At 33.8% G+C, this 144,179-nt stretch overlaps 1 protein-coding gene and 1 pseudogene across 2 annotated transcripts; one reads left to right on the top strand and one right to left on the bottom strand.

The window, feature by feature from the left end:
• Positions 1-7,625: 7,625 nt before the first annotated feature.
• LOC308639051 (translationally-controlled tumor protein-like) lies at positions 7,626-8,127 on the top strand (annotated as a pseudogene). Its single transcript has one exon. The product of its transcript is annotated as a translationally-controlled tumor protein-like (transcript).
• Positions 8,128-57,927: 49,800 nt separating this feature from the next.
• Positions 57,928-114,216, bottom strand: LOC308639467 (sodium/hydrogen exchanger 2-like; the record flags this gene model as incomplete). The annotated part of the gene is made up of 7 exons (XM_081277707.1): positions 57,928-58,096; positions 62,470-62,540; positions 65,898-65,987; positions 93,746-93,968; positions 109,690-109,940; positions 110,464-110,927; positions 113,964-114,216. The coding sequence occupies 7 exons, from the start codon at positions 114,214-114,216 to the stop codon at positions 57,928-57,930; spliced, it is 1,521 nt and encodes a 506-aa protein (XP_081133833.1).
• Positions 114,217-144,179: the final 29,963 nt, after the last annotated feature.

Here is a 144,179-nt window from a genome sequence, read left to right as displayed (position 1 = left end):
ACCATGAACTAACCACTTTGCTAACCCTGGACCTTTTCCCCATAACAGTCTGCCTCATCTTGGGCCCAGAGCTATGGAATCAGCTGACCATAGACTGAACCTATGAAACCATAAGCCAAAAAAAAAAAAAAAAACCATTTTCTCTACATTGTTTTTGTCAGGACTCATGATCACAGGTATGAAAAATCTGACTCAAACAATGGCCTTCAGTGGATAAATGACCAAAGAAAATGTGGTATACAAACACAATGGCAGAGAATTTATCATCCAGAAAAAGAACAAAATCATGTTATTTTCAGAAAACTTGATAGAACTGGAGACCTTACTAATAAGTGAAATCAATCACATTCAGAAAGACAAGTGTCACATGTTTTCTATAATATGTGGCATCTAGGAAGAAAAAAACACAATGGATGACAGGAAAGTAGAAAGAGAAGTATTAGGAAAAAGATAGGGGACTGAGGGAAGGGGAGAAGGGAATAAAGAGGAAAATAGGAAGAGTACATACAACCAAAGTACATTATATGCATGTATAAAATTGTTACCATGGAAGTCATTGTTTTGTACAATTAATATGTACTAATAATCATAAAAATGGATTCAAAAATTAATGTATGATCTAAAAATATGAAAGTGATAGAAGACCGTAAAGGAACTGCTTCAGGACCTGGTATGGGTACATATTTTTTTGGAAAAGACTTCAAAAGCACAGGAAACCAAAGCAGAAATTGACAAATGGGATTACATTAAACTAAAAAGTATCTTCACAGCAAATGAAACAGTCAATGGAGTGAAAAATGCAATGAATAAAATGAGGGAAAATAATTGCAATATATGCATTGGGAAGGGTTTGACATCCAGCATATATAAGAACTCCAAAAATTCAATAGCAAAAAGAAAAAAAAACCTAAATCAAAATGGGCAATAAAATATTTCTCAAAAGAATTTCTACAAATAATTATTACATGCAAGAAAAAATGTTCAATATCACCATCAATAAATAAAAATCAAATTCACAATAAGATGTCATCTTACCCTTGTAAGAATGACTAATATCAAAAAGGCTAGAGGTAACAGGTGCTTGTGAAGATGTAGAGAAAAGGGAACCATGGAACATAGTTATGGAATGTAAATTAATATACACATTATGGAAAAGAGCATGGAATCTCCTCAAAAAAAATAAAAATAGAATCACCTTAAGATCTAGCAATCTCATTACTGGATATATATTAAAATTAAATTAAATTAATTCAGTATGTTCAGTATGTCAAAGATATATATATACACGCATACTTCTATGTTCATTGTATTAATATTCACAATAGCAAAAAATATAAAAACAACTTAAGTGTCCACTAGTAGATAAATAAAGACCTGTAGTACATACATACAATGAAATACTATTCAACCATAAAAAACTAGATTCATTTATTTGCAACCACAAAGATGGAACTGAAGATCATTATGCTAAACGAAATAAGTCAAGCAAAGAAATATAAGAACAACATGATTAATTTTTTTAAAAACTTTAAAATTTTTAAGTATATAGCAGAAAGATCAGTAAAGCAGAGGGAAGGGAAAAGGGATAAAGGAATTTCTGGGTACTAAATAGAACAACTTATATTCCATGCTTTCATAATTATGTCAAAATGAATCTTAAGGGTATGTATAACTAAAAAGAACCAACTAAAATCATTAAATTATATTAAAGCATTTAATGGTATCTTCAGTAATGTGATTAAATAATTTTCACTTCAAATTCATTTAAAAGAGATAGCTTTTTAGCTTTCCTGGATTTTCCTATGATAAAATTTGTCATAATAAATAAGGTCCCATTTTTCAAGAAGATTTAAGATTTTTCTCATTAGGATGTCATGGTAATAAACAAAATGAAGCATAAAGTACCAACTCCAAAGACCCCTATTGTAAGATTAGCAATAAATGTGTTCAATTTTTTTAAAGTAGTAAATATTTATTTCATATGGAGTAATATCAAGCTTTCCTAAAAATTTCCTGAAAAGCATTTATGCTCTCATTTTAGGATAGGAAGCATATGCATAGATTATGTAAAGTCTAAATATTTTCTTTTAAAATAAATACATGGTAAATTTAATAAAATTGAAAATTGTATAAATTCTCACAGCCTTGACTTCAAATTATTATTATTTTTTGTCCTTCTGTTCAATCTGAATTCTAGTGGCTCCATCTTGTGGTGATAATAAGAATAGGTTATCTGTATTGTGTGCTTTATTTTTTTTGTTTTGTTTATAAAAATATCTAAAATAAAACAACTGTAAAAAAAGTGAAGAAACTTAGTTATTACAGATATGTTTAAATATCTTTTCCTTGCCTTAAAACTCCATAGGTAGTAAGAAAAAAAGGCAACACAGGCAGACATTCCAATATGCTATGATTGGTATGAAAAGATAGATTTGCACAAGGGGCAGTTGCTGCAGAAAAGATCTTTATCAACTCTTGGGAAGGTCAGGTAGAAAATGATAATATGTGATTTAACTTTGAGGATTTGGGTTAGATGCTGAACTATTGTTACATGTCAGGAGCCAGGTATATCTTTTGGAGGCAGAATGATAAATTTTAATTCCTGAAATCAGGGACAACAGAATGATGCAAATATCATGAGTCAAATTTGAGAGGTAGACATCCATCAGATATCTCGAGATGATCTCAGAGAAGAGAAATAGGTAGAGATACCCAAAAGGGAGTAGTGCAGTAAAATAGTAATTGGAAAGAAAACAGAGGGTATACACTTCTAATCCAGATGCTATTATAAGCTCATCCTTTGAGGCACTATTTTGAACCACATATACAGGAATGTTAGGTAAAATGGTAAAAACAAAAATATATTCAGGTAACAAAGGGAAATATTTTATGTGAATCATAAATAAAAGAGAAATGCATACTAATCAGTAAAACTAAACAATGACCTGCTGCTCTCTGAGCTCAAAACTGGGTAGTACATGTAGGAATTAATCTCCAACATGATCCTAGGAGTTGAAAGTGCTCAATATATGTAAACTGGAACTAGGAACCCCTATATGTTACATTGTCACTAATAGGAATAATGAATGGTTCTGGAAAACAAGGAATAGCAGCAGGAGTAGCCCCACTTATCGTTATGCCAAATGACCCAGCACAGTACTTTGTGTCACTATTCCTACAAATTTAGGCTCATTGGATTAGGAGTTCTGGATCCTACTTTATGTACTTTTGCCTGGGATTGCAGAAATCATCCCAATGAACTATAACCCACAGCTGTGACATGGCTCTTTGAGCTACTTGTGTCCAGAGAACCCCAAAATTAACCCAAGTGTGTATGATCAACTAATCTTTGAAAGGGTTCCAAGAATACACAATGGGGGAAATATAATTTCTTTAACAAATAGTATTAAGCAAAGATATATACAGAGGTTGGGGATTTAACTAAGTGGCAGAATGCTTGCCTAGCACATTCAAGGCTCTGAGTTCAGTCCTCCACCCTAGAAAGTGAAAGAAAGAAATAGGATGCACACACACACACACACACACACACACACACACAGACACACACAAAATGAAACTGACTCTTATCTTACACTAAACACAAAAATCAACACAAAATGAACCACATATCTAAACGTAAGAGCTAAAACTATAAATCTTCAAAACAGAATCATAAAAGGAAAACTTTCTAGTATTAATCTTGGCAATCATTTCTTTTATATAACACCAAAAGCACAAGAAATAAAAACAAAAATTGAAAAATAAGACCACATAAAACTCAAAAATTTCTGTACATGAAAGGAAATAATGAACAGAGTGAAAATTCAACTTATGTATAATGGAATAAAATTTATACAAACTGAATATATGATAAAGTGTTGGTATCCAGAAGATATAAAAATTCAAAAAACTCAATAGCAAAAACAACCTGATTTTATAATGACAGAGGACATACATTATCAAATCTCCAAAAGAGATATGAGGTATATAAAAAGTCACAATATCACTAGTCATCAGGGGAATGAAAATCAAAACTGAAATAAGGTATCACTTCTAACCTGTTAGAGTGAATGTTATAAAAATGAAAGATAACATGTACTTGTAAGTATGTAGAAAAATTGGAACATTTGTATACTGCTTTTGGGAACACAAAATGGTGGAGCTTCTATGGAAACAGTATGGAGATGTTCAAAAAAGTTACAAAATAAGACTACCATATAATATAATAATCCAAATCCCAAGTATATGTCCAAAATACTAGATATCAGGACACTGGGTTGGTAAATTATAATTATATATAGAAGCGAGATTCATTAGGCAATATTTGTACATGCACATAATGTTATTTCATCTAATTTTCAAGTACATTTCCTTTCCCTCCCGTTCTCCCTTACCTCAATCCACTTTCTCTACTCTACTGACAGAAAGCAGGATCTTTAAAAATATCTGCAATTCTCTGCTTATTGCAGCAGTTTTACAGTAGCCATGAAATGGCCATATGTCCATCAATGGATAAAGTAAACATGATATACAAACACATACTGGAATATTATGATAGCAAATTTTAGATGTCAACTGTATTATAGAATACACAGAAAACTGGTGAAGTATTATTTCTGGGTTGTATTGTGAAACTGTTTCTGGAGGAAATTGAAGTGTGATTTGTTGATCTGAGTGGGGAAGATGTTTCTTCAGTGTAGTTTGTCATCTAGAGACCCAGAAAGAACAACAAAAAAAAGGAAAGGTGATTTTCTGTCTCTACTACAGCAAGAACACTCTTCTCTTGCCTTTGGACATCAGAACTACAGACTTTCTAGTCTTTGGGCTGAGGAATGATACCAGGATTTCCATGGGTTCCTAATACTTTTTTCTTGGATTATTATACCATCAGATTTCCTGTTTCTGAGACCTTCAAATTTGGACTGATCCAAACTAACAAAATCCCAGGGTTTGAAGCTTACAAAAATCCTGTCATGGATATATCAGTGCCCATCACCATATGAACCTTATTCCCTAATAAATCCTCATTTTATCTATACATCAAAGTAGATATATTTCATTGACTCAGTCTATCTGAAGAACCCTGACTAAATAAAATATTATGAAACTTTTTTAAAAGAGAGAGAGAATTTATATATATATATATATATATATATATATATATATATATATATATATATGGTTTTCAGTGGACACAACATCTTTATTTTATTTTTTTATGTGGTGCTGAGTATTATAACCCAGCACCCTCGCATGCCAGGCGAACGCATTACCACTTTGAGCCACATCCCCAGCCCTTACGAAACTTTTTTAAAGGAAAAATTCTGACACATGTTACAGTATATATGAACCTGGAAGACATTATACTAATTGAAATAGACCAATCACACTTGAACAAATTCTACATGATTCTATATGAGATATCTAAAACAGTCAAATTCAGAGAAATAGTGAGTACAATGGTGTTTGACAGGGGATGGGGAGGAAAAAACAAGACACAACTGTATGTTTGTGTGAGAGATTCATCTTAAAGGCAAATATTCACATGCTTGATGTGAAAGAACTTAAAAGGATATTCACCAAAATATACACTGAAAGCAAGCAGTTGTTCCTACTCTCATATCCAACAAACCAAAATTCAAACCAAAATCAGTCAGAAGAGACAAAGAGTATCGTGTCATACTGGTAAAGGGAACAATCCAACAAGGCAATAAAGTGATATTAAATACTTATGCTCCAAATGCCGGTCATCTATTTATGTACAATAAATACTACCCAACATTACAAGTGAGACAAAACCCATTACAATAATACTGGAAGATTTCAACACCTCTATCACCAGCAGATGTTATCAAGACAAAAATCAGTTAAGACTCTTTACACATTAAAAAATGCTATAAAAGAAAAGGGCCAACAGATATCTATAAAATATTTCATCCAACTACAGCCAACTTCACTTTCTTCTCAGCTGCTAACAGAACCATCTAGAAATCTGATCACATTTTGGAATATAAGTCAAGTGTCAGCTATAAAAAAATGGATATAAATTTTTGAACTTATCAGATCACAATGAATTGAAATTACAAGTTACCTGCAAGAAAATCATAATGATTACCTAAAACCATGGACACTAAACAATCTGATTTTGAATAACCATTCAAACATATCATAGAGGAAATTCAGAGAGAAATTAAGCTAATATAAAATGGTGATAGGTTGAAAATATATCTGAATATCTGGGACAGCATGAAGGCAGTTATAAGAGGAAAGTTTGCAGTTATGAGTGTGAAAATTAAAATAATAAGATCCCAAATAAACAATCTGGTGCTTCATCTCGAGGTTCTAATAAAGAAGAACAAACCATTTCCAAAAGAAGTAAAAGGCAGGAAATAATTAAGAACTGAAATTAATGAAATAAAAAATTAAAAATAATAAGAAGAATCAATTAAAGAGAGAATTGGCTCTTCAAATACATAAACTTGATTGATAATGCCTTAGTCAATCTAAACAAAAGTGAAAATACTCAATAAAAAATTATATACTTAGTGAACAATGTAATGCTTTGACATATGAATGTATAGTGAAATGAAATGATTACCACAAGAAAGCTAATCTATGCATCATTTCAGTTACATTTTCAGAGAGAGAGAGAGAGAGAGAGAGAGAGAGAGAGAGAGAGAGAGAGAGAGCATGAGCACATATGGTGAGAATACTTAAGATGTTCTTAGCAAAATTCAGATATACAATACAATATTATTAACTAAAATAACCATGCTGTGACTTTTGGCAAATGATACAATCCTATACTTAGAAGTCCCAAAGAACTCCACCAAAGGACTTCTGGAATTGATGGATTCAGCAAAGTAGGAGAATTCAAAACCAACCCAATAAAACATTATTATGTAAACTATAATGAATCCACTGCAAAAGAAATCAGGAAAGCAACTCCATTTACAGTAACCCCCCAAAACATAAGTTCCTAGGAATAAATCCAACCAAAGAAGAGTAAGATCTATACAATTAAAATTACAGAACAATGTATTAAAAAATTAAGGAAAACCTTAGAAGATGGAAGGACCTTCAATGTTCCTAGATAGGCAGAATTTATATAATCATTATGGCCATAGTAACAACAGCAATCAAATGGTTCAATGCAATCCCCATCAAAATCCAGTGACATTCTACATTAAACTAAAAAAAATAAAAATAAAAAAACAGTCCTACAATTCATATGGAGGACCCAAAATAACCAAAGAAATTCTAAGCAGATAAAAAGCAATGCTAGAGGCATCAAAATACCTGATCTCAAATTATACCACAGTTACAGAAAAAAATAAAATAAAAACATGTCATTGGCATAAAACAGAAATAAAGAACAATGTAACAGAATAGAAGTCACAAATACAAACCCACATAGATACATTCATATGTTCTTACAAAAGGATGCCAAAAATGCAAGATGGAGAAAAGATAACTCTATTCAAAAATGGTGCCAGAGCTCTTTTTACTGTCTGCTCCCCCCTCACCCTGACTGCTTGCTCGGGCTGCACCATGCTTGCTCTGAGCTCCAGGTTCCTAATAAGCTAGACCACCACCATTTCACTCCAGTCACCATCATTATTATCTACCTGGACCTCATTAGCCATGATGAAATGTTCTCCCACATTTACAAGATCCAGGAGATCATGGATGGGCTGTGCCTGGAGGTGAAGGGCAAGATGTTCATAGGACAGAGGGTAACATTGATGACTCGTTCATTGTTGGAAATGATGCACTGAAGGACTCGAGAGAGAAGGTACCAAAAGCACAGTAATCACTGGTGTTGGTATTGTCATAACCATCACTTGCCAGAAACTAGCTTCACAAATAATCATACAAGAAGTACATCAAAAATTACATGAAATCAATCAAAGGCAAATTTGAAGAACACAGACCAGAGTAAAACCTTTTATGACAGGGCCTGCAGAACAAATCAATCCCATCCTTGCTAATTTCAAAAACTATCAGTTCTTTGTTGGTGAAAACATGAATCCAGATGGTCTGGTCACTTTTCTGAACTACCTTGAGGATGATGTGACCCCACATGTGATTTTCTTTAAAGATGGTTTAGAAGTTGGAAAATGCTAACAAATTACGCAGTTACTTTGGATCTATCATCTGTCATCATAACTAGCTGTTGCTTGTCATTCACATAACACCAGGACTTAAGACAAATGGAACTGATGTCATCTTCAGCACATTTATTTTTAATTGTGCTTTATTTGGAGTGGAGGCATTGGTTGTTGTTGTTGTTGTTGTTGTTTGAGAATACATGTCATGTAGGTGGTCTAAAAATAAAGTACATTTAAACTAATAAAAAAAAAAGGATGTTAGGAAAACTGGATGCTCATATGTAGAAGAATACAACTACATCCTTTTCTCTCACCCTGCACAAAACTCAACTCAAATTGCATCAACACATAGGAATTAAACCAGAAACTTTTTGCAACTGTTACAATAAAGCATAGGGTCAACACTCTTACATTTGTTGCAGGCACTGACTTCTTTAATAAGACTTAAGAAATAAAATAATAAGAATAAGAAATAAGCATAATAAAGCTCAAGAAATAAAATTAAGAATCAATGAATGGGATAACATCAAATTTAAAAAGTTGTATAGAGCAAAGTAAAGAAGAGCATGATGAGAGTACTTACAGAATGGAAGAAAACCTTTGCCAGCTAGTCCTCAAAAAAAAGGATTCATATGCAGAATACATAAAGAGAAAAAATCTTAATTTTTGATAATAATCATAAAAATAATAAATGGGAAAAGATCTAAGTAGATATTTCTAAAAGGAAGAAATAGCAATGGCCAACAAATACATAAAATAAAATGTTCCACATCTTTAGTAACCATGGAAATGCAAGAATAACTACACTGAGATTTCCTCTCACTCTAGGTAAAATAGCAATTATTAAGAATACAATTTATAATAGTTGTTGGTGAGTATGTGGGGAAAACATATAGTTACATAATATTAGTAAAACTGCAAATTAGTAAAACCACTGTGGAAAGCATTATGGTGCTTCCTCAAAAAACTAGGAATGGAGCTGGGTGTACTCAGGTACACCTGTAATCCCATTACCTCGGGAAGCTGAACCAGGTGGATCAAGATTTCATATCCATCCTCAGCAAAAGTGAGGCACTAAGCAACTCAGTGAGACCTTGTCTCTAAATAAAATACAAAGTAAGGTTGGGGATGTGGCTCTGTAGTTGAGTGTCCTTGAGTTCAAACCCTGGTACCCACCCTCAAAAAAAAAAAAAAAAAAAACTAGGAATGGAAACACAATCGGGCCCAGGTATCTTCCTCTTTGGTATTAATCTAAAAGAATTAAAAACAGCAAACTATAGTGATACATGCATACCAATATTTATAGCAACACAAATCACACAAGCCAAGATATAGGTACAGCATATAGGTACCCAACAACAAACAAATGGATACTGTAAACATGGTACATATAAACAATGGAGTTTTAATAAACCACAAAGAGTAAAATTCTGACATTTGCTAGTAAATGGGTGGAACTGTATAACATCAAGCTAAATGAAATAAGCCAGACTCAGAAAGTCAAAGATCAAATGTTTTCTCTTGCATCTGGAAACTAAAGAGAGGAAATAGGGGAGAATTAAAATTAAAGAATGTCTCACAAGAATAAAAAGAAGACCAATAGAGTAGAGGATGGGGATTGAAGGAGAAGGAGGTGGAGAGAGCATGAGAAAGTACTGGAGGAAAAAATCTACCAAATTTTGCTATGTGAATGTATGACTACAACACAATGAATCATATGTATATTTAATTATATATAATGCACACATATGTGTATATGTGTGTGTAAATAAACAACTTTTATTTACATGTACAAATATGGCATAATGAATTCCACAATTATGAGTAATTTATTGCTTCAAATGAAAATGAAAAAAAACTTAGTATCAGAAAAATAGATAACTGATTAAGTAAATGGGAATTTGAACTATATAGATATTTCTCAAAAGAATAAATACAAATGTTCAATATATTAAAACATGTTGAATATCTCTAGCAACTAGAAAGATGCAAGTCGAAACTACATTAAGATTTCATCTCACTCCAGTCAGAAGAGTAATTATCAAGAATAAAATAATAGGGCTGGGGTTGTCGCTCAGTGGTGCAGCACTCCCCTAGCATGTGTGAGGTCCTGGGTTCGAACCTCAGCACCACATAAAGATAAATAAATGAAGGTATTTTAAAAAAGAATACAAACAATAATATTTGTGTGGATGTGAGAAAAATGTACACATATAGAGTAGTGGGATTTCAAATTTGAAAAACCACATTTGAAATGAGTATGGAGATTCCTCAAAAGACTAGGAATGGAAACAGCACATGACCCAGCTATTCCATTCCTTATTATTTATTCAAAGAATGGAAATCAGCATACTATAGTGATACATGCATAACAATGTATATAGCACTGAAATTCACACTAACCACCTTATGGAAAGCCTAGATGCCTGTCAAAGATGACTGTATAAAGAAAATGTGGTATATATACACAATAAAATTTTACTCAGCCATAAAGAAAACAACTATGTCACTTGCTGGTAAATTGATAGAACTGGATACTAAGTGAAATAAACCAGACACAGAAAGTCAATGGTCAAGTGTTTTCTCTCAAATGTGGAAGCTAAAGAGAAAAATAATGAATAATAAAGTATCTTATAAAATTAGAAGAACAACAGAGAAAGTTAAGGGATTGTGATGGAGGGAGAAGGGTTTGGCATCGAGAAGTAACGGAGAATAAAATCCACCAAAATATGCTATGTACATGTACAAACATACCACAATGAAACCACTTTTATACATATTTATTATGCATTAATTAAAATAACAATAGAAAGTAGGACAGTAGAATAGAGCAATGTGTTCAGGGGGCAGGAGGAGGAGAGGTTAAGTGGAGGTGCTGGGGAATGAGACTGATCTAATTAACGTTATGTGCCAGTATAAATATATCATAATGAATTCCATTTTCATGTATCATTCTAATGCATCAATGAAAAAAACGCACACTGGCAAGCTACCTTTGTCTAGTGAATCTAATGGGTCTGAGGAAAAAAAGACTATGAAGAGGTACAAATTAAGTCAAGTGCAAAGGTATTGTAACTACGTCTATGTTAACACTTCTCTTAGCCTAGCCTATTCTACAAACAGTAAATTTGGGCACAGAAGAAAAATGATGTGAATGTGGGTGGCAAGGATGGAAGTATAGAAAATTATATAGCAAAACATTATTCTTTCTTTTCAAAAGTTAAAGATCCAATAATAATATGGACAAACAATAGAGAGACAAACATTCTTGCTCTTCAACTTCATACCACAAGATTCACATGATAATCATAATTCTTTCACTTTTTTGCAGGATTGAGGATTGATTCCTGGGCTTCACACATACTAGGCAAGTGCTCATCCACTGACCTATACCTCAGCCTACCATCATATAATTTTTATATTGTAAATTAAGAAACAATGCTTCTGACATTTCTAGGTCTGTCATTTAACAACATATTTCTTTTAGGGATTTGGATTTAAGACTCATAACTACCAACCCAACTCATAGAAAATTGATAAATAAAACTATCTAATATCTCACAGAAGTGTGTAAAGTATGGCTAAAAGATTCCATAAGGTGAATGAACTTTCAGAAATAGATTCCTAAAAATTAATAAAAGTTTAATTTTCAGAGCAATGCTATATGTACAGTAATAATAATAGCAAAAATGCATTGAGTGCTAATTATGTATCAGAAATTAATTGTGTTACATATATTATCATATATAATCATAGAACAATTATTGCAAGAAAATTATTATTCCTATTTTTCAGATAAATAAACTAGATTAAAATTAAGAAAGACGTTATTCAAAATCACAAATATAAAACCTGAGAGAACTTGGACTTAAACTCAGTCTAAACCTAGATTATATATGCTAAACTACAATGCTATACTGGCACTTATTTAAATCTTCATTAACAATTTAATGATGCAACAAGTGCACAAGGAGAGCACTGATTTATTTCTTGCTTATATATGTCATATGTTGACTGGTTTGTTTTTATCTCCTTAAAATAATCAATATGAATATTTTAGTCTATAATAGAATATTGTTCCATAAACACAAAAACTATCTATCAAACCTGTCCTGAACCTTTAATCTCACTTCTATGCTCTGTTATCTTGTTCTGATTTGGACTTCAGGCTGCAGTTTACCCTTAACTTTATGTTCAAACTCAACTGAGCTAGCATCTGAGCACCATCTTTATTAATAGTTTTACAAGAGTAGTTTCCTTGGGATATTGAGTACTCCAGAATTAGATACATATTTAATATTTCCAAATATGTAAGCTTGACTTTGGCTCAAGACAGCTGCCTAATTTGCTGATTTATAAGTTGGTTCAAAATATTCATAATTCTTCATAACTTCCATGCCCAGACCCATCATCTAACAATTGTTTTATACAGTTACATAATGCATTCAGTACTGTTTACAGCCCAACTTGAAACTATATTCTATTGAAGTTTGGTGTTCAACATTTACACTGGCTAATGAATGTCTGAGGTTATCCATATGAGCAAGTCACCAACTGTGGTAGTCGTATCTATAATACAGGCTATGTTATTAGATATGCTAATTTAGCAACACCATTATTACTGCTCTAAAATGGCTTGATCCAAATAAAATGGTAATGATGTAAGTATATCCCCCTGGACCATAACATTCAGATTTATAGCTAAAAGGAAGTTTGTCTTTGTCCTCAGAGTGGCAGTTACTCTACACAAATCTGTATCATGATATATTCTAATATATCAGGTAATGTAAAAAACCAAGCCCTGTTTGTTCAACATGGCTGAGAACCAATGATTCAATGCCATGATGGTATAGAGTATGACCTGCTAAATCACTTCATTCACTCAAATAAATGTTTTTCATCATAGATTTATTGAGCATCTATATTGAATATTATTTGAATCCTGAGTCTTTGGATAATGACCTCACTTCTTTAGCCCCAGTTTTTTCATCTGTGAAATGGGCATAATAATAGTTATGTCAAACTGAATTGTAAGGGTTACATAATATTAAATGCTCAGAATAGTGACTGAAAAATAAATGTCAATTATCACAATATCATCATCATTACTATGCGTTAGGCAGTATTGCCAGGTGCTGGAGATAGAGTAGTAAAAAAAGACAATCATAATAACCTATCTTATGGAATTTAATATGTAGCCCACATGGACTGTACATTAAGGCCAGTGAAATGCTGCCTGACATTTCTCCTGGTTTCCATCCTCTACTGGGTTGAGACTAATATCTTGACTTTTACTTAAGAAACCTAAATCTTGAACTTCACCTCCAGGTTTTGCCACTGACATTTCTTGAGAACCTTTCAGGCTCCTGCTCAACCTATCTTCCTCTCTTATGTCCATCCAAAATCAATATGGTAGCTGAGCATGGTGGTACACACCTTTAATCCCAGCATATCCGGAGGTTGAGGCAGGAGGATCGCAGGTTGAAACTAAATCTCAACAATTTATCAAGGCAATAAGCAGCTCAGCAAGACCTTTCCTCTAAATAAAATATTAGGGCCCTGCAGAAGATGTCAGCACAAAGAGATCACTTCGCTGGATGCTCCATGGTGTGTAACCAAGAAAAGCAGACAAGCAGCTTCTCAGCAAGGTGGGTAAATGGAACAAAATTCAAAGGGACTTTGCTGGAATTTAGCATGGACACTCAAAACAGATCAGGAACTCAGGAGATCACACATAATAGGGAAGGAATTCCCTGTGGCAACAGCCAGAGGCACAAGCCAGAACAATCCCTCTGCAAAAGCAATAGAGTGATAAGGGGATCAAAGGAACCCATGTTTGGGGGAGTACTGAGGCATGTCTGGGTATGGAGAGTTTTTAAAGACACTGCCTGGACCACTGCACAATATCCTTGTACAGGATAGAAACTACATCTCTCCCACTGGCATTCAGAGGACAAAGGAAGGAACCATTTTGCAGCCTCAGCACAGCCCCCAAGCCAACTCAGGGAGCCAATTTCTGGCAGATCTAAGTGTGCCCTGGAAAACAAGCCTTGCAAATCAATTCTGTATGACAAAGAGCAGGCCAAAGTGTCAAGGAGTAAAGCAAGAATGGAGAGAGGTTTACACAGAGGACATCTGGTCTTGGAAACCCATCAGACTTCCCCCTTCCCCCTCCAAACCAGCTGCTTGCAGGACCAGCTGAGAGAAAGCACCTGACTTGAAATTCAAAAGGGCAGGGACAGGAGAAATTGCGTTTGGAGACTAAACCTGTGACCCAGGATCATGGGTTCTGCTGGCAACTTAGAGAAATAAGAATTGGCTATTGTACCACAGGAGTGGAATCCAAAGGAGATTCCTGGGGTACTGCCTTCTAGCATGGATGTGCAATTGGTCAGCCCTAAAGGTTTGCTGATTTAAGATCTCCAGACCAACTGGCATTCAATGAAGAGTGTGAAGAATAACTAAGCCTAAACTTCTCCTCCAAGAGTTCCACCTCCAGGATTAACCCTCTCACCCTAGCAACCCCACCCAGAGGGTGGAGCAAACATCATACTCCATGTTGCAGAGGAAAAGGGAAGCTAAAATCTTTAATCTCCAACAAAAGCAATTTCCCTAACTTTTCATTGAGTTTTTTGTTTTTATTTTTATTCCCCCTCACATTTCTACCATTATTGAAAGCAATTATTTTTTTCATGAATCAGCTTATTGAGGACAAAGATGTCTGATTAGTATATTTCAGTTTTGTTTGTGCTCTTTTATTTTTATTTTTTTTTCCTTTTCTTTTTTTCTATTTTTAATTTTTTAAAATTTTTACTTTATATATAATTTTGTCTCACATGGTTACCTTGATTCTCTCTCTTTTCTCCTGCTAAGAACCAACCTCTATTGCTCCCTTTTCCACTCTTTCTTTATTTTTTTTACTTCTATCTTCTCTTTTCTTTATTTATAATCATCACATCCTTCACAACTTCTGTTCTCTCCTTTTCCTACATTCTAAATTGTAAACCCACTAGCAAATTTACTCTGTTTATGATAGGCAATAACTGTACATACCATTTTTGTTTATTGTGACAAAAATAGCAGGAGCTACTTGATTTAAGGCTGTATATTATTTGAATTGACTGCTGTTATTATTTGACTCCCCCTTTACAGAGAGGTAATAGAAACCATCAGGGACATAATACGTCCACACGATAGAAACTGTTTTTGCCTCAGGTACATATTGCTAGATGGGCAGACGCAAAAACAGCATGAAAAAAAAAAAACAAGGGAAAAACAGTGCCCAAACAAATCAAGATGCTCCAAAAAATAGAATCCACTGGCACCACAATGGAAAAATATCAGAGAAAGAGTTTAGAATGTACACAGGCAACTTGATTTGTGACATAAAGAATGGCTTATGTAGTGAAATCAGAGAGAAAATACAGAAGGTGAAAGATCACTTCAATAAAGAGTTAGAGATTCTGAAAATAAATCAAGCAGAAATCTTGAAATGAAGGAATCAATAAATTAAATTAAAAATTCCAGAGAAAGCTTGACCAACAGATTGAGGTTCAGGCAATGAATACAAAATATATAATCTTGAAAATAAGGTTGACCATGGAGAAAAGATGTTAAGAGACCACAAACAGAACATCCCAGAAATATGGGATAAAATGAAAATACCAAATTTAAGACATATCAGGGTATATGAAGGCACGGAGATACAAACCAAAGGAATGCATAAACTTTTCAATAAAATAATACCAGAAAATTTCCCAAACCTAAAAATTGAGATAGAAAATCAAATATAGAATGGTTAGAGAACCCCAAATATAAACAAAAAATAACAACAGACCCACACAGACACATTATTATAAAATGCTTTACAGAATAAGGATAGAATTTTAAAGGCTGCCAGAAAAAAGAATGGTCAGATTACTTTTAGAGGGAAACAGATACAAATCTCAGCTGAATTTCTCAACCCAGATACCCACAGCTAGGAGGTCCTAGAAAAACACATAAAAATCTCTGAAAGAAAATGGATACCAAGAAAAAATACTATACCCAGAAAAATTAAGCTTTTAAAATTGATGATGAAATAAAAATCTTCCATGATAAACAAAAGTTGAAAGAATTTACAACTAGAAAACCTGCACTACAGAATATTTTCAGCAAAATATTTCATGAAGAGGAAATAAAAAATAAAAATGAAAACCAACAAAGAGAAAAACTACACTAAAGAAATAGTCAATCAAAGGAGAAACTAATTAATGAAAAAACATAAGAAACCAAAAGTTGGGGGAATACAAATCCTACTTCAATAATAATTTGAATGTAAATGGCTTAAACTCATGAATCAAAAAACATACACTGGCATATTTGATTAAAAAATAAGACTTCAAGGCTGGGATATAGCTCAGTTGGTAGAATGTTTGCCTTGCATACACAAAGCCCTGGGTTCAAACCTCAGCACCACAAAAAAAAATAAGACCCCCAAATATGCTTTCTCCAAGAGACTCCCTTCATAGGCAAATAAATCAACAGACTGAAGGTAAAAGGATAGGAAAAATTATGTCACTTACATGGCTCTCAGAAACAAGCAGGGGTTTCTATCCTCATATCAGATAAAGTGGACTTCAAGCCAAAGTTAATCAGAGGGACAAGGAAGGATATTTCATACTGCTTAAGGGAATTATATATCAACAAGATGTAGCAATCATAAATATTCATTCCCCAAACAACAGAGCATCTACATACACTAAAAAAATCTTCTCAATCCAAGAATCAAATAGATTACAACACAATAGCACACCTCTCTCATCACTGAATAGACTCACCAAACAAAAACTAAACAAAGAATGTATAGAATTAAATGATACAATCAAAAATTTAGACTTAAAAGACATATAGAGAGTACTTTATCCATCAATGAGAAAATATACTTTCTTCTCAGCAGCACATGGATCCTTCTCTAAAACAGATTATATTTTAGGCAAAAAACAAGTCTTAGTAAATAGAAAAATATAGAGATAATACCTTGCATTCTATCAGATCATCATGGAATAAAATAAGAAATCAAGGGATAAAACAAAAAATACAAGCAACTCTAACACATGGAGACTAAATAATCCATTATTGAATGACAAATGGATAGCAGAATAAATCAGGAATGAATTTTTTTGAAAAATACTTATAAATAAAGGAGAATACTGGACACTATGAAGGCAATTTTAAGAAGAAAGTTCATTGCATTGATCTCATTCATTAAATGAATAGAAAACCACCAAATAAATAATGTAACGTTATATCTCAAATCCCTAGGAAAAGAACAAATCAACACGAAACTCAAGTTAAAGAGACAAAATAATTAAAATCAGAGCTGATATCAATTAAATTGATAAAAAAGAAGCAATTTAAAAATTGACAAAACAAAAAGTTGGTTCTTTGCAAAGCTAAATAAAATTGATAAATCCTTAGCTATGCTAACCAAGAAGAAAAAATTTAAATTATTAAATTTCATTATGAAAAAGGAAATATCACAACAGACACTACTGAAATACAGATGATATTCAGCAACTATTTTGAAAATTTATGGTCTAATAAAATAGAAAATATTGAAGACATTGATATATTTCTAGAGACATATGACCTACCCAAACTGAAAAAGGAGGACATAGAAAATTTTAACAGTTCAATTTCAAGCAGTTAAATAGAAGTCACCATCAAAAGTTTGCAAACTAAAAAAAACAAAAAAAAACAAAAAAAAAAAAAAAAAACAAGACCAGATAAATTCATAGTAAAGTTCTGCAGTACCTTCAAAGAAGGAATAACACCCATCCTCCTCAGATTATTTCATGAAATAGAAAGGCAGGGAACTCTTCCAAACTCATTCTATGAAGATAGTATTATCCTTATACCAAAACCAGACAAAGACACATGAAGGTAAGAAAACTTCAGACCAATATCCCTGATGAATATAGATGTAAAAATTCCTCATACACTGACGAGCAGAGTACCATGGGAGCTCAAGCCTGGCCCAGATTTTCCTACACTGACCTGCATGGGACCCAGGCCCACAGTAGGCTAGGTTCCATCTGGCCACTCGCAAACGCCCACTGGAGCTCAGGTTCCAAGACAGGACCACCTCTTCCCACCAGCAGACCACTGCAGGAGCTCAGGCCCGGCCCATATCCACCCACACTGACATACATGGGACCCAGGCCCAGAGTAGGTCTGAGTTCACCACCACTCCCCACCTGGGAGCCCAAGCCTAACCCATTTCCATCTTGGGACACTGCAGACATCACCATAGCCTTCCCCACGCAGTAGCCCCTACCTTTTTGACAAGAGGCATGGCCTAGAAGCAGCTGCATCTCAGAGAAGGCATCCCAAAGATAGTATAAGGCCCACCCTTTCAGCTCCATCTCTGTAACACATAGCATCCAGCTTGGGGCACCTCCAGTATTATCTCAAGTTACCACGGCTATTGCCACAGCCACCTTTAGTTGCACTAGCATATATTGAAGGACACCATTAAGGTCTGGAAGCCCAATATCAAGGTGAAGAACAGAAAATCCACACAGATACTACAAAAATATAGGGTAGAAACTAATATCTCAGATCTATACTAGATAGAAAGCAAGGCAAGAAAGCAAGACACATAGACAACATGAAAAAACAAGGGAGGAAAGTGCCCCAAACAAGGAATCAAGTGGTTTATAATTAATATGATCTGTGAATTAAACATAAATGAGCAAATAGAGGCAAAAAATTTGATCACTCCAACAACAAGATGAGAGAGCAAATACAGGTAGCAAAAGATTGCTTCGAGAGAGAGACTCTGAAAAAAAAACAATCAGAACTCCTTGAAATGAAGGAAACAATAAATCAAACAAAAAATTCAATAGAAAGCATAACCAACATATGAGATCACTTAGAAGAAAGAATGTCAGATAATGAAGGCAAATTATATAATATGGAAAATACAGTTGACAACACAGTGAAGATAGTAAGAAGCCATGAATAGAACATCCAAGAATTATGGGACAGCATCAAAAGACCAAATCTCAGAGTTATTGGGATACAGGAAGGCACAGAGTTTCAAACCAAAGGAATGCACAATATCTTTAATAGATAATATCAGAAAATTTCCCAAGCATGAAGAATGAATTGGAAAACTGAATTCAAGAGGCTTACAGGACACCAAATGTACAAAATTATGGCAAATCTACAACAAGGTACATTATAATGAAAATGTCTAGCACACAGAATAAGAATAGAATTTTAAAAGCTGCAAGAGAGAGGAATCAGATCACATATCAGGGGATACCAATTTGTATCTCAGCAGATTTTTCAAGCTAGACACTCAAAGCCGGGAGATCATGGAAGAATATATACCAAGCTCTGAAAGAAAAGGGAAGACAACCATGAATCATATGTCCAGCAAAATTAAGCTTTAGATTTTATGAAATAAAAACCTTCAATGATAAACAAAAGTTAAAAGAATTTGCATCTAGAAAGCCTGCATACAGAACATCCTCAGCAAAGTATTCCATGAAGAGGAAATGAAAATCAATGATGAAAATCAACAGAGGGAGATATTACAATAAGGGAAAACTAATGAAAGGAGAAACCAAGTTGGGCTGGCTCAAGCGGTAGTGTGCTCGACTGGCATGCGTGCAGCCTGGGTTCGATCCTCAGCACCACATACAAACAAAGATGTTGTGTCCGCCGAAAACTGAAAAATAAATATTAAAAACTTCTCTCCCCTCCCCCTCCCTCTCTCTCTCTCTCTCTCTCTCTCTCTCTCTCTCTCTCTCTCTCTCTCTCTCTCTATCTATCTTTAAAAAAAAGGAGAAACCAAGTCAAGTTATATACCAAAAATAAACAAAAGTGGCTGGAAATACAAATCATGTATCAATAAAACCCTGCATATATATGGCTTAAACTCACCAATAAAAAGACATAGACTAGCATATTGGATCAAAAACAAATACCCAACAATATTCTGCCTTCAAGAGAGTCATCTCAGAGGAAAAGACATCCACAGACTGCAGGTGAAAGATTAGAAAAAAACATACCACTCACATAAATTGTGGAAGCAAGCAGGAGTTTCCATCCTCATATCAAATAAAAGAGACTTCAAGCTAAAGTTAATCAACAGGGATAAAGAAGGGTACTACATACTGCCAAGGGAATCATACATGAACAAGACATAACAGTTATAAATATAGATGCCCCCCCGCAAAATGGAGCATCTACATTCATCAAACAAACACTTCTCAAGTTCAAGACTCAAATAGACCACAACACAATGATTCTTGGTGACTTTAACACACTCTTTCACCACTGAACAGATCTTCCAAACAAAAGCTAAAGAAAGAAACTATAGAACACAGTAATATAATCAATAACTTAGACTTAACTGACATATATAGAATATTCCAGCCTTCAATGAGAGAATACTCATTTTTCTCAGCAGCAAATGGAACCCTCTACAAAATACACCATATATTATGCCACAAAGCAACTCTAAGCAAAAACAAAAAAGTAGAGATACTATCCTGCATTCTCTCAGATCATAATGGAATGAAATTAGAAATCAATGACAAAATAAAAAATAAAAGCTACTCCAAAAACTGGAGACTGAATGAACAATGAGTTGCAAAAGACATCAAGGAAGAGATTAAAAAATTCTTACAGGTGAATGAGAACACAGATACAACATATCAAAATGTCTGGGACACTATGAAGGTAGTAATAAGAGGAAAGTTCATTGCCTTGAGTTCATTCTGTAAAATAAGAAAAAAGTCAACAAACAAATTACCTAACATTACATCTCAAAGCTCTAAAAAAAGAACAAACCAAAACCAAAGTTAGTAGAAGACAGGAAATAATTAAAAATCAGAGCTGAAATCAATGAAATTCAAACAAAAGAAACAGTTAAAAATTGACAAAACAAAAAGTTGGTTCTTTGAATAAATAAAGTTGACAAACTCTTAGTCATGCTAATGAAGAGAAGGAGAGAGAAAACTCAAATTACTAACATATGTGATGAAAAAGAAAATATCACAACACACACTACAGAAATAAGAAGATAATTAGAAATTATTTTGAAAAAATTATACTCTAATAAAATAGAAAATATTGAAGGCATCAAAAATTTCTAGAGCCATAATGATTTGCCCAAATTGAATCGGGATCATACACACACTATTTAAACAGATCAATTTCAAGTGCTGAAATAGAAGATGCCATCAGAAGCCTACCAACAAAGCCCAGTTCCCAATGAATACACAGATGAGTTCTACAAGACCTTTAACAAAGATCTAATGCCAATACTCTTCAAATTATTTTGTGAAATAGAAAAAAAGGAAGCACTTCCAAACTCATTCTATGAGGCCACTACCACTCAGGCAAGGATTCATCAAAGAAAGAAAACTTCAGACCAATATCTCTAATGAACACAGATGCAAAAATTCTCAATACAATTCTGGCAAATCAAATACAAAAACATATCAAAAAGATAGTACTCCATAGTCAAGTGGGGTTCATTCTGGGGATGCAAGGTTGGTTCAACATATGGAAATCAATAAATGTAATTCATCACATCAGTAGACTTAAAGATAAGAACCATATGATCATCTTAATAGATGCAGAAAAAGCATTTGACAAAATACAGCACACCTTAATGTTCAAAACACTAGAAAAACTATGGATAACAGGAACATATCTCAACATTGTAAAAGCTATCTATGCTAAGCCCAAGGTCAACATCATTCTAAATGGAGAAAAATTAAAGGTATTTCCTCTAAAAACGGGAACAAGACAGGAATGCCCTCTTTTACTACTCTATTTAACATACTTCTTGAAACACTGGCCAGAGCAGTTAGACACACACAAAAAAAATTAAAGGGATATGGATAAGTAAAAAAGAACTGAAATTAGCACTATTTGCTGACAATATGGTTCTATACGTAGAAGACCCAAAAATTCCACCAGAAAACTTATAGAACTAGTAAATGAATTCTTCAAAGTAGCAGGATACAAAATCAACACCCATAAATCAAAGGCATTTTGTATATAACTGAAAAATCCTCTGAAAGGGAAAGGTGAAAACTACCCCCATTTACAATAGCACCAAAAATAAAATAAAATAAAATACTTGGGAATCAACAAAAGAGGTGAAAGACCACTACAATGAAAACTACAGAACACTAAAGAAAGAAAGTAAAGAAGACCTTATTAGATGGAAAGAACTACCTTGTTCTTGGATAGGCAGAATTAATATTGTCAAAATGACCATACTACTAAAAGCACTATACAAACATAATGCAATTCAAATCAAAACTCTACTTACATTCCTCATAGAAATAGAAAAAGCAGTCATGAAATTCATCTAGAAAAATCAGAGACTCAGAATAGCTGAAGCAATCCTTAGCAAGAAGAGTGAAACTGGTGGCGTTACTATAACAGATCTTAAACTATACTACAGAGCAATAGAAAAAAAAAAAAAGCACGGTATTTGCACCAAAATAGAGTTTTAGACCAATGGTACAGAATAGAGGACACAGAGACTAACCCACATAATTACAGTTAGCTTATATTTGACAAAGGTGCCAAGAACATATATTGCAGAAAGGACAGCCTTTTCAACAAATGGTGCTGAGAAAACTGGAAATCCATATGCAACAAAATGAAACTAAACCCCTATCTATCACCATGCACAAAACTCAACTCAAAGAGGATCAAGAACCTAGGAATTAAACCAGAGACACTGCATCTAATAGAAGAAAAATTAGGCCCAAATAAATCTCCCTCATGTTGGATTAGGCCCCAACTTCCTAAATAAGACTCCTATAGCACAAGAATTAATATTAAGAATCAATAAATAGGATGGATTCAAACTAAAAATCTTCTTCCCAGCAAAAGAAACAATCAGTGAGGTGAATCAAGAACCCACTAATTGGTAACAAAAGTTTTACCACATGCATGTCAGATAGAGCACTAATCTCTAGGATGTATAAAAAACTCAAAAATCCTAACACCAAAAAGAACAAATATTCCAATCAATAAATGGGCCAAGTAACTCAACACACACTTATAGAATGAGATATATAATCAATCAACAAATATATGAAAAAAATGTTCATCATTTCTAGCAATTAAAGAAATGCAAATAAAACTTCTCTAAGAATTCATCTCACTCCAGTCAGTATGGTAGCTATTGAGAATACTAACAATAAGTGTTGGCGAGGATGTGGGGAAAAAGGCACTCTCATACATTGCTGGTGGGACTGCAAATTGGTGCAGCCAACATGGAAAGCAGTATGGATAATCCTTGGAAAATAGGGAATGGAACCACCATTTGACCCAGCTATTCCACTCCTTGGTCTATACCCAAAAGACTTAAAAACAGCACACTACAGGGACACAACCACATCAATGTTTATAGCAGCACAATTCACAATAGCTAAACTGTGGAACCAAACTAGATATCCTTCAATAGTTGAATGGATAAAGAAAATGTGGTATATATACACAATGGAATACTACTCAGTATTAAAAGAGAATAAAATCATGGCATTTGAGGGCAAATGGATGGAGCTGAAGAATATAATGCTAAGTGAAATTTGCTAGTCACCAAAAAAACAAATGCAGAATGAATTTTTTTTCTGATTTAAGGATGCTGATTCATAATATGCTGTGGGGGGGTTAAATAAACAATAGATAGGGCAAAGTGGAAAAGGGGAGGGAGGGAAAGGCAGGTGCCAAAGCAGTAGTAATACAGTGGAATGCGATGGTCATCATTACCCTAGGTACATATGACAACACTAATGATGTGACTCTACTTTGTGTACAGAGATATGAAAAATTGTGCTCTATATGTGTAATATGAATAGTAATGCATTCTGTTGTCATATATAACAAATTAAAATTATTTAAAAATGTAAATTAAAAGAATAAAATGGGAAAAAACAAAAAAAATTCTTCATACAGTTCTGGCAAATCACATACAAAAACATACTAAAAAGATCATGCACCAAGATCAAGTGTAGTTCATCCCAAGGATGCAAGGTGGTTTCAACATATGAAAACCAACAAACATTATTCATCACATCTAGACAAATGTCATATGATTATGATCTCAATGGATGTATAAAAATCATTTCACAAAATTCAGCACCATCTCAGTTCAAAACACTAGTAAAACTAGGCATAGTACAGCCATACCTCAACATTGTAAAAACTGTATATGCTAAACCCAAGGCCAATATAATTCTTAAATGGAGAAAAATTGAAAGCATTCCCTCTAAAAACGGGAACAAGATAAGGATGCATTGTTTCACAACTTCTATTTAACATTGTCCTTGAAACTTTATCCACAGAAATTAGACAGAAATTAAAAGGGTACACATAAGAAAAGAAAAACTCAAACTATTTCTATTTGCCAATGACCCAATTCCATAAGTCCCAAAGAACTCTATCATAAAAATTCTTGAGCTCATAAATGAATTCAGCAAAGTACCAGGATATGAAATTATCATACAAAAATCAATTGTGTTCCTATACATCAATGATGAATCAACTGAAAGAGAAATTAGGGAAAATATGCCATTGACAATAGTATAAAAAAATTACATATTTGGGAATCAATCTAACAAAGTAGGTGAGAGATCTCTAACATGAAAACTACAGAACACTAAAGAAAGAAATTGAATTGATTTGGCTATTCTAGGACGCTTATTTTTTCCAAATGAATTTCATGATTGCATTTTCTATTTCTATAATGAATGGCATTGGGATTTTAATTGGAATCACATTGGATCTGTATGGTGCTTTGGGCAGTATGGCCATTTTGACAATATTAATTTTGCCTATCCAAGAGCATGGGAGAATTTTTCATCTTATAAGGTCTTCTTCAATTTCTTTCTTTAGTGTTCTGTAGTTTTCATTGTAGAGATTTTCACCTCTATTTTTAAAAGTGGATTCTTAAGTATTTTATTGTGGTTTCCAGTTATTGTGAATGGCGTAGTTTTCCTAATTTATTTTTCAGAGGATTCATCACTGATGTATAGAAATGCATTTGATTTATGGGTATTTACTTTATATCCTGCTACTTTGGTGAATTCATTTATCAATTCTAGATGTTTTCTGGTGGACTTTTTTGAATGCTCTAAATATAGAATTATGTTGTCAGCAAATAATGATAGTTTGAGTTCTTCCTTTCATATTCATATCCCTTTAATTTCTTTCATCTGTCTAATTGCTCTGGCTAGAGTTATAAGGTGTATGTTGAATAGAAGTGGTTTAGAGAGGGCATCTCTGTCTTGTTCCAGTTTTTAGAGGGAATGCTTCCAATTTTTCTCCATTTATAATGATGTTGGCCTTAAGTAAAAAGAGTAAAGCAGGAGGCATCACAATACCAAACCTAAATCTACACTACAAAGCTATAGTAACAAAAACGGCATGTTATTGGCACCAAAACAGACATGTAGACCAATGGTATAGAATAGCAGTCAAAGAGACAAACCTACATAAAAACAGTTATCTCATAATAAACAAATGAGGCAAAACATACATTGGAGAAAAGACAGCCTCTTCCTGAAATGGTACTGAAAGAACTGGAAATCCATATACAGCAAAATGAAACTAAACCCCTATCTCTCTCCCCTCAGAAAACTCAACTCAAAGTGGACCAAGGACCTAGGAATTAAACTGGAGACCCTTCTCCAAATAAAGCAAAAAGCAGGCCCAAATCTTCATCATGTTGGAATAGGAATTGTCTTCTTTAACAAGACTCCCAAAGTGCAAGTAGTAAAATCAAGAATTAACAAATGGGATGGAATCAAACTAAAAATCTTCTTCCCAGCAAAAGAAACAATCAGTGAGGTGAATCAAGAACCTACTAATTAGTAACAAAAGTTTTACCACATGCATGTCAGATACAGCACTAATCTCCAGGATATATAAACAACTCAAAAAATTAACACCAAAAAATGAATAAATAAATAAACCAATCAAAAGCTGGGCAAAAGAAATGAACAGGCACTTCAGAGAAGAAGACATACAATCCACCAACAAATACATGAAAAAATGTTCAATGTCTCCAGCAATTAGAGAAATGAAAATTAACACTACACTGAGATTCCATCTCACTCTGTCAGAATGGCAATTATCAAGAATTCAAGTAACAATAAATGCTGGGAAGGATGTGCAGAACAACATATACTCATACATTGATAGTGGGTCTGCAAATTGTGGCAACCACTCTAGAAAGCAGTATGGAGATTCCTTAAAAACTTAGAATGGAACCACCATTTGGCCCAATTATCCCACTCTTTGGTCTATATCCAAAGGACTTAAAATCAGCATACTACAGTGATGTGGCCTCATTAATGTTTATAACAGTTCAATTCACAATAGCTAAGTTATGGAATGAACCTCAGTACCCTGCAACAGATGAATGGATAAGGAAAATATGGTATATATACACAATGGAATATTACTTGGCCATTAAAAAAAGAAATTATGGAATTTGCCAGTAAATGTTCAGAACTAGAGACTATCATGCTAAGTGAAATAAGCCAATCTCCAAGGTCTTATGTTTTCTCTGATATGTGGACGCTAAATCACAATAAGGGGGCTAAGGAAGAGTAGAAGTACTTTGGATTAGACAAAGAAGAATAAAAGGAAGGGAAGGAGAAAAGGAATAGGAATGATAGAATAAATCAAACATTACTTTTATGTACATATATGAATACACAATCAGTGTAATTCCACATCATATACAATCGGAAAAAATGGGAAGTTATAACATATATATATATATATATATATATATATATATATATATATATAGAGAGAGAGAGAGAGAGAGAGAGAGAGAGAGAGAGAAAATATGTCAAAATACATTCTATTGTAATATATAACTAATAATAATAAATTAAAAAAACAAAATATTTAAAAGGGCAGGGAATGTGGCTCAATGGTAAAACAGCCCTGAGTTCAATCTCTCATGCCAAAAAAAAATAAACAATAAATAAATAGATAAATATGGTAGGTAACAGGTAGTGTTTTTAGATGAGGAAATTGAAAATCTCACACACATTATAACTATTAATGGGTTATTTACTTGGTAAGAAGAGCCTAAGGTCCTGCTATCTGGTAATATTTATTTCAATTGCTGAAACTGAGGTGTTCCAGAGCTATGTCAATACAAATTTGTGACTATGATACCTCAGTCTTTCCACTGTGCATGTAAACACCTGCCTACTAGCTATTTTTTTAAGTAAAATTAATATTATTTGTCTCTCACCAGAATTATAGTTGTAGAACAGAGGAATGAAACTGTCCAATAAGAGAGAGCTACAACAGAACTACAAAAGATACAATTTTAAATAAAAATATACCTCTTTTTGAGATTGATCAGAGTCACGTCGAGAAAGACTCAGTTGCAAGCTCTTGTGTCGCCGTATGAGAATTTCCTTTACTTGTTCTGCTGCTCCCATTTCTCCTGGAAGGGTGTACCTGTTATATGCTGGAGCCTGGTGAAAATTCATAACACAGAGATTTCAGAATTAAAGTGCCAACAATATGGAAAAAAATAAACAATTAATTTCTACTTATACATAAGTGAAATTGACATAAACCTCTAATGTATGAGATGTATTAGAGTTCTAAAAAGATTAAAGAAGGTATTGATTTCTTTTATTTTTTATATATTTCTACTGCGCTAAGACATAAGGCATATTTCTCCAGCTAAAATCACTAAAATATCTCTGGTTTAAAAAGTTCATAAATATGTAACTGACAAAATCCCTACATTTTAAATATACTCATTTTATCATTACATCATACATTTAGAGATTTTGTGTGGTATTTTTGAAACTCTGTATACAACAAAATTTTGATGAATGGATTAGATTAAGGTTAAAAATTAATGATTATTTTATTATCTTTTCATAAAGAAAAAAATTAAAATGTGAACAACAAACTAATTAAAAATATTACTTCTAGATGGAAAGAAGAAATAGGGTGGAAGGAAAAAGAGATGAGAGCTACAAGTTTCTAAATTATCTGATACTGTACTTCAACTGCAAAACCAAATCACTATTTTATATAATAAAATAAAATATAAAGGAAAAAAGACTTCAAAACAAACTGAGTTTAAGCAAAGATGAATTAACAGAGATCAATCACATCTAACCTCTCCTCTGAAACAACCAAAACATGGAAAAATATAGGAAACAATGGTTTGTAATACAATTAATCAAAAAGTTAGGAAAGTGAAAATAGAAAAATGGAAACAGAGGAGGTAAGCCCTACAATTATTACTCCATCTTATTGCCTTGGGAATTTTCCTATGCTCTGATGAAGGAAATGAAAGCCAGCACTAAAATGGGTTATTTTACAATGATGATTAGGTCCATTCATTAAGAAAACATAAGAATATTTAATATGTTTTATGTGTAGGAAAAAAGCTTTAAAATGTGTAAAGCAAACCTTGAAAGAACCATAAGTAATAATAAGAAATCTAAATAAATTCAGATTTTATAATGCTCTCCCTCCTCCTCCTCCTCTTCCTCCTCCTCCTCCTCCTCCTCCTCCTCCTCCTCCCCCTCCTCCTCCTCCTTATTTCTCTCTCTCTCTCTCTCTCTCTCTCTCTCTCTCTCTCTCTCTCTCAACATCTGATGCACTGGATAAGCAGAAAATCAACAAAATTCCACTATTAGTTACTTCGACCTAATTCACATATGTAGGTCACTCCATCCAACAAAAACATAATACACTTTCCTTAATGAAGTACATAGAACATTTACCAAGATACATCATATTTTAAGCCATTAATAAAATTTCAATAAATTAAAAGTATCCAAGTAATAATATGTATTCTCAGGTGGCAGTAGAATTAAATTTCAAATTAACAACATAAAAATTATATAACCAAATATTTGGAAATTGAATAGAACACACTAATAAATAAGTAATTCAGGAAATATATGATAAGGGAAAATATAAATTACTTTGAAACAAATTAAATTTAAAACATTATATATATATATATATTGCCATTAAACCATATTTACAGAGAAATTTGTTGCATTAAGCACCTTTAACAGAATAAACTAGGAATCAAGTGACCAACTGAAAATTAAAATACCAAAAAGGGAAAATAAAGACCAGTGTGGAAATTAATTAAATTGAAAATAGAAAAATCAGAGAAAATCAATAAAACCAAAAACTTGCTCTGTGGGGTCATTAAAATTAATAAATATTTATTCAACTTTATCAAGGATAAGAGAATACATGACATCACTATAAATTATATATATTATATATATATATATATATATATATATATATATATATTATAATTATATAGTAACTAATAATAAGGGAACAGTGTGAACAACTTTGTGCTGAAAAAAAGAACAACTTACATAAAGCTGACAGGAAATTCTATCCAGTGTAATAAAGACAAAAAAAAAGTTTGAAATGCATGCAGAAGATAATAAAAAAAAATTAAAATTTTCTCAGTTGTTTGCAGAAGAAATCATCATCTATATAGAATATTTTATGTAATTAAAAATATTCTTTTTAAATAAATAAGTGATCTTAGCAAGATTATAAAATGCAATATCAATATTTTTAAAAGTTTTTTTTATAACTTAGGAAAAAGTAATATGAGGGGCTGGGGTTGTGGCTCAGTGGTAGAGTGTTCGCCTACCATTTGTGAGGCACTGGATTCAATTCTCAGTACTATATAAAGTAAAATTAAAGAAAATAAAGGTATTGTGTCCATCTACAACTAAAAATATTAAAAATGTTTTTAAAAAGTAATATAAAAATTAAAATTATATCATTTACAAAAGTATCAATATATGTAAAAATTGTACACTGAAAAAAAAATCATTACCAAAATAAAAAAGACATAAAAATAGACAGATATAATATATACCATATTCATGATTTAAGACTCTATTGTTGAGATATCAGTTCTCTCCAAATGATCTGTAGATTTAATGCAATAAAAATGGAAGTTCCAACAGATTGAATGATGTCAGATGATATGCAACAAAGGCAGTTAAATGACATGCACCTCTACAAAAACAGAAAAATCAAGAAAAACTATCCAATTTTACTTTGCAAGAATTCTGGAAATTGGTCAAAGGCTCATTGCCACCAAGCAAATTGTTAATTAAGAAAAGGACAACTGGGGCTGGGGATGTGGCTCAAGCGGTAGCGTGCTCGCCTGGCATGCGTGCGGCCCGGGTTCCATCCTCAGCATCACATACAAACAAAGATGTTGTGTCTGCCGATAACTAAAAAATAAATATTAAAATTCTCTCTCTCTCTCTCTCTCTCTCTCTCTCTCTCTCTCTCTCTCTTAAAAAAATAAAAAAAAAGAAAAGGGCAACTTTAAAATGATAACAAATCTTTGTGACATTTTTACTTGACCTTGTTCCATGCATCTTCACATCTCTGTACTGATCTTAGAGATCAACTGACAATTTCATGGTGGAACTCAGTCTTATTCCATTTGGTGTTGTTATAAAATGCTAGAGACTGAGTTCTTTATATAAAAAGAAGGTTTATTTAATTCACAGTTCTTGAAGCCCAAGGACATGGTGCCAGTTTCCTGACTGTGTCAAAACACAGCAGACAAGCATAAAGGGAATTATCCACATGCAGAAAAGCTTAAGTGTTTGGGGTTCTTCTAAGATTATAAAAACATGATCTTCGAAGAACTAATCCATTTCAGAAGACTAGTATTAATTCCATTTTAGGACAGTACCCTCACAATCTAATTATTTTCCACTAGGCCCTGCCTCTCAAAAATTTCACCACTTCTCAACAATAGCACATTGGGGACCAAACTTCAAACAAATGAAACTTTGGGGAACATATTCAAACCACATCCAAATAATATTAGAACCTAAATCCTATTTCCAGAGGAAGCAGAAAAGACCTTAATCTCTAAAAATTATGTTTGCATATTCTAGCCTGTTTGGCATTGTGTTAAGTACTGACAAAATGCAGTTGCTTTTGAATTGCCTAAATGAGAATTATACAGACTATAAAAGTGACTCTTCAGAGGTGATTCTCAAAATTATTGCAAGGCGAAAGAAAAAAAAACTGTGTTAAAAATATGGTAGAGGGGCTGGGGTTGTGGCTGATTTGTAGAGTGCTTGCCTAGCATGTGTGAGGCCATGGGTTCAATTCTCAGCACAGCATATAAATAAATAAAATAAAGGTTCATCGAAAATTAATATATATGGTAGAGGCAAAAATTGAACGTATACATCAAAAGTGTAGGAGGGAGAAAAAACTGAGGAGATAGTTTTTGAAAGATTGAATCATTCAAATAATATATAATAGAGTATATAGAAAGCCACAGGCATTCACAGGGAAAGATGCATATTCAGAAAAAACTTCTAAGAAAACACTAAGTGCTTACCTTTAGCTGATGTGTATACTTAGTGCCACAAGAAAGTGAAGGCTAAAGCATATTTACAAACAACCTGTGTAAATGTGAGGACAAGTGCATGTAGTACTGCATACATGGTATATGGTAAGGATGCCTGAGTGTCAAACCACTCCCCTCATGCTAGGCCTATGAGCGGCAAACCGCTTACCCCATAGGCACATCCCAGGGTGTAAGACTACTTGTTGCAGTAACAGCACTTGCTCCGTGGCCCATTCCTTGATTGGTTGCTACAAGGATAGTTGGCAAGAAATTGTATTGGTGGCTTTCTATAATCTGTTTAGCTACTGCCTGAGTATATATAAATTAGTAACTACAACCTGCTTCCAACTTGATCTCCAGAGTTCTTGATTATCGACTCCACAGCCACATTGTCCTCTACTCTGTTCCATGGACCTCCTCGCTGGATGAGAGAGGGCCCACACAACTTAGCAGCAACATTTATATAGTGTTCCAACACAAGACTAATCCATAAACTGTGGCATTTTTCCCTCGTTTAAAATTTTTCCTTCCTTTTTTCCCATTTATGGCATTCAGTGAAATCTCTGCCTATACACTAGCTAAGCACAGGCTAAATAAACAGAGACTTTAGAAACTACACATGACAAAGATACCACTTTCAGAGTTAATAAAAAGAAGGAGGAGGAGGAGGCAATGGCAGCTATAACCCATAGAAAACAAACAAACAAACAAACAAAAACAGCAGTAAAGTTCTGGAGAAGGAGAGGGAAGAATCTTATTTCTAGAATTTCTGCATTATAATATTTGAAATGCCAGTTTAAAAAAAGTTATGCAAATAAACAAAGAAGTGTAGGCCAATCACAAAATAAATTATCAGAAACTATTAGAGTGGAAGCATGTATGTTGGACTTAATAGGAGAAGAATTTACATCAACTGTTTCATATATAGTGAAAGAGATAAAGGAAACTATGGACAAAGGAATGTTTGAAATGGCAGAATTATTTAAAACTAGATAGTATTTGAAATTATAAAAGTAATATAAAATTATAAAAGTAATATAAAATTAGAGTTTGAAATTATACAAGGCAATAAAATAGAAATTCTGGACCTGAAAAACAAAGCTAAAATGGAAAAAAATATTAAAAATGAAGGTTTTATTTTATACTAGGTTTGAGCAGGAAGAAAAATAAACAAAAGACTTTAAAAGAAGTCAATTGGAATTTTCAAACCCAAGGGGATAAACAAAAAGAGAATGAGGAATTATAGCAGATTTTAAGTCCTTTGGGTATAAACCATGGAGTGGGATCGCAGAGTCAAATGGTGGTTCCATTCCCAATTTTCTGAGGAATCTCCATGCTGCTTCCCATAGTGGGGTTATTCGTTGTTTTTGTTTTTGTTTTTGTTTTTGGTGTTAAGTTTTTTGAGTTATTTATATATCCTAGAGATTCATGCTTTATTGGAGGTACATGTGGTAAAGATTTTCTCCCAAACTGTAGGCTCTCTCCTCACATTACTGTTTCCTTTGCTAAGAAGAAGCTTTTTAATTTGAATCCATCCCATTTATTGACTCTTGATTTACTTCTTGTGCTTTAGGTGTCTTGTTAAGGAAGTCAGATACTAGGCTGACGTGATGAAAATTTGTGCCTATTTTTTCTTCTATTAGGATCAGGGTCTCTATTCTAGTGCCTAAGTCTTTGATCCACTTTCAGTTGATTTTTGTGCAGGGTGAGAGATAGACGTTTAATTTCATTTTGCTACATATAAATTTCCAGTTTTGCCAGGACCACTTGTTGAATAGGCTATCTTTTCTCCAGTGAATATTTTTGGCACCCTTATCTAGTATGAGATAACCATATTTATGTGGCTTCGTCTCTGTGTCCTCTATTCTGTATAATTAGTCTACAAGTCTATTTTGGTGCCAATGCCATACCATTTTTGTTACTATAGTTCTGTAGTAGAGTTTAAGGTTGGTATTGTTATGCCTCCTGCTTCATTTTTCTTGCTAAGGATTGCTTTAGATATTCTGAGTATCTTATTTTTCCAAATAAATTTTATAATTGCCTTTTTTGTTTCTATGAAAAATATCATTGGGATTTTAATAGGAATTGCATTAAATCTGTATAGCACTTTTGGTACATGTCCAATATGATTCTGCAACATGTACACTCAGAAAAATGAGAAATTATATCCCATGTATGTATGATATATCAAAGTGCATAAATGCATTCTACTGTCATGTATAACTAATTAAAAAAATAAAAAACTTTAAAAAAAGAATTATAGAAGAACCTAAAATACCTGTAGGACAATATCAAACACACCAACATACATGTAATGTGAGTCTTAGAAAGGAGAAAAAGAAGAGAAGGAAAAAATATTTGAAGAAATAGTAGATAAAATATATTTGATATAATGAATAAATTTACATATCTTTGAAACTTAATGGATCCCGAAAAGGAGAAATTCAAAGACATTCACACTGAAATAGATTATAATCACATTGACAGAGACAGAAATGAAGTGTGAAAGTTAAAAGCCACAAGAGAGGTGTGACTCATCATGTTCAAGTAATCCTCAACTATTCATAGTACATAAGTTTTAAAATCAGCCTAGATACCTATCAGCAGAAAAATGGATAAAGAAAATGTGGTATATATACAAAATGACATATTATTCAGCCATACGAAAGAATGAAATCATGTTATTTGCAGAAAAATGAATGGAACAAGAGCTTTCATGATAGGAAAACTACGGAAGCTTCAGAAAGACAAGTATCATGTGTTTTCTTTCATATATGGAATCCAAAAGAATTAAAAGACATGAAAATAGAAAGGGACTCAGTATAGTTGAAAGGTATGGGGGTTAAAAGAGGGTATTAGGAAATTTGAATATGATTTAAGTACATTATATGCAAGTATGAAATTGTCACACTGAAACCTGTTATTTTATAAAATCAATATATTCTAATAATTATAATTAAAATGTTCAATGGTTAGTTGATTTCTCATCAGAAAACATGGAGGCTAGACTCAATGCTGTGACTTTTTAAATTGCTGAAATAAAATCATCAAGCAATAATTCTACATTATTGTTTATACTTTGGGCTGGGGTTGGGTTGTAGCTTAGTAGTACAGCACTTGCCTAGCACCTGTGAGGAACTGGATTCAATCCTAAGAACCACATAAAAATAAATAAATAAAGAAAGAAAGAAAGAAAGAAAGAAAGAAAAGGTATAAAAAATGAAGAAGAACTTAAGAAATTCCCAGATAAGCAAAAAACTGAGGGACTACACTGATAATACTCCTGCTCCTTAGGAAAAGCTGAAGGTAACACTTAAGATTGAAATATAAAAATATTAGGCAGGCGAGTGCGCTACCGCTTGAGCCACAATATGTAAATCAATGGAAGTGTAACTGATGTGATACAGCAATCTGTATACGGGGTAAAAATGGGAGTTCATAACCCACTTGAATCAAACTGTGAAATATGATATATTAAGAACTATGTAATGTTTTGAACGACCAACAATAAAAAAAAAAAAATATTAGGCAGGAATTTGAAGCCATAGAAAAAATAAAGAATTCCAGTGAAGGTGAACTACATAGGCAAATACAAAAGCCAATATTCTTATACTTTTTTGTTTTATTTTTATTTTTATGTGGTGCTGAGGATCAAACCCAGTGCCTCACGCATGCTAGGCAAGCACTCTGCCACTGAGCTACAACTCCAGCCCTATTCTTATACTTTTGATTTGCAAAATCTCTTTGTTTCATATATGACTTTAATGTCATATAGGAACATTAATGAATTAATGTTAATATGTACCATACATTGTATTCAACTATTATTGAATACGTAATGTGTAGCCATAAAAAAGAGTTGAGATGTATAGGAACAAAGATTTTCTATGATATTTTAGCTAACTTAATTTTAGTTCCAACTAGAATGTTAAAATGTAGATGCTAGTGGTAAACCTTATTAAATAACCAAGAAAATATATTTTAAAGTGTTTAAAGGAATAAGGGAATAAAATTGGTACCCTACAAAAGAAGCATAAAAGAAGGTGGTAAGGGATAAAATGAAATAGGAAAAGGTATATAAAGACATATTAAAAAAAACAAATAGCACAATGGTCCTTTTTGAAAAAACTTTAATGCAAATGGATTAAGTACCACAATAAAAAGTCACATAACCCAAATATATGCTCTCTAGTAGTGAATCACTTTGGATCCAAAACAAAGATGGTTTGAAAGCCAGTCACAGTGGTACATGCCTGTAATCCTAGTGGCTAAGGATGCTGTGGCAAGAGGATCATGAGTTCCAAGCCAGCCTCAGCAACTTAGGGAGACCCTAAGCAACTCAGTGAGACCCTGTCTCTAAATAAAATACAAAATAGGGATGGGGATGTGACTCAGTAGTAGAGTGCCTTGGAGTCCAATTCCCAGTCCAAAAAAAAAAAAAGATGGCTTGAAAGTAAAAGAATGGAAAGAGATAATTCCATTATCCATTGAAATAGTCACTAAAATATAGCTGGAATAGCTATATTAATATGAAAACAAGATGGCATGCAAATGAAAACATATTGCCATTGTTAAAAATATCAAATAACATAGAAGATAAAAAATTATAAAGTTTTATGCACCAAACCAGGAAATCCCAAAATATATGAGACAAATTTTTACAGAACTGAAATGTGAAATAACAATAATCTTGCAATAATAGTTGAATACATTTGCACCCTGTTTTTAACAATAAATATAATATCTGGACTAAATGTCGATAATGAAATACAGGACTTGAGCATGGCTATGAACCAGTTAGACCTAATAGCCATATATATAATATTCTCTACAATTCCTATTTTTTACATAAGGAAATTTTTCCAAACTAGACTATATGTTACAAACTAAGCATTAAAATAAATTTTAACAGATTTAAATTACACAAAATATCTTCCCTGAACATCATATAATGATACTAACAATAAAAGAAAGAAAACTGTAAAATTCACAAAAATATGAAAACTAAACAACTCACTCTAAAAAAACTGTGTCCAAATAAAAGCCCCCAAAAAATTAGAACTTAATTTGAGACAAAGGACAAAAAGACAAAATAAGCAAATTTATGGTATGCAGTGAAGAGTGCTCACAGAAAGAATTTGAATTGTAAGTGCCTACATTTAAAAACAAAAATGATCTCCAATCAACAACTTTGCACTATAATTAATTAGCAAAATAAGAGTGAACTAAACAGAACTACAAAAAGGATAAAAACAATGTAAATTAACATGGAGACAAATGAATTAGAAAATAGAAAAAAAAATAGATCCAATTTTTTAATGGGTAAATCTGAAAATTATTTAGCTAGAATGAATTATTAAAATATAGAAGATATAATGAACTAACTTTAGAAATAAAAATGTGGAAAATACTGGTATCAATCTTTCTAGAGGGGCTAGGGATATAGCTCAGTTGGTAGAACACTTACCTTGCATGCATAAGGTCCTGGGTTTAATTCCCAGCACCACCAAGAAACAACTGTGGATAATTTTACCAAATTGGACAATCTAATTGAACAATCTGAATAAAATATCAAAGTTCCTCAAAAATAAATGGAGGAGGTTCAAGAAGATGGCAAAAAGGGAGCTAGGCAGTGATTTCAATCTTCTCAAACCATAGAAAGGAGGCAGTGAAGGAAAAGCATAATTGAGAATTTGCTGACAAGATAAATGCTCTAAGACTCAATATTATAAAGTCTGAGACCTGGAGAGACTTAAAGATTGGTTACAAGAATAGAAAATAAGTGCAGACTTCTCTAACTCTGAACCCATCCCAGGACAGAGGAAAGGTGGGAGGTCAACAGAGAAAGAGGGAGCAGGTAAACACTTAAGCTCACTCACTTAAAAACATTTGGAAAGGCATTAAAGCATGATATGAACAGCAGTGTCCCTGAAGCAGATGGGTTCAATACCAAATTGTGAATAGAAATCTGGGCCAGGGTATGCAGCCATTCTATGGAGTCCTCAGCTCACTAGTCATCCCTTAAATCAACCTGGCATCTTCCCTCTTTCAGACAGCTGCAAATTATACCAGAATGAAGACCCCTACAGTGGAATCTCTCAAGAATCCAACTAGAGAAAACTGCTAGCTACCAGTCAAAAATCAAAAATCTTTGAATTTCCCTTCCCCTCACTGCAAAAAAGTGGAGTGGGGTGGAGCAGAACTGTGAAGGGGAATGAACCTATCCCAGCATTCCACTCAGCCTCTATGAAACACAGGCAGTGGCAGAATGCTGTGTGCTGCCTCTGCAGGAACTGAGCAGAGACATAGTTTCAAGGCAGCTTTGGCCTCAAGTAGATCTGTCAGGTCTGCACTGACTCCAACTGATATTTGGGGGAGGCACTGTGGGAAATTGTCAAAGCCCTAAGAAGCCTAGAGGGACTGTCCCCTTCAATCACACCCACAGTCTGAGTGGGACCCATACTGGAGGGAAACTATCTGAATATGCAGTGACAAAGGTCCAGTTTCTGGATGGTGAAAGGAGCCAGCAGAAGGCAGCTAGAAGTTATCTGAGTACCCCAGAAAGATTAAAGTGAAGGTTTCCAGATTGCTGCCATAGCAAAAGGGAGGTAGTTAAGATGGAAAGTTGCCTGGTTCAAGGCAATAGAGAGCTTTTGCTCCCAGGTTGACCCCTCGAGCTTAATCTGTGATCACAACTGATAAGTGAAACATCATTTTTGGACACTGTCTGAACCCTGCATCAGTCATAGTCAACAGAGGGAATCAATGCCCACTGTTCACAATTTGGGGGAGTAGAAAGTAGAACCCAGGTGAACCACATGAATTCCTTTACTACAGCAGCTCAAAGAGCAACATTGGAGGGGATCCAACATGGCCGCCGGTGAGGAAGCAGCGATTCCAATGTCTCCACATTAACGGGATCAGAAAGACCCATTGGAACAGCGGCAGTCTACCTACTGAGGAACTTCTAGCAAAATTCCGTGAAGAGGGGACCTGCCGGGAATTGGTAGGTTTATTAGAAGTGTCAGTTTGTCTCAGACAAGTGGATCTTGGCCGGTCACGCGGGCGCGGAGGTCGAGTCCCGCAGCCACCAGCTGCTTCAGAAAGCGGCCGGAGGCCCCAAGCGGCGTGGTCCGCCTGAACCCGCAGACGGCACACGCCATCTCGCTGTCCCAGAAGGCCCCGTTCTCACTCAGCGAACGGCCACTCTACCCGCCCGGATCTTAGCCACGCGGCGGCGGCCCGGCGCAGCGAGAAGTGTCCCCGCCGGGCCCAGCAGACAGCCCGTGCCCTACGGGCTCTACTAACAGCCACGCCCACCCGGCGAACGGCTCCCCCCCCCCCAGACAGCGTGAAGGGAATCTAACCAACCCTTTACGAAATAGCAAACTGGGAACTAAAACCAGAGATTGTGTCAGACCAGAGACAAGCCAGTTCCACCCCTCCCTTTGGACACTCCGGCAAGGAGCCAGGGGCCCACCATAACAGAGAGGGGAAGTCACCAAAGTTCGGCCAAAGAGATTTCTTCCCAGCGGAATCTACTTTAGCAGGTGTGTGACTCCCACCCACACCAGATACAAACAACCGGGAAACTTCAAAATCTCTCCGTGGGCGTGACCATAAGGGCCAAAGGACTCTCGACCCCCAACTCCCCCTACTGCCAGTGACGTGGGTGTGACTGCAGGGGCAGAGGGAAGCAGAGAAGACTCCCCACCCCCAAATCCCCCAACCGCGAACTGAGAGGGTGTGACGGTAGGGGCGGAGGGAAACAGAGGACACTCCAGACCCCCAACTCCTCCTACCGCCAGCAGTGTGGTTGTGACTGTAGGGGCTGAGGGAAGAAAAGGGTTCCTTGACCCCCAACTCCTATTACCACCAGCAGCGACACCAATGGTCTTAGCTGCCAGACTCCGAAGGTGTGCCCACCAAAGGGGTCCGGAAAAATTAAACAATTGACTCCCAGACTACAGCTCCATAGCACTGGGGCTTAGATGAATAACAGCGAGAGTGCTCAGTAGTTAGGGAAATCGAGCACTCGTTGGGGCTGAAAGTGTAACCAAATCCTTGGGGAACTACCTCTGGTGAGCAGGACCTGGCTGGCTGGCAGGAGGAAGGGGAGGAGGGGCCGTAGAAGTGAAACGGCTCTGGAACAACAGGATTGAGAGACTCCCAGGAACCACCTTACAGGGATTGCTGTTGACACATTGAGGGCAAAACTCAGCCCGGAGGGCACAGCTTTGCCTACGGGAAGAGAAGAAAATGGATCTCTAAGACCTAATTTTATTTCCTATTTCATTTTAATGTTTTCTCTCCCTTTTCCCTCTCTCTCTCCCCTTCCAAGTTTTACTGCTCTTTCCATTCTCCTATATGCTATCTATCTCCCTCTCCTTCTTTCTTTTCAAGAGCACCTACCTTCCCCTTCCCCCCCAACTTTCATCCCCAAGCATTACGTCCTCCATTTTGGGTAACTCTCTAAATACAAATAGGTGTGCGCCCTCCCCCCGCGCCTGCAAGGTAGCTGGACCTGCAACCCACCAGCAGGTCAGGCCCAGCAAACTGGGAGTGGCACAGCCGCCCCCATGCGCCTGCAAGGTAGGCGCACCTGCTACCAACCAGCAGAACAGGCCCAGCGGCCTGCCGATGTGGTAGACACAGTGCCCCAATTGGAGGAGGAGCAGAGCCCCTGCCCGCGCCTGCGCAGGAGACGTTGCAACTATACAAGAGTAATACAAATATATAGGGGGGAAATTCAACGACACAACAGTCTCAGTAAGCAGAAAGAAACGCGAACACTATGAAGAGACAAGGAAAGAAAGGACCACAAGCAATGCAGGTCAACTCAACGTTAGAAGAGGTAATTTCTGCAGCAGATGGAATGTCAGATAAAGAATTCAGGAGATACATGCTTCAGATGATCTGGAGTCTCAAGGAAGACATTAGACAGCAAAATCAGACAATGAAAGATCTCTTCAACAATGAAATACATAAACAAATCCAGGAAGCAAAAGACCAACTATACAGGGAGATAGAAGCTATAAAAAACAAACAAACAGAAATCCTAGAAAGGAAGGAAGCAATAAACCAACTTAAAAACTCAATTGAGAATACTACCAGCAGAGTAGAACACTTAGAAGATAGAACGTCAGACAATGAAGACAAAGTATTTCAACTTGAAAGGAACATAGACAGCTCAGCAAGACAGTTAAGAAACCATGAGCAGAACATCCAAGAAATATGGGATAACATAAAGAGACCAAACTTAAGAGTCATTGGGATACAGGAAGGCACAGAGCTCCAAACCAAAGGAATAAACAATCTATTCAATGAAATAATATGAGAAAACTTCCCAGACTTGAAGAATGAAACAGAATCCCAAATCCTAGAAGCCTACAGGACGCCGAATGTGCATAATCATAAGAGATCCACACCTAGACACATTATAATGAAGATGCCCAACATACAGAATAAGGAGAGAATTTTAAAAGCTACAAGAGAAAGGAAACAGATTACATTTAGGGGTAAACCAATCAGGATAACAGCTGATCTCTCAACACAGACTTTGAAAGCTAGAAGATCCTGGAATAACATATTTCAAACACTGAAAGAAAATGGGTTCCAACCAAGAATTGTGTATCCAGCAAAACTGAGCTTCAAGATGGAAGATGAAATTAAAACCTTCCATGATAAACAAAAGTTAAAAGAACTTGCAGCTAGAAAACCATCTCTCCAAAAAATCCTCAGCAAAACATTACAGGAAGAGGAAATGGAAAATAACAATGAAAACCAACAGTGGGAGGTAGGACAGTAAAGGGGGGAAAATAATCAAAGAGGAAAACAAACCATATTCAGTAACATAAATAAACAAATATGGCTGGAAGGATAACCCATATCTCAATAATAACCCTAAATGTTAATGGCTTAAACTCACCAATTAAGAGACACAGGCTAGTAGAATGGATCACAAAACATGACCCAACAATATGCTGCCAACAGGAGACGCATTTGATAGGAAAAGACATACATAGACTGAAGGTGAAAGGTTGGGAAAAATCATATCACTCATATGGACTTCGGAAACAAGCAGGAGTGTCCATACTCATATCAAATAAAATAGATTTCAAGCCAAAGTTAATCAAAAGGGATAAAGAAGGACACTACATACTGCTCAAGGGAACCATACACCAACAAGACATAACAATCATAAATATATATGCCCCAAACAATGGTGCAGCTATGTTCATCAAACAAACTCTTCTCAAGTTCAAGAGTCTAATAGACCACCATACAATAATCATGGGAGACTTCAACACACCTGTCTCACCACTGGACAGATCTTTCAAACAAAAGTTGAATAAGGAAACTATAGAACTCAATAACACAATTAACAACCTAGACTTAATTGACATATATAGAATATACCACCCAACATCAAGCAGTTACACTTTTTTCTCAGCAGCACATGGATCCTTCTCAAAAATAGATCACATATTATGTCACAGGGCAACTCTTAGACAATATAAAAGAGTAGAGATAATACCATGCATCTTATCTGACCATAATGGAATGAAACTAAAACTCAACGATAAAAGAAGGAAGGAAAAATCATGCATCACTTGGAGAATGAACAACAGGTTACTGAATGATCAATGGGTTATAGAAGACATCAAGGAGGAAATTAAAAAATTCTTAGAGATAAATCAAAACACAGACACAACATATCGGAATCTATGGGACACATTGAAAGCAGTTCTAAGAGGAAAATTCATTGCTTGGAGTTCATTCCTTAAAAAAAGAAAAAACCAACAAATAAATTATCTCATACTTCACCTCAAAATCCTAGAAAAAGAAGAGCAAAATAACAGCAAAAGAAGTAGAAGGCAAGAAATAATTAAAATCAGAGCTGAAATTAATGAAACTGAAACAAAAGAAACAATTGAAAAAATTGATAAAACTAAAAGTTGGTTCTTTGAAAAAATAAATAAGATCAACAGACCCTTAGCCATGCTAACAAAGAGAAGAAGAGAGAGAACTCAAATTACTAGCATACAGGATGAAAAAGGCAATATCACAACAGACACTTCAGAAATACAGAAGATAATCAGAAATTATTTCGAATCCTTATACTCCAATAAAATAGAAGATAGTGAAGGCATCGATAAATTTCTTAAGTCATATGATCTGCCCAGATTGAGACAGGAGGATATAGACAACCTAAACAGACCAATATCAATTGAGGAAATAGAAGAAGCCATCAAAAGATTACCAACTAAGAAAAGCCCAGGACCAGATGGGTATACAGCAGAGTTTTACAAAACCTTTAAAGAGGAACTAATACCAATACTCTTCAAGCTATTTCAGGAAATAGAAAAGGAGGGAGAACTTCCAAATTCATTCTACGAGGTCAACATCACACTGATTCCGAAACCAGACAAAGATACTTCAAAGAAAGAAAACTACAGACCTATATCTCTAATGAACCTAGACACAAAAATCCTCAATAAAATTCTGGCGAATCGGATACAAAATCATATCAAAAAAATTGTACACCATGATCAAGTAGGATTCATCCCTGGGATGCAAGGCTGGTTCAATATACGGAAATCAATAAAAGTTATCCACCACATCAATAGACTTAAAAATAAGAACCATATGATCATCTCGATAGATGCAGAAAAAGCATTCGACAAAGTACAGCATCCCTTTTTGTTCAAAACTCTCGAAAAAATAGGGATAACAGGAACATACCTCAACATTGTAAAAGCAATCTACGCTAAGCCCCAGGCTAGCATCATTCTGAATGGAGAAAAGTTGAAGGCATTCCCTCTAAAATCTGGAACAAGACAGGGATGCCCTCTCTCACCACTTCTGTTCAACATAGTTCTCGAAACACTGGCCAGAGCAATTAGACAGACGAAAGAAATTAAAGGCATAAAAATAGGAAAAGAAGAACTTAAATTATCACTAATTGCAGATGACATGATTCTATACCTAGCAGACCCAAAAGGGTCTACAAAGAAACTATTAGAGCTAATAAATGAATTCAGCAAAGTGGCAGGATATAAAATCAACACGCACAAATCAAAGGCATTCCTGTATATCAGTGACAAACCCTCTGAAATGGAAATGAGGACAACCACTCCATTCACAATATCCTCAAAAACAATAAAATACTTGGGAATCAACCTAACAAAAGAGGTGAAAGACTTATACAATGAAAACTACAGAACCCTAAAGAAAGAAATTGAAGAAGATCTTAGAAGATGGAAAAATATACCCTGTTCATGGATAGGCAGAACTAACATCATCAAAATGGCAATATTACCAAAAGTTCTCTATAGGTTTAATGCAATGCCAATCAAAATCCCAACGGCATTTCTTGTAGAAATAGATAAAGCAATCATGAAATTCATACGGAAAAATAAAAGACCCAGAATTGCAAAAACAATGCTAAGCAGGAAGTGTGAATCAGGTGGTATAGCGATACCAGACTTCAAACTATACTACAGAGCAATAGTAACAAAAACAGCATGGTACTGGTACCAAAACAGGCGGGTGGACCAATGGTATAGAATAGAGGACACAGAGACTAATCCACAAAATTACAACTATCTTATATTTGATAAAGAGGCTAAAAGCATGCAATGGAGGAAGGATAGCATCTTCAACAAATGGTGCTGGGAAAACTGGAAATCCATATGCAACAAAATGAAACTGAATCCCTTTCTCGCGCCATGCACAAAAGTTAACTCAAAATGGATCAAGGAGCTTGATATCAAATCAGAGACACGGCGTCTGATAGAAGAAAAAGTTGACTATGATCTACATACTGTGGGGTCGGGCTCCAAATTCCTCAATAGGACACCCATAGCACAAGAGTTAAATACTAGAATCAACAAATGGGACTTACTCAAACTAAAAAGTTTTTTCTCAGCAAAAGAAACAATAAGAGAGGTAAATAGGGAGCCTACATCATGGGAACAAATCTTTATTCCTCACACTTCAGATAGAGCCCTAATATCCAGAGTATATAAAGAACTCAAAAAATTAGACAATAAGATAACAAATAACCCAATCAACAAATGGGCCAAGGACCTAAACAGACACTTCTCAGAGGAGGACATACAATCAATCAACAAGTACATGAAAAAATGCTCAACATCGCTAGCAGTCAGAGAAATGCAAATCAAAACCACCCTAAGATATCATCTCACTCCAGTAAGATTGGCAGCCATTATGAAGTCAAACAACAACAAGTGCTGGCGAGGATGTGGGGAAAAGGGTACACTTGTACATTGTTGGTGGGACTGCAAATTGGTGCAACCAATTTGGAAAGCAGTATGGAGATTTCTTGGAAAGCTGGGAATGGAACCACCATTTGATCCAGCTATTCCCCTTCTAGGTCTATTCCCTAAAGACCTAAAAAGAGCATGCTACAGGGACACTGCTACATCGATGTTCATAGCAGTACAATTCACAATAACAAGACTGTGGAAGCAACCTAGATGCCCTTCAATAGACGAATGGATAAAAAAAATGTGGCATTTATACACAATGGAGTATTACTCTGCATTAAGAAATGACAAAATTATAGAATTTGGAGGGAAATGGATGGCATTAGAGCAGATTATGCTAAGTGAAGCTAGCCAATCCCTAAAAAACAATACCAAATGTCTTCTTTGATATGAGGAGAGTAACTAAGAACAGAGTAGGGAAGAAGAGCATGAGAAGATAACTAACATTAAACAGGGATGAGAGGTGGGAGGGACAGGGAGAGAGAAGGGAAATTGCTTGGAAATGGAAGGAGACCCTTAGGGTTATACAGAATTACATACAAGAGGAAGTGAGGGGAAAGGGAAAAATAATACAAGGGGGAGAAATGAATTACAGTAGAGGGGGTAGAGAGAGAAGAGGGGAGGGGAGGGGAGGGGAGGGGGGATAGTAGAGGATAGGAAAGGCAGCTGAATACAACAGACATGAGTATGTCAATATGTAAATCAGTGGAAGTGTAACTGATGTGACTCTGCAATCTGTATACGGAGTAAAATGGGAGTTCATAACCCACTTGAATCAAAGTGTGAAATATGATATATCAAGAACTATGTAATGTTTTGAACAACCAATAAAAAAAAAAGAGCAACATTGACTAGGGGTAGTATTTCTGCACTACAGAAAACCTGCAGAAAATCCAAAATCACTGGACCTGTACTTATAGACAACCCCCAGACTCTACACCACCACAATAAGAAACATGTAGAGGGAAGCAGTTACACAGTGACACACAGGAACACCCCAGAGCCTACATTCTGAATTCCTACACACAATAGAAACAATCAAGACAAAACACTGAGTGCTCCAAGCAGCCACAGGGCCCTGAGCTGATAAACAAGAACAGGCTGGTGGGAGGTGCTTAGCAACTAGGTTTCTCTTGTGCCCCAGCAACTGTGGAGGATCCACAGCCAAAGAATAATCGACATATGCTAAATTTCCCAAACTCTAATGAAATTCAAGCAAAGATTTGACAAGAATTTTCTTCACCTTGGCATGGTTTACTATAAATAACTCTAATATCAACTTTTTGTCAGGTCGGTGGTGGTGACTTAGAACAAAGCAGCCTGTGCAGGAAAGAAACATCAATCAGGAGCCAATGGAAACACCTGTCAATCAGCCGTATCTCCTGACTAACACCTGTCAATCAGCAGGACCCCCTGGCCAATCCTGGAGTTCAGCCAGCTCCCCAGAACCAACTCCAGTGGGACAAGGGACTCTAAAAACACCTTTCCCTGTCCCCAGCCCTTCCCTTGACGCCTAAGCCCCATAAAATCCCAGTCTGATTGAGCTCCCACACGGTTTCTCCTCAGACCCTTCTCTTGTCCACTGTGTTGGTCTGATCCAGTTCCACCCGGGAGTGATGTCTCAAATAAAGCCTTGTTCAGCGACTTTTTAAAATCTGCCTAAAATCTGCCTCCTTTGGTCTCTGCCCGCCTTGCATGATCTTACATTTTTACATTATCATTCTTTAACCTTTTTTTGAAAGTTCTTATCCTAATACCCAACGTTGTAACTTCAACCCATTTGAATGTATTTCTTCTCATGGTTTAAGGCATTAATTGGAATCATTCTGTCTTTGTTTTCCTAGCTCTAGTTTATACTTGTCCTTTTACTCCACTATTCCCGGCTATTCATTATCTTCTGCTATCTCAAATACCTACCATCCACCTTTTTCTCCTTTCTACATTGCTGTGTATTATTCTTTTCTTTCTTGACCAGTCTTTCTTCTCCCCCTTTGAACCCCATTTAACATTATAGCAATTTTGATAAATTCAATAACTAATTTTTCAACCTATTCCAGAACTTTTCTACAAGTTTACACCTGGATTTGAGGAGCTGTGGAGAACAATATGAACTAGTTTTTGTTTTTCATTTTTCATAAATTTGAGTAGTAAAAAGCTTGATTCTGAAATGATTATAATAAATAGGATTCAGTGGCATCTATCAATTATGCACAGATACTGGGGTCAGCAGAGGACACATATTTAGTTAAAGTATCAATATCTGGAAATTAGACCAACCCAGGGCTCTTAAAAGAAAGAAGCTCATGAAGTAGTCCAATAATTTACTCTACATGTGGTTGAATCACAAAATAATTGGGCTGAGTGAAAGAAACCAGGCATATACAATGTGATTTTATTTACATAAAATTCTAGGATATGCAAAGAAAATGTATAGTGAGAGAAGGCAGAACATCTAATTTCCTTTCATTTGTGTGGGTGAGGAAGAGAAGGAAGGATTCAAAGGGGAACAAGATAATATTTAGGATTAGTGGATGTTCATTATTCTAGTTAAGGAGCAGATAGATAAGGGTGGTGGGAATACAAGGTTCTTTAAGAGAGCAATTCTATAAAATGGATTCATTATGCTGACCCCCATATGCTTTTGTTTGTTCCAAGAAACAATTTACCCGAAACCCTGCCTGGCTTAAGTAAACAGGATATGTCACATTGCTCTGCAAACTACCTGTTAACTGCAGGAGAAATACAGGCCTATCATAAAGTTGATGGGAGGAAGCCAGGAGATTTTTGTGACCAGATTCTAAAAATCTGGGAGATAAGGATAGTTCCTCCTAACCATAAAATGGGTAAGAATTATGGTTAAGAATCCAATTAGAACCAGTTGGCAAGTGCCAAGGTGACCTAGAGTTACCATAACAGTGGGTATTTGAAAGTCTGATGTCACCCTGCTGTCCGCCAAAAGTCAAGAGGTGTACACTAGGCCAGGAGTCTAACACTGAACTAAATCAATAACCCTACTCCATTTATGCATAATATGTCAAAAATATACTCTACTGTCATGTATATCTAAAAAGAACAAATACAAAAATTATAAAAAAAAAATTCAAGATGTGGACTTGGACAAGACTCTCCAGAAACTTCTCTGGGATCCCAATAAAACTCAAATACACATAGGTGAATACACAACCAATGTAATTCTGTATCATGTAAAACCAGAAAAAGAAGTTTTACTCCATCTATGTATGTCAAAATATATTCTACTATCATATATAACTCAAAAGAACAAATAATTTTTAATGGAAGGCAAGAGGGGCACTTTGTCCCTTTCCTTGCTGAGAGGATCCACTCTCTCCCTTGAGAGTATCCCCTTCTTTTCCTCTCCCTTTAATAAACTCATGCCTGTTACTCTAAGCAACATGTCTGAAATCTTTCTGGACTTTATCGCAGGAATCAGGGTTTGAAGAGGTTGTCTTTGGGGTACCTCAGCTTCTTGGGAGGCCCCAGCTCCATAACATCCTGATTGTTGCTTGGGTATTCAAATATAGGTATCTATATGTAAAACCTTATAAAATGGTATACTTTAATACATGCAGTTTATTGTTTGTCATTTGTGCTTCAATAAAACTTTTAAAAATTAACCAAAAGAAGTAACCATAACCTAAGCATTTCCAAGACGGAAAATACTTTAACTTACATGGAAACCATATTTTCATTTCATTTTCATTACATCTCTTCTAAGGACTCAGCAATTATATGTAAATATTAAATTTCATTCATTAGTCTAATTGTAATTAGCAATATTGGTCTGTTACATTAAATAGTGTGTGTGTGTGTGTGTGTGTGTGTGTGTGTGTGTGTGTATATAATGTATACACATTTTACAGTTTAGGAGAAGAGATGAAAATATACAAAGTTAGAAGTACTGGAATATCTTATGTTAACTGAAAATACCTGTAAAATCTCAGGAATTTTCTTCTTCTCTGTATGTATACTTTCTTAGATTTAACTACTAAAACTTTCTAAAAGTAATGCTGAACTAGTCATAATGATGCTCAGGTGACAGTCTATAAATGTCATTGTCCACCAAAAGGATTGAGAGCCTTGGGGAAAAAAAGCTTGTTTAAAGTCTGAATCAGAAATATATCATATGATCCTTGGATATCTTATTATAATAAATAGCTAAAAAGCTATTGAAGACTTATTGGGTCATGTTAGAAACACATCGAGACCAATTCTGACTAGCACTCACTGGCCAAAGATGAGGTTGTTTAAGCATCAATAATCTAAAAATTGAAATATATTAAATATACATCAAATGTAAAAATGCATCAAATATGAAATATCTATTAATTTATAAAGATGCTTAATTCTCTCAAGTCACCTTCGAAGGTTTCTAGAATACCAGGTCACTACTCTAAAATGCTTAAGTGAAAAAATAAAGTCTGTATCCTAACTTTCCTATAAGAAAACAGGGTTATCAAATACTTGATGAACAGTACTTCTTCTTTATAGAAGAATTCTAGCTAATAAATGTAGAAGAAATGTTATAAATAGGAAGCTACCATTTTGCAACCTTTGATGAAATAAAGGACATGGGTGACAGTAATCAAAATTGATTGGAGAACTTTATAATGAGTGGATCAAACTGATAACTCTTGAACCCAATTTTCAAGTGATGATGATACCCAATTCTAGAGGAAATTATATTCCTTCTGATTAAATTCTATATGAAGTAAACATCATTACCTATAAAGTACTCTTAATAAATAATAAATAATTAAATTGGAATCTGTTTGAACATCTAAATCTATTGATTTAATGGAAATCAGAGATTAGAGAAACATGTTACGTTACACTGCAAGGGTTCATTCAGCCCAATGTAGAGACTGATAAATTCTACAGGACAAATCATCCACTTTCTTCAACAAATAATTGCTTATTAAAAATGTAAACTGAATCTCTTAGATATTAAAGGAGATGAACTAGGACAACTGTGTGAACTTATTGAGTCTTGCTTCAAACAAAACAAATGCAAAGAAACAGTGAAACAATAAGGGAAAACTGAACATAAACTGTGTACTGATAATACTAATGAATTATTGTTAATATGGGTATGTGATGATGGTATTGTGGTTTTCATTTATCTGTTAGTATACAGTAATATTTCTGAGTAAATAATATGTCTAAAATTTGCTTTACATCTATTCCAGAAGAAACACTAATTTGAAGTGGGGAAATAAATAAACATGAAATACCAAATAGCTGATAATAATTTATCTGAGTGAAAAATATTTAAAGATTCATTTTATTTTCTATGTTTATGTGTTCAAAAATAAACATAATAAATTTTAATGATCTGCTGAGCTCATATTTTCATATATAATAGAAAACATTCTTGCCTAGTAGTTATTAAAGACTTATGAATGTATTTTAAATGTGAAAAAACAACTTGATTGAAAATTAATTTGAAAGTGTTAATTAATTTGTAAGTCAAAATTAATTTGCAAGTCTCTGAATTCAGACTGTCAGGTATAAAATTTTGGTTTCCCTGCTTATTAACTGTACAACCTTGGGAAATTTATATTGGTTTTCTCAGTACTTTAATGGAAATGATTATGATATTAACTTCACAAAGGCAAAATAAAATATAGCTAAAATAATTATTATAAACTCTTAGCACAGCACATAGCACATAAAAATGTCCAATAAAGGTTAATTATCTTTAGGCACCATTTTAAAAGACAAGAAAACTGTTCAATTCACTGGTTTTTTTTTTCATTTGTAATTTTTTATTTGTTCTAATTAGTTATTCATGACAATAGAATGCATTTTGACATATCATACATAAATGGAGTATAACTTCTCATTCTTCTGGTTGTAGATGATACAGAATCACATCAGTTGTTTAATCATATACATACATAGGGTGATAATGTCAGCTTCATTCTACCATCCTTCTTACCCCCCTCCTCCCTCCTCTCTCTTCACTCCCCTCTGACTAATAAAAAGTAACTCTATTTGTAATATCATAGAACTCTGAACCTGTGTATGATTAGCAGAAATCATCTGGTACCTTTAGATATTTGAAGCCCAAATCACCAAAAATAATTATCTATTCATCTGGGAACAAAAACTACAAAGAGGTCATAAAACCTATTTTCTCTCACCTCAATAATTTGTTTCTTTGTTTTTTCCATCCAGACCCTGCCTTTTTCTCCAAAACCATTATTTAAGTTGAAAAATTGATTATACAAAGGAGAATAAAGGGAAGGGATGGGAATACAAATAGGAAAGACAGTGGAATGAATCTGATATAACTTTTCTATGTACATGTATGAATACACAACAATGAATCTCACCATCATGTACATTCACAGGGCTGGGATCCTAATTAGAATAAGAAGACACTTCTCAGAAGAAGATATACATTTGATCAACAAATATATTTAAAAAATGTTCAACATCTCTACTAATTAGAGAAATGCAAATCAAAACTACTCTAAGATTTCATCTCACTCCAGTCAGAATGGCAGCTATCAAGAATACAGACAAAAATAAATGATGGCAGGGATGTGGGGGAAAAGGCACACTCAAACATTGCTGGGGGACTGCAAAGCAGTATAACCAATCTGGAAAACAGTATGGAGATTCCTTAGAAAACTTGGAATGGAACCACCATCTGACCCAGCTATCCCATTCCTCAGTCTATACCCAAACTACTTAAAATCAGCATAATATAATAATGCAGCTACATCAATGTTCATAGCAGCTCAATTCACAATAGCCAGACTGTGGAACCAACCTAGAATCCCTTCAATAGATGAATGGATAAAGAAACTTTGGTATATGTATACACAATGGAATATTACTCAGCAATAAAAGAGAATAAAATTATGGCATTTTCAGGTAAATGGATGGAGTTGGAGAATATCATGCTAAGCAAAGTAAGCCAATACCAAAAAACCAAAGGCCAAATATTCTCTCTGATAAGTGGATGCCAATTCATAACAGGGAGTGGAGAGGCAAGGGAAAATAGAGGAACTTTGGGCAAAGGGGAGGGAGGGGAGGGAAGGTGCATGGGGGCAGGAAAGATGGTGGAATGAGATGGACATCATTACCCTAGATACATGTATTATTGCACATATGGTATGACGCTACATCATGTACAACCATAGAAATGTAAAGTGCTGCAAATGTTTACAATGAACCAAAATGCATTCTGCTATCATATATACCTAATTAAAATAAATAAATAAATTTTAAAAAAATAAAAGCAAAAGAAGTGTCCCATACTGGTATAAATATATCAAAATAGATTCTACTATCATGTATAATGAAAAAGAACAGTAAAAATTTAAAATATATAAAAGTTGAATACAAATAAAGAAAACTGGATATATTTTTTTAAAAATCTGACAATTCAGAATATATACATATATCTTCACAACATTTTGAACATTATAGTTCCTACCTTAATGTAAGAAGTAGTATTTATACTGAGTGTTATGACACATGCCTGTGTTTCCAGCTGATTGGGAGGCTGAGGCAGGAGGATCACACGTTTTTAGGCTAGTCTCCGCAACCTTGCAAGGCACTAAACAACTTAGCAAGACCCTCAAAATAAAAAGTAAAAAAGGCTGGGGATGTGACTCGGTGATTAAGCACCCCCGGGGTTCAATCCCTGGTACCAAAAATTAGAAATGAAAACATAATATTTATGACCATGAAATTCAGAATATAAGCTTATTACATTTTTATGAGAAAATAATTTCAATTATGTATGAACTGACATAAAAATTATAATCATTCATTATTATTAAATGTTTTTGTTCTAGCTTTTCTCTCAAGAGCTCAAAGTGGTTTTCATATCCAGTCAGCTCTATTTTTAAGACTTTCCATGACAAATTAACTCCATAATCCAGCATACTATCAAAACAATATTTTTTACATTTATGTTAACTGACTCATATTTATTTGTGTCTAATGCTACAAAATGCATAGAATCAAAAATTGTCTTAACAGCAGCGACCTAAGTATTCCATGCTTAAGTCAAACTTTTTCTAACGTAACTACTAATTTCAAAATAAGTGTGCACTTTACCACTTGAAGACAATTTTTTTTCCTCTGAAGAGGGGCAAAATACAGAATTCTGATGTATTGTAATAATTTTCAGATTTCTAAATTATCAAACTAACATTAACTAATGTTCAACTATGAACATATTAAACCTATTTTTCCATGACCGAAATTTTTAAAATGTGGAGTTTGGTGACTCTCTACTAACAAAATCTGCCTTAATACTAAAACACCCACTATTTGTGATTTGAAAATACACTTTATTGTACAAAATTATATATTAAAAAATTCCTTAATCAACACATAATGCAGTGCATATTCAGTTAAACAGAAATTGTTTAAGTACTTTCCAATGAATGACAAATCTGAATATGACTTAAACACTGATTTGTCATTTTATTTACCATGCCTCTTATTCCTATGACACAGAGACAGAGATTCATTTGGAACTATAAAAAGAAAAGTTACTACATTTCATTTGTGTAATTAATAAAGTTATATGCATTAAAAAATAAGTCTTACCACTCTCCTGATTTGATAAAGGTTTGTGGTCAATATTTCTTGAATATTAGCCATAACATCCTGATCAGGAGCTAGGGATGAGATTGGCATGGTTGTTTGACGGCTGTGGCTGGAAATAAAATACCTGGATTACTTATGCTCTTTCAACACACAAATATACAAATTCAAAAAACACATTCAAAAACCCTAATATATCAATAAGTAGATGTTTTCAAAGATATTTTGAAAGGGTAATTGAGGGCAGGGTGGAGAGTGTACAAAAGACACACTAAAAAGCATAAATCTGGGGCTGGGGATGTGGCTCAAGTGGTAGCGTGCTCGCCTGGCATGTGTGGGGTGCTGGGTTCAATCCTCAGCACCACATAAAAATAAAATAAAGATGTTGTGTCCTCTGAAAACTAAAAAAATAAATATTAGAAAATTCTCTGTCTCAAAAAAAAGCATAAATCCGATCTTTCAGAGATAATAAAATCAGATATTTAGGTAATTTCTTCTTTTAACCTTACTTATCTCAACATTTAAAATATACTTACAGTAGATACATGAGCATAATATTTAAAAGGGAAGTTCTTTTGATGTGTGCTAAAATTTTATAATTCAAATAACAGTATAATCTATATACAATGAAATATATAAAATGCTGATAATATGTTCCTCAAAATACCTTTAATAAAGTTGCAGATAAAAACCCTTTGATATTTATTTTGAATAACTTACTCTTCGTGGAAAGAAAATTGCAAGTAAGATAAATATGATGACTGAGACCAAACATTAGAATTGTGCTATTTTATACTAGTATTGGAAATATTTTTGAGATTTTATTTTGAGTATGTAACACTGTAAAAATACCTGAATTGAATTTATACTACTTGGCCATTTTATAATAATATTTTTATGTTAATCTTGAAATTAATGCTTTATTATCCAAATTCTGGAACATATTATTATTAATAAGGGATATCAAATCCTAACAATTTACTATATTTCTTATCCTAATATTAATTTCAGATTTATATTATTAAATAAAAGGGAAAATAAGTGATTTATATAGTTACTTCAGATAGTGCCTAATTTAGATAAAATAAAATTCACATTTAGGGTTCTAAATTAATCAGATTTGCTATATACACTTCTCAAGAACATCAAGTTTAAGTTGAGTCTTTGATGTGGTTTTAATTTTATATATCTGGCTTGATAAATACAAATATTAATGATGATACCCTTCCTAAATACATCCAAATCCTAAGGTACTCAAGGATTTTCATCATCCACTTATTCACTTATCTTTCCTTCTCTATAATAGATAGCCCCTCCACCTGCAGAACATCCAGTTGTGATGATTTATAGTAGAAAAGATTTCAGGAGTTCATCTTGTGTAGCCCACATTAAATAGGCAAGTCAAAAACCCAATAAAAATTTTATTTTTAATTAAAACTCATAAAAGATAAAAAGTATTTTGTTAATATATATTGATATCTTGTTCCAGCACTTATTTCATAACTTTCTCTTAAAAAGACATCCTTTAACTTCAGTCAATTATTTAGAATTCCCAACTGATACCCAGTCATGAATTTAGGATATTTTTGTTCATTTTTACCTTACATAATGTTTACTTTTAATTCTTATAGTTTCCTCTCCTAAATATATTTTTCAGGTTACAATATTAGTATATGCATACTAACAAAAATACAGAAAACATAAAGAGTAATAAAAAAATCAAATAATCTCACTACATAGAGAAAACTATGATTAAAACGTGGTGTATGCATTTCCGGATTTTTTTTACCCAGACACAGATAAGGGCAGAAAAATTTTATATTATATTCTACAAAAAATAATCATATATATATACACTTTCTTTTTAAAAATTATTATTCAATTTGATAGTGTACCACAGATAAAGGTTCATATAAATACTTACTTTATACATCTTCATCACTTTAAAAGATGTATGTTGTTCTAACTAATTATTAAATATTAAAGAAAAGCTAAGTTTTAGACCTTCATTTCTGGATATTGAATAGAGAAATGAGCTATTTATTGGTTAAATATATTCCTGTAAAATCAAGCATTGATCAGTTGAGAAAGATATATTGAATAATAAGTTAGTTAATTATTTAATCTTTGTTTAAATATGCAGCTGCAGTTACTTTATACCAATTTTTAAAAAATATTCTTAAAGAAAAAATATTGTAAAATAAATTTAATCAAAAGACTAACCCCTCAAGAAAAATCTCATGATACAGAAAAACATCAAATTCCTACTGAATCAACACACAAAATGAATAGAGTAATAGCTTTCTATTACTTTTTATTCTTAGGTTTTCTCTTTTGAGATATATCTGCTCTCTCTAAACAGTGGCCTCCAGATCTACAGCCAGGAAATCACCAACTTGTATATTTTTTCTTTATTGTTTATCTCCAACAAAAACAAATTAAACACTTAACACTCAATTAAATTCTTGTTTTGAGAGAGAGAGAGAGAGAGAGAGAGAATTTTTTTTAATTGGTTGTTCACAACATTACAAAGCTCTTGACAAATCATATTTCATACATTAGAATCAAGTGGGTTATGAACTCCCATTTTTACCCCAAATACAGATTGCAGAATCACATCGGTTACACATCACATTTTTACATACTGCCATATTAGTGACTGTTGTATTCTGCTACCTTTCCTATCCTCTACTATCCCCCCTCCCCTCCCCTCCCATCTTCTCTCTCTATCCCATCTACTGTAATTCATTTCCCTCCATGTTTGTTATCCCATTCCCCTCATAACCTCTTATATATAATTTTGTATAACAATGAGGGTCTCCCTCCATTTCCATGCGATTTCCCTTTTTTTCTCCCTTTCCCTCCCGCCTCATGTCTCTGTTTAATGTTAATCTTTTCTTCCTGCTCTTCCTCCCTGTTCTGTTCTTAGTTGCTCTCATTATATCACAGAAGACATTTGGTATTTGTTTTTTAGGGATTGGCTAGCTTCACTAAGCATAATCTGCTCTAGTGCCATCCATTTCCCTGCAAATTCCGTGATTTTGTCATTTTTTAGTGCTGCGTAATACTCCATGGTGTATAAATGCCACTTTTTTTAATCCATTCATCTATTGAAGGGCATCTGGGTTGATTCCACAGTCTAGCAATTGTGAATTGTGCTGCTATGAACATCGATGTGGCAGTATCCCTGTAGTGTGCTCTTTTAAGGTTTTCAGGAAATAGTCCGAGAAGGGCAATAGCTGGGTCAAATGGTGGTTCCATTCCCAGCTTTCCCAGGAATCTCCATACTGCTTTCCAAATTGGCCGCACCCGTTTGCAGTCCCACCAGCAGTGTACAAGAGTACCCTTTTCCCCACATCCTCGCCAGCACTCGTTGTTGTTTGACTTCGTCATGGCTGCCAATCTTACTGGGGTGAGGTGGTATCTTAGGGTGGTTTTGATTTGCATTTCCTTGACTGCTAGAGATGGTGAGCATTTTTTCTTGTACTTGTTGATTGATTGTATGTCCTCCTCTGTGAAGTGTTTGTTCATGTCCTTGGCCCATTTGTTGATTGGGTTGTTTGTTTTCTTATTGTCTAATTTTTTGAGTTCTTTGTATACTCTGGATATTAGGGCTCTATCTGAAGTGTGAGGAGTAAAAACTTGTTCCCATGATGTGGGCTCCCTATTTACCTCTCTTATTGTTTCTCGTGCTGACAAAAAAACTTTTCAGTTTAAGAAAGTCCCATTTGTTGATTCTTGTTATTAACTCTTGTGCTATGGGTGTCCTGTTAAGGAATTTTGAGCCTGTCCCCACAATCTGTAGATCGGAGCCAACTTTTTCTTCTATCAGACGGAGAGTCTCTGATTTGATATCAAGTTCCTTTATCCACTTTGAGTTGACTTTTGTGCATGGCGACAGTAGGGGATTCAGTTTCATTTTGTTGCATATGGATTTCCAGTTTTCCCAACACCATTTGTTGAAGATGCTATCCTTTCTCCATTGCATAAATATTTATTTATTTTTTAGTTTTCGGTGGACACAACATCTTTTATTTCTATGTGGTGCTGAGGATCGAACCCAGTGCCCCGCACATGCCAGGCGAGTGTGTTACAGCTTGAACCACCTCCCAAGCCCTCAATTAAATTCTTAATCAACAAAAGCCTACAAAAATATTTAACCTAACATCAACCCTTACCTGAAACAAAAATGCAAAGATAATTCTTCCTTGGAGGTAGATAACCTTTTTTAAACCTTTAAAAGCTAAAAGTTTCATAGACATAATTTACTTCATTAAGCTCTATGTTCAACAAAGCAGCCAGTGATACTCAACCAAACATCCTCAATTTTATCTTAAAATTCTTTGTTTTTTCCAAAATGTGATGCAAGGAAAGGCAAATTATATTTTGAAACTAAAATACATAGAAGATCTCTGTAATTATCCTGTGATAGCTAATTAAACAGATTAAAACCCACACAATAACACACTAACATATATACTTACAGCAAAGATGTACTAGATGGTGTGTGTGTTAGCTGGCCTGCTTCTGCCAGCTCAATGGCATGTTTTCTCTCAAGCTTTTCATAAAGAAGCACAATGCTGGATTTGGGCTGGTCATATTCTCTGAGCAAAATTTTCTGCAAATATCTGCTGTTGAAATATTCCAATCTGTTAATGAATCAAATAAAACATAAATTCCAGGAATTTAATGCCACTATTTGAGGAGGCTTACACTTTGGAGAAAAAAAAATCACAAAATTGGTTTACCAACTCCCTAATCCAAACTTACTTCATTAAAATGTAAGTTTAATATGTAGTAGAGGGGGAAAAAAACTCACAAGAGATTCTAATTTAATTTCTCGTCTTTTTTATTATTTTTATTTTTTATAGTGGTACTGGGGATTGAACCCATGCCCTTTTGCATGCAAGGCAAGCACTCTACCAACTGAACTATATCCCCAGCCCCTCTAATTTAATTTCAAATATGTGTTATGAAAAAAAGTTATTCTTTAGGGTTAACCAAATAGAGTCATTGAGGCCATGAAAAGCAGAGTATAGGGAAAAAAAAGAAAATTTTAAGGGCAAAGACAGAAATAATGTTAAAGTAGGGTCTCCATTTCAGAAACAGCCATGAAAAAAGAGGATACTTGAAACAACTTATTTTCAAAGACTAAGAAAAGGAATGAGTCATATTTTTGAAAGCTTTGCATAAGGAGCCTGAGTTTAAACTTACACCGTAAACTCAAAAAATGAAAGAAAAATAATGTTTATTCTCAACTTCATAACAACTGAATGGAAATGTCTGGCTTTGATTCGAGGCTTAAGAGCTCAATTTCAAATTTGCTTAGGAAGCTGGTGGCAGTATTGAGCTCAGAAAATAATGAAACAACAGGGCTGGGGTTGTAGCTCAATGGTATAGCACTTGCCTAGCACATGTGAGGCACTATGTTAGATCCTCATCACCACACAAAAATAAATAAATAAAATAAAGGTATCATATCCATCTACAATTATAAATATTTAAAAAAGAATACAGAAACTGTAGAATATAATGATAGCAACTTTAATTGATAAAAATAATTGGACAGGGCTAGGATTGTGGCTCAGCGGTAGAGCGCTGGCTTTGCATGGGTGGGACCCAGGTTCGATCCTCAGCACCACATAAAAATAAAGGCATTGTATTGTGTCCATCTACATCTAAAAAATATAATAATAATAATAATAATAATAATAATAATAATAATAATTGGACACATAAATTTGTGGGGGTAGGAAAAGATGCTATTTTAGGAAAGATGGATATTTATTTATAAAACATAAGAAGGGGAAGAAAATGAAAAGGGATTGCCCACATTTGTGCAACAATGAAGTTGTGTCCACAGGGAAAAAAAAAAGCTCACTGTACGAAACCATATAGAGCATACTCAAGCAGAAAGTGGAGTAATTAACTCAAACACTTTATTACAAAAAAAAATGGTGTTTCTCCAAGTGTGGTCCTAGAAATGTCTATTGCAGGCTTGTCCAGGTTCTTTCTGAAAATTTCTGAGATCTATACAAAATGGAGTGAATAATACATATATATTATAAAGAGATTTTTAGAGATTCTCATGAATGTTGTGTCTTTAGACTAATTGATCAAGGACTCCTTCTCTTCCATTTTGATTCAAATTCAAGTTCAGCCATGTAGCCTTTGTTGGGGGGAAGTCAAGCATAAGTATGGATGGAGTAGTTTCCCCAGAGTAAAGAAAATGGGGATTTGAGGCTGATGCTGGGAAAGAGAGCAGCCTAAGGAGGGATTTATCCAGCTGGGCTAAGCTGATGAAGAATGGATGCACAACAGAGACCAGCACAGCTCTTTAAAAGGTAGCAGGCCATTGATGCAATTGACTCTTGGATACTACAGGACTGATCCCTGTGGCTAGGCTGGAATTTTGTATAGATGACCTCCGAAAGGGCACTTCTTTGGCTTCCTCTCATAAACAGTGTCCAACAAATGCTCCAATATGGCATCAGAGAAAAAAAAGCCATAAATATGATAGAAACCATTGCAGACAAAGACTAGACTGAACTTCACTTTTCTGGTATCATATAAGACTTCAGAGTTTTACATAATCCACATTCTGATGTATGAATATGGCAGGTAAGTCCTGCAACACAAAGGCATGGCTAGCCCTCATAAAAAAAAACAAGAAAGTGAAAATACTTCTCAGTGTTGTAAAGAACTAGCAATTGAGCTTCAAAGTGAAGAATAAGAGTCAATTTCTTTGTTTACTTATCTTCTGTATGTTTTTCAAATTTTTCTAAGATATAAAGATATGTATGTGTGTGTGTGTGTGTGTGTGTGTGTGTGTGTGTGTGTATTTTTCACATCCTGGGTGTCAGGATGAGAATCTGTTCTTCTGAACTGACAATAGCTAGTAGCTCACGTCATTAATGGGCAAGAAGCAGTAAAAGTATTAACATGATACAAACTGGACTATTTCATATGAATATGTAAATTATACATACATATTTTCAGATTTTCCTTTTGCAAGTGGTTTCATCAGCTTCTATTTTAACCCTCTATGTTGTATATGTTCATGTATTTATGCCTTGTAGAAAACAACGATTTTCCTCTTCTCATAGAAATTTTTTTGTTTATTTTACTTTCACCTCACAGTATGTATTGAGTCTAATAATGATAATCATTTCTGCCTAAGAAAGGGAGGAAGTGAAAAGCACAAAGGAGATAATTAAGCAACGTTCAAAGTTACGACTTTTAAAGTGAATATTGTTTTCTTCTTTTTCTTTCCTTCCAAGAAATGCTTTAAGACATGCATTAGCTGTCCTTAGGAAAAAATTACTTTTGTGAAATATAGAAGTTTGATAGCAGAAAAATCTAAAATAATAATGATAAAAATGTGAACAAAAGTCTCTGGGAGGAGAGAGGTACATCCAACAGTTTCATTGTTTTTCTCCCAGCACCATAGATAAGAGAGAGGCAGAGAAACCTCAGAAGGAAGATATACTTGTGATTCTGGAAAGATCATTTCTCTCTTTGAACAACTATCTTAGAATGTTTGGTTATTATGCTATTGAAAAAGGAGAAAAAATAATTGTGAGTTAAATATAAGATACAACTCATATAAGTAAAAAAAAAATATTGGGGGTTGTAGGTGTATCTCAGTGGTACAGCACTTGCCCAAAATGCACGAGGCCCTGTGTTTGATCTCCAACACTACAAAAAAAAGGGGTGAGGTTGCTATTTGACTTGTCAGTAAAGGAAAAACAATTAGTGTAAATTCTCCTGAATTCATTTTTTACATCCTTTCCCTGTGATCAAAAATTAGCATTAAAATTCAATAAGTGGAAAAGATCTATTTTGTTATATCCATTGCATTTATAATTATAGCAAAGAAATATATTATTTTTAATAGAGTTAACTATAAATTGTTTTAGTACTGGGGGAGATCAGTATAGTAATTTATCTTGGTTCTCTTACCTTAGCTTCACTTTATAACTATTTTGGACAGTAACATAAAAGGATATATACAAATCATCAGGCATCAGGACTTGTGTCATGTGTTTGTTGCTAAAATGAAATCTGATATTTGACAAAGTTCCAGTCAGGATTTAACATCAAATCAGGGGATTTTAATATTCACTGCTAAAGCAGCACTTAGAAATAGATCATAATTAAATATCATTCAAATATTTGTGTTAAACTCTAGGAATAGATTCAGTATAAGCATATAATGTCCCTTTATAGCTCACTGTCACTCATTTATTTATTTAAAAATATTTACTGGCTGCCTACTGAGTAAAAGGATCTCTTCTAAGTGCTGCAGTTACAGAATTTAACAAGATAGACAAAAGTCTCCACTTTCACACAACTGGTATTTTAGTGAAAGAAACGCATGCAAAATTATGCATTTTATATTAATTATATCATTAAAACCTTTAGAAAATATTTAATAAACATTTAGAATACCAGAGATTTATATATTTTTCATACAATTACAATACACTGATACAATAGAGAAAAATTGAATGATGAGGGAAGATGTCTCTGATGAGACAAAATTTAAATTAAGACTTGAATGGCAAGAAAATATTGGACATGCAAATATCATATAAAAGTGCATTCCAGGCAGAGGAAACAGTATGCACTGACTTTAAGGTAGAAGTATTCTGAGTTTACTGGACAGAAGAAATAGAATAACAATATGTCTGCAGCATAGTAAATGGCAGAGAGAATACTATAAGATGTGTAAGGAAATTTAGCAGTTTCTTTGAAACTATACTTAATATTCCCAAGAGAAAGGGATGGCCTGTGAATTTTTTGACATAAGGTTTAGCTTTACAGTGTGGATTTTGTGTCAGTTGTATACATTTCTTGGTTAAAAAAAAAGTTCTAACCTTTCTTTTAAGCTGCCATTTTTTATAACATATAGATGAATAAATATCAAAAATACCCAAAAGAACCAGACATAATGAGAAGTTGACTCATTTTGTTTCTTTTTTCAGCACAAATACAGATGTAACTTTTGGCAAATTCTCACCTGTCTTTCCAGTAATATTGTCCCCAGTGTCCTGATATATCTTCTATGCCCGCCAGCAAATGATCAAAGAACTGAAACAGAATGAAACATGTATCTAAATACAAAGCATATATAAAAAACTTGATCAATCACTACAAAATAAAAGAATCCATCAAAAGCATCTACAAAATTGTTGACTACTTGCTTATTTCATCCTAAAATCTTTCTTATTTATTTTTTTTGTTCTTTTTAGATATACCTGACAGTAGAGTGTATTTTTTTCACTTATCAGTTATTTTCTTTTTAAAAGATTTGTTCTGTTTAGATATACATGACAGTAGAATTTTTTATATGTGGTCCTGGGGATAGTAGAGTGTATTCTGATATATTATAAACTCTTTTCAGAGTAAATATAAAAAGAAGCATCAATGCTTATAGGTGACAATGTTTGCAGTATCTCTAGTATATTCATTATAAATGCAGTATTTGAATTCAAAAGAAGTTCATATCAATTAATACTACATGACAGATTCATTCATATATCAAGGATCTGGGCTTGGTATTATGAAGTAAACAAAAGAAGCAAAAGGCATGATCCCTACCTTTGAAGGACTTAGAACCAAACTGGAGAGGGAGGCACCAATTAGATAGAGATGAAGGTGAAATTTGGAATGCATTTTTGTATAAATGCAACATAAAAAGACAAACTTAGTAAAGAAGTAGAAAAAAAAGTGGAGTTAGAGGAGGTTTATATGAAAATGTGCATTATGAGATTGATCCTGATTAAATGGGGATATGTATGGAAAAAAAGAAATCATACTATGCACTGTGAAAAGCATGAGAAAATAAGGAACTTTAGAGAAGAATCATAAAAATAGAAAGCTGGATAGATATAGGCCAAGGGTTGGGCAAAAGAGAGCAGCTTACAAAATGTTTTGAATATTAAAATTAGAAGTTTAATTTGATATACATCTCAAAATTGCATAATCTGAATTTATGTATGAGGAAACAATCAATAAATCTGAGTGATAGTCTACAAATACATATCTTAAAAGTGGCAGTGTCATCAAAGACAATGAAATGCTGAGAAACAACATTAAAAATATTTTTAAAAATGACAACTAGATACAACTCAGGATCCTGCATCAGGAGAAAAATACTATAAAAAGCATTATTGGAACAGTTGACAAAATTTTTAATGTAGAAATTAGATATCAGTATTGTATCAATTTTGACCTGCCTAAATTGTATAAGTTGATCGTGATTATATACTAGAAAGTCATTTTTCTTAGAAAATATTAATACTTGATGTTTTTAGAGGTGAATTGTCAGGATATCTGCAGCTTAGTTTTAAATGACTCACTAAATGACAATAATAACATACATTTATAAACAAAATTGTAAAGCAAGGTGGCAAGATATCAATGAACACTGCATTGAACTACGTTTGAAATTCTATAGACTTAATATTTTTAATGTTGGAAAAACAAAATAGATTAAGGTTTGATTTAGTCATATAAATTGTTTAAATGAGTTATGTCCTATCTATGTAGTGTATATTATGTCATCATTAAAGTTATTAGCTCATATGGCCAGGAATAAGACAATATCAGTATAAATTATCCCTAAATTAATCTAAAATGCCACTCAGTTACAATAAAAAGACCAGAAGGTTTCTTTTTATAACTTGAGCAAGTATTAAAATTGAAGATAAAAATGTAAAGAGTTTAATTAATCATGCTTGTAGAGTCTTAGACACATGAATATTAACAAAACATATATTTGATAAATAGAATGTCATCATCTGCTGAAAATGTGTCTCAAAAAATTATGCACACTGGCCAGGCTCAGTGATGCAGGCCTATAATCCTAGCAGCTGGGGAGCCTGAGGCAGGAGGATCACAAGTTCAAAGTCAGCTTCACCAACTTTTTAAGGCCCTAAGCAACTCAGTGAGACCCTGTCTCTCAATAAAATATTTTTTTAAAGGGCTGGGGATGTCAATCAGTGGTTAAACCCCTCTGGGTTCAATCCCCAGTACAAAAAATAAATATGGACTCTGCCAAATTGATGTTCAAGCAAGGTAGTCTTAGATTATTTTTTTTAAAGAGAGAGTGAGAGAGGGGAGAGAGAGAGAGAGAGAGAGAGAGAGAGAGAGAGAGAATTTTTAATATTTATTTTTTAGTATTTGGCGGACACAACATCTTTGTTGGTATGTGGTGCTGAGGATCCAACCCAGGCCGCACGCATGCCAGGCGAGCGCGCTACCGCTTGAGCCACATCCCCAGCCCAGTCTTAGATTATTTTGTCAATATTAATAAATTAAAGAGTATCTTGAAATCATTCTTAATATCTTTTATATTTCAGTATTTTTATTTTCATTTTATATTAGTTTATATATGATAATCAATATTTATATTTATATAAGAGAAATGTAAAAATTAAAGTAAAAATGGGAACAAGGAGAGGAAGAAGGGGAAGGAAAGGAGAAGTACTGGGGACTGAATTAGAGCAAATTAAGAGTCCATGCTTGAGGCTGTGGTTGTGGCTCAGAGGTAGAACACTTGCCTAGCATGTGTAAAGCACTGGGTTCAATCCTCAGCACCACATAAAAATAAACAAACAAAGTAAAGGCATTGTGTCCATCTACAACTAAATATATATATTTAAAAGAGTCCATGCTTATATGATTATGTCAAAATGAACCCCAGTATTATGTATATCTATAATTTCTTAAGGGTAAAGTAGGCAAAAGCAACTAATACAAATTTTATGCCATTAAATATCTCTGACCATCTTGTTACTTCTCATGTAGATATGAGGCATTTTATTTTCAACTCTGGGCATTTAAGAAGCCCTGTTTCAAAGAATATACTTTACAAGTTAACTGTTAAAATCTTTAACTTCCTCAGACCTCAATAATATAAGAAATTCCACCAAACACAAAAATGTCCCCCAAAACTTTCCAATTATATATGAATTAAACAATTGAGGTTAAATGCAATTGCTCTACAAAATCAAATACAAAGTAAACTAAGCTACTGGATTAATTGAGCATATATTAAAAATTAGTATGATAAAGTAACCAAGAACACTGATACTAAAAATTTAAGTAAAAATATTTATCTTTCATAATTATTTAACCAGGATGTGTCCCTGGAGATCATGAAAAACACAATTTAAATTTACTGAGTAGGAAGTCAAAGTCACAATGATCTTAAAAATCTCCCAGAGCAAAGGTTGAAGTTCACATTCTCCGTGTTCTTAGTCCATCAAAACTGTTTCTTGACTTTCCAAATTACAGATAAATAAAAAATAATAAATACCAATTTGAAAGTCAAAAAAATTATGTCTCATTTTGTTAGGAGGACAATCCAAGAATAAAAAAGATCTTCATATAAGGGTTAGTTTCATCCAACAAGATCACCTAGATGATATTTTGACAGCTTACCCTAATAAGAATTTGTTCACTCACAGTTGGAGAGGTTTCTCTTCTTCTTGTCACATCTAATAAGTCAACAAGAGGACGAATGGTCATCCCCTATAAAATGACAAACAAAAGGTTACATTCTTTTTGTTCGCTAGCAGTTAGATATATTCAGTGGATCTGGGATTTAAGAAAATACTTAGCGCAAAACTAATCAGTTAAGCATCAGCTCTGCTTATGCTGTAAGCACCATAAGGTCTGACAAAATAGCTACTTCATGACCCTTACCTGATTTCCACTATAAAAATTATTCCTCTTACAAAAGGGGAAAGATAGACTAATTCAGGGGATAAGAACCAGAGGAAAAGGGAATATTAGCTCAAAGGACCTAACTGCAAAAACCAAGATCCCACAAAATCTTATACCAACAATGCTGACTTAAGTTTAGCTGTCACAAGTTCCTGTGTCTGGTGCTGGAGTTGTAGCTCAGTGGTAGAGTGCTTGCCTAGCATGTGTGAGTGTTTTAATCCACTTTTTCACTGTTGTGACTAAAGGACCCAACCAGCACAACTGTGGAAGAAGCAACTTTTATTTGAGGGTTCACAGTTTCAGAGGTCTTAGTCCATAGAAGGCCTACTCCATTCCTCAAGGCTCAAGGTAAGGCAGAATATCATGGAGGAAGAGTGTGGCAGAAGGAAGCAGCTCACATCATGGTGAGCAAGAAGTACAGAGAGAGGTCTCCACTTGTCAGATACAAATATATACACTAAAGCCACACCCCAATTCCCACCTCTTCCAACCACACCATACTACTTCAGTTACCACTCAGTCCCTATCAGGGGATTAAATCAATGATTGGGTTAAGACTCTTACAAGTCAATCATTTCTCCTCTGAACCTTCTTGCATTGTCTTACACATGAGATTTTTGGGGACACCTCATATCCAAACCATAATAGTGAGGCACTGGGTTTCATCCTCAGCACTATATAAACAAACAAGCAAACAAACAAATAAATAAAGGTACTGTGTCGACCTAAAACTAAGAAAATATTTTTTAAAAAAACAAGATTGTGTGATTCCTTGGGAAAACAGGATATAAGGCCCACGAAGAAAAAAGAATCCAATTATGGTGATCAAGAGTCACCCCTAGCTAAATTGTCATGTATAAATAACCGTCAATAAATACAGTAGGTTGGTCTAGGAGGTGGAGACAAAAAAAGAATTTCCTTGATACTATAATACACCTGAGCTCACAAAGAGAGCTGGACTCAATCTCTGCAATGATCTGGACTCTCCAGTCTAAAGTTGTACTTTATTACTTTCTCTTTGCTAATTAAGGCTCTGTTTGGTGATAGAACCGTGTTATGTCTCATTTAAAATTTTCTCAGCAAGGTCACAAGAATGGAGGAGGGCTTTCCACCAGAATATATATTTGGTGTCATGACGGATCTGCTCCTTCTGAGTAAAAGGTTACTATAGCTCACCTCTTACCAGAGCTGAGTTACTCACTCCATTCTGTGCATATTTGATAGTTTGGGAGATTTTCATTTTCCTGATATATTGCTTTTGCCACATACTAGGTCCCTGTGCTCATTGTCAGACTAACCAGTGCTTCATATGCATGTTTATTAAGGAGGCTCAAAGTACCCCCAGTGAACCAAGAGAATGCTTACCAACTGCCCAATATTTTATGGAGGTTCTATTGTCCTTGTAGTGCCCTAGAAGAGTGAGAGATCTGGTACAACACCATAACTATTTGGAGCATGTATGTTGGATTGAAGTGAGCATATGTGGGATACAAATAAAGGCAAAGGAGACCAGAACATAGTACATGAATCAAGTATAGGATTTCTGAGTGCATATTCTAAAGAGTATGAAAGTAAAGAATCAACCAGCAAAAATAAAAGAGGAGTGTAAAACATATGCACAAATGGTTATAAGTATGAGCACATTTTTGGTAGGGAAGGTTAAAAAAAAGAAGATATGTTTGTATAAGAGAGGATTTTGTATAGTGAAATAAGACTTGGTCATAAAGTAAAATGTCTAGGTTGCCCCAAAATGGAGAACATCAAATAAGGAATTAAAAGATTATAGGAAGTCATAGAGTCTAAGTCATAAATTTTGTCAATATTAAAACAGATCTCTCTCTCTCCCCCCCTCTCTCTCTCCCTCCCTCCCTCCTTCCCTCCATCCCTCTCCCGCTCCCTCTCTCTCTCCCTCTCTCTCTCATCACATTGACCTCCCACAGCATTAGCTTACAGAATATAGTTATTTGTAGTTTATTTCAAATGGCAGCAGGAGAGGCCAAAGGAAGTTTAGTGTTTGTTCTTCTTGGGGCTAATTTCTTGCTATGTGACATGGCAATTCCACCACAGATGGTTCCTGGCTCACTAAGGAAAAAAATTAACTCCTTCCCTGCAGGGGCTTTGTATGAATTTCTGTTATCTCATGTTTTTAAGCCCTGGTAGTGGAAATAGACTAAGGCTTCCTACTTTTCAAATTGCTGGCTACTCAGACAACATTTGTTTGGGGATGACAATCCCCAATGCTAGTTATCAATTTATTCCATTTCTATCTCACTTAAGAGTTATTATTTACTGTCATGTGATACATGACTAGCATGCTATGAGGAAAAAAATAGCCCCAACTCCCTCTCTTCACCAGCTAGGTCAGCAGGGCCTCCAGGACGGACTGATAGAATTATGAGATAGACAGAGGATGGGTGCCTCATGGCCTAGTTATATGATTTTAGAACATGGAATGGAGGCAATAGTAAGAGTGACCATTAGTCTGAACCTCACTTGGGAGACATTGATGGGGATGCCCAGGTTGGTCTCCAACCCAAGAGACACTGAGCTTAATTCAGAGATGCCCACTCACCTGAAGATTCTGTGATCACTCTCCTTTTTTTAAAGAGAGAGAGAGAGAGAGAGAGAGAGAGAGAGAGAGAGAATTTTTAATATTTATTTTTTAGTTCTCGGCAGACACAACATCTTTGTTGGTATGTGGTGATGAGGATCGAACCTGGGCCACACACATGCCAGGCGAGCACGCTACCACTTGAGCCACATCCCCAGCCCCACTCTCTCTTTTGACAAATAAAAAATTTCATGTTAGTTCCTCTCATTCTCTACTTAGCTGTATCTTCAACGACTGAAGTAAATTTGACCCTGAGATACTCAAGAAAAAGGGGTTCATTTTTTTTATAACAGTGCTTGACATCAACATCAAGCTTGGGAGTAATTAATAATGGCCCCTTAATGTGAACCTTAACACATACACCTTCTTGCAGTTAGACCTTTTCTGCAAACAGGAAGAGAAAAAGGGAAAGTACAGATCTTTTCCAAACTGAAGGAAGATAAATAGCTATACCAATAATGCTGGCTTGACCCAGATTTTATGGCAGACCTAAACATGTTCCCTCCAAGATTGGGAGATGAGCCGCCTATGACTCCTCCTCCAGAAAAACCAAAACCTACACCTGCCACTGTCATGGTATGTCCCAAAGCTCCCACCCTCTACTATTCTTCCTCACCTAGCCCTCCATACCAAGGAAAGATGGGAATGGAATGGTCAGAAACTGAGTTGATGAAACAAAGAATGCCACAGCCTCTGGTGTGTGGGAATAGCAAAACACCTATAAAAAGTTGGAAAAGATTTAAATCCTTTCAATTAATTAATTAGTAGCTACAGGAACAGTTGCACTATCTAGTCACAGTTATTCTCCAAAATAAAAGATTCCCTAGTCTATTAACTGTAAGTCAGGATCACACTTGTCTATATTTTCAAGAAGAATGCTGTTTTTACAGCATTCAGTCTGGTAAAGGTACATCAAAATATTAAAAAGCTAGTGGATAAAGCAGTTAATCAACAGTCCTGCCTCAGTGTCATCACAAAATCTGACAAAACAGCTATTTCATGACTATTGCCTGATCTCAGTTCTATAAACAATTTCTTTTATCTATTAGAAATACTGATAAAGTCAGAGGCTAAGAACCAGGGAACAGGGAAATGTCTGCTTAAAATGGTCTAACTGTTAACACATCTTGAACAAAACCTTACACCAACAATACTAATCCTATGGTGGCCCATGATAAGCTGTCACAAGATTCTGAGCCCCTTGGAAAATAGGATACAAGGCCCTCTATGGAAAATCAAGCTGATTAGTAACCAAAAGTCACCCCTAGATGATCAGCATATATTAGTAACTGAATAAAATGGAATAAGTGGATCTGGGAGGTAAAGATTGTGGAAAACTTCCTTATCACTCACTACAGCTTAGCTCACAAAGAGACCAGGGGTTAATCTTCTTTGGGGCAACCTGGTCTCTCCCGTCTGATGGTGCACTTTCATATTTTCTCTTTACTAATTAACGTTCCATTTCATGTTACTTAAAACTGTGTGTGTCTTGTATAAATTGTTCAAAAAAAAGACACAAAATCTGAGGACAGGAAAACTTTCCAGTGCAACACTTTGACATAAAATTACTGCTTGAATATATTCTTGATGTATTTGTGTGTGTGTTTATGCATTCATGTGTGTGCATGGATATGCAAGTCTATCTTCTATTTCTGGCCAAAATGAAGGGAATTTAGAATATTAAGAGTAATGATTGGGGGGGGGTGCTGGGGTAGTGGCTTAGCAATAGAGTGCTTGCATAGCACATGCGAGGCGCTGGGTTTGATCCTCAGCACCACATAAAAATGAAAAACAAATAAAACAAAGGTATTGTGTCCACCTACAACGAAAAAAGTAAAAAAAGAGTAATGATTGGGCCTAAAATAATACCTGAGAGAAAATCAGTGCTTCTTTTTTCACAGAGGTCAATGGGAAATATAAGTCACTTAATAAAATGCAAATATAGGTCACTTAATAAAAGGGTTTTATAACCAAAATTGAATTGTTAGATATTGGTGCTGAGAGACACTCTATCATGTTTTTGAATGTGATTATCCCATTGTTGATCACTTATAAAAATAAGCATATTGTGTTCCATTGATCTCTGTGTGTCCATTTTTATATTTATTCCATAATATTTAAGTTATTATAACCTTCTGGTATATTTTGTGATGCCTCCAGCTTTGTTCTTTTTGTTCAAGATTGCTTTAGTTATTTGGCATCTTTGTGATTCAATAGGAATATTAAGATTGTTTTTTTTTTCTATTTCCATGAAAAATGACATTTTTAGCCCTATTCATGATAGCAAGGGTATTCATTAAATTAAATTTCCATCAACAGATGAATGAATAAATAAAGGTATTACATACATACAATGGAATATTATTCAACCATTAAAATATGTAATCCTGTAATTTATGATAACATGAATAGATATGAAGACAGTTATATTAAGTAAAATAGCAAAACACAGAAAGACCAATACCACATGATCTCACTCATTTGGAATCTAAAAAAAAATTATCACATAGAAATTGAAAATAGAATAGTGGTTACCAGAGACGAGGGAAAGTATCAGGGAGGAGGAATGGAGAAAGAAGATCAACAAATTTAATACTACAGATAGAAGGAATAAACTCTGGTTTTCTATGGCAGAGTAGAGTGAATATACTTAGCAATAATGTGTTATTTATCTCAAAACAGCTAAAAGAAATGATTTTGAGTGTATCAACATAATGATTAACTTCTAAAGTGATGGATATGCTAACCACCCTAATTCAATTATTACCCAAAGTATACATCAATCAAAACATCCAATTTTTATGTGTATGAAGGAATATATCAAATGAATTCTACTGTTATATATAATTATAATCCACCATTTAAAACAAATAAATAAAAGTGAGATCAGTAGAGGAGAGGAAGAGGGTCAGGAGAATGGAGGAGAGGAAAGAAGGGAAATACTAGGAAATGAAATGGAGCAAATTCTGTTATTTGCATGGAAGGATATGTAAAATTAACACCACTATTATGTATAATTATAATTTGCTAACAAAACAGAATAAGTCATCACATTATACACTATAAGTAACATACAATTGCAATGTGTTAATAAAAATATTCATAGTAAATTAACATATTTCCACCTCTGCCATTAGTAATGATGAAGTAAAGTCCAAAGTACCAGAAGTCTTATACTTAATATTTTTAAATAATTATACTGATTAGATGATAAGCTTGGAGAAGTTCAGCTCAGTGTTTGCTCTGTCTGCTACTGTAGCCCAAGCATTTTGCATGCTACCCAGAAAATAAATGTTAAACAACAAATATTTTTTGAATACATCAAAAATATTAAGCAACATAAATGACAAACTAAAATAGCAGCAAAAGCACTTTACATTATGCCATGCAATTGTGTGTTCTAGTTAAAACAGAAAAATATACTATGAAGAGAACCAATTGGCCACCACTTATAATGAAGATTCATTATGAATCTTCTAATCTGGCTTTTAGACAACAGAAGTAAATATTTATTTGAATTGCACTTATCCTAATAAGATCTAAGGAAATGGAAAAAAGTTACACTAACAGCTTATATCTAACAAATGTACTTCTACTTCTACCAGACTAGTTTGACAGTCCTTAACTCTTCCCTTTGGCAGAGACTACCATTTAAAAGCAAGGGTAAGGATTGGGCTGATGAATTCTATTTATCCATAATTTATTATTAAGGACATTTCACTCCCTAGTATATCATTTTGAGAGTTCCAATGTGAACATTAACATTGATTCTCAAATCCTTAACTGGATCCATAGTCTACATTCACTTAATATCTGACTTTAGGAACATATTAGTGCCTTAATATAGAAATATATTAGATAAAATACCAATTTTGAAGATTTTGAACACATTCATAACAATTTCATTAAATGAACTAACAGCAAGGGTGAGTGATGTTTGCTTCTTCACCTTCCATGTCAAGGATAAAGCAAAAATAAGAATAACAGAGTAAAGAAAGAAAATGGAATGCTAGATATTGTCCAAAACAACAAGTTTTGTTTTGGTTTCTAAAATCAAAGTGTAGTTAAGAAAGAATTGATATTTTCTCCAGAGACTAATGGAGGAACAAGAATTTTAAGGAACAGATATAAAACCCAGTGTCAAAACCCTGAGATGGAACATGGGGAAATTGTTAGTAATAGAAAACAAAACCTATTGCTTTCAAATGAGCTTCTGTACTACTTAGTCATTTCCAACACATTTTTGAAATGCATCTTCATAAAGTTGCTACTTTCATCTTAGAAACATTGAAAGAAAAATGCAGTAATTTCCATTAATGTTAAGGTTGAATCTTAGATATTTAAGGAGTCCTAGCCCTTTATCAGCTCTTCACCTCCTTTAAATGACAGGAATACCTTACTGTGCCCCTGTTTTTTAAAAAAATGTCACCCAAAGAGCTTCTTTTCTGACTTGGAACTATGAATTTTTTTTTTTTGCAATTTGCTTCTGAATTACCCAAAGTCAGGGGATCATCTTATTCATATGGCTTCCATAAGTAATTTAATGTAATTCTTGCTTTTTACATAATCTTTGAGTTCTGGTATTCCACTAATTCATTCTGACATTTGAAAACTTAAAGTACAATGGAATTAAAAAAAAACATCCTTTTTAATCATGCTTATTACAGACAAAAAGCTCCTCAATGTAAGTAGATCTGAGTAATGACCTGGTCTTTTAAAAGGCTGACTTCACATTTGCATTTTTAAACCCATCTACACTACTCTCCATCTTCACTGACCTAACAATTTACGCCATTCAGTCTACCAGGAATAGATCAAAATTGGTGCTTATGAGCTGATGAATATTAAAATGGTAAACCAACAAGATTTTGAGATCTCCTTATACACCCAACTTAATGCATTTGATATTTTCCATTTGAAACTGTAAACTGCAGCTGAGAAGCTATATCATATAAGTATATTTATACATATAATGTATATATACAAATATACATTCAATACATGAGAATATCTGTAGTAACTAGCAAATCTGACTAAATGGAGTATTTAGAGATCAATTATATATATATATATATATATATATATATATATATATATAGATAGATAGATAGATATGCATTGATATCTTATTTACCCCTGCATATAAACTATATTAACTATTTAAACATTTACTTTTTTCACAGATGTTCATGCACATTTCATTTTGTTTAGGCAATGTATTAGATGCTGAGTATGTAGTATTGAGAAATCATAAATATGGTTTACATTCATGGAATTTACAGTTTAGTAGAGAAGACAGACATCACAAAGAGGAGAAAAAATCAAGTAAATATAAGAAGATGGATGGATGGATGGATGGATGGATGGATGGATGGATGGATAGATAGATAGACAGACAGAAACTAGGAAGAAAAAAACCTGGGGTAAATGATACAGAGAAAAGGGAGTTGGGAATCCACTTAGATATAATGGTCTGAGAAGGTTTCTCTGAGGAGGCAAATTATTGCCTAAGGCTTAAAGAATAAGAGGAAACCATACATTCATGGAATTAGGAGAGAGTATTCTAGGTGGAGAAATCACATCTCTGATAGACTCAAGACAGGGAAAAAGTTCCTCATGTTTGAAGAAATTAAAGGCTATAAATTACAGTGGATAAGGTGGAGAGTTGCTCAAAAACATGAGGTTTCAGAGGTAGAAATGAGTCATCCTGGTTCCAACTTAGCCACTAAGAGATTTAGATTTTTATTAAAAATTCCAAAAGAAAGAATAAAAATACTTTTGGAAGGTAAATAATGAAAATTGTGTTTTGATCCATGGATTGAACTATGAAAGAAATAACATTTTAAGGCAGTTCAGGAAGGAGATGATAAGTAACTTTAGAATGGTGACAATGGGAATGAAAAACAGCATGTGAAATGGATTAAACAAGGAGACACATCACCTGGCGCTGGGGGCACATGCCTGTAATCCCACTGTTTCAGGAGGCTGAGGCAGGAGAATCGCAAGTTCAAAGCCAGCCTAAGCAACAGCAAGGCACTAAGCAACTCAGTGAGACCCTGTTTCTGAATAAAATACAAAATAGGACTAGGGATGTGGATCAGTGGTTGAGTGCCTCTGAGTCAAATCCCTGATACCAAAAAAAAAAAAAAAAAAGAAAGAAAAACAAAGAGACATATAGGGACATTTATGGATGCACCATTTGTAAAAGGAAAAAAAAGAAGGAAAGAAATCACAAATACCAATTGAAATGAGAATAAATAAAGTGTTATATAATCACAAAATGCAAAATTATAGAGAAGAGAAAATAAATGAACTACAACAATTCAGAACAATATAAATAAATATCAGTAATATAATGTTAAACCAAAAAATCCAAAAGACAACGTGTAACACACACACATGCACACACACACACACACACACGCTTCTATAAAGTTGAAAAACTACACATTATATTATTTATGTATATTTGTCTATGTGTAATACGATGTTTCAAAATTGGTACTTAAAAGACAAGAAAATGTTAAATGATACATTCAGGATATTCTTCATGTGTGATATGAAGAGGCAAGAGATAGAATAGGGGAAAATCACTTAAGATATTATTATATTCCATTTTTAATGTTGAATGGTAGTTTCACAGCTATTCAAAGTATAATAAGAGTGATGGCAGTGAGATGGCAAATAGGAAGGGCATATCCTCATTCCCCAACAGAAACATTAATTTAACAATGATATACAAACTGAAATATTCTTATGAGAAGTTCAGAATCCAGTTAAGAATTTACAATATTCTAAACGAGCACAAAACTGAGAATAATCACATGGAAATTGGTAAGAAGAACAATCTGTGTCAACTCCTCCCAAAACTGGCAAAGCTCCACACCAACATCGGACTTGATCACATAGAACAATGGATTAGTAAACTAAAAGACAGGTCATTTGAATTTACATAGACTAACAAAAAAGAAAAAGAGTAAAGGAAAGTAATGGAATTCATGAGGCATGATCAAGTGGACATTATGAAATTACCAGAATGATATGAGAGACAGAAACAGAAAAAAATATGAATGGTGGGTATCTTATTTAAAGAAATAATGGCAGACAACATCTCAAATTTAGGGAGGGAAATGGACATCCAGATGCATTAAACAAAAACAATCCCAAGAGGGATGAACCCACAGAGATCTACACTCAGAAATTACAGTCAAATTTTAAAAGTCAAAGTGAGAGAAATTTGAAAACAGGAAGTTACTCATTGTATATAAGGGAGCCCCCATAAGATTATCAGTGGATTCATCAGCAGAGTTTTTACATGCCAGGAGGAGGTAGATGATTGACACAAAGGGTTAAAAGAAAAAAAATAAGCTTCCCACCAATAATACTTTTACCTGGAAAAACTGTCTTTCAAAAATTAAGGAAACACTGGCCAGAGCAATTAGACAGACAAAAGAAATTAAAGGGATACACATAGGAAAAAAATTAAAGGAATACACATAGGAAAAGAAAAACTCAAATTGACACTATTTGCTGAAGATATGATTCTATACCTAGAAGACCCTAAAAGTTCCACCAGAAAACTTCAAGAACTAGTAAATGAATTTAGCAAAGTAGCAGAATATAAAATCAATACCCATAAATCAAAGGCATTTCTGTATATAAGTGACAAATCCTCAGAAAGAGAAAGGAGAAAAACTACCCAGTTTACAATAGCCTCAAAAAAATATTTCAGAATTAACAAAAGAGGTGAAAGATTTATAAAATAAAAATTACAGAACATAAAGAAAAAAGTCAAAAAAGACCTTAGAAGATGGAAAGATCTACCTTGCTGTTAGATAGGCCGAATTAATATTATCAAAATGACTATATGACCAAAAGCACTATACAGATTTAATGTAATTCCAATCAAAATCCCAATGACATTCCTCATAGAAATAGAAAAAGCAGTTATAAAATTCATCTGGAAAAATAAGAGACCCAGAATAGCTAAAACAATTCTTAGCAAGAAGAGTGAACCTGGTGGCATCACTATATCAGATCTTAAACTATACTATAGAGCAATAGTAACAAAAACAGCATGGTATTGGCACCAAAACAGATGGGTAGGCCAATGGTATAGAATAGAGGACACAAAGACTAACCCACAAAATTACAATTATCTCATATTAGACAAAGGTTAAAAAAACATGCATTGGAGCAAAGATAGCCTCTTCAACAAATGGTGCTGGGAAAACTGGAAATCCATTTGCAACAAAATGAAATTAAATACCTATCTCTTACCATGCAAAAAACTCAACTAAAAATGGATCAAAGACTTAGGAATAAAACCAGAGACGCTGCATCTAATAAGAAAAAGTAGGCCCTAATCTCCATCATGTGGGATTAGGCCCCAAATAAGACTCCTATACCAAAAGAATTAAAATCAAGAATCAATAAATGGGATGGACTCAACCTAAAAAGTTTCTTCTCAGCAAAAGAATCTGTGAGATGAATAGAGAGCCTACATCTTGGGAGAAAATCTTTATCCCTCACACATCAGATAGAGCACTAATCTCTAGGGTATATAAAGAGCTCAAAAAGCTAAACACCAAAAAAAAAAAAAAACAAATAATCTAATCAATAAATGAACAGACATTTCTCAGAAGATGTAATATACAGTCAACAAATATATGAAAAATGTTCATCATCTCTAGAAATTAGAGAAATGCAAATCAAAATACTCTAAGATTTCATCTCACTTTAGTCAGAATGGCAGCTATTACGAAGATAAACAACAGTAAGTGTTGGCGAGGATGTGGGGAAAAAGGTATACTCAGACACTGCTGGTGGAACTGCAAATTGGTGCAGTCAATATGGAAAGCAGCATGGAGATTTCTTGGAAAATTGGGAATGGAACCACCATTTGACCCAGTTATCCCTCTCCTCAGTCTATACCCAAAGGACTAAAAACAGCATACTACAGGGACACAGCCACATCAATGTTTATAGCAGCACAATTCACAGTAGCTAAACGGTGAAACCAACCTAGATGCCCTCCAATGGATAAATGGATAAAAATAAGTGTGGCATATTTACACAATGGAATATTATTCAGCAATAAAAGGAATAAAATTATGGCACTTGCAGGTAAGTGGATGGAATTAGAGAAGATAATGCTAATTGAAGTTAGCCAATCCCCAAAAAACAAATGCTGAATGTTTTCTCTGATATAAGGAGGCTGATTCATAGTGGGGTAGGGAGAGGAAGCATGGGAGGAACAAATGAACTTTAGATAGGGCTGAGGGGTGGGAGGGTAAGGGAGGGGCCATGGAGTTAGAAATGATGGTGGAAGGTGATTGACATTATTATCCAAAGTATATATATGGAGACACGAATTGGTGTCAACATTCTTTGTATACAGCCAGAGATATGAAAAATTATGCTCTATATGTGTAATAAGAATTATAATGCATTCCACTGTCACATATAAATAAAATAGATAGATAGATAGATAGATAGATAGATAGATAGATAGATAGATAGGGCTGGAATTGTGGCTCAGCGATAGAGCACTTGCTTAGTGTGTGCAAGGCCCTGGGTTTGATTCTCAGCACCACATAAAAATAGATAATTAAAAAGAAAGGCATTGTTTTTAACTACAACTAAAAATTTTTTAAAAATAAGGAGATAAAGACTTTTTCAGAAAAAAATAATGCTGAGGAAGTTCATCATATCAGAACAAACTTAAAAAATTTTTGAAAAGACAGTTTTCAAGTTAAAATTAAAAGAAGTTTAACATCAATATGAAAGCAAATCAAGCATGAAATCTATCACCCTTTCATATTAAATACAACTTTGATAAATTAGACAAAGAAAGAATATGCCTCACTACAATAAAGGCCATATATGACAAGTTCATACTTAGTATCATAGTCATTGATGAAAAACTGAAAACTTTTTCTCCAAAATTAGGAAATAGGCAAGGATGCCTCTTGTGTTAAATCTATTTAATATAGTACCGGAAATCATTGAGTAATTAAGCTATAGAAAGCAATAGAAGTATCAAAATCAGTAAAATCAAAAAAGCAGCCCAACTGAAAAAAGGACAAAACTTGAACAGACATTTCTCCAAAGACATAAAAATGGCCAACTGATATATGAAAATATACTCAACATAACTAATTATCAGGGATATACATATATATATATATATCTCACTTCATACTGTTATGATGTTTATTATCAAAATAGTAAAACACAATGTGAAATTGGAAATTCACATGGAGAAATTGGAACCCTTGTAGATACACTATTGGTGGTATTGAAATGGTGCAAATTCTATGGAAATTATCATTGTAAATGACTCATAAAATTAAACACTAACACTACCATATAACCCAGAATTCTCCCTTCTGGTTATGGATGCAAAAAGAAATGAAATCAGGATCTCAATGTGATATCTACATTTCCACCTTCATAGCAACATCATTCACAATAACTAACATAGAAAAAACACAAATATCCATCAATGGATGAATAGATAAAGAAATTGTGGTACTGTGTATACATATATAGTAATTTTTTCTGGCCTTAAAATAGAAAGAAATCCTTCCATATTTGATGATACAGAAAAACTGGGAGGGCAATACTCTTAGTGAAATTAGCATAGTCACAGAACAATCAAGACTACTCTACAATATTCAAACTCATGGAAGGAGAGAGCAGAATGGTAGCTATCAGAGACTGGATTGATAAATACATTTCAAAATAAATGAATTCTAGAGATCTGATGTGCAAAATTTTGCCTACAATTAACAATACTGTATTAAGTACTTAAACATGTGTTAAGAGGATAGACAATTTTAAGTGTTCTTACCACAATTTGAATTGTGGTAAGAATTTATGAGATAATTCTAGCCTCTCATAAATCAAAATTATTAACATAATCTTGTATGCTTGGACATTTTTAAAAATAAAAAACATTGAAAATATATTTAAATATTAGAAACCACAGGACATGATAGGAGAAATTAGAAATGAATGAATCAAAGATGCAACTACATTTCTGACTAGTTACTCAGTGGACGTAAGTGGCATTTGCTGAGAGACAGAGAGAGAATATATATGGATGGAGACATCAAATTCAAGTTGTTTAATAGTAGTATAAGATACATATCTGGACCTCAGCATAGATGTATAGTCCAGAAACAGACATTTGGAAGTTATCAGAATTTATTTTGTGTTTGAAGTTATTAGAATGAATATGTCACCTAACAAAAAAAGTGTGTAGTGATAATAGAATAATCAGTACCTAATTCTGGAGAATTCTAACATTTAGAGCTCCAGTAGAGGAGAATCAACTTGCAAAGAAGACTCAAAATTGCCCAGAATGAAATAATCTCTGCTGTCAAGTTACATAATATTAAGAAAAAAGAAAGTAACCTAACTTAAAAATACAGAGGTCTGTGGAAGCTTCAGCAGGAATGAATTTGTGAAAGAATAAGAATATAATCCAGACCTCAATTAAGAAAATTTTCTAGAGTTCACTCAGTCACAAGAATAATAAAAATAATAACTTATAAATGTAAAATTCTTTAAAATTTATATTACCATTGTCATTATTTAATCTTTATAATAATGCAACCCTGAAATACAGACCTTGTATAATGATTAGAACTCAGCTCTTCTGAGTTAGGGACAAACCTTGGCATGTGCCAAGCCCTGGGTTCAATCACCAGTATTGGGAGGAAAAATAAGCTTCTCTAATTTCAACTCTTGTTCTGTTTCTTACCAGAAGAAGAATCAAGGATAAAATAAATAAATGTTTACAGAGTATTTTCCACTACATCAGAGACAAAAATTCAAAAGAAACATTCTGATGGTGGACTTGGCACTAACTATTAAAGCACATCATGACAATTCATCAAGCACCAATACGTAGAATAAAACACAGAACAATTTTTTCTGTTGATGGGCTTTGATTCGTAAACAAAATGAAATTTTCTGCAAATATTTTAACCACTAGATGGTAGTGTAAAGACATGAAAGATTCTCTATTGCACAATGTCTCTTTGATTGCAATCATTATCTACTCAAAACATTTGAACCTCACCAAAATTGCCTGCTCAAGTCTTAAAATGAATAAAAGAATTATTTTCCATAATAGGGAAACTGTAAATGTAAACTGATAAGGTAACTGAGAGTGGAATGCATTTGAAATATAAAATTAGAGGAGAATATGAGTGTTATGGACAAATTATAATCAGAGAATTTTGAAAGGTTGGGGAAATGGATATTAAATCAATAACCTGGCTTTGCATTTTGAAGTGATATTTTACTACCTGACACATTCATTTAATTGAAGGCCAAGTGTTTCCTTAAAAAATAAGTTTGAGGGTACTAGTTTAATACAAATCATTAATTTTAAAATGAGAAAAAAATGTTAAGTTTTAAAGTATTTACTTAAAAATTGTTCTGTAATCCCAGAAGCTCGGGAAGTTGAGACATGAGGATCACAAATTAAAAGCTAGCCTCAGCAATGGTGAGACACTAAGCAACTCAGTGAGACCCTGTCTTCAATTAAAATACTAATAGGGCTGGGGATGTGGCTCAGTGATTGAGTGGCCCTGAGTTCAATCCCAAGTTCCCTACCAAAACTTTAATAACTAGGAATTTGTGTCATTCATTTTAGAGGAATGATTATTTTTGAAGGGAAGTTGGGTGGACAGAGCAAGATAGCAACTAAGATACTCTGGCAATTGTCTCCAAAGAGACACATCAAGTTGTATTGCAATTTTTATACTAAACTGTCTTCTTAAGAGCTAAATAAATCAGCTGAAAAATCATAGTGCCTGTTTTTTAGTATAATAAAACAGAGAAAATACATGTATTGAAAAAAAGAAATAAGGCAGGAGTTCCCATATTGCCCCTCACCAAAGTTTAAGTAGCACAGTGTAGAGAGGAGAGCTCCCATCTGAGGGAGGGAGAGGGAATTGAGCCAAGGCCTTAGTCTTTAAATCCAGTACCAAACCCTCCAGAGTGAGACCCAGCATTGGGTAGAAATTAAAGGTTTTGTACACAGGACATTGTTGATGGATGTCTAGACTGGCCCCGGGATCAGGTGGAGACCTGCTCACTGATGGGACAGACTTGAGTTTTGTCCTACATCATTCATTGCAAGATTTTTAATGGATCTGAAGCATGCACACACACCTTCCCCAATGCTGAAGAGCCCTACTGCAGTAAGACTAAAGTACAATTCATCTTAGGATAAGCCTTGGTGGCAAAGCGACTGACTACCACCTGTCCCCAATTTTGGCAGCACAGCTATTACAGGATTAGTGCTTGCAGATTGAGCTAGAACTATGCCTGCACTAGGCAGAGATCTGTGTCCTAGTGGAATGGACCTAGGTTTTGGCCTATATCACCAGTAGCTGTGTTGCAATGTTTGCTGCACTTATGAGACAGTGCAGGTCATTGTGGTTGTAAGATTCAAGTTGTATCCAGGCCAGCATCAGCTCATATGGCAAAAGGAATGAATTCACTTATACTACTCCAATATTGAGCATCATTTCATGATGTTAAGACCCCATTTTCTGGGGGTAGTACAGTGTAGAAAACACAAGATTTTGCCCTGAAACTTAATGTTGGGCTGATGAAACATAACAATGGTCAGAACCCAACAAATCTGATACCAAGGCCTGCCTGTGGATGGAGCCACTAGAATAGCACCTGTGCCAAGTGAAGACATATGTTCCCAATCCATCAGACTTCTATTCTAGTTATCATCACCTGCAGCTGATTGAAGCACTCTTGTGGCTATGAGTTCATTTCAGCATTAGGAAACCCATAGTACTATAGGCCTTGACACTTCTCCAGTGCTACACTGGCCTTAGTGGTCTTTGGGATCAAGTTGTGACAAAGTTAGCAGCATGGGGCTGGTCCATCAATGGTGATTCTGTCCAGAATTCCACAGTGCCTGACTAGATAGTTGACTGTGAACTACGTCTTTAGTCCTACTCCAGTGCCAGCAAGAGACAAATGGGGATGAACTACACTTCCTAGAATCTCCCCAGGCTCACCTTACAAACATATCAACTATGGATTAAGAATAAACCTTTACTTCAGTGGAAAAGATAAAGGGGAATGAAAGTAAGGGAGGGGAGATGGGAACAGGAGAGACAGTAGAATGAATCAGACATAACTTTCCTAGGTTCATATAGAATACATGACCAGTGTAACTCCACATCATGTACAACCACAAGAACGAGACTCTACTTAAAATAAGTTATACTTCATGAATGTATAATATGTCAAAGTACATTCTACTGTCATGTGTATCTGAATAGAACAAATAAAAAAGTAAAACAAGAATAAATCTAGGCTTGGATTACCCTCTAGTAATGAGATGATGAAAACAAACCAAGAGATAATTCCAGTAAAACCTGGACCTGGGAATCTGCACTACTGAAACAGTGGAAGTAAATACAGACTCAGGGAAACTAAGCAGCCAACTTAAAATTTCCAGAGAGGCAGGCACAACCAAAGCCAGATTAGGAAGACTGGAACAAATATCTAATCCTTCAAAACCTGAATATCATTGTACACCAAAAAGCCTCAAGAACTTTCAGGAAACCATGACCTCATCTAATCATTAAAATGGCTGACAGAAATTGAGCAGATAGAAATATATGGGAGATCTCACAGAGAGTTTAAGACAACTAGTTTAAGGGAACTCAATGAACTTGAGGAAAACATGTAAAAATACTTTAATGTTTTAAAAGAAAAATATAACAGAGAAATCAAATCTATTAGAAAAGTCAAATAGAAATACTGGAGCTGAAAAAAATGTACTCAGATAAATGAAAAACATGATAGAAAGCATTAATAGCAAGATAGATCAAACAGAAGAAAGAATCAGTGAACTTGAAGATGCGATATTCAAACATTCACTGTCAAAGAGGAAAAAAGAATGGAACATATTGGGAGAGTATTAAAAGAAAATATCTGGGTTACAGTGTTTATAGAGTAATTTGAGAATGCAAAAGTGTAAAAATCTTATTAAAAATGATAACAGAGAATTTCCCAAGACTAGATGATATAAATATCCAGAGTCAAGAAGGCTAAAGGTCAATAATCAGATTTAACACTAAGGAGTCTACCCCAAGATAGCTTATAATCTAGCTCTAAAAAGAATATTTTCAAGGCTACAAAAGTAAAGACACAAACTATCAAAGTCCCTCAGTCCACCTGAGAGAAAACATGTGAAAAGAAGCCTTGTGGGCCAAAAGAGTGGCATGAGATTTTAATAATGCTTAAGGAAAAATAAACCTGCCAAATAAGAACACTGTACCCAGCAAAACCATGCTCTAAAAATTAAGAATAGATAAAGACCTTCCTAGCTAAACACAAGCTGAGAGTATCTTTAATATAGCTGTCCTACAAGAAATGCTAAAGGAAATTCTTCAAATGAAATAAAACATAATAATAAAAGAAGAAGAAACAATAATGAGTAAGGAGAAAAAGGTAGAAAACTCAGTGTTAATAATAATCATATAGGAAATTTCAGAATGTTCTAATATTGTGAATATGGTGAATAAGTCAGTATCTTTACTAAAAAATCTAAAATAGCAATTAAAATTAATATTACCAACCTTAATATGTGTGCAGGACTGCTATCACTGCTACTCTATAAGATGAGGCAGGAGGATACCAAGTTTAAGACCAGCCCTGGGAAATTTATGAGACTCTGTATCAAAGTAAAATAAAAAAGGCTGTGAATGTAGCTCAGTGGTAAAGCATCCCTGGGTTCAGTCACCAGTAATTTTAAGAGATAGACGGATATAGAATGTAAAATGGAATATTAAATATTCAAAGTATGGAAAGAAATGGAGTGTAAGGGTACAGTTTCTTTCTTCCATATGTTTATTGATGCATTATAGTTGTAAATATTTTCTTCCCTCCTCAAATGAGATTTTATGGTACATATTTGCACATGTACACAATACAAAATGTAACAATATAATTTGGCCAGTATCACTCCCAGCACTTCCCCACTCCTTCCCCATCTCCCAACTCTTGGTAAATTTCTTCTACTGATCTGCCTTTGATTTACATGAGATCCATCTCCATCTTTTTTTTTTTTTCTATTTTTCTCTCCAGCTTCCACTGAGAATAAACATCCCTGGAATTCTACCCAGCCACAAAAAGAATTAAAACATGTAATTTTCTGGCATGGAACTAGAGAAACATAATACTAAGTGAAGTAAGCCAAACTCAGAAAGACAAGGGTTGAATGTTTCTCACATGCAAAAGATAGAGAAAAATGTGGAATTAAAAAGAGGGGGGATCTCATAAAAATAAAAGGGAGAGGAATTGACTAGGGGAAAGGGATAAAGGGATAGGGAGGAGAGGAGGGAGGAAAAAGGGAAGTGCTGGAGAATTAAATGGAATACATTACATTATGTGCACATATGAATAAGTCACAATGAACCACATTATTAGGTATAATTATAATGCACCAATAGAAGCATTTTTAAAATATATCATTAGAAATAAATGCACTAGAAGCTAAAATCTAACACAAAATATCAATGAAACAAAGGGCTAGCTCTTCAAAAATATAAAATATTGACCAAGTCTTAGCTAAACTAAGAAAAAGAGAAATGACTCAAAGTCAGAGATGAAATGGAAGACTTAACTAACACCACAGAAATGCAAAGGATCTTTAAAGAACTATACACCAAAATATGGCAACCTAGAAAAAAATGGACAAGTTCCTGGACACCTACACTTTATCAAAATTGAATCGTGAAAAAAGAATTCATCAATGTTGCATGATACAAAATCAATATAACAACATATTAGAAATATTGTTCACCATTATCAAGCAGTATTCATCCTAGGGATGAAAGGATGATTTAGCATATGTAAATCAATAAACATGATATACTACATCATCATAATGAATAATAAAAACCATATGACCAAAGGGAAGGGGTATGAGGGTAAGAAGATAATAGAATGAATGGCACATTATAATCCTATGTGCATATATAATTACATGACCCATATAATCCTACATCATGTACAACCAGAAGAATGAGAAGTTATACTCCATTTATGTAATTATGTATCAAAATGCACTCTATTGTCATGTATAACTAATTAGAACAAATAATTTTTTAAAAATGATATGACATCTCAATAGATGAAAAAATTCAGCTTATAATGTTCATCATCTCTTCATAATAAAAGCACTGAACAAATTAGGTGTACTGTTAATGTCTTACTAAATGAAAAAAAATTGAAAGTTGCTTAAAATTGTGACCAAAAAAATAATGCCCACCTTCATCACTTTTATTGAATGCAGTGGCAGAAGTCCTAGCCTGAACAATGAGGCAAAAGAAAGAAACTGAGAGCATATAAGTTGGAAAAGAAGTCAAACTGTCACTGATTATAGATTATGTTATCCTACATATAGAAAATTCCAACAAACCCACTGAAATCATAACTATTAGAACTAATAAATGAATTCATCAATGTTGCATGATACAAAATCAATATACAAAAATGATAGTGTTGCTATATACCAATCGTAAATTATTTGAAATAGAAACTAATAAACCAATCTCATGTAAAATAGCTACAAAATATAATATTTAGAAATAAATTTAAGCAGAATTGGAAGTTCTCCATAATAGTATCATAAGACATTAATGAAAAAAAATTGGAAAGAACACAAAAAGGATATCCTTTGTTCATAGATTGGAGGAATCAATATTGATATTAAACACATAAAACCCAAAATGATCTGTAGATTTAATGCAATCCCATGGAAATACTATTTGCATTCTTCACAAAACTAGAAATAACAATCTCAATCATTTATATAGTATTTCAATACACTTCAAATACCCAAAGCCATCCTGAGGAAAAGGTTAAGCAGGAGGCATTATACTTACTACTTGAGTTCAAAATATACTACAAAGTTGTAATCACTGAAATTACATGATATTGAAATACATATAGATACATAAACAAAGAGAACAGAGTAAGAATCCAGATGTAATCCACAGTGAATTGATTTTCCCCAAAGTTTCTAAAAACAGGCATAGGAGAAAGATAATCTTTTCAACAAATGATGCTGGCAAAAAAAATTGGACATCCACAATGAAAAGAATAAAACTAGACTTTTATATTTCACTATTTACCTAAATGAACTCAAAATAAATTAAATATTTAAGTGTAAGATCTGAAACTAGAAACCACTAGAAGAAAACAGAAGGGAAACCCTTCAGGGTATTGAAGTTTGCCAATATTTTTAGGATAAGACCCCAAAACACAAGAAAAACTACCAAGATTATACAAATTGGCATTATGTAAAAATGTGGATGCATAACCAATGTGATTCTGCAATCTGTATTTGGGGTAAAAATGGGAGTTCATAACCCACTTGAATCTAATGTATGAAATATGATATGTCAAGAGCTTTGTAATGTTTTGAACAACCAATAAAAAAATTATACAAATGGGATTAATTCAAACTACAAATCTTAGCACATCAAAGGTAACACTTAACAGAGTGAAGAGACAAACAATAGAATGGAGAAAATACTTTCAGTCAAGAAGAAATTGACACCTAGATTATAAAAATAAGTCCAAAAACTCAATATTGAAAAACCAAATAACCATTTAAAATGGGAAATAAATGCAAATAGATATTTCCCAAAGTGGGACATATAATTTGGCAATAGGTATATAAAAAGGGGCTCAACATCACTAATCATCAGAGACATTTAAATTAAAAAAAAAGTGAAATATCACTCTGATTAGCTATCCTCATAACGTCTAAAGGTAACAAATGCTGGTGAGGATATGGAGAAAAGGGTTGGTGGAAATAGAAATTGGTAAAGCTATTATGGAAAATATTATGGAGATTCCTTAATTAATTAAAAAAATAATTAACATGAAATCCCACAATTCTACTACTGAATACACTTCCAAAGGGAATGAAATGTTGTTGAAGAGATATCTCCATCCTGTGGTAATTGCTGCATGATTTACAATAGCCAAGAAATGGAAACACTCCAATTATTTGTCCATAGATGAACAGATAAAGAAAATGTGGAACATATTTATGATGGAATACTATTTGGCCATAAACAGGATGAAATTTGCAACAACATGGATGGAACCAGAGTTATTGTGTTAAGTGAAATAATCCAGGTACAGAAATACAGGTGCTATATGATCTCACTCATATGTGGAATCTAGAAATATTTATATCAGGGATGCAAGTTTAGTCCAGTGGTAGAGCAGTTTTCTACCATCCATGAGAGTTTGGGTTCAATCATCAGCACCTTAACATAAATTTAAAAAAAAAATAACTAGTTTTTCATAGCAACTGAGAATAGAATGGTAATTATCAGAGGCTGGGGAAAATAGGAGGGTTGAAGTGATTGGGAAATTTTGACCAATGAGTACTATTTTAGTTCACTAAGAGTAAGAAGTTCTGTTGTGCTATTGCATCAGCTGGGTGACCATGGATAAAAATTAATGTACTTTTTATTTCACAAAGCTGTAAGAAAAGACTTTGAAGATCTTTACCATAAACAAATACTAAATATTTGAGAAAACTGATATGTTTAACTTGATTTTAACATTTCACAATGTATGTATTGAAACCTAACTTGTATGTATGTATGTGTGTGTGTGTGTGTGTGTGTGTGTGTGTATATATATATATATATATATATATATTGTTTTATGTATCAACTAAAAAAAAACTTAAATAAAAATTAAAGGGAAGTCTACTAAACTCAAATTTCCTAACTTGTCTTACCCCTAGCACACATACATGTACACATGGAGAAATATCCACTGTCATTATTCTAGTAAAATACAATTTGCCAAAAAATCATATACAATATACCATTTAGCAAATGAATATATTTTTAGACATTTTTATAAGAATATTTATAATAACTTTTGCAAAACTAATGTAAATTATATTAGAATTTAAGACAAATGGTCATATGCAAATGGCCAAAGGGTAATTTAAGAACAGAATTTTCATAGAATTAAAATCTTAAAATATTTTATTTATATCCCTGTCTGCCCTCAACTCCAATCTTACCATTTTAAGTAGCTAAATATTGGTTGTCATCCACTTGAAAAAAAATGCTGCAACCTCCTCTTCCCCTATTGACTTAAAATCAGTTTCACTTCAGATTCTGTAAAAGTCCAGCTTTAGTTATGATAGAAGCTATTTCACATATTTTAATTGTCTCTCTTAAATCTAAAATACCTAATTTCAAGGTCCTAATAGAGAACGTTGGTTTTGAATTTTTTGTTTGTTTGTTTTTGTTTTCTTTTCTTTATCTGGGTGGAAGACTTCAAATTGCACTACTTTAGTAGTTTGTTTACCTGCACAAAAACAGTAAAAAGGATAACAACTGTAGTTGCCGCAATGAAGAGCTTCTTTCTGGAAAATTCTGGGAGCAGGAAAACAAGAGAGAAGCAGATTGCTCCCCTAAGTCCCCCATAGGCTATAATAAACTGGTCCTTTCTGGTCACTGTATTCATATGACATTTGCTCACGAAGAAAGTCAACACAAGAACTCCTAAATGTTTCGATAAAAAGAGGAGAGGAGCTAATTAATCAACAGAAATAATGTTAAAATTATATTGTAATAAATTGGTTTTGAACTAGTTTAGAATTCTAAGGGCTGGTGATCAATAATTTAAAAACTTAAACTAATTAAGCAACTTAAAGGTTTAGTTTATAAAATTACATTCAGAGAGTTTACTTTAAATAGTTGCATTTTTTTGTTTTGTTTGTTTTTGTTTTTTTTTAATTCTGATCATTCTTGGTTTTTAGAATTTAAGCCATACTTGTTTTCCTTGGGACCACAAGGATTCTCTAGGGTACTCTTTAGAAGCAATCTCCAGGGGCTGGGGCTGTATGGCTCAGTGGTAGAGCACTTGCCTGGCATATGTGAGGCACTGGGTTCGATTCTCCGCATCATATATAAATAAATAAAATAAAAGGTCTATCAACAGCTAGGAAATATTTTTTTAAAAAAAAGCAATCTCCACAAACAAAATGTAACATTTCTATTCAGTCTTATAAATGCTACTGATCGGATACAAGCTAATGAAATAAAAACTAAAGAATGTGACCTGAGCAATAATTCCATATAGTTCAAGGCTATCAATAAGGGTGTTTTTTTTAACATCTACCTAGGATCCAGGGTTCTGAGAACACCAGCTAAAATTTTTAATTACTCACATTTCATTATCATCTCAAAATCTAACCTTGGCAAAGATAGAATTATGAGATCATGTACTAATACAATTTGAGACACAAGAGAATCATTTGTCCCACAGATCATATTATACTACTATACTTGAGTTATACTTCACTCCTTTTCCCTCTCCTTTCAATATGCAGTACATCTTGAATATTTTTCTGTAAGTAGGTTTATCAAATAATTTATTTCAAGACCAGAAAGAAAATACAAGATCCCTTGACAGGAGTACTGAAAATAGGGATTATTTTATGCAAATTTTTAATAATTTGTTACATTAATGCATAGTATTGGAGTTCATTCAGACATAATTATACAAGAATGGGATACAATTTGATTCAATTCAGTCCCCAATAATTCCTCTATCTCTCCCGTCTTCCCACTCCCTGTTAGTGGAAAGCACAGATTCTTACGGAAAATTTGAGCTGAAATAAGTTGTCAAACAGACAGTTCTGACTAAATTGATTTACGTTAAAAAAAATCTCAGATTCTCTGCCTTTGAGTATAGCAATTTAAGGTGCCATGGGGTTGATTTGCAACCATTTGTGGATGATCAAAAAATTTATCTATTTCTATTATTTAAAACATTGTAATTAAATTTAAGTATTTTACATGGTGAAATGAAAATATAATCAAGCCATTAGAATAGATAACTAAATTCTCTCAAGTCCAGAGATTTGAAAACTGTAATTTTTTTTAAATTGTTGAATTCTTTTTAGCTCTTTTAATTCACTATTTTGTTACTACGAAAGCAGAAAGAACTCTTAGAGAAAAATAAAAATATGCAAAGAAAGAACATAATACTCATAATCTCACCCATTCTAATAAAACAATTGCTAATACTTTGGAATAAAATTTTCCAAATCCACATGCTTATGTTTATATTATTATTTTTCTAGTAGTTTGTTTTAACCACTCCCTTATTTTTGAACATTTAGATATTCCAATACATGTCTAAATCTATATAATACATTCTTATTCTGTATTGAAATTGACAGTATTCAAATATAGTGACACTATAATCATTTTGAACCAAATTACAATTTTATCCAAGTTGACATGTAATCTAGCACACTTTGAGTCAAAGTACATTAAGTGGGTTATACACAATTACATATAAGAGGAAAGGAGGAGTAGGAGAAAAATTATATAAGTGGAAGAAACGATTTATAGTAGAGGGGATGGAGAGAGAGAAGGGGGGGAGGGGAGGGGAGGGGTGAGGGGACAGTGGAGAATGGGATAGACAGCAGAATACATCAGTCATTAGAAAGGCAATTTGTAAATCAATGGAAATGTAACTGATGTGACACAGCAATCTGTATATGGGGTAAAAATGGGAGTTCATAACCCACTTGAATCAATCTGTGAAATATGGTATATTAAGAACTATGTAATGTTTTGAACAACCAACAATAAAATAATAAAAAAAAGAGATCAGAAAAAAAATGTCAATGTGGACTAGAAAAGATGCTTTTGGCAAGACACAGCTCTTTGGGTATGAAAAAATAGTAAAAACTGTCTAATGGGAAAACCGTAGATGTTTATTAGAGATTCTACTTGTGTTTTGTAAAGCCGAGAAGAGTACTACCTCTGCCTTCAATCTAAAAATAAACATACTGATATGTTTCATAAAAAAAAAAGTACATTAAGTCAACTTAGTTGATTATCTTCAACTAATCAAAATTGACAGAAATCTGGTGTTTTAGTTTTGATTTTTACTGATCTTTTATATAGGCACCCAAATCAAAAGGAATAAGAATATTATGATGTACCAACTACTAATGTGTAATTTCAGAGACTTGAAAAAATAACATTTAACATAGCTAATTTCCAAAGGGAAAAGAGAATATGGCCTACAGCTTACCTCTTCCATTCATTTATAGGCACAGCCTTAAATCAAATTGTGATGCCAGGCTTATGTAATTACAGATTCCTCACTGACTATGTTGTAAGAGGCATTTATGTATTTCCTCATACTAGATGCAGTGATTATCTATATATTATAGTTCAGAAATAAGAAAATATTGGAAACAGGATCTGTTTTTTCCTTCTGAATTTTCACAGAAATCAATTTATACAAACCTATAGAAATACTGACCTTCTTCTCTAGTTGTAGCTTTTTTGCTAGGTGTTAACATTTTTTTAAAACAAAACATTCTCACTTATCCTTGGTATTAACCTTGGTATCCTCTTTCCTGTGAGTTTTTATCATAGCATATGGACACAAAGTAGATTTTTTTTTAATCTGATTTTATCTTAAAAGTTGTCTAGTTTTTTTTTTAAAGAACATTTTAAAACTCTGAGATTTTCCAGTGGGCTAGACTAAGCCATAAATAGCCTTCTATGAACCTGTATAACATTCACCTGATAATTTCACTGTTAATGTCTAACCCACACACATTTTAATGGATAATAAAGCATACCCTGACCTCTCTTATTATTCATCCTTGAAACCCTAAGCAATTTTCCTAATGTGCCTCTCAGTATTGTTAAAGTAAGTTTCATAGGCTCCAACAAAAAGTCTACAATGATTTTGTTCATTTGTGGAGGAGGAGACATAAATGTAAAGAAAAGATGATAAAGTATAAACTGAATTCCCATGAACACTGTAAATCATGAGATTAAAGAGAAATCTCAGTTCAATTAGCAATGAAGGTGTGATTTTTTTTTAGAATGAAAAATATACTATACATGCATATTTCACCTTGGTATAAATGGTATTTTTTTTTTTTTACTATAAGGATTGAACTGAGAAATATTTAGTTTCACCCAACAGTAAAGTCATATATCAGGTAGGACTTGGAAGGACACTAGATGTCACTCAGCTTCCACTAGGGTTTGAGTAAAAGATGAAGAATGTATATATTTAACTGATAGACTCAGCATTCCCCAAGCCATAGCCAGTACTTCAATAATACTGATGAAACGATATCAGTGTGCTACATATGTACATGAAAGAATGAAAAGTTAAAACAACAGTGCTGAAAGTTGTAGGTGACTTTATCCTTTCTTTGTAATTTGGGATAAGGCGGGCAGATGTAAACACTCAGAAAAGAATCACAAAAACTGCTCAGCTTTTATCCTAGCAATAGCAGTAGTACTGGGTACAAATTCTTAGTAGTATTTCTTGGAGCATTTGTATTTTGTTATATTATTCCATATTATAACATCATTATTACTAATAATATTCAACTTCACTGCTGCAGCTGCAGCAATTGTTAATAGTAGTAAAAAACTACTATTAGTTTTAATTGTTAATAGTAGTAAAAAACTAATAGTAGTAAAAAACTGAGAGCTTTTAATATATCTGTCTCTTTGCTAACCTCTTTGACTTGATTAGCCCATGTAATTCTTATAATGGCTGGCAGAAGTTGTTAGTATCAACACCACTTGCAATTTAAAGTTGAAGAAGCTAAGGCCTAGAATGATTTTATAAATTTGTCAAAGCCACAAGGCTCAAGGGTAAAACTAGGATTTTAATTGAGGTAGTCTATTTCCATAGCCTGTTTCCTAATATTGCTATTAAATTCTTCCTACATAAATGAAAATATATAATAGTCTGCTTATGAATTATAGAAAATAAGCATATTTAAATTTTTAATTCCATGCTTCTAGCACAATCCAAAGCTTAGTAAGCATAGTTTTATGTAAATAACATTTACCATACCTGATGCTCTCCATATAAGACAAAAAAAGACAGTGAAACAAATGTAAGGCCAATTCCATTCATGGTTATTTCCAATGGTAGAAACACCAAGGAAGATGAAGATAAGAGTGTCACTAACACTGCTCCACATCTTCATAAAATACTTGATAGTAGTATGGGACTTCTGAGAAATGTTAGCTTCCACATAACGTTTCATGCTCATAGCACAAGTGATAATTCTAAAGAAGGAAAAATAATGTGTGAGAATAGCACTTGCATTTAACTATAATGCAAGGTAATCATACAAACATTATTGAAGAATCAGAATTTCTGTTACTCAAGGTACTTTACTGTGTTACAGAATATGAAAAGCATGCCAGCTTCCAAGTTTTATACAATAACATTTCTAAGACTATCAAATATTTAGCTTTCAAAATAGGTGACAATTTCTATGTCCTTTTGTGTGCTGAGAGCAAGTTGCCTGCTTTATCATTTTTGACATTGTCTAATCTCTCCTACTCAAATAAGATTACATTGATAGGTTCTAATCATTAGTTGGCAGTAAATCACTAAGAGCTAAATGCTAAGAATAAAAACTTGATCCTTATAGATTCTAAAGTGCTACAGTGTTATAATATTTTATACTCAGGGATGTTTTGACTATTGTATTCTATCCACCACATTTTCAAAATTATGCTTTTATTCTCCTGTCTAGTAAGTCTTTCCAGTCATCCTCAAGAGTATTTTAACACACCCTTCCATTCACCAAAATGGTTTCATTCCTACAAGCTTTTATTTCTATTTTTTATCATTGTGGGGAAAGATGTTCAGACAACAACTTGGAGAGGAGCAGCAAGGGACAGGGATAGAGAGGACATTGTACACAAAATGAACAACAACCGGTTAGTTCCCCATACTAATTGATTTTAAAATAATTCTTTACTGTAGGTGTGGCAAAAGTGGTAGTCATTAATATCATCTGCACAGAAGTCAGAATCTACAATAAAAACAGAAATTCTGCCACCTGTAGTAAAACCTTTTTTTCTAAATGCATAAATCCTAGAAAATGACTCACATTAAAAACAAGAAGGGTCATAATGCCAAAGGAGAAATGTGGGAATCACACTAACTAATCTGTAGGTCAATATAGATTTGCATAGGGCCAGTCAACAAACAACTAAATCTTGAAATATGACACTCTGGGGCATAGAACCATAGGTTCTTAAACCTTAAACTAATTTTCCCTTGAAATGTACCCTGGAAATGAAAAGAAGATTACCCTACATAAAACCAAAAATAGTAGGTGAAGCAGAGACCTGCAAAGAACTGGGTTTAAGTTTCAGCCCTACTAAAATCCACAATCACAAAGGGGAGAGGCTCTGGTTCAATCCCTAGAAACAAATCAAGACACTTCTCCTCCACTTATTTAATAACAGTAGGAATTTACTGACAATTTTCCTTAAAGTTACTGCAAGTTCTCTGATATTGCTCCACTCAAACCCACGAGACACACTTAGAGTCTAATGGGCTTAAGGTCATTAATGATTAAAAAATGCCATTCAACAAGCTTAGTTTATAATTTTTATCCACATAAATCTATTTATATACAATTATAACTAATATTTCTTCAGTGCTTAATCTTTATAAGTATGTATCCTAATTGTTTTATCTATTTTTTTCTCAAACTCTCATTTCCACCATTATGAAACACTTATTATCTCCATGCTAGCGATAAGGGAGTTATGGAGATTAAATAAACTGCTCAAGACAGTAAGCTGCAGAGCTGTCTCCAGATCTGCCTCTAGACCCCATTCACTTAATCCCCTGGATATATATTTGAAAATACACACAAGGCATTTATTTTACAAATTCTGTTTAATACTTTTCACGAATGGCACATTCAACCAACATGATATTATATGCTTTTCAATTTCTTGAAAGTTACATTTCCTACCTGATTTGCTTTTCTCTATTTCCTTTCATTAGTTGAATGCTGAATTCAGCCTCAATTCAATATAAATTATCCCACTACTACTTTTAAAGAAACATTGGTGGTGAGTGATGGTCTGTAATCCCAGTGAACCTGGAGGCTGAGGCAAGATGAGCACAAATTCAAAGCTAGTACTGGGACTTAAGCAGACCCTCAGCAACTCAGCTAAAATAAAAATAAGAAAGGACTGGGGACGTAGTTCAATGGTAAAGCATTATGGGTTCAACCCAGTACCACCAAAAAAAAAAAAAAAAAAAAAAAAAAACTGGTGGCTATCTACTCTGGAAACAACAGAAGGAAGAGAAGAATATAACAAATTTCTCTGATGTTTCCTTTTTCCTCACACCAAATCAAAAATAAACACTTTTTGATGATTATATCTGTTTGAAGGCTTTATTTCAAAGTATTTCCTATACTTAAAATCAAATTGTATATATATATAATTTTATCTGTCAAATTGTATCATCTCTCTAGTCAGCTTAATAATAAAGAACTCTCTCTCTCCTGCCATTGTTACATAGTGTTGCTTCTTTATTCTCTATCATTTTGGGGCTCCTTCCAGAAACTGAAAGATTTCATTTTGATGTACAATGTTTCAAAATATAATTTTCACATATTTTTAATTTGACTATTTTCATTTTAATCTCAGCTAACAGATAATCTTTTTAAAATGCTTTTTTAAATGATTGTTTTTTATGCTCTGCTAAGGATCAAAACCAATGCCTCACACATGCTAGGCAAGCACTCTGCCACAGAGCTACAAAGTAGATAATCTTAATCAATTATTAAACAGTATTTTTTTAAATGTGATAGCCAAGTATCTGCTTTCAATTTGTTACAGAATTGTTTTAAGTTGTAGTTCTATGTGCAAATTTTGAAGGTGAGAACTGAGTTCCTGTCACAAATTTGTCTCATGAACAACAATTTTTATTTGTCCAGTGAAACTTTATCTATTTTTATATTTTAAAATTCCTATATCATAAAAATATTTTAAATTAGGTAGGTACAAAAAGCTTCAAATGAATTGTCAAATGCTAACAAATGCCAAGAGAATACATGTCCTTATTATTTTCACTGTTAAATAATCTTTTTATTGATTATTTTGAGCTATACATAACATTAGAATTCAATTTGACTATTATAAAAACATAAAATATAATTTCTCTAATTCAGTCCCTTGTACTTCCCATTTTCCTCCCCTCCTCCCTCTCCCTGTTCCCTTCTCTCTACTCTACTGAACTTTCTGCCATTTACCCATAGTTGTTTTTTAATTAATTTCTTGTGAATGTGCATGATGGTGAGATTCACTGTAGTGTATTCATATATGTACATAGGAAAGTTAGGTCAGATTCATCCCACTGCACTTTCCTTTTCCCATCAATTCTCCTTCCCCCTCAATCCTCTTCCACTATCTCACTGATCTTTCTTCTATTTTGATGAAATCTCCCCTTCCTTTTTTTCCCTCTTTTTTTCTTATTAAACAATACCTTCTAATACATAACTTTTGGTGACTTGATATTTATATTCAATTTCTTGTTTTCCTATCTGTTACCGTGTAGGTTTTATTTTCATTTTCTATTCTGGAAAAAAATTAAAACAGTTCAGCATCTAAAAATGTATTCTCCCTCAGGTCAATTTTTGATTGTTTGAGTAAATGGTATAATAAAATCCTCAGGGAACATGATTAACATTGATCATCTGCTAAAATTCCTGAAATACTATATGCTTCCTGATGTCTGAGTGAAATATATTTCTTTGTTTTCAGCTTTGAGTGTCTTAAAGATGTTAACTAATTAAAATATTACCAAGACTATATTACTGCCATAATAAATGAACTATGACTACATACTCACACCTGTTCTTAGGCAATTTCCAATTGCATCAGTTTAATACTTCTTGAGAAATATGGTGTATTGTGTGGTTCCCCTCCCACCATGGTGTGATTCCTGTTTTCAATCACTTTATGATCTAAGGTGACCTGACATCACCCTAACAGTACATATATCAAGCCAAAATATAATTTGCATGTTTGCGGATTGTTTCAAAGATTAGTTATATTTTACTTTCTATTCTGTTTTCTAAGTATAGATATACCACACATGCACACATCTTCAGTTGCCAGATTAAATATGAATAAAGTATCCACTGTTTTTTGTTCCCCATGTTAGGTCATTTCTAATTCATTTATAAAAATGTTACCACAAAAAAAGGATTAAGAGAGGTGAAGAAGAAAAATCTATTAAGCAAAGATCAGAAATATTATTTGATTGTTTCCTTTAGCCAGGGAAACAACAGCTGATGAAAAAATTCACATCACCAACATGTGAAACTGCTAATATTTGAATGCCAATTATATTCCAATTACTTTTCATACATTATTACATTAAATCCTTACAATAACCTCACAAGAATGCATGAACCGCAAAAACATTAACTGGCCCAGTATAGAACAACTAGCATTTTACACAGCAGTTATTTGAGCCTAGCTTTGATTGAATCCAGAGTTTGTCGTCTTTATGTTGTATGATTTCATTTCATTGAAATAGACAAAATTTTCCCTAAATAGATATTCATATTTTTCAAATTTTAAAAAGTTCTTGCCTGGCATGGTGTCACACACCTGTAATCTCAGCATCTTAGGAGGCTGAGGCAGGAGGATCGCAAGTTCAACACTCAGCAATTCAGCAAGACCCTGTCTCAAACAAACAAAAAATAAAATAAAATAAAAAACCTGGCTGGGGATGTAGCTCCGTGGTTAAGTGACTCTGGGTGCAATACCTGGTACCACAATTTTTTTTTTTAGTTCTTAATAGCATTCCAACAAAAATATGTTACTGTAAGCACCCCAGAAAGATCAAAATGCGTAACACAACAAAATATATGGTAAATATTAAACACAAAATTTTCCTGGTATGTTTTAGTTTGTATATTCTGCACATCTTATGATTTGCCTTTACACAATAAACTTTATGCATTACAATGGTAAATTGATATAAAATCCAGTTGTAACTATTCACCTTTCTGGAAAATAGCTACAAATAGAACCCATAACTTGAAACACCTATCAAAAAAAGGTCTCCTTGTCAATCACCCGTAATTATCAGATATGGTCATAAAGTTATCCTTCAAAGCAAATGATGTCTGCCTGAGTAAGTCAAATTTGGCTTCTGATACTACTGTATTCCCCATGCTCTAATTTGGCAATAATTCTCATCTACTTTACAAGGTTTCTTGTACCTACCTATTTCTTTACTTTCCCCTCTGCTATCACCCAACATTTGCCATTTATAACATGGAAATTCTATTCTTCAAATTCAGACATTTGTTTGCCCTTTTTTCTTTTTATTCCTTTTTTATTCACTATGGTATTTGAAACTTTTATTTCAGTAAATTTTTTAAAAAGTAGATTAGTATTATTTTAAATTAAAGCCACTTAAAAATCAAATTCTTGCCTTGAATGCACAAGGCCCTGGGTTCAATCCCCAGCACCACAAAAAAAATCAAATTCTAACAAATTTGATTTTTTAAATGTTATAATTAGGATTTTAAAGAAACTGGGAATTTATTTGTTTTCTTTTTAGACCATTTATTATACCATGAGTTTAGACCTTTTATTTACTTCATCATTACTACATAGTGCTAATGTATCAACAAGCTTTCATAGTTAAATGGGGGGGGCTGTATTTCTGCACATTTTTATGTAACACCAAAAACTATAACTTGGGATAGTAGCCATTTAATCAATAAACAAGATAATTTTTCTACCAGTCCCCAAAATATTCTTCCAGTCTATTTTTCCCTGTAGGGCACAATAAGACAAATAATACCAATAAAAAATGAAATGATAAATAAATAAAACATATGTTCAATAAATATTTTGACTATCTATAGTAAGTGAGTTAATGAATAAAAAAGAAAAATGCGAAAGGTATTATTACTGTCCTACAAGAGTTCACAACTCTGGGGATTGGAGATTCATAAGAAAGTGCTTAACAGTGCAAAGGATTAAAGAATAAAAGTGTTTCTTAGACACTTACTGGAGGATTAAATGAATAGCTAGTCACAAATTTTCATAAATGCCTAAAGTAACTAACATGAATTAGAAGTCCGTAGAATCTAATGACATTGAAGATTAAAATAAGTTGTTATGAAAAGCAAGAGGAACAGGAAGAAAAGTCTACAGCCTCTAGATTTTCAATGTTGAGGGAACCATCCCCTTTACCTTTTCTACTTACCCACTTTTTCCTTTTCCTGAGTAAGTCAAATTTGGCTTCTAATACTACTGTAATCCCCATGCCCCACCACCACCACCACTGCTTCTCCACATGCACTCTCTCCCAAGTTCAGACATTAAGGTAGTTAAATGTTCTATCCTTCTTTGTTGTCAACCTATAATTCCATGTAATCATGTTTTTACCTCATTAGGTAAATTTTAAAACCTTTGAAAGGAGATCTTGTTTAATTTTTTTAACACCTACAAAAGTGAGAATATAGTAGAAGTTCAAAAATGTGTTTATTGTTTGAAATAAGGTGTATTTTGAAATGATTTCAAAGTGATTGGGGCTGGAGTTGTGGCTCAGGGGTAGAGCACTTGCCTAGCACATGTGAGGCCCTGGGTTTGATACTCAGGACCACATAAAAAATAAATAAATAAATAAAGGTATAGTGTCCAACTAAAAAATAAATATTAAAAAATGGTTGACTGAAATCCATTCTAATCTCAGTTAATCCCAATCAATTTGGCTGTCTATACTATGGCCCAAATAAATTACTAATGATAGAAATAAAAAAATGAAGCTAAGTGAGAAAATCAGAGTATGTCTTTGGAAAGCTTCTTTGAAGTACTAATTAAAACAACTATACCTAAAAGGTTCCTCTTTGTATATTAATAACCAATCAATACTTGTTTTTCTTAGGCTTCTACAATGGAAAGTTAAGGAAAATTTATTTATGATAGTTTCGTAATGATGTTAAAATTTATTTTAAAAAACAGAAATTAACTCTTGCAAGGGAAATGTGCAAAATTTATTAAACAAAATATTAATTCACATGGACTGTGCAAAGATTTTATCTCTTTAGTATATGAAAAATAAAAGAGATAATGACCTTATCTAACAAATCTTCTATAATTCCTACAACAGGTTATCTTTTACCTTTTAAGTATAATTTTACATAGCATTTGCTAGGATTCCATATTTTCATAAGGCACAAATTTAACAACTCTCATCCATTCTTTACTGCTTTACATCTTAGAGCTGTCATTCCATGAGTACAAAAGAAAACTGAAACTTTTATTAAAATGGCATAGGCTTTTAGACTCAAAGAGATGATTTAAGAAGGAAAGGATGGCTGAATGTGAATATACTTAACACTACTGAACTGCATGTTTAAAATGGCTTAGATGGCACATTTTATTACATGATTTTTGCAACAACTAAATTTTAAAAAGATGGCTTTATACTGGATTGCTCTACTCTCAGACTCTTTAAAAGTGAAAGACTTTCTTATGTGTTGAAATGACTTTGTTATGCTCCTGCATGGAAAAAAATTAATTATGTGATCATTTACACATCTTTCTGGGCATCCATTTCCTCATATGAAAAAATGAGGGGGTTGTATTGAATGATTCCACAAGTTTCCTTTCAATATTAGGTTGTACTAATTTTGCACTTCTGCTACTAGTTTTTGAAGAAGAGTAATAAGAAATGTAAAGGGAATAGCCTGGAAAAGCACCAGGTTATTATCAGTACACAACTAAAATCAGACAATGGTCTGAATGTATATTCAGTATGCCAACACATTAAAGATAAATGCAGTAATTGATTATTTACATGTAAATCATTGCACAAATTTAAGAAAAAGAAGGAACTGGTAATTCCTGTGCTTCTATATTAATAAAATTTTAATCTATGGATAAAAAGTCTTTTGGATATATATATAATTTTCCAGCTCCAGCTCCTGTGTGGGCTGGATCTATCAGGCGCTCTACTTTAAAACTATAATTTTGATTCTTTGTCTTTTTGTTCTTCACTAATTATTTCTGACTTATTTTCTCCAGTGGCTTATAACCTCCTGGGCAGGAAAACGGACACCCTGGCAAGGTACTAGAAGCCTTTCCACAATATTATGGTGTGTATGTATGAATACATAACAACGAATCTCACTATTGTTCATAATTATAATGCACCAATTCTAAAAAAAAAAAAAGAGCACCAAAAAAGTGAACAGTGCCATGTGCTGCTCTGAAATTGATAAGCCTTCTCTTCTGTTTTGTAATGGATTTTTCACCAAGCTTCTTTTATGCTACATAAATATATAGAAAAATTCCTGAAAAGATCTTCAACAAAATATTATTTATGATTTTATCTGTGTTTGTATATAAATAATTTGTTTTAAAATCTGAATTTTCTGAATATTTTGAGATGAGCATGTGTAAGTAACATATTTAAAAAATGAAAATTCTTTTCAGTAACTTAGTACAACCCATATATATTTCTCAGCACTATAGATAGACTTAGCATATTGAAAGTCTAGAATAAAGAGAAAATCTAGGAGACAGAAAAGAGTAAGATATCTGTTCATTACATTGAAGAGAATACAAGTATCACATATTATTATAGGTGAAAAGGAAAGAAAAAATAATAATGTACACATTGAGCTATCCTAAAGGGTTGGATATTGTGAAGAGTTCTTTATATCTCATTTGATACTCACGACAAGGGCACATAGCTAATAAATAGTAAATATGGGACTTAAAAATCTGTTTAGTTTCAAGTCCTATAGTCTTAACCACTACCCTAATACTAAAATTCCTACATTTTTCTCTTAGTTTAAAAAAAAGTTTATCACATTTATAATAAATATAATGTGTAATGTTCTATTTTTTCAAACATAAAACATAAACACAAATTTTGTGCAATTGTTGTTTCATTTATAGGAAAATATTCTTCAACTTTCTTACTCTAACATCTCCAGACTTATCCAGTTATTGTTTATGAGACTTGATCTCAAGAATACATACTTACAAGCATAATAGTGCATAAATTATACTCAAATCAGTTGACTACAAAGACAACTACTAATTATAATTTATTTATAATACAAAACAATCCATGGTCCTCAGCCACACTTCAGTTTTCTAATGAATTAGACATGAGAAGTCTTAAAATTTTACATTTATTAATGAGATACATTCCAAAGTCTATTATTTAGAATGTGAAAATGTCAATATTATGAATGGTGATTGTACTTCCAAACATAAAACCTTTTGAACCCAAAACATAGCTAATAAGTCATGCCAGACTAAGCTATCCATCCTTTCAACTAGAGGTTTTTTAGTGTTGGATGTGTAAGTTTTGCCTTTGGTTTTATTAAATGAAAAACTAGACTGGAGCAAAACATCAAATGGTTTTGCATCATCAACCAACTTCATCTCCTCTAAACATATAATTTTCTTTTTGTATCACACAAATTGAAGATCAATTTGGAAGTAAAGATGACTATTAAATATTTTCCCTTTGATTACACTTGAATAACTGGCTCTAACCTTAAAGATATGTGTTTAGTCTTACAAATTCACTTTTTAAAGACTTCTACAATCCTTTTTATCTCAGTCTGAGAAAGTTGAAGAATTACTTAAATATTTATTTATTTATTTATTTATTTATTTATTTATTTATTTATTTATTTATTTATTTTAGTTGGGGGGATTGAACCAAGTAATGCTTAACCACTGAGCAACATCCCTGGCCCTTTTTACTTGTCTTTTATTTTGAGACTGTGGCTCATTAAGTATCTAAGGACCTCACTAAGTTGATGAAGCTGGCCTCAAACTTGGAATCCTTTTGCCTATCAGCCACCTGAGCCCCTGGGATTATAGGTATATGTCACCACACAAGGTTTTCATTAATTTTTTATTGAATTTTTCTTCCCTATGGCATTTCAGCAATATATTTCAAGAAAACTGAAGAGCTAACCACCTAAGACCAATATTCAGAATTATAACAATTACAAATTCTTTTTGAGTGGCAGTTTTTAAGAAAAGTATTTTTGTAAATAATAACTACTCATAATTTACTGAGTTCCTTTAGGAAATTATAACCTTGAAAATAGTTTCATAAAATCAAGCATTTCTACTTTAAATAGTCTCTTTCTACCATTCTACTTGCTCAGCTCATTCTTCAACCACCTTAAATGTTTATGAAGTCTGCATCACTCAGAATTCATTTGCAATTATAATATGACTTTTATAATATCTGTCCTGTTTCATAGTTGCTCATATGGATGCTTCTCATTCTCATTTCCAAAAAAAAAAAATCACTAATATTCATCCTGTATAGTAGGCAGGATTCATATCACTTTATGGACATTAACTTTCAATCTTTAGAGCAACTGCATCAGTTAGGCATTTATTTAAGCCCATTTTACAAATCAGAGAGATTAAGTAACTTACCTAAAGTTTGAATAAGAGCAGGGATTTTCACTTACATTAGTCTGACTACATAACTTAATGATTTAACAACCGCACTATAATTTACCACCTACCACCCATTCTTCTCCACTGCATTCATACAGGTCTCCACCTTATTCATTTCTGTATGACCAGCTTCTGATATGGTGCCTCATATATTCTAAAAAACTGCCCACATTAAGGTGCTAAATGACTATTTACAAAGCTCATTTTGGTCTAGATAAGGGACTCAAATTATCTGAAATGAAAGGTCAGTTTCTGTTAATAAAAATAAGAATTACTAGAAAAAAAGTGGAATAAAAATGAGACATACAAAATACAAGTCCCTATTGATTATTGTGTTTAGCGGAATATTGGACATTGTAAAAATTATCAATTTCTATAGTAACCAACAGTTTATAGACAAGCAGATGTTCATGGGCCACAATTTAAATATCACTGACCTAGATAAAAATGAAGCATTTCACACTGTTAAAACACATTTTATTAGCTTATTAAAATCCCTTTTTGCAAAAGTCACAGCATGGCACAAACTCTAGATCATTCACAGGGGAAGACTTAGAATCCAAATAAGATTTTAAAAAATAAAAATCATAGACATCTTCTTCTCATAATAGAATTAGTTTTGATTTTATGTGCAAGCTTAATTTTTATTATTTTCTTGATGGAAATTTTTCAAGAGTCTTTAAGCCTAGACACTGAATTTTAATTAAAATTTCAAGTATTGATTTGCCATAGGAGTAAAAGAGTTTCTCAGTAATTAAATTTCAAAATGAAAGGTCATGTCTGTCATTGACTCATTACAGTTCTCTAAGAAATTCACATTAACTTCTCCCTTAAGTAGAGGTTTCTTAAGAATGTCACTACTCACTTCCTAGATATATTTCTCTATAGAGCAAGCTGTGCATGATTCATTGAGGCATGATTAACACAAGTAACTCATTTTACAGAAGTAGTCTCATGATGTCTTATCTAAAATTCCCCTAGTCATTTATGTACTCTTTTTTATAATCTTTCAAAAAGTGACAACTGAGGGTCCACAAGATGTAAGTTGCTACAGCTCTTGTTTCCTGTATTATTCTCAGTAAAATGTAGTGATTCTTTCCTGAAAACTGTGTTGGCATTGCAATTCCAGAATTGAGCAAGTTAGGTGAACCACAGAAACTTTCCTGAAGACTCATCCAGCAGAGCCTACTCTAATCTTGGAAAATTTGAATTAAAAAGGGGAATTGGGGAGGAAGAACAGTTGTATCCAGGGAGCAGGGACAGACTGCCTGTTTGTTTGTTCATTGATTAAGTATACAAATATCCTTTCAGCTAGGACAAAGAACTGTAAGATGGATAGGTTTCATCAATTTCAAAGGAAACAAAAATATTTCATATTCTATAATTCTCTTGATATCTTTAAGAAATACACTCAAACTTGCTATGCCTATCATTACAATGAAATATATGCTATAGGTAAAATTTCTGATTTCATTTATTTTGAACAAGGACTTAAATTTAAGCTTAGTATTTAAGTTTTGAAACTAGTATAGAAAATACTTATCTGGAAGCTTCAGGTAATGGTGGTAACAGTTGCCAGGTAAAGACATCTATATGTTGGTGGGATAGAAGACAAATTCCTTCCAAAAGTGAAAGAGCTCTTAGCTCCACAGACACATAGCATTGCACCATTTCAGCTAAGAAAGTAGAATATCTAGTAGATTCACACAGTTAGAAAGCTAAGCAATGTCATGATAAATTATTGAAATGACATTATATAGGGTGTTTTATACTGTTTTATATAACTTTCTTGGATAAAAATTATCATATAGTAATACAGATGAATTATGCAATTTACCAACCAATTTAGTTAAAACTCATCATAAATGTGGAGACCTGAGAGAGAATATTCTTAAATTCAGTGCTTTGATTTTGTAGTTCACTTTAAATGAACAATAATAACTTCAAAGTGTATTTGTGATCTTACAATAATACTGCTTGTCACTACACAAAACATCATTCTCAATCCTAACGTTCTATTGGATCCTCTTTCTTCCATAACTTATGCATTTTTTTTTCTTTTGGTCAGAAGAAGAAAATAAGAATATAAAAAGAGCACCCTTTTGGGCTACTGGTGTAGCTCAGTGGTAGAGTACTTACTTAGCATGTATAGAGTCCTTGGAATCCATCCTCAGAGCCACAAAATTTTTTAAAAGGAATTAATTTTGAGTATTTTAGCTACAATTACAAATCCAGTTTTAATTTTAATATAACTTTTTAAATTCACGAATAGAAATTATAAGATTATTATAAAAAGTAATTTTCTTTAGACACAATAATCATTTATCTATAGATGCTTATGAGAAAAGAATATTAGAAATTTGCCTGCTGCTTTCTGTACTATAATTTTTATATAATATTATTTGCAGAGCCAATGAATAGTGTACTTCATTAATTATAGTTTTTAAGGTTTTTAATTATTTTTTATTTATTTTAATTAGTTATACATGAGAGTAGAATGCATTTAAGCGCTATGAATAGAAATGATACCAGACAAGAAGTGTCAACCCAACATTTAAATAACAATGCCGACTATTTTCTGAGAGTCTCAAAAACAATGTTAGACAGAAGTGGTTGTTTGACCCAACCACACTTACTTAACAAACATTGTTCTCCTACCTACACTATTAGGCAACAATAGCAAAGTAGCAGTTTTCTAAACAAAATACAGACCTATTTGAAACCTGAGAAAGCAAATTCATATTTTTGCCAAGCTTTCAAAAAGGTAACAAAAATATAATGGTGATAAAAAGTATATTTTCAAGTTTCTAAATGAAAATCCAAGCTTGATTGTTAATCTCAAAAAAGTACTAATATAAACAGATGTATATATTCAACAATATAATTTTTATTGTAATAAAACCACAAAATTTTAGCATAAAATTTAAATATAGCAATTAATAGCACTGATGGGTAGAATTTTTATCAGAGAAAGTCCCAAGTAGAAGGTAACTTGTTATAATAAAATTTATGTTTGAAATATCAGTAACTGTGGACTTATTGACTCCAGAAGTAATGCATTATTGAAAAGGAACAAAATTAGTTCCAAATGGATGCAATATACTACTGTTAAAAGCAGCCATCATTAAGAATGGATACTTTATAGTCTTGGGCTAAAAACAGTGCTCAACCTCACAAATCTCCTACTTGACTTTTAATTACTTTTCATGCATTATGCTTTCATCCTTTCTTCCACCCTCAACATATTCACACAAAAATCAATGATGTTATTGACCATTCTGAGAACTAATAATCTTTTAAGTAGGAACTGATTCATATGCAACTCATTTCTGAAAAAGCAATCAATTTTTGAATGCGTGCAGGTGTTTTCATGCCTCTTTTCCAAATTATTGGACAGTGGAATAAAATAGAAGGAGGAGAAATCTTCCCCAAAGCAACATTATATCTATGATTGCTGCATGCGTAACACAGTAATCCAATCAACAAATAACAATGACAAAAATTATTTTTTACATTTAAATAGCACTCAGTTAATATACTATATTTATTGCAATCATTCTGTAAAATAGATACTATCATCCACATTTAACAGATGAAGGAACTAAAGCTCAGGACGTTTGGGAGAAGCTTTTCTGTTTCCAACACATAAAAAGATGAAATTTTAATTTTTGAAATATATTTTATTTTTAAATCTATGAATTGACTGTTACTTAAATTATTCAATCTAAATTATGCATTATTATTATTGTATTTAATTGTTTGTTCATCATCATCTATATGCTATGTTCTGTAGGTGACCAATGCATCAGTGCTTAATTTCTTAATACAGTATTTTCAGCCTAATTTTCAAATTAATAATTTGAAATTAATAATAAAAAATAATGTCTAAGAAAAGCATTTTTTAAATATTTTAAATCATGTTTGTGCTGTTCTTGTTCAACTACATTCAAAGTAATTACAGTAAATACAGAGATTAATATATAAACACAATTTGCTTATTTTTAAAAAGGGTATTAATACAACTTTTAAATAAAAATTAACCTAAAGTCCTATGTTAAAATACCTAAATAAAAATTTAAATTATTTAAATGGATTTTATAAACCTATTTCCAAAGAAATTAAGGATAGATCTTTTTTCCATTATCTTTTTCAGTCAAAATAAAAAAAGATTATAAGATCACAGCCCCAAAGGATACTTGTAATCATAACTGAAAATGAAGGTTCTACATTTAAGGAAGTTAAGCTTCAGGATATTTCAAAGGAAGCAAGTAGATTTGGCAAAATTGTTTTTCCTAGGATTTATTCTTTCAAGACTCAACAGAAACCTGCCATCAATCTCCATATTGCAAAGTTTTGTGAAAGCCTAGTGGCTCAAAAGAAGGAAGCCACTTTAAAAATACCATTGTAGAAGCTCTGAACAATGCCCTGAATTAGAATTAAATTTAAATTGTTTCATTCAATTCCACACATTTCTTAGCTCTTTTTACCTGTCTTTCATAAAGGGTAATGGCAGACAATAAAACAAAAGACAATTGAAAGCCCAAACTACGTCTCTTAACAATTTAAGGTAAAATCACCCAGGTCCATGATAGGAATTCTTACTTTCAATTTAGAATATTTTCATTTAAAACAAACTAATTCTAGTCACATTACCATGACATTTATTATTCACAGCAAATCCTTTTAAACCCTAGAGTAACCTAGAGGCATTAGTTCTTTGGAAATTAATTTGAATCAATCTTTTCAATTTTTTCTATCTAAGCTTCTGGAAAACCTGTAACATTTTATTTAAGTATTTCATTACTTTTTTCCTAATATTTTAAATAGGTTGGTCTATCTAAACCCTAATGCAAAAGCATTTATATGCTAATACTGTTCAACTTAGGATGTGAGCATTCAGCCTTTGCAAGTTAACTATTAAACATGTAGGATTATCATCACTGGTTAGTGCCAATGATAGATAATGGAAAAACAGCATACACTGTATAGTTTACAAAAGAAGTAATAAAAATATTCTTTGTTATTGCAGAAAGTTCACCTATGCCAGAAGAATAAATGTCAAACTTACTTAAGTGATATGCTGTCTAACTACACCCAGGACTGCTATTATGCTCAGGCACATCAAATCTATTAGGGAAATGATTCACCCCTTCAAAGATAGAGAATTGGCTCAGGGAGTTCCATGTCCATGAAATGAGGGATTCATTTTGGTTTTCCAGCCAACTACTTCAATATAGGTAAAGTAGTTGAGGTGTAGCAATTTAACCTCTAGAAGGAGCCCATAAACTTGGTCCCAAAATAAACTTAGAGTACTGTGACTAAGTGACTCTATTAGAGGTATCAGGAAGAGAATAAAGGGAGCATCCTGTTCCCATATCTAGGAAATGGAATTTTCTCGATTTCTGGTATAAAATGAGAACCAATCCCTAAAAATATAGGTAGATAGATACATAGGCAGGCAGACAGACAGATCAAGTCTTATCCAGATACTTACGCCACAATCCCTGAGAGATGGAACATTTCTGCTGTCAGGTAGGAGAGATAACTATATAAAAAGACAAAAAGGGGTTCAATGACCCGGATGGTCTTCGTAAAACGTGTGGTAAAGGCAGCAAACATTCCAAACAGGAACCCAATGAAAACTCCTCCTATTCCAACCAAAAAGAATTTTCCCATTGCAGCCAAAATATCCACAAGTTTGATAGATGGCATTTCATTGAAAGACTTGAACAGCTTATATAGTACCTGCATAAGAAAGATTACAGCAAATGTAACAATTTAAAAAAATCCCAAATTCTACCCTATCTGCCCTTCTAACTTGTGAGTTACTCAACTTTGAAGTTCTATAACTCCTAATGCCACTGAACATAAGTCATTAGCAGGCTTTCCCATATCAATATTTCTACAAATCACAGATCACCATCCAACTATACATGATTATGTTTGAAATTTTTCTGATGTGCTGTGAAGACAGCTTTCATGGCTAAGATTTTCTTAGTTGGCATGACTAAAAAGATCATGGCCTCCAGAAGATTTATCTCACTTTTCAACTAGTAAACTAATAGAAGATAAATACAGGGTCAAGGAAGTCTTGTCACTTTCTAAAGCATATTTGTGACTGTTAAAGCATATTCTTTAAATTTATAGACTTACTTCTAGAATTAGCTTTCTCAATTATGGCCTAAATTAGGACTTAATTCTAAATTTCAGGGGTGATCTTAAGGGAACTTAATTCATTGCCCAGAAATTCCATGCCTAAAATACTTACAACAGTAACAGCATCATTTAGGAGGGATTCTCCAAATACCAAAATATGAAGTTTCTCATTCACGTGTATTTCTTCAAATACAGAGAGAACAGCTACAGGATCTACAGCAGCAATCAAACTACCAAACCAAAGATTATGAAGCAATGACACATCTTGAAGGTTGAAGTACTTCACCTGACATAGGCCATAGAGAGAAAGACCAATTCCAAATGCATTCCACATGGTTCCAACTACAGCATACAAGAGAATGGTTCCTATGTTCTCAAAAAAGGGCCGACTGGGCATAAAATACCCTGCCTCAAGGACTATTGGTGGGAGTAAGTACAGAAAAAATATGTCACTGTCCATTATTGGTGGGGATTGATCATTTAAACTATAAATTAGTCCTCCCATGATGAGACCTACAAATATCAAGAGGCAGCTTTCCGGCACAACAGTGGGCATTTTATTATAGACGTGAAAACCTGGAAAAGAGAGAAAAGATACGAGTATTAAAACATCATTATCAATCACCCCCATATGTCCAATGTACTTCTAGTCATGCCTCATGATTTCAGGAAAATAGCTTCTTAGTTATTTCACATTTTTCATTTTAATAATGTCTAAAAGGTACAGATGCATGGACAAAGACATTTGTCTCTATAAAGGAAAATATTTGCTAGTAGAATAATGGCATTCACAGTTAAAAATAGAACAATAATTCATATGTCTACCAGATAATTTTCAAATGTAAGTGCATATTTTAAAATACACACAAAATGTGTTATCAGCTAGATATGTTCTTCTATTCTTCTCACAATCACAGTGATATACATCAAATTATATATAGTTGAGAACCATAATTTTAAAAATTTTTAATTGATTAAAAGCCATCTGTTATTTCCACTATGCCATGCTGTTTCCCTCTACAGAATGATTTTTTCTTCTTTATATTGAAATAATTTGAAAGTTCCTCAGAGTAAAAATGAAGTCTTAGTTCTACAGCCCATGGATCCACACATAAAATATGCTCAGAAAATATTTGCTGAATTAATTAATTAATTAATGCTAACAATGGAGATTTTGTTTATATTCTCTTACTAAACTATGCCAAAATTATTTTTCTGCAATGGTGCAATACAATCCTATTCAAACAACTGTAGATGGGTTACATAACAGAGAACTAGGAGCTGATTTTTCTAAAAGCACTGACTTGTCATTTGGGACTGCAAATGCCCAGCGGGTAGCTAAAAGCAGAATAATGCTTGACATTTCTGCCTTCATTTTGTACCTGTCTTCAGATTCCTGATGGGCTCTGCACATAGTCATGTTAATCATTTAAAGAGGGCTCATCTAAACATTGGTAATGCATGGTTTATCAGTCCTAAGTTTACCTATCCTACTTCAACCCCTTTTAAGACTGAGGATACCAAGGTAAAAGGTATTTTCAAGATTTGCAGGCATATTCCACTGTCAGCTTTGCAGATCTCCTGGATTGGCACCTAGAAGTCTTCATTCATTGCCCTACATCTTCTAAGAAGATCACAACCTTGCAAATAGCTCACCACATGATGAGACTGCACCCCTAAGGAAGAGCAATCATCTCATGGGAGCCAAATTTCCCTCATCCAGGATCACATGTCTCATAGGTAAACATTATGAGAATCAAATGGAGATTGACACCTCAGGTAATAAGTACTTCATCAGAGCAACCTCACAGAACTATAATAATCAGACCACAGTTTAACCAAGACTACTTACTTATACATATCTTTCATCTCCACCTGACTCAATTCTACTTCTATTTAAAGCTAAAGTTCATATAAGTATTCCTCAGTCTTTAAAAGGGATGAAGTAGGATAGGTAAACTTAGGGCTGATAAACCATGTATTACCAATGTTTAGATGAGCCCTCTTTAAATGATGAACATGCCTATGTGCAGAGCCCATCAGGAATCTGAAGACAGGTACAAAATGAAGGCAGAAATGTCAAGCATTATTCTGCTTTTAGCTGCCCACTGGGCATTTGCAGTCCCAAATGACAAGTCAGTGCTTTTAGAAAAATCAGCTCCTAGTTCTCTGTTATGTAACCCATCTACAGTTGTTTGAATAGGATTGTATTGCACCATTGCAGAAAAATAATTTTGCCATATGTTTACTTACATGAAAACTTACATAAAATCGTTAATCTTCACTTTGCCATCCTGATATAGCTATACTGATTGAAGGTCCTTTCCCACTTTTCATTACTAGTTTATCCATTTGATTTGGGGGGCAAAGGATGAGACCTGATTCATTGGACCCCCAGAGTCAGACATTCAGTTTTAGGTAGTAAAATTTGCCCTCTTTTCGTCACATTAATATTTACTTATACGTTTTTGCTGTCAGTATATCTAGTACTGCAAAGTATAAAATATAAAAGACCTTAACTATACACATATGAAAATTATTGTCACTCAAGATAATGAGTATTTCTGATCAAGAAGGCAGCAGATGAGCATTCTAGTTCTGCTCCATAAACATGGCAAATTATCTTTTCTCTCTAGCCTTCAGATATACTATCTATAAAAGAGAATGGATGAAAAAATGGGGCTGGAATAAGAATGACTTCTAAGGTTTTTCCTAGCTTGGGCAATCTATCATGCTATGAGTCTTTGGATCTTGTATGTATCATAATCAGTCAATATATTTTGTTAATACTGAAACTATGTTTATAAAGTAACTTAAACATTGTAATGCTAAACATGATTTATTTGGGAACTAATAAACTCATTTTAAGATAACAAAATTCTGTAGGATGCCATATTTGCCTGGCATTGTTTTTGGTTCTGAGCCTATAAAAAAGTAATAGTTAATAATAAACACTTTCAACTTTTAAAGGGCTCATAATTTTAACATCACCAAGGTAAAAGCCAGATATATTATAAACGAACATAAAAGAAATAACTGAACTCCACTTAGGAAGTTTATAATACTAATAATTCAGGGTGTTCCTATAGTTTAAATATGTTAAAAAAATCTTCTGTTCTATTTGCTAGGCTTCTCTTTTGTGATCACTTGCTAAAATGCTGAATGGGAGTAAAAAGGAATTTCTTTTTTAAAGGAGGAGATAATCTACCTGAAAAATATAACAAGCTTCCTATGAAGGGGGGGAAAGGCATACATAAAGACTGAGGCCAGTTAGTGTCTAGAATAAAACTAATAACATTCACCTGTTCTTCTTTTAGTGTTTTACCTTCTCCACATATCCCTTGAACAACTGCAACCCTTTTCATTCTATACCAGGCTGGGCCTATTCCCACCTTCAGTTTGGAGACCACCACCATAATCTGGATATAATCACTTTCAAGTGGGGATTTATCTATAAAGAAAAGATCATTCTGGCGGGCAGCAGGAGGCAAATGTTCCAGCTTGCTTTCTCCGGTACTTCAAGCAAAGAGCACCTTTCTTACCATCCAGAAAAGCGCAAAGAGTTCCTATCAGAAAACTTTATGGGAGAGCCTTAGGCAGTCCTTCACTTACCTATCTTTGCCAGAGAGGCTAACATAATCCAAAGTGTGATCTCAAAAGGGACCTGCACATGCTGGTAATCCAGGGAGAAGAGGAGTGTGTGAGCCGACACCACTGAGTCATTATCCTGTGTTTCTTCTGGCTCCCAGCTGCCATTGTCTGTCTGCGGGTCCAGGTGGTGCTGCATACTATTCCCGAAGGTTCCTAGAAACTGGGAACAGAGCTGCCCCAGCAGCAGATGCAAGAGCCCTAGCCCACAGGCCATCAACAGCTCTGCGAGCTATGCTTGCTAAAGCAGTTTAATATTATCTCCAGCCTCTCCTCCTCTCAAATGTGTTTTGCTGTCTCTAACCCTTAGACCCACTGCCTAGCACTTAGTAGATCAGTGAACACTCCAGCAGCTCCCTGGAGTCCCTGCAGATAAATGATAGGTTGCAATACCCTGGAATGAGATTAGAGCCAGGAGCCTGCAAAGGGAGGGTGCTGGGGGAAATGATTGATTGACATGGAAAAAAAAATTAACCTCAGTCCTAACTCTCAACTAAGGAAAATCCCTGAAAACTAGATTCTAGCCACTTAAAAATTTATCTTCTTACCATGAGATTTCTTTATTCCCTGTAGATCTGTAAAAAGTATTCAAGTGAAACTCCTATGCCTCCTGCGGTCTATCAAGGTGTCTGCACACAAGAAACCTAACTAGCATGCTTTGGGCAGGAAAAACCTAAAAGTAGCTTAGTTTGCTTTAACAGAGAGAGTGGAAGGATTGAAAAACATTAATCAGCTGCTCCTAAAAATTCTAAGAAAAATAATTTTCTTTATTCTGAGTATATGGCAATGTAGTTAAGAACAGGGCAAACAATATTATTTTACTATAATTCCTGTAATCCATGTGATGTCTTTTGATAGAGATTTCAAAGCCAAGAAATTTGTGATACCACTGTCAACTCATGGGAATTATGCTCGTTTAATTTCCTTGTCAAATTATTCAGTTTTCATTATGACCAACATGAACTGGTTTCATGAATATAAAACTTAGTGATATTTAATTTGAGGTTGACCTCTTGAATAGTTGCAAATCTGTATTATCATGACCTTTCCATTTTTCCCAGATTTATTGAGGTTTAGCTGAAAAATAAAAATCATATATATTCAAAGTATATACTACATGATGTTTTGATATTTATACATTGTGAAATGATTTCCATAATCAAGCTAATTAACATATCCAGACACATACATGCATACACGTATGTACTATGGCATGATAACAGAGATAATGGATTTTGCTTACTACTCTATTCCACCTTTTACTAAATATTTGTATTTATTTTACATTACTATAACTGTATCTTTAGCTTCTAAACTTAAACCAAATGTTTTGCTTAATGTAAGGATATTTGAAATAAAGCAATGCTTTCTGGAGGTGCTCAATGAAAAAAAAAACACAGGTATTTGTGATGGATATTTTATTTTACTGTAATTACTGAAAGTTATGTGTGTGCTTTGAGCATTATGACAATACAAATATATGTGATACCAGGAAATTTATGCTTTCTTATTTTCTGCATGATCAGAACACTGCTAAATTACATGGTAAATATGGGGAAGTATCTTTCTAATTTTTTTTATTTTTAATAAACATAAAATTTACCTTCATCAAGAAAGCTAAAGATACAGACAGAGAGATAAGGAAGAGGAGGGTAGAAATGAGGAAAGAAAAAAGGATGGAAGGAAAAAAGGAGGAAGGGAGAAATATCCAAAGTAAGTAAATAAATATTTCATAAAATAAATGCCTTAGTGTTAACAACATGCTTGACTATTCACAGAGAACATGGGTAATTAAAATATGGGAGCCTTAGGCTATTACATAAATCAATGACCCAATTTTTTCTTAGCTGCCTAAATACCATCCAGCCTAACAGCTAATGATAAATCAATGACCCATTTTTCATCAAAGAGGGGAAAATTTGGAGACAAAGACTCACCAATGCATATGGTTCTGATTTGTCCACAGGAAGTCTTTATTGAAAAGTAGTTTAGTTTTTAAAAGTGAGGCATTTTTTTTCAAACCTAAGAAATTAGTATTATATTCTCTATAAACTTTTCAATTTGCAATTTCACTTACCATCAACCCATACCGAACATTGAGCTATTCACTTTAGTTTTAGAACAGACCGCTAATTTGAAACTGACCACTATTCTAAGTAATTATATTCTAGGTTTCCATTAGGCCAAATTCTGGAGTAATCACATCAGGCATGGAATATTCAATATTTATGTACCTTTTTATCTAGGTCTAGCCTTTTATGCCAGAATCATATAATGTTATCCTTTTAGGATCTGTGGAAAGTCATCCATGCATGATTAGAAAAATATCTTTCCATTCCTTGTTTTTATAGATGTATAACTTACATTTAATGAATATATAGTTTTACATTGCTCAGTTTGATGAGTTTTTGACAATTAATGTGAACCTTTATTATCTACCACCCAAAAGTAAATATAGAACCTTTATCTCATACTTCTTTTAAACTATTCCTCACTAACCCCCAGGCAACTACTGTTTTGATTGTGTGCAACATAGATTGTTTTTTTCCAATTCATGAACTTCATATAAATTGAATCATACAGTATGCACTCCTTTGTGTCTAGCTTCTTTTATTCAGCACATTACCTATAGAAATTATCCATATTTTTATGTGTACCACTAGTTTGATCCTTTATGGCCGAGATGGATTCCATTATGGATATATGCAACAATTTGTTCATACATTCTCAAAATGATGGATATTTAAGTTGTTACTAGTTTGGGGTGATTCTTTAAAAGGATGCTATGAACATTGTTGAATATAATGTGTATGCTTGCATTATTTCATTTTTACAATATTTATGCTTTATTGAGATAAAATTTATATGACAAAATTGCACACACTTAATGCATGTATTTTTATGAGTATGCATATATGTGTATATCCATGATAACATCACCACAATCAAGGTACTGAGATTACCCATCACTTTGAAAATTTTTCTTATATTCTTTGGATATGTGTGTTTATATTTGTGTATGTGTTTGCATTTTTGTGTGTGTGTGTGTGAGCGCATGGTGACAACAATTAACATGGAAAGCACTGTATTAAGATACTTATTAGAGAACAATATCATATTGTTAATTTTATGTCATACATTGTAGAGCAGATCCCTATAATCTTACATAAAAGACACATACCTGTTGAGCAACAACTCAACATAATCTTCTTGCCCAAATGCCTAGAATCATCATTCAATTTTTTGCTTTTACATCTACTTTAAATACCATTTAGAAGTAATATAATGAAATATTTGGTCTTTGTTACAAAATTATTTTATTTAGCATAATGTCTTCTGGGGGCACCCTTGTAATGACAAATGATATTTTTTGATGAAAAATAATATTCCATTGTACATATATATCACATTTTCTTTTGATATAATTATACATTATTAGTACCAACTAATGGGTTTTACTGTGCCATTTCCATATGTGCACGTATTTGATCATGTCCACCATCTTTTCTTCTATACTGTCTTCCTCTCCTCCTTTTGTCCTCACCCTCAAGCACCCTTCCAACCTTTAATAATTCTTCATCTAATTTCAGTTCATCCTTTTGTTTTGCTTTGATTTTATTTTCTACACGTGAAAGAAACCATGTGATTTCTGTTTCTGGCTTACTTTGCTGAACATGAGACTTCCACTTAGATCCAGTTTCCAGCAAATAACAGAGTTTCATTTTTCTAATGAGCGAAGCACTATTGTGTATATATACCATATTTTCTTTATCCACAGTCTGTGTGCACTGATTGCTGAGTCTATACCTTGACTACTGTGAATACTGTGGCAATAGATACAGGTATGCAAGTATCTCTTTTGTATGCCTACTTCATTTCCTTTAGATATATGCCATGGTGTCATATAGTTAGATCACAGATTTGTTCTACTTTTAATTTTTAAGAACTTCCATACTATTTTCTATTTTTTTGAAATTATCTTTTAATTTTTTATTGATTTAAAAAAATAAATGACAGTGGAATGCATTACAATTCTTATTACACATATACAGCACATTTTTTCATATCACTAGTTATATATAAAGTATGTTGACACAAATTCATGTCTTCATACATGTACCTTCGATAATGATGTCTATCACATTCCACCATCCTTGCTAACCCCCTGCCCCGACCCTTTCCCTCCCACCCCTCTGCCCTATCTAGAGTTTGTGTATTTCTCCCGTGCCCTCCCTCCCTACCCCATTATGAATCAGCCACCTTATATCAGAGAAAAAATTCAGCATTTGTTTTTTGGGAATGGCTTATTTCACTTAGCATTATCTTCTCCAGTGCCATACATTTACCTGCAAATGCCATGATTTTATTCTCTCTTATTGCTGAGTAAAATTTCATTGGGTATATATGCCACATTTTTTTATCCATTCATCTACTGAAGGGCATCTGGGTTGGTTCCACAGTTTAGCTATTGTGAATTGTGCTGCTATAAACATTGATGTGGCTGTGTCCCTGTAGTATGCTGATTTAAGTCCTTTGGGTATAAACTGAGGAGAGGATTAGCTGGGTCAAATGGTGGTTCCATTCTGAGATTTCCAAGGAAACTCCTTATTGCTTTCCATATTGGCTGCACCAATTTGCAGTCCACCAGCAATGTATGAGTGTACCTTTTTCCCCCACATCCTCACCAACACTTATTCTTGTTTGTCTTCATAATACCTGCCATTTTGACTGGAGTGAGATGGTATCTTAGAGAAGTTTTGATTTACATTTCTCTAATTGCTAGAGATGATGAATATTTTTTCATTTATTTGCTGATTGATTGTATATCCTCTTCTGAGAAGTGTCTGTTCAGGTCCCTAGCCCATTTATTGATTGGGTTATTTAGTTTTTTTGATGCTTAGTTTTTTTTAAGTTATTTTAGTTGTCAATGGACTTGTACTTTATTTATTTATATGTGGTGCTGAGAAGCAAACCCAGTGCCTCACTCATGCCAGGAAAGTGCTCTACCACTGAGCCACCACCCCAGCCCTTGGTGCTTAGCGTTTTGAGTTCTTTATATACCCTAGAGATAGTGCTCTATCTGATGTGTGAGGGGTAAAATATTTGCTCCTAGGATATAGGCTCTCTTTTCACCTAACAGATTGTTTCTTTTGCCCGAGATGAAATTTTTTAGTTTGAATCCATCTCATTTGTTGATTCTTGCACTATAGGAGCCTTATTAAGGAAGTTGGGGCCTAATCCCATATGATGAAGATTAGGGCCTACTTTTTCTTCTATTAGATGCAGAGTCTCTGGTTTAATTTCCAGGTCCTTGATCCACTTTGATTTGAGTTTTGTGCATGGTGAGAGATAGGGATTTAATTTCATTTTGTTGCATATGGGTTTCCACTTTTCCTAGCAGCATTTGTTGAAGATGCTATCTTTTCTCCAATGCATGTTTTTGGCACCTTTGTCTAATATGAGATAATTGTAATTTTGTGGGTTAGTCTCTGTGTGCTCTATTCTGTGTCATTGGTCTACCAGTCTGTTTTGGTGCCAATACCATGCTGGTTTTGTTACTATTGCTCTGTAGTATAGTTTAAGATCTGGTATAGTGATACCACCTGCTTCACTCTTGCTCTGGATTGCTTTAGCTATTCTGGGTCCCTTTATTTTTCCAGACGAATTTCATGGTTGCTTTTTCTATGTCTATGAGGAATGTCATTGGGATTTTAATTGGAATTGCATTAAATCTGTATAGTGCTTTTGGTTGTATGGTCATTTTGATAATATTAATTCTGCCTATCCAAGAGCAAGGTAGATCTTTCCATCTTCTAAGGTCTTCTTTGATTTCTATCTTTAGGTTTCTGTAGTTTTCATTGTATAGATCTTTCACCTCTTTCACTAAGTTGATTCCCAAATGTTATTATTTTTAGCTTATTGTAAATGGGGTAGTTTTCCTCATTTCTTTCTCAGAGGATTTGTCACTGTTTTCTGGTGGACTTTTTAGGGTCTTCTAGGTATAGAATCATATCTTCAGCAAATAGTGCTAATTTAACTTCTTCTTTTCCTATACATATTCCTTTAATTTCTTTTGTCTGTCTAATTGCTCTAACCAGTATTTCAAGAACTATGTTGAATAGAAGTGGTAAAAGAGGGCATCCTTGTCTTGTTCCAGTTTTTAGAGGGAATACCTTTAATTTTTCTCCACTTAGAATGATGTTGGCCTGAGGCTTATGATAGATAGCCTTTACAATGTTGAGATATGTTCCTGTTATCCCTAGTTTTTCTAGTGTTTTGAACATGAAGGGATGCTGTATTTTGTCAAATGCTTTTTCTGCATCTATTGAGATAATCATATGATTTTTATCTTTGAGTCTATTGATGTGATGAATTACATTTATTGATTTCCATATGTTGAATCAACCTTACATTCCTGGGATGAAGCCCACTTGATCATGGTGCACATTCATTTTGATATGTTTTTGTATTTGATTTGCCAGAATTTTATTGAGAATTTTTGCATCTATGTTCATTAGGGATATTGGTTTAAAGTTTTCTATCTTTGATGTGTCTTTGCCTGATTTGGGGATCAGTGTGATATTGGCCTCATATAATGAGTTTGGAAGTGCTGCATCTTTTCCTATTTCCTGAAATAAATTGAAGAGTATTTGTTTTAGTTCTTCTTTAAAGGTCTTATAGAACTCAGCTATGTAGCCATCTGGTCCTGTGCTTTTCTTGTTTGGTAAGCTTCTGATGACATCTTCTATTTCATCACTTGATATTGGTCTGTTTAAATTGTGTATATCTTCATGATTCAATCTAGGCAAATAGTATGACTTAAGAAATTTGTTGATGCCTTCAATATCTTCTATTTTATTGGGGTATAAATTTTCAAAATAATTTCTAATTATCTTTTGTAATTTTGTAGAGTCTGTTGTAATATTACCTTTTTCATCACATATACTAGTAATTTGAGTTCTCTCTCTCCTCTCTCTCCTTCTCTTCTTTAGCGTAGCTAAGGGTTAGCAATTTTATTTATATTTTTCAAAGAACCAACTTTTTGTTTTGTCAATTTTTTCAATTGTTTCTTTTGTTTCAATTTCATTGATTTCAGCTCTAATTTTAATTATTTCTTGCCTTCTACTGCTTTTGCTGCTGATTTGTTCTTCTTTTTCTAGGGCTTTGAGATGTAATGTGAGGTCATTTATTTGTTGAATTTTTCTTCTTTTATGGAAAGAACTCCATGAAATGAACTTTCCTCTTAGTACTGCTTTCATAGTGTCCCAGAGATTTTGATATGTCGTGTCTATGTTCTCATTTACCTCTAAGATTTTTTTAATCTCTTCCTTGATGTCTTCTGCAACCCATTGTTCATTCAGTAGCATATTGTTTAGTCTCCAAGTGTTGGAGAAATTTTAATTTTTTATTCTGTCATTGATTTCCAATTTCATTCCATTATGATCTGATAAAATGCATGGTAGTATCTCTTTTTTGTATTTGCTAAGAGTTGCTTTGTGGCATAGTACATGGTATGTTTTAGAGAAGGACCCATGTGCTACTGAGAAGAAAGTGTATCCACTTGATGCAGGTTGAAATATTCTATATATGTCGTTAAGTCTAAGTTATTAATTGTATTATTGAGTTCTATAATTTCCTTATTCAACTTTTGTTTGGAAGATCTACCCAGTGGTGAAAGAGGTCTATTAAAATCACCCAAGATTATTGTGTTGTGGTCAATATGACTCTTGAACTAGAGAGGAGTTTGTTTGATGAACATAGATGCTCCATTGTTTGGGGCATATATATTTATAATTATTATGTCTTATTGGTGTATGGTTCCCTTGAGTAGTATGTAATGTCCGTCTTTATCCCTTTTGATTAACTTTGGCTTGAAGTCTACTTTATTAGATATGAGGATGAAAAACCCCTGCTTGCTTCCTCAGTCCATGTGAGTGGCATGACTTTTCCCAACCTTTCACCTTCAATCTGTCTTTTCCTATCAGATGAGTCTCCTAGAGCAGCATATTGTTGGGTCGTTTTCTTTTAATCCAGTCTGCTAGTTTATGTCTTTTGATTGGTGAGTCCTTCATATATTTATATATTCATATATTCTGCATATATTCTGGATTTTAATCCTTTCTCCAGGGAACACAAAGAGATTTTCTCCCACTCTGCACATCATCTCTTCATTCAGTTGATTGTTTCCTTTGTTGTGCAGAAACTTTCTAGGGTGCTATTATCAATTTGACAATAATTTTTCTTAAAGCTTTTGCTAGGTATAGTAATTATATATACATAATACTAGTTTTTGCATTTACAAATTTGAACAAAACAAAATTTGATCAATTTAATTCCCAAGTACCTACACCTAAATCTTCTTCCAGTGCTCTACTGGTGTCCCTACTATTTTCAAGAGAACATTTTTTTTTCCTTCTTTCTTTCTAGCTTTCACATATGAGAGAAAACATAAAATATTTGACTTTCTGGGTTTGGCTTATGTCACTTAATATTTTACCGTTCAGGTTACTGCAAATGACATGATTTCATTCATCTTTAAGGCTGAATAAAATTCCACTGTATATATACACCACATTTTTATTCATTCATCGTGTTCTATAACTTGGTTATTCTAATTCGTGCTGCCATGAACGTGGATATACATACATTTCTAGTGACACATGATTAGTTTATTTATTTATAATCTCTGTGACTTTTTTATGTAGACACTATAAATTTTACCTTACAACCACCGTCATATAGTCCCAGAGATTCTTGTATGTGTTATCTCTATTTCAGGTTTATTCTATGAATTTTAGAATTTCTCCCATGATTTATTCAATGACCCATTCCTCATTCAAAAGTGTATTGTTCAATCTCCATGTGTTTATACAGTTCCTGTAGGTTTTCTTGCTGTTGCTTTCTAATTCAATTCCATTATGATCTGATAAAATGTGAAGAATTATATCAGTATTATTGTATGTGCTAAGACTTGCTCTGTGGCCTAAAATATGATGTGTTTTGGAGAAAATTCCATGAACAGCTAAGAAAAGTATATTCACCTGTTGTTAGAAACAATGTTCTATATATGTCTGTTGAGTTAATTTAATTTATATTGTGTTTTTAGTCAGAAGTAACTTTGTTGAGTTTATGTATATATAATCTATTTATTGGTACAAGAAGTATACTTAAATCATGAACTATTATGGCATTGAGATCTCTCTGATCATTTATGTTGAGCAGCTTTGTCTTGTATAATTAAATGAGCATTTTGGACATATATATTTAATATCACTCTATTTTCTTGCGGAATTTTTCCAGTTATGATTATGAAGTGATGATAATTTTCTCTTCTCATTAATTTGTCTTGAAGTCTGCTTTTTAAAATGGAAGATTAACTATACCTGTTTGCTTTTAGACTCAATTTGCATGGGATAACAGTTTCCATTCTTTCACTTCCTGCTGTGACTCTCTTTTCCTAAGAAGTTTATCATACAGGCAACATATATTTGGGTGTTGATTTTTAATCTAATCTGCCAATCTACTTTTTTAAAATTTTTTAAGTTGGTGATGGACCTTTATTTTATTAATTTAATTATATGCAGTGCTGAGAATCAACCCAGTGCCTTACACATGCAAAGCAAGTGCTCTACCACTTAGCCATAACCCCAGCCCTGCCAATCAACTTTCAATTGGAGTTTTGAGACTATCAGCATTCATTGTTATTATAGAAAGGTTTTTATTACTTTCTGCCATTTTGATTGATTTCCGGTGTTCTATTTTATACAAATTCTCATTTAATTATATAGTATTCTAAAATGTTTATAGTTTACTGAGTTTTCTTGGTTATTATTATCTTCCTGTTCTGCTTATAGGATTTCTTTAATTATCTTCTGCAATTTTGGCTTAGGAATCATATATTTCTGACTCCTCAACTAATGCTTATTTTGGAAATTTTTATTATTATTTCTTCTTTCATTTGGAAGAATCACTTTGTTGGATATAGCAATTTGGGCAGTCATTTTCTTTCAGGGTTTGAAACAATTTATACCAAGTACTCCTGGATTTTAGTGTTTCTCCTGAGAAATCTGATGTTATTTTCATTTAATATTTTCCTCCAAATATAGCCCATCATTTCTCTCTTTCTTTAAAATTCTTTCAATCTGTAATTTTGGTATTTTGATTATAATGTGTGTTTTTATCACTTTGCAACAATGTAACCATAAGATACAACGCGAACAACTTAAAAGAGGAAAAGTTTATTTTGGCTCATGGTTTCAGAGCTTTAGTCCATAATCAGCTGATTCCCTAACTCTCAACCCGAGGTGAGGCACAATTACATGGCAGAAAGGCATGACAGACAAAAAGCAGCTCAGGGCATGCCAACCAGGAAGCAGAAAAGGAACTGTGCTCCCCAAGGACAAAATATAAACCCCAAAGCCACACCCCAAGTAAATACTTATTCTAGCCACATTCTACCTGCCTACAGTTACTGCCCAGTTAATTCATATCAGTGGAATTGATCCACTGATTCATTATCACCTCTCCTAATCTAACGATTTCTTCTCTTAAAATTCTTGCATTGTGTCACATGTAAGCTTTGGGGGGATACATTATAACTAAATAGTAACAATGTTTCATAGAGAAGTTCTTTTCAGGTCTTTGCTATTTGGAGTTATAGATGCCTCCATTTTCTGTATGTCCTTCTCATTCCAAGGTTTGCAATATTTTCTGCTATTTTTTTTTCATTGAGGAGGTTATCAATGTTATCAGCATATATCTCTGCACCTTCTTCTAAGCCTATAAGCCTGAAAATTGTTATTCAATACTCCAACAACAGTCAGTTTTTATCTTCAATAATGTGTGAATGTTCAAGGACAGTCACCTTGTCTTCAAGCTCTCAAGTTCTATCTTTCACTTTGTCTAATCTATTGTATAAATTTTCAACTGAATTTTTTTCACTTGATGTATTAAATCTTTCATTTCCAAGTTTTCTATTTGCTACTTTTCAAAAATCCCCATTTCTTTATTAAAATACTCCTCCTTATCCTGTGTTTTCTCCAAAAGTTCATTCCCTGATCTTTTCATTTGTGTCATTTTAATGATCAACTTTTTAATTACTTGTCAAGGATTTTATACATTTTGTTATCTGTAGATTCAAGTACTATGGGGAATAACAAATATTTGAAGGTGTTATATTGGCTTATTTCATTGTCTTTTTGAAAGTTTTTTGTTTACTCTCTGTTGTGATGGAGTCTTCTTTCATTATGTAAATGTCTTTCAGTGATCAGTTTTCTCTTTACAGTCTATCCTAAGTTGGTACTACATCTTGGTCTCAAAACATCAAATTTCCACAATCAATGTACTGTGTTCAACCACCATTACCAATTGAGAGGTGAGAGTAGATACCATTAACAATGGTAACTTAAAAGCTGACCATTTTCTTTATCCATTCATCCATTGAAGGGCACCCAGGTTGGTTCCATAGCTAGATTATTGTAAATTAATCTGCTATAAACATCAATGTGACTGTGTCACTGTAATATGTTGATTTTTAGACCTTTGGATATAGACAGAGGAGTGGAATAACTGGATCAAATGGTGGTTCCATTCCATGTTTTCTAAGGAATCTCCATACTGCTTTCCATAAGGGTTACACCAATTTGCCATCCCACCAGCAATGTATGAGTGTGCCTTTCTCCCCACATCTTCACCAACATTTATTGTTCCTTGTATTCTCTAAAATTTCCATTCTGACTGGAGTGAGATAAAATCTCAGTGTAGTTTTAGTCTACACTTCTCTAATTGCTAGAGATGTTGAACATTTTCATGTATTTTTCAACAAAATTCAGCACCCATTAATGTTAAAAACACTGATGAACAGATAAACAATACATGGTGTATATACACAATAGAAAATTACTGAGCCATAAAGAAGAATGAAATACAGGGAGACCAAATGGCGAGTTCTGCCCCCTCCTTACCAGGAAGCAAGTAATGGGGTTGTTAACAATTTCAGAGCAGAATCTCCCTTCAATATCACTGTGTTATTGCAAACAGGCATTGTGCAACTCTAACAGGCACTGCTGGCCAACTCTCTTACCTGAGCAGCCAGTGGACTGATCTAGATGGCACCATGAACTTTGCTTGATAACTTCAATTTGTGTGCTTGTGGAATGTGTGGGGGAAGTGCTCAGGTTATGTAAATGCATCCTCCATAACTTTCTTGGCATTAAGGGAGTTTGTGGGACCCACAAAAAGATGCTGTTGGTAACTATTTTCCACTCAGCACTGAACTGTTCCTGTCCCACTGCCTATTGGCCTCATTATCACAGAGTTAATACTGCCAATTTTAAATGAGAGTCCCCTTCCCTCTTTTTCAGTGTGCAAACTCAGTGACTGGAAACCTTGGCCCCCATCAGCACCCAGAGCTTCCCCAATATCTGTGCCAAAGTCTCACTCATGTGCTTAAATTGACCCACAGCTTGTAGTGAGGCAGTGTTAATTCTCATGTCTAAAGCATATATTTCCATGTTTGCTATATAGCAGATTCTCAACTAGCTTTGAACTAAACACAAAACCTTTTTTGAAGAAGAGGATATAAAGTTTTAATAAATCATATAAGATCTAACAACTGAGTTCAAAAGGAATTCCAGGTTTCTTAATCAATACTCCATTGTTTTGTGTTCACCAAGTCTCTCTTATTTTGATCCTTTAGCCTTTACAACAAAATTAAAGTCATAACCATATTTTTAAAATGTGTACTATATACATTTTAATAATGTAGACTATAAAATTAAATACTTTGGCCTGCATTTTTCACAATGGTGGGAAGAATCTAACAACTACACTTATAAGTAATTACCTATAAGGAAGGTCAGAATACAAAGAGTGGTTCCATTCCCACCATTTGACCCAGCTATTGCCCTTCTCAGACTATTCCCTGAAGACCTTAAAAGAGCATACTACAAGGATACTGCCACATCGATGCTCATAGCAGCACAATTCACAATAGCTAGACTGTGGAACCAACCCAGATGCCCTTCAATAGATGAATGGATTAAAAAAATGTGGCATTTATACACCATGGAGTATTACGCAGCACTAAAAAATGACAAAATCATGGAATTTGCAGGGAAATGGATGGCACTAGAGCAGATTATGCTTAGTGAAGCTAGCCAATACCTAAAAAACAAATACCAAATGTCTTCTTTGATATAATGAGAGCAACTATGAACAGAGCAGGGAGGAAGAGCAGGAAGAAAAGATTAACATTAAACAGAGACATGAGATGGGAGGGAAAGAGAGAGAAAAGGGAAATTGCATGGAAATGAAGGGAAACCCTCATTGCTATACAAAATTACATATAAGAGGTTGTGAGGGGAATGGGAAAATAAACAAGGAGAGAAATGAATTACAGTAGATGGGGTAGAGAGAGAAGATGGGAGGGAAGGGGAGGGGGGATAGTAGAGGATAGGAAAGGTAGCAGAATACAACAGTTACTAATAGGGCATTATTTAAAATTGTGGATGTGTAACCGACGTGATTCTGCAATCTGCATTTGGGGTAAAATTGGGAGTTCATAACCCACTTCAATCTAATGTATGAAATATGATATGTCAAGAGCTTTGTAATGTTGTGAACAACCAATAAAAAAATTTAAAAAAAGAATACAAAGAGTGGTGTAGCCACAAGGAAAAATAGTATGACATTTCCTCAAGAAACTAAAATAGAATTACGATATGATCTGGCAATTCCACTTTGGGGTATATATCCAAAGGAATTGAAATCATCATGTCAGGGCTGGGGATGTGGCTCAAGCGGTAGCGCGCTCGCCTGGCATGCGTGCGGCCCATGTTCGATCCTCAGCACCACATACCAACAAAGATGTTGTGTCCGCCGAGAACTAAAAATTAAATATTAAAAGTTCTCTCTCTCTCTCTCTCTCTCTCTCTCTCTCTCTCTCTCTCTCAAAAAAGAAATCATCATGTCAAAGAGTTAAATGTACTCCTTTATTCTGTCACTATTCACAATAGCCAATACATAGAAACAATCCAAATGTTCATTGGAACATGAATATCTAAAAATGTTATATAGATAAAGATTTGGGGGAGTAGATGGCAGAATAAAGGCACCTAACAATTGCCTGCTCCTCCAAAATATAGGGGAAAAAAGCAATATGTTTCTCACTGCTTGAAGAAATTACTGGTTGTGTGTGACCACTAGAAATTGACAGTAAAGAAAATAAAACCTTTTGAAATCCAGAGAAAACAAATCAAGAGAAGTGGCTCCAACACCTAGGGCTAGGCACTTCAGTCAGGAGAAGGGAACTCTGCTGTCAAGGGAGCAAAGATGAAAGAAAAAGAGTGAAAACAAGAAGCAAAAGTCCATGCTCTAATTTGCCAGACATGATAGCACATGCCTGTAATACCAGCAGCTCAGTAGGCTGAAACAGTTGGATTGCAAGTTCAAAGCCAGTCTCAGCAATCTAGTGAGGCCAAAGCAACTTAGTGAGACCTTGTCTCAAAATAAAAAAAGAAAAAGTGGGGGGATGTAGCTCAGTTACTAAGCTCCCTCAGGTTCAATTTCCAATACAAAAAAAAAAAAAAAGTATGCCTTGCAGACAAAGACATAAGTGACCCAGAGTCCGCACAAGAAATTTTTTTATAGAAAACAAATTTCATTGCATCTCCTAAAAACCTCTCAGAGTACTATAAAAAGGAGTCTTCTTGAGAAGGGTCTTATACATCTGAAAATTTACTGCTCTGAAAGTCAGAAAATCTAACATAACCTGTGGACAGCCCAATACATGGACTGGGTAGGTAGTAGCCATAAAAGACACTGTTGAATTGGGACAGTGTCTCTGACAAAAACTTGCTACTGACAGGGAGTGAGGTCTGTGATAGAAAAGGAAGCAGTGGGCAACTAAAAGAAGAGAGAGATTTAAAATTTGATAGTAAACTAGAATTGTTATTTTAATACCTAAAATGAGACAGTTTTTTTTTTTTATGTCTTGAGAGTGACCAGAAAGACATTGCAATCTGTCTGAAGGTGTAACTTGATGTTGGAGTACTTTGACTAGAATGCAAAAAGTCCTGGGAATGACACCTTAGGCTCGGGGAAGTGAAAGGTAGTTAAGTCCAATCCTCAAATTTTGACTCCACTATCAATCCCTCCACAGTGAAACCTGCCTGAATGACAAATCTCACAAATTAAGCTGCTGAATTGTTTTGAATCAGAGATTTAACTGCTTCTACCATCCCTCCTCCAAACCCAAGTGCTAAATGAGGGAGAAAGATCCCACCCATTGGGAAATAAACAGCTTACAAAAGCTGGTCAAGTCTCTGAGAGCATAATGGCAAGACCACCATGGTCAGACCCAGCACTGAATAGAAATTAAAGGTCTTATACACAGGCCAGAGATCACAGTGGGATAGACTAAAGTTTGGGACTCCATCATGGGCAGCTTTGGAGTGAGACTTAGGCATAGATCCCACAACCCTGAAACTATGCAAGTCCCTACAGATATGACCTCAGGTACAATGCAGCTTAGTACAAGCCTTGTTTGCCAAGGATCTGTCTTTGCAATTCATCCCCCACCTTTATGCAGCATAGCTATAACCAAGTCATTTCTCAAGAATGGAGCTCTAGAACTTTCCTGGCACCCAAGAGGAACAATTATTACATTGAAACAGTTTTATCTTTTAATCATCAGCTATAGTGTAGGCCTATGTATGCCCTCAAGATTATACAGTTTCCGGGGGCTGTGAGACTCAGGTGTGACCAAGTTTAATGACAGCCTAGTAGGCCAAGAGACTGCCTTCACAGACACTACACCAATGCCAGGCAGCACAGAGTGGAACAAGACCCTATTAACTAGGGATAGAACAATAAGTGTAGGATTGTGCTGTGGAAATTAGTGATGGGATGCTGAAACTTAATACTGAGAAGATCCTAATGGTCCCCATCCTAAGGCCTGTGTGCAGATGGAGCCTCTGAAATGGACCTCATGCTGGCAGAAGACAGGTAACTTTAGTCTGTTGGACATTTATTCCTTTCAGTATCTCCTATGGCTGAGTGCCGTGGTCTTGGGCCACTAGTCCATCTTAGAAGTAGGCAGACCATAGCAGTGTGGACTCTGGATCTATACCAGTGCTCCACTTATTTCATCAGGCTGTGGGCTCTAACAGAGCCCTAATTGTACCCTAACAGAATATGACAGTTTGACTGAATCATTGGCCACAGATGTGACATACAAGCCTGAAACTTGTCCATCTATGGTAATTTTCCCCAGAGGTAAGCAAAATCCTATAGTGCTTGACATTTTTTACTTGTCTGGATCTGCCCTGGTCCCAGAGTGAGACCTGTGAAGGGGCAGACTACATTATTTTGTATATTTTCCTGTTTCTTTCTATTAAACACACCAAGTATAGATTTAGAATAAACCTATGTATGGATTGCCCTCTAGTGATAAAAGAGTGGCAAAACACCAACAACCGACTGGGTAAACTTGGACCTGGGCATCATCCAGTGCTGAAATAGTAGAAATGACTACAGATTCGAAATAAGCAGTTAGCTTAAATTTTTGGAAAGACAGACACAAACAAAACCAGACTAAAACAACTAGAATACACAACTGATCTATCAATGGTGTTGCATTCCAAGAAGCATCAAGAGCTTTCAGAAAATCATGACCTCACTTAACACTCAGAATAATGTGCAAGAAATGAGACAGAAAGTAATCAACATAAAAAACTTCTGATATAGAATTTAAAACAACCTTGTTAAGGAACCTGAATGAGTTTGAAGAAACGAGAGAAAATATTCACTGTGCTATTTGAGAAACAACAAAAAGAGGGAAACATCTAAAACATTTAAACAAAAATTCTTGAGCTGAAAAATATGCTCAATAAAATTAAAAACATGATTGAATGTATCAGTAGCAGTATAGATCAAACAGAAGAAATATTTCTGAACTCAAAGACAGGATATTTGAAAACACACTATCCAAGGGGGAAAAAAGAGAAAACAAAGAATAAAAAAGAACAAAGAAAGCTCAGAGAAACCTTGGGGCAATAGGAAAATTTTTGAGTTTTAAAAGTGACTTGAGAATCCTAATGGAGTAGAAAATTTATGCAAAAGAGTAACAGAAAGCTTCTAAAATCTAGAGGAGGATATAAATTAGATGGTACAAAAAGACCAAAACAGTCACATTTAGTTGAACCAAGCCTACCACAATGTGTAGTACAATGAAACTCTCAAAGGTAAAAGGCAAAGAGAAGATTCAGAAAGCTGCAAAAGAAAAAAGTCAAGTGGGGTGTCCAATTCAGACAGAAGATCAACGAAGAAACAAAAGAGTTAAATTGTACCCTAAAACAATTGAACTTAACACACATATACAAAATATTTCATCCAACTGCTGCAGAATTCATATTTTCTCATAAGCACATGGAACATCCCCTAAGAAAGATCTTGTGTTTGGCTACCAAGCAAGACTCAAAAAAATTTTAAAAACTGAAATAATATTGAACATCTTTTCCAATCACAATGAAATAAAACTGGAATTCAATAAAAATAAAAATTGAAATCTACAAGTACATGAAAATTCCATGGTATCCTCCTGAACACTCTATGGATCAAGGAAGAAATTTTAAAGTTTTTGACACCAATAAAAATGGAAACACCACATGTCAAAAAAGGGATGTTATGGCAATCAATGTCTACATACAAAAGCAAAATTATTATAAGGAAAGAAACAATAAAGATCACAGGAGAATTAAATGAAACAAAGCCTAAAAAGGCAATAAAGAAAATTAATAAAAGAAAGAACTAGTACTTTGAAAAGATAAACAAAATAGACAAACCCTTAGCTACAGCAACAAAGAAAAATAAAAACCTTAAATAAAAAAGACTAGGAGACATTGCAACTGATATTACAGAAATATGATAATTGATATTATTTTCAAAAAGTGTAAGCCCAAAATTTGATAACTTAAATGTAGTTGACAAATTCCAGGACATATACATCTCATCAAGATTTAATTATGAAGAAACAGAAAATTCTAACAGAACAATAACAAGAAGTGAGATTGAATCACTAATAAAATGTCTCCTTTCTGATTAAAAAATTTCTACAGGTAAATGAGAACACTGATACAATATATCGAAATCTCTGGGACACTATGAAGACACCACTAAAAGAAAAGTTCATTGAATGGAGTTCATTACTTAAAAAAAGAAAAAGTCAACAAATAATTGATCTAACATTACATCTCAAAGTCCTAGAAAAAGAAGAACAAATCAACACCAAAAACAGTAGAAAATAGGAAAAAATTAAAATCAGAGCTGAAGTCAATGAAATTGAAACAAAAGAAACAATTGAAATAATTGACAAAACAAAGACCTGGTTCTTTAAAAACAAAAATAAAATTGACAAATCATTAGTCATGCTAATGAAGTGAAGGAGAGAGAAAACTCAAATTGCTAACATCCATGATGAAAAAGGAAATATCACCACAGATACTACAGAAACACAGAACATAATGAGAAATTAGAAAATTTGTGCTCCAATAAAATAGAAAATATCAAAGGCATCAACTAATTCCTTGAGTCATATGATTTGCCCAAACTGAATCAGGATATTACCAACTCAAACTGATCAATTTCAAGCAATGAAATAGAAGCCACCATCAGAAGTCTACCAACCAAGAAAAACCCAGGACTAGATGGATGAACAGCTGAGTGCTACAAGACCTTCAAAGAAGAACACCAATACTCCTCAAATTATTTCATGAAATAGAAAAAGAGGGAAGACTTCCAAACTCATTCTATGAGGCCAATATCACACTGATTCCAAACCCAGACAAAGACACATCAAAGAAAGAAAACTTCAGGGCTGGGAATGTGGCTCAAGCGGTAGCGCGCTCGCCTGGCATGCGTGCGGCCCGGGTTCGATCCTCAGCACCATATACCAACAAAGATGTTGTGTCCGCCGAGAACTAAAAAATAAATATTAAAAAAAATTATAAAAAAAAAGAAAGAAAACTTCAGACTAATATCTCTAATGAACATAAATGCAAAAAGTTATCAGAAAATTCTGGCAAATCAAATACAAAACATATCACAAAAATAGTGCACCACAATCAAGTGGGATTCATCCCAGAGATGTAGGGTTGGTTCAAGATACAGAAATCAATGGATGTAAGTTATCACATCAATAGACTTAAAGATAAGAATCATAATTGTTTCAAAAGATGCAGAGAAAGCATTTGACAAAATACAACACCTTTTCATGTTCAAAACACTAGAAAAACTAGGGACAGTAGGAACATACCTCAACATTGTAAAAGCTATATATGCTAAACCCAAGGCCAAATCATTCTAAATGGAGAATAATTGGAAGCATTCCCTCTAAAACCTGGAATAAGACAGGGATGCCCTCTTTCACCACTTTTATTTAACATAGTTCTTGAAACTCTAGCCAGAGCAATTAGACAGATGAAAGAAATTAAAGGGGTACATACAGGAAAAGAAAAACTCAAGTTATCACTATCTGTTGACAATATGATTCTATACCTAGATGATCCAAAAAACTCCACCAGAAAACTTCTAGAACAAATAAATGAATTTAGCAAAGTATCAGGATATAAAATCAACACCTACAAGTCAAAGACATTTCTGTACATCAGTGACAAATCCTCTGAAAGAGAATCTAGGAAAACTACCCCATTTACAATAGCCTAAAAAAATAAATAAATAAAGTACTCAGGAAGCAACTTAACAAAAGAGGGGAAAAACCTTCACAATGAAAATTACAGAATGCTAAAAAAGAAATTTAAAAAGACTTTAGAAGATAGAAAGATCTCCCTTGTTCTTGAATAGGCAGAATTAATAATGTCAAAATGACCATACTACCAAAAGCAGTGTACCAACTTAAAGCAATCCCACTCAAAATCCCAATGAAATTCCTTATAGAAATAGAAAAAGCAGTCATGAAATTCATCTGGAAAATAAGGGGCCCAGAATAGCTAAAGCAATGCTCAGCAAGAAAAGTGCATCATTATACCAGAACTGAAACTATACTACAGAGCAATAGTAACAAAACAGCATGGTATTGGCACCAAAATAGACTTGTTGACCAATGGTACAGAACAGAGGACACAGAGACTAACCCATACAAATATAGTTATCTTATATTTGACAAACATTCCCAAAACATACATTGGAGAAAGGAAAGCCTCTTCAACAAATGGTGCTGGGAAAACTGGAAATCCATATGCAACAAGTGAAATTAAACCACTATCCATCACCATGCACAAAACTCAACTCAAAGTGGATCAAGGACCTAGAAACTAATCCAGAAACCTTGTGCCTAATAGGAGAAAAAGTAGGCCCAAATCTTCATCATGTTGGATTCGGCCCCGACTTCCTTAATAAGACTCCTATAACACAAGAAATAAAATCAAAGATCAATAAATGAGATGGATTCAAACTACAGAGTCTTTCAGCAAAAGAAACAATGAGTGAGGTTAATAGAGCTTACAGAATGGGAGAAAATTTTTGCCACATGCAAATTACATAGAGCATGAATCTCTAGGCTATATAAAGAATTCAAAAAATAATAATAATAACCCAATAATATATAATAATAAATAATTAAATAATAAAAACCTAATCAATAAATGGGCCAAAAAATAATAATAATCCAATCAATAAATGGGCCAAGGAACTAAACACACACTTCTCAGAAAATGACACACAATCAATCAAAAATATATGACAAAATGTTCAACATCTCTAGTAATTAGAGAAATGCATTCAAAACTACTCTTAAGATTTCCTCTCACTCCATTTGGAATGGCAGCTATTAAGAATACAAACAACAATAAGTGTTGGCGAGGTTTAGGGAGAAAGGCACACTCATACATTGCTTGTGGGACTGCAAATTGGTGCAACCAATATGGAAAGCAGTATGGAGATTCCTTGGAAAACTTTGAACCACCATTTGTCCCAGCTATCCCACTCCTTGATTTACCCAAAGCACTAAAAATCAGTATACTACAGTGGCAAAGCCAAATCAATGTTTATAGCATCTCAATAGCTAAATTGTGAAACCAGCCTAGATGTCTGTCAGTAGATGAATGGATAAAGAAACTGTGTTATATATACAAAATGAAATATTACTCGGCATTAAAAGAGAATAAAATGATGGAATTTGCAGGTAAATGGATGGAGTTGGAGAATATTATGCTAAGTGAAGTAAACTAATCCCCAAAAAAACAAATGCTAAATGTTTTCTCTGATATAAGGATACTGATCCATAATGGGGATGGGGAAGGAAGCATGAGAGGAACGGAAGAACTTTAAATAGGGCAAAGGAGAGGGAGGGGAAGAGACGGGGGTAGGGGGTAGGAAAGATGGTAAAATAAGATAGACATCTTCATCCTATGTACATGTATGAAGACACAAATAGTGTGACTCTATTTTCTAAACAGAGACATGAAAAATTGTGCTGCATATGTGTATTATGTATTGAAATGCATTCTGTCATATATCACAAATTAGAATAAATAAATAAATTTTAAAAATAAAAAAATTAAATGTTTTATTTTGGCTCAGAAATAAAATGTCTCCTTTCAAAAAAAAATAAAAACCATGACTAGATGGTTTAACTACTCAATTAAAAAAATTAAAGAAGAAAAAATAAAAATTCTCTGTAATTTACTGCAAAAAAAAAAAAGAAGAAGCAACACTTAAAAGCACATTCTATTGGACAATACTGCCTTGATACCAGAACAAGAAAAGCACAAAACACAAAAGAAAATTATAGGCTAATGTCTTTGATTAACAAGAATGCAAAAATCCTCAACAAAATACTAGAAAGCTGAATACCCAAGTATATTAAAAATATTATTCACCATGATCAATTGGAATGCATCACAGAGATTCAAGGATGGTTCATCATATATAAAGCAGTAAACACGATACATCAAATCAACAGAATGAAGTATAAAAGCCATATGATCATCTCAATACATGCAGAAACACCATTTGATAAAATTCAACATAACGAATTAGATATAGAGCTAATATGCTGCAAAATAATAAAGACCATTTATAACAAGCTAACAGCTAATTTTATATTGATTAGAGAAAAGCTGAAATTTTCTTTCTAAGATCTGGAACAAGAAAAGGATGGCCACTATCACCATATTTATTAAACATAATTCTGGAAGTCCTAGCTAGAGTGATCAGGTAAAAGAAAGAAGTAAACACATCCAAATTTGAAAAGATGTGTTTGAATTGTCAAATAGTACAAAAATTAAAAACTCATCAGGATACTGTTAATAAATGATTCAATAAAGTTTCAGGATAGGAAATCAACATGCAAAAAAACAATAGTGCTGCTATATGACAATAACAAATGATCTGAAATAGAAATTAAGAAAGTAACACAATTTATATTACCTAAAAAATACCTAGGAACAAATTTAAACAAAAATGTGAACTGTATCTACAATGAATATTATGAAACACTGATGAAAGAAGTTGAACAGAACATAAAAAAGTAGAAAGACATTTCACAATCATGGATTAAAATCAATCATATTGTTAAAATGTCCATACTACTTAAATTTATTTACAGATTCAATGCAATCCTAACAAAAGTCAATGACATTCTTCCCATAATTAAAAAAAAATCAAAGACTTCCAAAAATCCTAAATAGCCAAAGCAATTTTGAGGGAAAATAACAAAGCAAGACATATTATGTTACCTAACTTCAAAGCCTACTGCAAATTTATAATAAGCAAAATAGAATAGTATTGGCATAAAAACACCCACATAGAAAAATGCAATTCTTAGACTAATAAAGAGCCCATGCATCTACAGCCAACTGATTTTTTACAAAGAGCATGCATTGAAAGATGAATAGTCTAAATGATGCTGGGAAAATTAGACATCAACCTGCAGAATGAAACTAGATCACTATCTCTCGCCACTTACAAACGTCAATTGAAAAGTGGTTAAAGGGCTGGCATTGTGGCTCAGTGGTAGAATGCTTGCTTAGCAGGGGTGGGACCCAGGTTCGATTCTCAGCACCACATAAAAATAAAGGCATTGTGTTGTATCCATCTACAAAAAAAAAAAAAGATTCTCTCTCTCTCTCTCTCTCTCTCTCTCTCTCTCTCTCTCTCTCTCTCTCTCTCTCTTCCCCTCCCCCTTAAAAAACTTGAAAAAAGTGATTAAAGACTTAATTTCATGAAGACTTGAAATGATGAAGGTACTAGAAGAAATTATAGGGGATATTCTTCAAGACATTTGAATAGGAATTTATAAACAGAACTCCCCAAAGCAAAAGTGAGCAAATGGTATTATATAGAACTAAAATGATTCTATATATCAAAGTAAACTGTCAACATAGCAAAGACAACCTACAGAATGATAGAAAGTATTTGAAATGTGCTCATCTGAATAGGGCATTGATATCCAATATAGAAGAGACATCTTCTTTACCTTGTTTATTGCAACACTATAGTCAATAGCCAAAAAAATTGAAACAACGTGTCCATCAACTGATGATGGATAAATAAAATGTAGTTTATGTACACAATGGAATAATCCTCCAACATGAATAATGAATTAAATCCTTTCATTCACAACAGCCTAAATGGAACCATGGAACCGGAGATCACTATGCTAAGTGAAATCATTCAGGCACAGAAAGATATTTACCACATTATCTCACTCACATGTGGAATCTAAAAATTTTTACCTCATAGAAGTTGAGAATACACTAGTGGTTACCAGATGCTGGGGAAAGAAGAGTGAGGAGGAATGGGAAAAGTTTGACAAATGGGTAGAACATTATAGTTAGACAGGACCAAGACACTTTGGTGTACTACCCATATTGTAGTGACTACAGATGATGACTATGTACTATACATTTCAGAAAGTTAGAAAAAGTATTTTAAAAGTTATTGACACAAAGAACCATAAATGAGGAGATGAAATGTTTCACCTGACTTCAACATTATGTAGTATATGCATGTGTCAAACATTACATGGTACCCCATCAACATGTACAATTTGTTTTTATTTATCAGTTAATTTTTTTAAAAAATTAAAAAGTTGAAAAATATTGAAAAAAACTGTGCAAGGCAAATTGCTTTGAAAATATAAAGAAATATAACAGTGTATCAGATCTTTAAAAATCTTTAAAAAATATTGTATATAGTGTTTTGAAGTGACACTGATGTCAGGAGACCTCAAATGTTCTCATTGTTTTCTGGATAGGATGTATGTTTATGGGAACTGATAACTGGAATTCTGGTCCAATTTCATCTGGCTGTGGATCTACAAGTTCCACAGATGAATTTTATGATTAGTTCCATAGTCCCCATGTAATAAGTTGAAATACTCAACAGCCGGTAGAAGCTTGCATTGGTTTCTTTCCAATAAGAAAGCAATACAAAAACGGATGATTGTATTTGAGTGCTGGAGGATGTAATATACCACAATTAGAAATCCTGTTTTTACCCATTTATCAAGAGATCAAAAAGGAACAGTTTTGATAACTTGGTGCAGTAAGGGAGGGTATTTTATTCTGGTCATGGTGGCTACTGGGTGAGGCTGAGGTTGGGAGGGTTACTTGAGTCCAGCAGTCCTGGGATATAGGGCACTACATCCACTGGTGTTAGTACTAAGTTTGGTTTCAATATGCTGACCTCCCAGGAGCAGGGGTCTACCAGGCTGCCTAACTAGGAGTGAACTGGCCCAGGTTAGTAACAGAGAAAATCAAAACTACTATGCTGATCAGAGGATGTTTTATTTTCCTCCTATTCACTTATTTTGTGAGAAATGCTCTAGGGTTATGGGGCTGTCCAAAGACACAACAAACTTGATGCAAGACAAATGACATAAAGTGAAGTTTATTAGTTACATATATTTATAGCCCAGGAGGGAAAGATACCACATGTCCCAGATGGTCACAGCAGTGTAGCACTTGGAAGAGGAGATTAACAATAGAACTGTGGGAAGCAGACTTTATAGTTTTAAGAAAACAAGGTGGTCATAAGTTCCATAAGAAGATGAGATTAGATTGCTTGAACAATTCTGCAGGTTGGAAGAGAACTAAAACCTAACACTCAGCAGTAAGCAAGAACTCTGCCTGATCGGCTTGAGAAGAAGAGTGGCATGGCTAGGATACTCTTAGGGTTTAGACAAGATTTAAAAAAAAAAAAAAAAACCTCATGTGCAAGACAATGAAAGAATTTTCAGAGATGAAATGAGCTACAGAACTTGTTTGCCCAGATGGATTTTGGCTTCCTTTGGTCCCATCTCTTCTTTTTATGCCCCTTTTTCTTTCATTGAGAATGGAAATGTTTATTCTGTACCATTATACATTGGATATATGTAACTTGCTTTTGACCTTTACAGGGGAAAACATTCATGACTTGATCTTGGGTCAGATGAGATTTTGAACTTTAACTTTGACTTTTGGCTAATTCTGGGGCTGTTAAGACTGAAGGAATTCTTGAAAATGGACCAGATACACTTTGTAGTGTGAGATAGGCATGGGATTTGGGGCCAAGAGCAGAATACTATAGTTTGAATCTGAAATGTCCCCCAAAAGATCATGTGTGCAAGAATGCAGGGATGAAATATTTCGATTCTGAGAATTGTCATCTAATCAGTAGATTAATCCACTGATATAAATTAACTGAGTGTTAACTGGGCAAGGTGGAATGTTATTGGAGGAGGTGGGTCATTGGGGCATGACTTTGGGTTTTCTAGTTTCTCTCTGGTAAGCAGTGTTTTCTCTCTCTCTCTCTCTCTCTCTCTCTCTCTCTCTCTCTCTCTCTCTCTCTCTCTCTCTCTCTCCTTCCTGATTGTCATGCCCTAAGCTGCTTTCCTCCATCATGATGTTCTGCCTCATCTTAGGCCTGGAGTTATGGAGTTGGCTGAAATGGACTGAACTTCAAATATTTCTAAATTGTTCTTGTCAGAACTCTTTTGGTCACAGTGATGCAAGAACTAATTAAAGCACACATTCTCCATTTTGGAATGGAAATGTTTATTTTGTGCCATTATAAATTGTGACTTTTGTTTTTTACCTTTACATCTGAGTTTTCCTTGAGTCTCAGACTTAAACTTGGACTTTTGAGCAATATTGTATCTGTTAAGACTATGGGGACTCTTGGAAATACACTGAGTGTATTTTGTATTGTGACATGGGCATTTGGGGGGCCAGGTGTGGAATGTTATCATTTAGATATGAGGTATCCCCAAAAAGCTCATGTGTGAGAAAATGCAAGAATTTTCAGTGGTGAAATGATTAGTTTAGGAGAAGTAGATGAGTTCACTAATAGGATTTAACTAGGTGATAATTGTAGGCATGTAGGGTGTGTCTAGAGCAAATATAACACTGGGGAATGTCTTTGAGATTTATATTTTTGTCCTGATAAGGGGAAATCACTCTTTGCATTCTGGTTGTCATGTCCTGATCTGTTTCCCTCTGCCATGCCCTTCCATCATGATGTTCTTCCACAACTTGGGCCCAGAGCTATCGAGTAGGCTGACCATTGATTAAACCTCTGAAACCATGAGCCAAAGCATACTTTTCCTCTAAATCATTCTTGTCATGTCTTTTGGTCACAGTGACACAAACCTGACTAAAACAGAGACCCTATCCCTACAGGCAGTATAGGGAGAAGAACTTTGCAGTTAGGTCTTTTGCAGTGTTATAACAGCAAGGACAGTAGCATGTCCATTAACCTCACACACTGTCTTTTGTAGCGATTTTAGATAGTTACCTCATTATAAATTTAATAGAAGGAAAGAGAAATTGTTATCATTTTCTCCAGTATTTAAACTGGATTAAGTTTCCCTTCTTTGTGTCCCATATCACACTATATATGCCTCTATCACTGAAATTCATTCTCCATATTCCTAATATCTGTTTTCTTGATTGTCATCCTACACTGTGAACATTTTTAGAGTAGTAACTAATATTCATTTACACATCTCCACTTCTTAGCATAGTGCCTGGTATATAGCAATTTTATATGTTTATTTAACCAAATTGCTAAATTATTTATCTCTGAAAACTTAATCTTTTACCCTTACCTTCAACACACACACTGTACTCCATTTTGGTAAACTACTTCCTGCTTTCTAGATTTTGTGTCTCTTTGCCTTTTCATTTGCAATGTATATATTTAACCAAATGGGCTAGGTTTGAAAAGCTTTACCCAGCCATCACTCTGGTGAATTTTCACTCATCCTAATCATTGTGAGAGAACGTAAGTGATAAAGTGCGTGATAAAGTGCGTGGGTTATGGAGTCACATGCCTTGGCATTTGAATCCCACTTCTAACACTTTAAAACCATGTGGTTTTAGGTAAGATATATAACTGCACAGTGGTTGTTTTCTGATCAACAAAATGTTAACCATAATGGTATCTGTCTCACATGGTTGCTAGATTATTCAAAGAGCTAATGCTATAAAACACTTGAAAGCAGTATATATCAAATACTAAATGTTCATTTTGTGTGTCATTATTGAAATTGTTATTCTTTAAATCTAAACCAAAGTTTATAAATTTATTTGGTTGAGCTAACATCATTATGTATCTTTGGAAAATACCCTAAATGCTGGGTTTTACTGATTTCTATGGCCTTCTTCAATTTAACCTTCATATTGTTTCTATGTTTCCTTCCCAACCCTAACACCTCTGACTTCTGTATAGAACTAAGCCAGTGGTTTATAACTGGGGGAGATCTTGCTTCAAGAGTGACATTTCACAATATCTAAAGACATTTTGACTGCTAGAATTTTGGGAAGTTGTGCTACTGGCATCTAGAATGGAGATGCCATAGTACTGCTAAACATCATGAAATTCTCAGGACAGCCCTCCATAGCAGATTTAGCCTATCTCTCCTAAACTAATCATTTCACCAGTGAACCTGAGGAACACTTACCTATTCCATTTTCAGTGCAGTTTTTAAATTTTTCACTCAATGGTTAACATATTCTCCTTGTATTACTCTCTTAATGACTATTAGTTTGTCTCTAAATTTTAATTGATTTTTGGGGGGGGAACCAGGAAATTAATTCAGGAGCATGCAACCACAGCCACATCCCCATCCCTCTTTTTTAAATTTTGTATAAAGACAGAATTCACTGAGTTGCTTAGAACCTCTCTTTTATTGATGCTGGATTTGAATTTGTGATCCTCCTGCCTTAACCTCTGGAGCCACTGAGATTACAGACATGTGCCATTGCACTCAGCTGAATGTTAATTTATTTCTGTCTATAAGAAATGCTTTTTTGTCCTTCAAGAATAGGATTCGCACTCCCCCACAACTCAGAGCTTGTTGTAAATATTTCCTTAGTCTCCAGTGGCACACAAACCATTATTTTTACTCTTTCATACTAAATCTCTCAACCTTAGGAATGTATAACATTTGGCATATAGTACATTCTCATCATTATATGATAGTCTTCTTTTTTTTAATTTTTTATTTTTTTATTGTTGGTCGTTCAAAACATTACATAGTTCTTAATATATCATATTTCACAGTTTGATTCAATATGATAGTCTTCTAATAGTTTCTTGTAAACACTACCATATTGAATCAGAAGTTGAGAGACTGGTGTTTTAGGTTACATTTCTTTTTAGTTACTGTCATTTTTCCAATGGTTTTAAACGTACATTTATATTTCCATCCAACACTCAATCCTCAGAGCTATTTATCTTTTATGACCTTCATAATCTGTATCTTTAAAATCATCCATTTCTGAGGTCACACTGTGGGCCATGTTTTCATCTACTTCAATTTCATCTCTGATATATTACACACTAATATTACACCAGCAAGTAATACAACACTCTCTTGGAGTTACTGCTCATATACTTGATATTGACTTTATTCGAGACTACTAATTACTTGAACTTCAATTTTCTCCAACTTCATTAGGTCTCTGTTACTTTCAATTCCTGACAATTAACTTTGCCACCCTCTCACTTAGGCAACGTTTTTCACCAACTCCTCTTGTCCTTTAACACTGATTGATTAGAAATCAACTTTGAATCATTGTTAAAAATCTTTATTCAAGCCTGATACATGAATGTCGAATACTGCTCAGAAAATTCCACAATTCTGCCAGGTATGGTGGTGCAAATCTCAGTAACTTAGCAAGACCCTGTTTCAAAATAAAAACTAAAATGAGTCTATGGATGTAGGTCTACGGTAAAGCACCCTTGAGTTCAATTTCCAGTTCAAAAAAATCAACAAGAAGATCAGTGATACAATTTTAGTTTACATAAAAAGTTGAGTCATTCATATATTCATTAATTCTTTTGCTGTTAGTTTGTTCTATCTCCCAAATCTTTCAGGAACAATTTTTGAACGATCTTGCTTTCCACTTAAATTTTAAGTAAATTAGTCATGGGACACAAATCAGTTCCTTATTTTTCTGTCTATAAACCTATTCATACTTAGAACCATATTTTCCTCCTTATGTGTAGTGTTAGAAGTCTTCTTTTTTTGTTATTTCAGAGTAATTTCTTTACCCACCAATTGATTCAATCACATCTTACATTATAGCCAGGTTTTTACCATACTTACTTGATCATTCTCCTACTATGGTTTCATATGTTTACTTACTATACTTGATCATTCTCCTATGTTTTCAGTCTCTTCCTATATGCCTTTTCTATAGCTTACAAACATACATATATCTTTACCATTCCATAAAAAGTCCTCCACTCTTAACTAAATCCTATAACACCCCTTTCTTCCCTTAACAGCTCACTATAGTGTTTTAATTTACATCCTGAATCTTTCTGGCTCCTATCATCTCCTTTTCATTGACATTGCTCATAACTCCTTCATTGCCTAATTCAATAAACACTGTTCACTATTGTTCTCTCTTTCCCATTCAGCAGCATTTCACATTGTAGATAATTTCTTTTTTCATTAAGGAAACATTTTTCAATCTTCTTGGTTTCTGTGATACTCCTTCAATCTCTGTAGTCATGTTTACTTAGATTTTTTTTTTCTTTTCAGTTATTTCCCCCATCCAATCATTATCTGACACCATTCCCTGGGATTCTGTTCTCATGTATATTGTTTCACACAAAAGGATTTCTCATGCATTATCATCTCTCTCATGGATTTAATCACATCTACTATTT

The sequence above is a fragment of the Spermophilus citellus genome (genome assembly GCF_964194105.1).
Source record: "Spermophilus citellus genome assembly, chromosome: X".
In the NCBI taxonomy this organism is placed as follows: domain Eukaryota; kingdom Metazoa; phylum Chordata; class Mammalia; order Rodentia; family Sciuridae; genus Spermophilus; species Spermophilus citellus.
This window is presented reverse-complemented; position numbering and strand designations above follow the sequence as displayed.